Source organism: Podarcis melisellensis, assembly GCF_964234715.1.
Source record: "Podarcis melisellensis genome assembly, chromosome: 3".
In the NCBI taxonomy this organism is placed as follows: domain Eukaryota; kingdom Metazoa; phylum Chordata; class Lepidosauria; order Squamata; family Lacertidae; genus Podarcis; species Podarcis melisellensis.
The window spans coordinates 28,681,347-28,825,525 of NC_138530.1; the positions used below are offsets into that span (position 1 = coordinate 28,681,347).

The 144,179-nt window shown below is 43.8% G+C and overlaps 1 protein-coding gene across 1 annotated transcript; it reads left to right on the plus strand.

Annotated features, from left to right (window-relative positions):
• Nucleotides 1-11,942: 11,942 nt before the first annotated feature.
• Nucleotides 11,943-93,718, plus strand: TGFB2 (transforming growth factor beta 2). The gene is made up of 7 exons (XM_081904240.1): nucleotides 11,943-13,699; nucleotides 70,790-70,953; nucleotides 84,792-84,924; nucleotides 85,040-85,150; nucleotides 87,465-87,639; nucleotides 89,866-90,019; nucleotides 92,019-93,718. The coding sequence occupies exons 1-7, from the start codon at nucleotides 13,354-13,356 to the stop codon at nucleotides 92,175-92,177; spliced, it is 1,242 nt and encodes a 413-aa protein (XP_081760366.1). The 5' UTR covers nucleotides 11,943-13,353; the 3' UTR covers nucleotides 92,178-93,718.
• The last annotated feature ends 50,461 nt before the right edge of the window (nucleotides 93,719-144,179 follow it).

Consider the following 144,179-nt stretch of genomic DNA (forward strand, 5'->3'; position numbering starts at 1 on the left):
AAACCCACTTGCGGATCACAAGATAATGGAATAGATGGATGGGAATGTCTGTTATAATAATAGGCCTTCATGCTTGATGGCTGGGAAATTTGGATGGACAAATTTTCTACAATTTTCCTACTGTAACCTATTTGAAACTAGATTCTGTTTCTAGGTGTGCTTTTTTATATGAGCTTGAAAACAGCCTCCTGCATCTTTAATCATTTAGTGCCAATATGGCGCTACTGATTTAAACCGCAAGAAACTTGCTCTCAATAAACAAGCCTGCTTTTGAATTCAGTAGAAAGGCACCAATTATTCCTAGTGAAATCCTTGTTTGATGTTCCTAATGCATGGAGAGGTGAGGTTAATCTTCCTCTTTAGTAGGGCACCGAAGGAAAATTACATTTGAGCATCTGGATGGGATGGTAAATTGCCAGGTATTGCAGTATACGTCTCCTGTAGCAGCAGATGCAAGCACTCTTTAATTCGTGATATATATTTTTTAACTAAGGGCTTAGGGCAGGTTACAACTGTTCTTACAAGCAAAACGATTAAACGGAAACAGCTGAAATATAAAACATCAGAGTAAAACCCCAGACAATGTCAATACCAGAATTCCAAATACCAGCTTCAGCTTTTGACCAACCCTAGGGCAACCCAGATTCCATTTTGTAGCACTTCTTCAAGGGACGATTTCTGTGTGAATGTTCAAAAGATGGGAGGGGGGGGACACATCAAAAACACCCTTGCTTTGTCGGCTTGATGCATGGATGGTGTGGTCAAAGCAAGGTAGCCCCCTAGCAGTGTGGGGAAAGTAATTACGAGTTTGAGTATAAGCAGTCACTCACATATACATGCAGTGCATTGAAATTATATTTTGTGAAATTTCTAGAATAGAGAGCCACTTTGTGTGGACCTTTCCACCTAAGCCTCCATGATCCATCCAGGATTACCCTACTAATTTTAGTGAACTGTGCTGCTTTTATGGTTTTGCTCTGACCTATAAGTTTGGAGCCTGTTATTACAATTTCCCCCCGATTTTTCAGGGGGTTGGACCAGATGACACTTGGGTGCCTTCCAACTCTTAAGATTCCTTTTTCTTTTTTTGAAATAATTTTTATTGGTCTTACAAAATAAATCACACAATTAACATAATTACATTTTAAAAAATCAAACAAGATTCTTCTGAATCTTAGGCCTCCCCTCCATGGGTCCTTTAAATATCTTAATCAACTGCGTATTATAGTTCACCCGAATTATAGTTCTCCAAAATCCAACTCTTAAGATTCTATGTTGGTATTTTTGCATACTGCTTAAGGATTCTTAAATATTAAGCCACTTAGAAATGCTTTTAAATAAATATACTCGAAGGTGCCATAGGACTCTTTGTTCCTTTACATATTGATCTAAAATAATCAGTTTTTGAAAAGTTGGGCTAGGGCCAAGTTCTTGTAGTATCGAACCAACATTAGCTTAGTTTATGCATTTGTGAGGCATGTATAAAAGGTGCTGGGATTTGAAACCCAGTTTCAAGTTGTGAGTTTCATTTGTTTTCTTTCTTGCTGATAGTACAGTGGCTCTGGAACAGATTGTGAATCAGATCCCTTCACAGATAGGCTGCTCAGCAACAAATAGTACTTTGCTTTGGAGCAATCTTCAAAGCTATAAAATAAAGAGGAATACAATCTTTAAAAAGCAAAGTTAAACATATTTAGAATAAGACATTTCCCCAAAAGGAGTAGTTTTAAGAACTGCATGTCTGCACCTGCACTGTAGAGCATAGATTCTGGAACAGAACTTGAATTTCCTAGGAGATGTTCTTCGTATAATGAAAGGGTAGGTTATCCTCACGGTGGCAGTGATTTGAAACTGGATACCATATTTGTCAAAGGGATGGTTGATTCTTAGGCAGTCTGACTTCTAATACATGGTTATCTAGTTTTACTGAAATGTGTGTAGCTGATACTGCTAATTATTCTTTGGGATGGTTTATGAAGCATTCCTTGCTTTGTTCGGCATGCCCAAATAGTATTTGACCTCTTTGTTGCTCTCCTGTGATTTCCATCCTTGGGTGGGCATGTGCATTGCTCAGGTGCTCAATTTGGGTTCTGTAAATGGAAGCAAGGGGCTTCCATTGAATCAGATCCTTGCACAAGTGGAACGACTTCGCTTTGCTTCCTCCCCCCTTACCCCTGCCTGCATCTTGCGCCACACCCAAATTTGCTCTGGAGACTTGGGGGGCAGGGACCCAAAAAACAAAATTTAAGAAGCATGCAGTGGAAGCGGGAAGTCTGTTGGGCAAGAAAAAGTCATTCTGCTTACGCAATAATTTACACTATGTTGAATACAACCCAAGGTCTGTAGTGAGTAATTTGGCCACCAGTGAACCTTGTAGTAACCTTGTGAAATAGTTTCTCATCTTTAAAATGGGAATAACTTGATGTTGACAAGGTGCTGAAACCACTACAAATAAGGCTACGGCTGACTATGGATTTGAACCAGGGTGGAAAATGAAGATAGAGTGATGTGTGTCTGTGAGCCTCTGGCTCCTGTGTGTCTGGGATGCAGAGAATTGTACAAAGACAGTGGTGGCATCTGCCGTCCTAGCCCATTTTTGCCACTTGATGGCTGCCTATGGCTGACTGCCGCCTCTGGCTGGAAAACGCTCCCCATCCCTGATTTAGACCCAGACATCCCATGTCCGTGTCCAACATCTGGTGGGATGTGGGGGCCATTTCCTTTTTTATCTTGCGTTTGTCTGTTGCCCTGACACATCATGAAATCAGTCCTGGTGTTCCTGTGTACTGAGCCAACTTGAGACTAGTAATCGACTCTTTGCATTGCTTTTTCAGCTCCTAAAGGGCTGTGAATAAATCTTAATTATTTTACTCCTTTCAGCCATTCGTTTTTGGTTTTGTTTATGTTTTTTAAGAATCTTTCAGTCATGATGCAATCATCTGAATTCCAGGCCATTCCTCCTCCTAATTAACCTGCTTTCATCATCCTAATAAAGTTATCCAAATGGCAAAGTGTAATTTAGATTAATTTGCTTCTCCCTGCAAGTCATGTTATTCAAGTAGTTAGATTTTCCAGCCAGATAGCATGCATGGTTGGTGACAGTAAATGTGAACGTTATGTCAACAGCAGGGAGCAGAAGAATTAAAGAAAGCCAAATGAAGACCATTTGGGTCAGGAACTGAGCGCAATGAGCAGATCTGAACATTTTCTTTAGAAGACATGTATAGACCCAATTGGGAATTGTTGGCCATTCCGATTTTGATGAAGCACAGATAAGGATAAACTTTTGGTCTTTTCACTGTTTCCCACATGTAGACCTGTTGATAAAAAACTAAATACTTGTCTGCTTGTGCAAGACTAGGGGTTAATCAGGGAATAATTCATTGGATGTTTGTATAAATGCTGGCTAATTTAAACGAACAATGAAGGATGTTTTGGGGCCAGAGCAGAGAGGCAAAAGCATTTCCATACAATGCAACGTGGTTTGTCATCAGTTTTGCCCAGACTTACAATCGTATTATGTGACCCGGCAATGATGCCTGTGGTCCAGTGTAACTTCCAAGGCATTGAGCCATGGGAGAGGACCTTATTTCACTTTACTAAGCCAAGATAGTAATGATCCTTTTGGCTATGCATGCGGTTTTTGTACCACCAACCAACCAAGTCTCCCATTAACTACAGTTTCCCATTTTGTTAACTATGGTTAACATCACTGGAATATGCCAGGAGGTTAAGCCATGATTTGAAGTTGGCTTAACATCCTGGCTTGTTCCAGAGCTGTTAACCGCGGCTCCCCAGTTTGAGTGAAACGGGAAACTCTAGTTAATGGAAGACAGCCTTGGTTTGTCTGCTCCCGCCATAAAGTGAGGAGTGAAAGGGCTGCAAGGCTGGCCAAAATTGTTCATATCTTGGCTTGTTAAGATGGGAAATGATAATCTGAACTCTCCCAGTATGCGGCCCGGCAATGATGCCTGCAGTCCTAGGAGAGCATTGCAACCACAAGAGTTGCCATCAGGAGGCTGAACTGTGCCTGGATGTGCCAGGCTGCATATTATTTTTGACTGCATCCATGTGGGTGGCAGGGATGCCTCAGGTGGAAGTACATTGTTCGCCCCTGAAAGCAGGTTCGGGGGAAATCTAAAACATCGTTGAGATGTAATAAAGCAATATATTTATGTTGCATTTGGAGTGACTGGTTAAAATAGTTCCTGATACTGAGGTTGCGTTTGTGCAAACCTGGCTCAGCAGTTTCCTCTGCCAAATTATTCTACTTCCTTGATTAATCAAATCATTCTGCCAGTAATGATACCTTCAATCATTTTGTCCTTTCTGCATTTGAAGCTAGGGAAATATGCCAGTTCAACCTATGGTATTTATTTTTAATGTAATTACATCTATAGAGCTGCCTTTCTTCCATGATGGAAGTCAAGGTGGAAGTTACAAGCTTCTTAAACTCTTACCAGTAATGTCTAATGTTTGAAACTAGTAAGCTTGAACGTTGTTGCACCTACACTATAAATGGGGGGGGGGAGTTCAAATCTGCTTTGCATTTCCCCCAATTAAATCTCTGGTTGGTTGGTTGGTTTACTTACTTACTTACTTACTTACTTACTTACTTTATTTTATTTTATTTTATTTTATTTTACCCTAGTCATATTACAGTGACACCACTATTTTATGTTGTGCTCTCCAAAGAATGGACATGATGAAATATTTTTTTAATCATCATAAATTTCAACCACATCTTGACACTTCTAAATAGGGCTGAGGACCACAATACCTTAAGGACTGCCTCTCCCCATATGAACCGCCCAGACCCTGCACTTGTCATCCGAGGCTCTTATCTGTGTGTCCCCAAGCGTTTTGGAGAATGACAACATGAGGACGGGTATTTTCTATGGTGCCTCCTCATTTGTAGAATGCTCTCCCCAGAAATGCTCGTCTGCATTCATCATTACGTGTCTTTAGGTGTCAGGCGAAAACATTCCTCTTTACCCAACAATCTATGGCCTTTAAAAAGGCTGTTACCATTTTTCTGTGATTGTTTTAATTTTGAGTATTATTATGATGCTTTGTAAATTAAATATTTTAAATGTTGTACACTGCCATGAGGTCTTCGGATAAAGGGTGGTATATAAATTAAATAAATAAATATTTTAAAACAGCAAAGTATATGTTGTACTGTAAAAATAAAATCCTGCCTTCCTTACATTGTTCACTATCACCTCCTGAGGAAACTCTCATTAATGGGAGATCTATTTGTGGAAAACTAAATACGTTGCATAATAATATTCTCCCCACCCCCCTATTTTATTGTGCCTGCTGTAACTGTTGAATTGGCATTTAATAGGCCGTGTTCTGTGAGCTGCCCAGAGCACTAAGTGTTCACCACACAAACATTTAGTAAATAAGGATACAGTAATGTTCTCATGTTTTGGACCAGAAAAGGATAGGTCCCTGTTCTGAGAAGCTTACAGTCTAAAATTGAACACAAAGGAAAGGGAGGCAAGAGGCCACTAGGTTAAGGTAGGACATGGGGTAGTTTTTTGAGGATGGGAGATAATAGCATGTGAGAACTACCAACTTCCCTACATTTCCAAATACTTAAAGAGTAGTATCCAATGAAGCAGATTCATTAGAGCAATGATCCCCTCCCTCTCCTTACACCCCTGCCATCAGCTCTCAAGGGTTGGGGGACTCCCAGAATATACATACAGCAGTGTGTGGGAAAGGTAGAGATAGTCCATTGTGCAGCCTGAAGCCCTTTTATGAACTGCTTCATAGGAACCACCCTTCATTTTTCACAGCTGAAGTCTCCCAGGCTGCCATCTAAAAACAAATATTTATTACAACTATTGTTCCTGGGCTTCATTTGGCTCTTCATTGGTCCCAGGTTTCTAAATAATGAAGAGGTTTGGCCCTTCTAGCAGCACCTGAGTTTCTGAGAAATACATGGATCAGGAGCTTGCTTGAGTCTGTTTATAGCTGTTTAGGGGCACTTTCTTCAGGCCCAAGGCAATGCTAGGCCACTGGGTGAAGTGACTTGTAGGTTGTAGATGAAGGTGGTCAGTGGTTTCTAAAGTCGCATCAATATACAGTGGTACCTCAGGTTACATATGCTTCAGGTTACATATGCTTCAGGTTACAAACTCCGCTAACCCAGAAATAGTGTTTCAGGTTAAGAACTTTGCTTCAGGATGAGAACAGAAATCGTGCTCCGGTGGCGCAATGGCAGCGGGATGCGCCATTAGCTAAAGTGGTGCTTCAGGTTAAGAACAGACCTCCGGAACGAATTAAGTACTTAACCCGAGGTACCACTGTATTCTGAAATATTGGCACTAGGGCTATGAAAACCCCAGATTTCAAGCCAGTTTCCACGTTTAGCAAAATCTGGTGACTCTGCACCTGCTTAATGTGCATTTTCTTACTTTCGTTCCTTGGCTCTTGTGCTCCACATGCAAACTGGTTTGCAGGCCGTAAAAGTAGCTCCACCAAAGTCATGGAGCCTGGAGTAAATGTGAGGTTTGAACGAGGGACAGCTGAGAGCCAACTATAAGCTTGGGTGGCCTTTGCAGCTGTTTGCCACTTTATTTTAAAGGTGGATTAATTTGGGAATGCTATAGAACAATCTCTCAGGATTCTAAACCGAATAAGCAGAACAGCTGAATGAAAGTGAAAATACTGATTTATATGACAGGTTTAGTTTTTGGGTTGTTGTTTTTTTTAAAAAAGGATATATGAAAGAGGTCCTTGATATGCCTCTTTTTAGATGAGAGATGTACTGTTGAGAAGGCAAAGCTATTATTGTCATGAGAGAAATGCTGGTTCCATTGCCCACTATGCCAGCTTGCTGTAAGCTGCTGAGGCAGCATATCTGAATCAGCCTGGCCTCTGTCATGTCTCTTCTCTGCTGTCCCCTGAACCACACTGTGCTCTTGAATTGCCTAGAGCGGGCCCTATCATTAGGCAGAGTGAGGCAGCCTCCTCAGGCAGCAGTGTGGAGCAGAGCTTATAGCAGGTGTGGACAATTTTGTTTGTACCAGGTGTGGGAGCTTTGCTTCTCCAGACTACAACTCCCAGAATGGTCAATGGCTGGGAATTATGGGGGTTCTAGTTCAGCAGCATCTGAAGGGCCAAACGTACCCCATGCCTGGCTTATACCACATGGTCTGCCCTGTAGGATCAAGCTAGCCTGGTCCCCTCAGCTATGTTGCCCCATTAGCAGTGTTCAAGTAAGATTTCACTCCCCGTTTTGTCAGTTTCTGTATGCAGGATGAGGAGTCCCAGTTTATGCTTTGCCCCTGGGCAGCAGATTATCTCTCAAAGGCCCTGCCAAGACTATCTTCTGCCTTTTAAGACTGGCAAAGAGAGGATTTCTTCCTTGTGAGGCTTTCCGCTATTCAGTTTCCATACCTGCCTTTCTAAAGCCAGTGTGAAGCTTTTCCTAGACAAACTTCCACCTCCCTCACTTGAAGCTGATGGCAGATGATCCATTGTTTAGAATTAAGCGGTTAGAGTGGTCATGAGGATGACAACACAGCGTCACAGGCAATGATTGGGAAGGCTTCCACATTGCTGCCAAATTTCATCTTATGTCATTACAATGAGGGTTTTGTGTTCTAAAATTGTATTTGTTGGGGAGAGCCAACTGTTCAACTTTTCAACTGTTTACAAGAACCATCTTAGTCCCAGCATACAACTTGGAGAGAGAGTGAGAGAGAAAGAACACAAATTAAAGTTTTTTTGAATAAGACTTCAATCTGCCTTAGGACTGTAACTACCTTGCCACAGAGAAGGGAAATTGTGCAATTCTCTGACGCTTGTTGTCATTGTGCAGCGCATGAAAATTACCTCTTAAATTCCAAAACATATTTTTCCTCCAACAATGGTCTTTAGTGTACGAAACATAGCCAGCCTTCTTATGTAATGACTTGGTCGTCAGCAGATGCAGAAGGAGTCTTACCTTTACATCTTACATAGTGCATTTGTACTTAACAATGTAAAAAGAAACCACAAGATTGTTTTTAAAAATCAAGATCACTTAATTTTTAAGTTAACAGGAAACAGAAGATCCTTATGCTCAATAAAGTAACTTTCCAGGTGTCTCTATTTTTGTCATGAGAGAGCGAGAGAATAATAATAATAATAAAAAGTATGTGGAAAAGGACACCATTGTATTCACATGCCTGTGGTGGAATATGTATGTTAGGAAGTTGACTTTAGAAAAGTACATCTCTTTCCAGAATGCAGAGTTCAGAAATGTATTAAAGTCAAGACCCATACTTCTTTTGGGGCCTGCTTAGGCCTAAATGTAAAACAAACAGGTGAAAGGAAAGTGAAATTAAAGGAAAGCAAATGCTTTGCCGCTAACTGCTTAATTGGGGAACATATTGCAATGCAATGGTGGGCTTAGTTTGAGGATACTTATGCTGTCCTTTGAGGCATTTGCTTTCAGGACATCAAAGCCTGCATTCAGGCATCATCCAAACAGAAAAATGTCATGTCAGCCTTCATGTCAAGAGTTCTTTCCTCTTTTGTCAAACTTATATTAGTTACAGAGAAATGAGATCTTTGCATATAATTTCCTGATAGAAAAGTAGAAGCGAGTGAAACTCATTCTAGCAGTCAACTCCTAAGGAGCCAACCCCTAAGGGCCGAGAGGTTTTTGGGGCCCCCAATAAAATATTTGAGGGGGCTGCCCCCCCAAGTTGATGGGCATTGCCATTCACATGGTGTCCGTGCTCAATGTTATGTGATCGATTATGCAGGGCAGGGCTTACTTGACCCCCCCCAATATTTTATTCAAGTTGGCACCCCAACTGTAAATTTGCTAATCTTGAGATGTACCTCAGGATTCTTTGTTGTTATAGACGTAGTACAGGATTGGGCACATAGGCTTGCCCCCCATCATGTTTGGGATATAATATGTAGAGTATATACCTGTGCGTGTTCATGTATATGCAATTTGTGCTGTCCTCTCTTTCTGAAAGGTCTATATTTTTAGGGTTCACTTAAGTCTACAAGAGCTCACCTATGGCTTGACGTTATCTTACCAAATCAAGCTACTGTGGGATTCTTGTCATGCAAGAAGTATGGCCGTATGACTAAACTTCGGCTGCTATTTCTGAGTGCTGAGATATTTAGGATTCTGCCAAAGATAACAAATAATTGCTCTGGATTCTATGTTTAGGAAGAGGTCAGCAGCCACGCTGATTCACAGGCCTAATTCATGCACAGACCCTCTGAAGTTGTAGCAGGAGTGGGGGATTCATGAATGGTTTACAGCCACAATATGCCAGCCTGCATGGATGATTTGCTTGCTCTTCCTTTTATCCCTCGGTTTGACAGGGGCACTTGAATTCCCTGCTTTGAACCATAAAGTGCAACGAGGTGGTTTAAGCTGGATTGTTTCCATGTGATTCTCTATCCTATCTTGCATTTACATTCTTCCTTGTGTGCCATCAAGTGGTCTGTAAGTGATGATCAGGACATATGTCCGGTAAGGGGAAGCTGTGATCCTTCAGATGTTGTTGGACGATAAATCTATATTTATTCCAGGTAGCAACCATTTGCAGACATTGTTCATGTGAAGAGATCTCCCGTGACATTAGGAAGTTTGTAAGAATTCAATAACTGATGGACCTTCTTGCATTTATACTTGGGGCAAGCTGTAACAACCCTCCCCCCAACCCCCCCCCCACTCTACAAATGAAACCAAACCAATATAAGAACATAAGAATAGCCTGCTTGCTCCGGCCAGTGGTCCATCTAGTCTAGCATCCTGTTCTCACAGTGGCCAACCAGATGCCTATACGATATGATACAATAATCTTTCTTGTCATTGTCCCATACAGAACAACGAAATTGAAAAATCTACATAAGACATTCAAAAACCAACAAGCCTGCTATCCCAGCTATCCCAATCTGGTTAGCCCCCTAAAAACTCTTATACCCCATTTTTAAATACAATATACTCCCATAGAGACTCCTTAGGTAAAGATAAAGGGACCCCTGACCATTAGGTCCAGTCGTGACCGACTCTGGGCTTGCGGTGCTCATCTTGCTTTATTGGCCGAGGGAGCCAGCGTACAGCTTCTGGGTCGTCATGTGGCCAGCATGACTAAGCCACTTCTGGTGAACCAGAGCAGCGCACGGAAACGTCATTTACCTTAGCGCCGGAGCGGTACCTATTTATCTACTTGCACTTTGACGTGCTTTCGAACTGCTAGGTTGGCAGGAGCCGGGACCGAGCAATGGGAGCTCACTCCGTCGTGGGGATTCGAACTGCTGACCTTCCAATCAGCAAGTCCTAGGCTCTGTGGTTTTACCCACAGCACCACCAGCGTCCCTCTACACTACATTTAAAACCCAAATTGCATTTGGATAGAAACTGTTTCTCAGACGGCTAGTCCTAGTTTTTATAACCCTGTACCTTCTTCCAGAAGGCAGAAGCTGAAAGAGATCATTTACGAGGTGTGCACTGTCCTCCACTATGGGAAACCAGCGAGCAGAACATGAGCACAAGAGCCCTTTCCCCTCCTGTGGTTTCCAGGAAATGGTATTTGGAAGCATTGCTGCCTCTAGGTAGGGCGTAGTCATCCTAGCTAGTGGCCACCGATAGCCCTCTCCTCCATGAATTTGTCTAAACCTCTTTTCAACCCATTCAAGTTGGTGGCCATCACTGCCTCCTGGGGGAATGAGTTCCACAATCTTGACTATGAAGAAGTGAAAACAAGGTTTACATGCTCTGCCGGCCTTCCCATACCTGGTGCCCTCCAGATGTTTTGGAACAACCCACCATACCATCCCCAGCCAGAACAGCTGTGCTGGCTAGAGCTAATGGAAGCTGCAGGCAAAAACATCTGGAGGGAAGACCTTTATTGGGATCCTACTGCACAATAGGATGTATGGAAGTGAGAGCTGGACCATAAAGAAGGCTGATCGCCGAAGAATTGATGCTTTTGAATTATGGTGCTGGAGGAGATTCTTGAGAGTCCCACGGACTGCAAGAAGATCAACCTATCCATTCTGAAGGAAATCAGCCCTGAGTGCTCACTGGAAGGACAGATCCTGAAGCTGAGGCTCCAATACTTTGGCCACTTCATGAGAAGACTCCCTGGAAAAGACCCTGATGTTGGGAAAGATGGGGGGCACAAGGAGACTGCACAATAACTAGCCAAACACTGTTTGTATGTGTGTAATTCTGAATAAAGTCCCAAACAGCTCATTGTTCCTTGTTGGCATCCGTCAGCCTGGAGAGGTGAGGTCAGTTTGTTGGAAGGTTGTAGCACCTGTGGTGGCTCTAGAAACGGATGTGGGAGAGACATGTTTCATATATATGGCTCCTTCAGATGGCAAAAAGATGTGGGAACCATATGAGCCAACTCCTAGGGGCCGAGGCCCCTTTAGCCCCCCAATAAAATATTTGCTAGGGCTACCCTTCCTCCATAGTTATGGGCTTTGACATTCAAATAGTATGCATGCACGTGTCCAATTATGCAGGGTGGGGCATAACACCCCCCCCAATACAGTATATTATTCAGGTTGCCACCCTTGGTGGAAACCAACTATTTGCATAGTCTCTCTTATCTTTTCGAAGCTGGCTTTAAAAGTAGGGGCTCCTTAAATCTCACCGGATTCCTTTATTTCAAGACGCGTGAAATTGTGTGCCCTTTCTCTCCATAAAGGAGGAAATCTTGAAGCTGAGAGCTGGCCTGGCCCAAGGAAACTTCTTTTCCCTTGGCCGCGGACGGGGCTCCCCGTCTCCTTCCCTGGCCCCGGGGTCGAGGGGCGCCTCGGCCAGACCAGTGACAGAAAGCGACGGCGGAGGAATCTTCCGCTGCCGCCTCCTCCGGCAACCCCCGCGCGTCACCTCGCCGGGGAGGCCAAGCACACGCGCGCACACGCGGTGCGGGCAGCCCTTATAAATTCTCCCTCTGCCGGCCCAAGCCCGCGATGTTGCTCTCGGCCGGCGAAAGGGTCTCTCTCTCGCTAGGGCAGGAGCGGCGAGAGGGGCGGACCTGGGGCTGCGCTTCAAGCCGGGGAGGAGGAAGAAGCCCTAGGCAGCAGCCAGAAAGCACCTACTCGGGGGAGGAAGGTGCCAAGCAAAAGAGGAGGAGGAGAGAGGCTGCCTGGAAGACTCCAACTCTTGCAGTCCACTCGAAAGAAAAAAAGAAAGAGGTTGGGGAAGGAGCAGCTCAGCTCGCTTGACTGTGTCTTGGCTTTTTCTCCTTCTCTCCTAATTGTGGAAGAGGAGGGAGCTCCTGGAAAAGTCGGGCAGCCAGAAGTAGCCAGAGGAGAAGAGGGAGACTAGCTGGCTGCTTGGGGAGCAGCAGGAGTAGCAGCGAGAGGAGCAGCCCGCGGGCCCGGGGAAAAGGAGGAGCAACTCCACGCGGGTGCAGGAGACGGCGGGGAACCCGGCGCAGCCACCTTAAGGCTCCCGGCCGCGCGCCCCTGGCACGGCTCGGCTGCTCCCCCGGCGTGCGCGCACACGCATCCATACAAACACGCACACACGTGGGCGCTTGCCGCCTCCCAGCGCGCTGGGGCGCCGGCCCCTCGGCCAAAGGGGGAGCTGCGGACTGTCTCCGGCAGGAGGAGGAGGAGGAGGAGGACCGGGGGCGGCATCCCCCCTGGACGGGCTTCCCTCCGACTACCAGCCGGTGCCATCTCACTTGAGGAGCGCGAGAGCTCGTGGGAAGCCGGAGATCCGCGTCTCGGAAGCCCGCAGTTGAATTGGTGGCCAGTTGCCTCTCTCTTTCTCTCCACCCGCCCAAAGCCCTTCAGCTCTCTAAGAAACTATTGACGTGATTATTATTATTATTATTTTTCTTTCTGGTTTTTTTTTTTTAAATCAGTATCGCCCCTCTTCTTATTTTTTCCTTCCTGGCGGAAGCGCAGCTACCATTGCTGATTTGCAATCTGTTTGCTGTGGTGGTAACAACCTGCTTAAAAAGAAAATCTTTGCAACCTGTTGCAGCTATTTTCGAAAAAAGAAAAACCGCTCATCAACCTGTTGCAGTTTTTAATAAGAAGCGACTGCCGGGTTGAACTTGCTGCTTCTGCTGCAACGCCACGGCTGCTCGCAATCTTGCGACCCAAATCCCAGCATTTTGGAGGCCAGAAATCCGGTGCAAGCTACTGTTTGGACTAGCGATCTGTTGCATTCCTCCCCTCTTTCCAAAATCTATAATATATATATATAAATTCTCAGCCTTATTCTCACGCGTCCACATAAGCAAGAAGACCAGAGGGGGGAGGGGGGAAACCGGTCACTTTTTTGGGGGGGTAGGGGAGAAGGTGAAGAGTGAGAAAACGTGCTTTTTGGTGCTTTCTCTCTCAACCTTCCTAAAAATGCACTGCTACCTGTGGAGCGTCTTCCTCACCTTGGATCTGGCCACGGTGGCCTTCGCCCTGTCGACGTGCAGCACCCTCGACATGGATCAGTTTATGCGCAAGAGGATCGAAGCGATCCGGGGGCAGATCCTGAGCAAACTGAAACTCAACAGCCCTCCGGAAGAGTACCCGGAGCCCGAGGAGGTTTCTCCGGAGGTCATCTCGATCTACAACAGCACCAGGGACCTGTTGCAGGAGAAGGCGAACCACAGGGCAGCTACTTGCGAGAAGGAGAGGAGCGACGAGGAGTATTACGCCAAAGAGGTTTACAAAGTAGACATGCAGCCTACGTTCCAGTCCGCAAGTAAGTGCGAATGCGCGCCGCGCGCCTGCGGCTGTTTGGGGGCAGAAAAACGCGCACGCGGTCAGAGCGAGCCTTGCTAAGTGCTGCTGCCGCCGGATCAAAATCTCTAGAAAAGAATATAGGCTGTCCTGCCTGTTTAAACACAGCCCAGGGGTACAGCTACCCAAGAAAGAAATAAAATTTGGGGTTGCCTCTAAGAATACCGAAGCCCCTCCCAATTTTAAATATTTACGCATTTTAAATATTTTCCCAGGTCTGGTTCTGTGATGCTGGGGTGGAGATGAGATACGGAGAGGGCAGGTGAACGAAGCACCTTTGCACCAGAGGGAGGTCTAACGAACTGAAATCTGGGATCCTTGCTGGGGTTTATGTTGAGATCAGGCTCCTCGGTCGTGGGGATCCTCCCCTTGTTTTTCTGTGTGGGACCTCAGTCCTGGCACATGACACATAGTCTCTAGAAGGGCATTCTCCAGAGCATGTGCAGAGTGCTTTTCCTTTCCTCTCTACTGGACAGCAAATCTGAGATCCAGAGTTCAGGGCTTCCTGGGGATACTGTGCGACGCCCACCTAATCTTTGTCTCTGGCACCTCTCATTTTGGAATCTAAGCACCCGGGAATCACCCTTCGAAAAGAAGGGGACATCTGGCAGTTCTCCTGCCTCACTCCCATCATTTTTGGCAGTGCCTGGTGCCTTCCAATGCCAGATACATTAATAAGCCTCCTTATCTGTTCTCATCCTCAAATTCCCTCTGTTTATTTTTCAAAGCCCTCCTCTCCGCCCCCACTTTGGGTGGGAACAGTGGCTTCTCAATCTGTTCTCCCTGGATGCTCTCCATCCAGTCTTTGCCTGCCTCTAGCCAGCCAGCAATCAGTGTATGTTTCCCCTTAGTATTTGGCCAACACCTGGGTCAACAAACTTTCCCCTTAATAGGATTAGTTTACTTTGTTAAAGCCCACCCCCACCCACCCCAAAAGTATTCTCTCAGCTCTTTTCTTATCACCTGCCTAGCCCCCCTTCAGTTCAGTTGGTAGCTTCCAAAGCTGATCACTTCACTTCCCACTGCTGGTTTGTGTCTGATATGGGCAGTGGTCCATTCCAATGTACCTTGGAGAGAGGGGAGCAATCTAGCTCAGTAGTGTATCCACCCCAAAACCAAGTTTCTTTTGAAGCTGGCTGCTGCAATTGGTACAAGCAAAAAAAGGACAGATCCTCCAGGAAGTGCCTCTTTAGATCCTATTTTCAATTTAGTCGTTCCCGTTTGTGATGACCTTATTTCCAGGTACAAAATGATACTCCCTTAATTCTTTTTTTTTTTTAAAAGTCCAGCTTCCTGGACACAGTCTGTGAAAGCTTCAGCTGGAACTGATTATGTGCACTCTTTTCTGAAAAATAAATTAGAGCTTGAAAGAGCTGGCTCTGTGCATTGGGCCAGAGCCACTGTGGTCCAGAGACTTAGTGTTTGGAGGTGGGAGACATGAATTCAAATCCCACCTCCGACTTGGACTTGCTGGTTTGGCTTTGGCCGGCTGACTTGTCTAGCAGCCGTTCTGAGGAATTCTATGCATTTACTCAGAATATTGAACCCAGTGGGTTTTGTACCCAAGTAAGTGTGCATAGGATTCCAGCCTTGCTGTGCAGTAATTTACAAGCTTACTCCGAAGTAAGTCCCACTGCGTTCAACAAGGATAGCAGCCTTAGTCTCTTCAGCTGTAAAATGGACCCATTCACATTCCACTGTAGTCAGTTCACCTTTTTTGCCAGCTGGGGTGGGTGGGTAGGAAGGGAAGAATACATAGGAAATCAAACCCCAATGTCGATCATTGTAGGAAACTTCGCATGAGAAAAAAAATAAGGCAGCTTTACTACATGCCTAGGCTAAGTGTTTCTTTTCCCTGATTTGTTTTCCAGTCTTCCCCCTCCCCTCCCCCCCACCCCTATAACTTTATTTGATACTCATATACTTGGTCTGTCTCTGAAAAGCGCATACCTCTTTCCGAAATGCGTAATGCAGCCACCTTGGCAGCTTTAACCTAGACTTTCTAATTGTAGCCTCTTCTATTTATTTTGAAGGCAACCAAGGTGTAGCTTTTTGAGGCTTGCTGGGGCTTGCTAACGCGAGTCCCAGGATGCCAGCCAGAGAACTCAGAACCCCCTCCCCCATTTTCTCCTTGTGCTGCTGCCTCCCCCTTTTTTATTTGTTAAAAATGACAATCTCTGGAAGAGGACACCGCTGGCAATCAAAGGGCTTTATTATTGCAATTAAGGCACCATCCAGAATGTCTGTGATAAATGTGCTCCACCCTTGTTGCCCCGAGGGAAGGAAGACTTTGTCAAGTGTGCTGGAGCCAAGTGGGTATGCGCAAGCTCTCTAGCGTAATTTGTAGCAATAACATTGAGACACAGAAGAGAACGGCAAGGCTGGTTTCCCCCCCTTCTTAAATAGACGTTTCACCCACCCACACTGATCTTCCGCTGGCTCATTGGAGATCTCTTTGTTTGTTCCACAGGAGTCTGTGCTCTGAGACTGTTTACCAGCCAATCCATAATCCTAGCAGCATCTTGATCTAGGCTTATCACCTTTTAGCTGGAGATTTTTGTTTTGTTTTGTTTCTGACATGTTTCTAACCACACTTCTCCTCCCCGTAAAGAGGCAACGCTAGCCTGGCTAAACATTGCCTTCTGGAGAATGTAAACGATACAAGCTGCGATCCGGGGAATAATTAAAAACCCTGTGAGAATCTCCTCCAAAGCTGGGGCTGTAGGCAAAACAGCTCTTGGAGGACAAGTGCGGATATTGCAGGTACCCGCCAATAGAGAGCATCATGAGTTTAAGAGCTGAGGCCCCTTCTCCAGCTTCAGCCAGCCTTACTGTGGAAATGCTTGGTTGGGAAGATCACAGTAAGTGGGTTAACTGTTTTTCCACTGTCTAGTTATATACGCTGGGCTGGACAAGCCATTCTAAGGAAGAAAAAATATACAGCCAAGAAGAAATATATAATCTGAATGAGTGAATTGAAAATGCAGGTTTGGACTGCTTTGTACACTTTCCTTCAGATGTACGGGGTGGTGGGTCTTTTTTTCGCCTTTTTTTTTTAACTCTCCCATTCCTGCATTAGTTGAGCAGGCAGTGATGCGGGAAGAGAAAGGAGATCTCTGCAAACACACTGAGGTCATAGAGTGAAAGGCATGGGAAAGAGCCATCATTCAGAGTTCTTTTTAAAAACTACCCCCCCTTTTTTACCACAGAGATGTTAGCATTTGGTAACTGACTATGGCCCAAGTATTGCAAATATGCTCTAATTATACTCACAGTCGGCTATATATCACTAAGCAGATCCCTGATAGGTCTTTGTGGGACATTTGTAACATTCAGTCTAAATATTTTTAGCAATGGAGAGATTTAAAAGGAAAACGCAAAGAGATATTGTATATATCCCAGGGCATATTTTGTCTTAAATATTATCCTTGGCCAACTGTACTATATAAATACAGTAAATATGAATAGCCTTGGCATGTTGCCAATCTCCTGGGATGAATTTTAGTCAAGAAGGTATTTATGGGATATAAATAATACTGTGTCAACATTTAAAGAAGGGATCTGATTAGCTCAGAATTTATTCGTATTAATCTTTTCACGTGCTGTTAGTTTAAGGCTCAAAGCGAAGTTGTGTTAAGGTTTTGCCGATAGTTTGCACCAAGGGAATCAAAGGGCACTGGGCTTTTTTTACATGATGGTCTGTGGGAGCACAAAAGGAGACAGTGACTCGGGTCGGGCATGGAAATCAACGTGTATCAGGAATTAACAGGCCTAGATTTCTAAGATACAGGCAAGGAAATGTCCCTGAGTGGCTTGGGGCATCCTTTCATTAGCTGTGCTCTGTGTCTCCCTTACAAGTCTCAAATTTGCTGCAATTGAGGTTACACAAAGTTCACAACTATAATGTACATTGCATGGAGGTCAACGGAAAAAGCTTAATGGACTTCCATGGGTCCTATAGCTGTGGATCAAGGATGGGGAACCTTTGTTCCTCCAGATGTTACTGACCAACTCCCATAATCCCTGGCCAATGGTCAGTGTTTTTTTTTCCCCTGAGGGGACACAGGGGTACATATACCCCTAAACATTTTGTGAATCTAAGTTTGGCCTCAACATGAGTAGGAAAATGAGAGTACCCCTAAACATTTTTAAAGAAAAAAAGCACTGGCCATGTTTGCTAAGGTAGATGGTATTTGTAGTTCAAAAACATCTAGAAGGCCAAAGGTTGCCACACCTGCTCTAGATAAACACCACAAACATAAATAGCAGTTCTCTTTATCTAGGAATCATAGAATTGGAAGTTGGAAGGGACCCCGGGAGACATGATTGAGAACCCTGATCTCCCAGGCTTTCTCAATCCCTCTGGAGCCTCCATAGATACAACAGTTGTGAAGCCTTGGGGGAGGGGCTTAACATGTGTCCCTGCAGTCCCACTGTATCTGTGTTCCTCCTTAGCTCTGAGGGACTCGTTGCTCTTTGGCTGCAAAACCTGTGTTGGTTGTGTGTGGAATTATAATTTTAAGAACATAAGAGGAGACCTGTTGGATCGGGCCAAAGGCCCATTTAGTGCAGCATCCTGTTGCCACAGTGGCTAACCAGATGCTATGGGCATCTGGCAAGCAGAAGATGCCTTCATGGCTGGTGATTTGGTAAGATGTTCAGAGAGCAAGCCGTCCTGTATCGCAAGTATGGGCAACCTGGGGCTCCTCTGCTGTAGCTGCACTTCCAACTCCCGTCAGCCTCAGATAGCAGAGCAAATGGTCGGGGATGATGGAAATTATTATAGCCCACTAACATCTAGAGGTTCCCCGGTTCCCCATTGCTGTCCTGTAGCATGACCCTAAACAGCTTTTAAATGAGTAAGAAATAAATGCACGCCTGATTACTTGTCCCTGAGTGTGCAGATGGAGTCTGTTGAAAGTATTGTGTTTGAAATGATATAAAAGGTAAAGGTAAAGGTACCCCTGCCCGTACGGGCCAGTCTTGACAGACTCTGGGGTTGTGCGCCCATCTCACTTAAGAGGCCAGGGGCCAGCGCTGTCCGGAGACACTTCCAGGTCACGTGGCCAGCGTGACAAAGCTGCATCTGGTGAGCCAGCGCAGCACACGGAAATGCCGTTTACCTTCCCGCCAGTAAGTGGTCCCTATTTATCTACTTGCACCTGGGGGTGCTTTCGAACTGCTAGGTTGGCAGGCGCTGGGACCGAACGACGGGAGCGCATCCCGCCGCGGGGATTCGAACCACCGACCTTTCGATCGGCAAGCCCTAGGCGCTGAGGCTTTAACCCACAGCGCCACCCGCGTCCTTGAAATGATATAAGAGGATATAAAACATGATATTGGAAGGACGAAATGTGGGGTATTGCATCTTTGATGGCTATTGACAGATGCAGGCCATCATTTGAGAGGCAGTCCACAAACATTGATGCATGAATCACAAGCAGAACTGTGTGTGATAGGGCTGGTCTTGGTAGTTTAAGTGCTGATGAAGCAAACTCTGGTGCAGCATTTTGGTTCCAAGCATCAGTCACCCATTTGAAAGCAACAACAAAGCCTCTCTAGCTTTTAATGGATGTGAATTGCATCCTCTCTCTTTTTTGGCATTAGTTATAGTATCAATTCTCCTTCCCCTCTTCCTCTTCTTCTTCCTTTAATAAACTTTATTGAAAAGATAACAGGATTACAGGAGTGGAATATAAAAGCAAATCTCATATCATACACAGGGCATTGAGGATAAGAGTCCATCAGGACAACCAGATTTTCCTCATTTGGGGCAGATTTTGTGTATTGGTTCCAAAAGTGTAAGAAAAAAATTCCCACCGTGTAGCTGCATAAAAACATTCCAGATCTTCTGATCCATTAGAGACCTTTAAATTATGGGACTGCATCTTTTTCATAACTTCTTTTAGCCCTGAGGTTAACCAGGACCACATTCATGGTTTCTGTGTTAGTATCAAACACTGGAAAGCAAATTAGGATGACATGGGAATTTAGTTCCTCCTCCAGAGAATTAGTAATGTACCTTTCCAGAGCCTGAGTTGTACACCTTGTTTCTAATAGCTATAAAAGGACCAATTATGTATTTTCTTTCTCCTTTCGCTGAGGAAAAACTTTGCTTTCTGTAATGAGAGTTTTGCTTGAGTAAGAGCTGGGCTTAAGTTTAGAGAATAACTTACCCCTTTGAAGTTTGGACGTTGGGATATAAATTTACAGAGTCCTGAAAAACTGCAACTGTTTATACTTTTCGTAGCAGTTTCACATGAAAGTTAACTAATTTAATGCAGAACAGTTCACCCCCTGCACAACCGTACTCCTTAAATTGAATCTCTAGTCTACACCTCAATTTTATGAGAGCCACCGGTGTGATTTATCCTTCCATTAGCTCTGTTGCATGAATATTTGCTTCACGTAGTCTCCCCCCCTTCCTTTGCTGAGTATTTTACCTAATGAAAGAAAACATTATAAACCAGCTACATACAATGGCATGTTTCTATTTTATCAACAAGGAATTGATTTACTAGTGTTTATATGTGTGTAGGTTTCTTGTCTTCAGAGGAATTGGGTTACTAGTAGAGTACAGAAGTAGCTGTGGGCTTTTGTTTTCCAGAGGGTTACACAGCCCCACCAGGGTGGAATGGATAATGGGGGAATTAAGATATCAGCCCTAATCACACTTACTGGGAAGTAACTGAATTCTACCAGTAAGGATTTGGGCTGCGGAGAATTTGGGTCATGGGAATGAGAAGTGGCTGAAGGGAATGGGAGATATCACAGCTTCAGAAAGTGTGCTGCTGCTCTGGTGTTTGGAGGAGGGGGACGTATTGGCGTGAAGTGACATTCCTCTTCTTCATGTGGAAGTAAGATTAAGTGCTTCTTGTAACAGGTGCCAGATAGGTGGACAGATGCATAGCAAAGAAGATAAGAGCCTGATGGATCAGGCCAGTGATCCACCTAGCATCCTGTTCTCACAAGGTCCAACCAGCCTGCAAGCAAGGCCCGACAGCGTTCTCCCAAATTGTGATTCAGAAACTTGCCTTGAGGGGCATACTGCCTCTGACAGTGGAGCTAGAACATAGCCATCATGGCTAGTAGTCGTTGACAGGCGTTATCTTCCACAAACCCTTCTGAATTTATTTTAAACGCATCCAAGTTGATGGCCAGCACTACCTCTTGCAGGAGTGAATTCTAGAATTTAACTAAGATGCAGAGGCTAGACTAGTCAGGAATCTGTTGGAATTTGAGGACATAAGTTTTGATCAGCACATTTGAAGGAGATGGATAAGGTGCAATGAGTTCTTAAGTCTTGCCAAAACAGATTTCGAATCATTAATACACGGTAGCCAAAGTGGTGGTGTATGGACAACATTCCCTATCATCCTTGTCCGGTGGCCATGCTGGCTGTAACTGATGGGAGCTGTAGTCCACCAACATCTGAAGATCACCAACTTGGCTACGTTTGTATTAATATGTTGCTTAGGAAAGTTGTGGGATCATCTTCTCTGAAACTCTGAACACTCTGTAAGACAGAGAGGCCACCTTGACAAGTGAGTGAAGCATGGGGGTCCCCACAGTGGTCTGCTGTGTCACCCCATTGCCTCAGATGCTACTCCTCTATACTCCTCCACTTGTTCTGATGTGGTATCACTCAAGAGAGCTAAACTTTGCCCAGAGCCCACAAGTTGTTGAATCATATTTTGAGATAAATAGGGACTAGCTTCATGCATTTGCCGATAAAGCTCATGAGTGAATCCTTTACATATAGTGAAGTAGCTGGCTCTTGGGGCCGCCATACATCCCACTTGTGTTGCAAGATATGGTAAAGGTAAAGGACCCCTGGACGGTTAAGTCCAGTTGAAATTGACTATGAGGTGTGGTGCTCATCTCGGCTTTCAGGCCGAGGGAGCTGGCATTTGTCCACAGACAGCTGTGGCCAGCATGACTAAACTGCTTCTGGTGCAGTTGGACACGTGATGGAAACCAGAGCACATGATAACACCATTTACCTTTCTGCTGCAGCGGTACCTATTTATCTACTTGAGCGGGTATGCTTTCGAACTGCTAGGTTGGCAGAAGCTGTGACAAAACAACAGGAGCTCACTCTGTTGCATGGATTTGAACTGCCGACTTTAAGATTGGCAAGCCCAAGAGGCTCGGTGGTTTAGACCACAGCGTCACCCATGTCCCACAAGATATGACACAGGTGGTGCTGGCTGCATTCAAGATTCCATATAGCAAGGCAAGTCCATCTTGATGCTCCTATGCATAGCACTGCCTTCAGGTCTTTCAGGTCTCTGTATAAGGGGCATCCAGTGTGAGACCCTCCAGAAGTTATCCACCCATCATTCCTGACCATTGCCGATACTGGTTGGGGCTGATGGAACATGGGTCCAATAACATCTGAAGAACTCCATGTTGGTTTCCTGTGCTATGTATTTTATCACTATGCAACATTGTTAGATTTGGTACCTCAACCAGTGGAGGCTGGTCCACTTACTCTAAGTCTCCTTGCCTTCTACCCAAAAGGCACCAGCCACCACTCAAAGCATCTTCATCAGGTGACTATACTTGATTAGTCCTTTTGCAGCATTCTCTGCAGCTGGCAATGCTGCCCATAGGAGATCATCATGCATGGCAGTTTACTATTCATTGTTAGCATTTATATTATACATTTTAAACAAAATATCTAAGGTGGCTTGCAAGCAAGGAAGCTAACCAATGCTGGGACCTGGATTCTGATCCTCCTGAGAAGTTGCCTGGAGTGGAGTTTGTCTCATTTTGGAGTGGAGGCTTAAATACAGATACTTGGAAAATGAAGTGCATCTTCTCCCCATTGTCTGCAGTTGGCACTGCTACGCAAAACATGCATTATGACATTTTCACGGGACACCATCACACGTGCCAATGGTAGAACATGTCTTTAATTCTGAGCCTATTGGGGGAATTGGCTTCAGATGAGCTTCTCTCATTTTGGAACAGAGACTTAAATCCAGACACTTGAAAATGAGTCATATCTGGGAAAGGTTTATAGGCTGTAAGTACAATTTGTACCAAAACCCTCTAGTGTAAAAAGTGAAAACTATAGTCACCAGGGACAGTGATCTGCTGAGAGGGAAAGTGCCTTCACATTAAACTGGCTGAGGCTTTTAGAAGAAGAGGGTCAGGGTTCTTCACTGCTCCTTATTAAATTATGAAAAGAGTAATTGGATCTCCAATAAAGAATGTCTTAATAGAAATGGTAACATCTGGTGGGTCACAGGTTCCCTATTGCGGTTTTCCAAGATCCCAGCCGTCAAATGTATGAGCTGTCTCTGGGTGAAGTAGTCGTCATTTTCACCTGGAGGGCTATTGCCTACATGCCACTGTTGGAAAAGGGATGCCAGACTAAATGGACTTGGGGTCTGCTCTTCTTACTGTTGGGGCTTGATGGACCTTCTCCCTTACCCTGATAACCATAGCTATTCTGCATAGCCTAGGTGTGCTTAAATCAGGCACAGGCAAACTCGGCCCTCCAGATGTTTTGGGACTACAACACCTATGATCCCTAGCTAACAGGACCAGTGGTCAGGGATGATGGGAGTTGTAGTCCCAAAACATCTGGAGGGCCAAGTTTGCCTATGCCTGGCTTAAATATATGTGCTTAAAGCTAGGTGTGCTTCAATATGTGCATAGAATCATAGAATTGTAGAGTTGGAAGGTACCCCAAGGATCATCTAGTCCAACCCTCTGCAATGCAGGAATCTCAGCTAATGCATCCATGACAGATGACATGTCTGTTGAGTCCACTGAGACTTACTCCCAGGTGGATGTGTATGGAATTGGAGCTGTTCATTGAAATCATTAGGATTTAGTCATGATTCGCCAAACTTTTCCCATTGACTTTTATGAGACTTCAGAATGATTTTTTGTTTGTGTGGAGTGGGAGCAAGGAGTGTCGGAATCTGCATGACCTGAAGTAACCTTTGTAGCTCATAAGAACCTGGCATTTCATAAAGAATCACAAGACTCTCTGAGTTTTAACTCATTTCCGAGAAGAATATTGGCAAAATGCCCGTCAATCAAATGTGTGTGTTGTAAAGTTTCTAGTGCTCATGAGGACAGAATAACAGAATAAAAACCTTGCCGTTTCCGCAAAAGGGTTAAGAGTTAGAGAGGGCCATCCGATAGCCTGGGCCACCTCGCAAGAGGGCAGGGGGCAAGTTTTGCAGCAGTTTCCTTTTTATCACAGGAGTGACTGGCAGCCATTCCCTGATATGGGAGAAAGTAGAAGTCTGTGCCTAGAGGGGCTCCATTTGTGGTTGGGGTTACCCTTGTCCCTGGCATATCCATTGGGGGGGGAAGAGAAAATAGGGTTCCCCCACCCATCATTCTTGCTGGGGGTCACCCACTTAAAGCTGTCCCATTCAATTTCACGAAAACCATGAAGACCTGAATTTGCTACCCTGGCACTCAGTTCTCTTTCTTGCCCGCTCTAGCTGATTGGTGGTGAGAATCATGGGGCTTCACAGTGCAGCCAACCCCTGCCCATAGCAGGACTTCTAGCAGGACTTCTTACACAGGAAGCCCCAATGGAATCTGCTGCTCAAAGTGGTAAAAAAATACTTCAGGTCACTTTGTGCCACTGTGATGTCAGGCACGGCTGGATCCTAATTTTCACCTCTGCTCTAGAGTGTAGACAGGAACTTTATATGCACAATGAATCTATTGGAGAACTCCACCTCCCTTCTGAGGAGTGAACAGTTACCGAAATGACTCACACAGCATGGGCTGCTAACCATCAACATCATAGGAAATGAAATACTAGGTCTTCCGTTTTTAGTTTTTCTGCTTTCAGGGACAGTGTGATCTGAGAGCAGACTTGGCCAACCTGGTGCCCTCCAGATGTCTTGGACTACAATGACCGTGCCCTCTGGGGCTGAAGGCTGTTGCCATCTGAAACATCTGAAGGGGGTCAGGTTGGGAAAAGCTAGGGAGCCCCTTCCAGTTGGCCCGCTGCTGCCTTGGCCTGTATAGTGTCTCTCCCCGGAGACTTTCTCTGCTACAGATTCAGTGGAAGTTCCCAGTTCATCTTTGACAAAACAAGTCATTAGTGAGAATACACAAATGTTTCCACTCCTGTTGCAAAACCATATGCTATACTTTGTTCTCTCTCTCTCTCTCTCTCTCTCTCTCTCTCTCTCTCTCTCTCTCTCTCTCTCTCTCTCTCTTTTATACTGCCCTCCCCAAAGGCATTTTGCAGCATGGGAATGATATGTTCCCCAGGTATTACTTTAATTTAATTTAATAAGTGCATCAACAGCATTGTTTAGACTAAACACATTTCTTTGCTCGTTTGTTTAGAGTGTGTTTGCTTCCCGATTGTAACTGTGGGCTGGCTTTTTTTTTAAATTTGCTTCTTTTTGTAAAGATGCTATCCACGAGTCGAGTGCTTAATGGCATGATTTTTATCACTGTGCTTTTCAGCATGGTTCAGTTTCTAATAGTTGTTTCTCTTTGTTGACAAAATCAATTTCCCCACATTATTTTGATTTAATGACTAAGAATGCAACGTCTGCAGTGGACAAAGAGAATATAGGAAGGGTGCCGTTTAGTGAATGTGTATGATAGGAACCTTAGCTCAGTTTGGATGCAAACACTAAACCGTGGTTTAGTGTTACAGGAAGAAGTCCTGGACTTACATGCTTTCTCCATTTCTCATTGCACCCTTGACTCTGTCATGGCAAATCCTAATTACGTCCAGTAATTACAAACTAAAGTACATCTGTAAATCAGAAGTGTGATTTCCAGTACTGGCTTGTACACAAGCAAACCATAGTTTGCTCAGCTTAATGTAATGGCAAACTGTGGTTATAATCTAGTTCATAAATTTATTATTCTAGCCAAAGGCCATGACAAACTCGTAGCAATAGTATTAATAAAATAATACAGACCACCCATGTATAGTTAGCCTGTGGTTACATAGAATAAAAGAATTAGGGCATTGGAAAAGACCTTGGGAGTCAAGCAACCTAACTTCCTGCTCAGTGCAGAATCTACAATGAACATATAAGCCCACAGCATCTCTGTCAGATGTCTTTTTGCAGGACAAGAAGGAAGGGAGTGTGAGAATCCATGATTCATTCACCTAACATGAACTGAGCTGAGCTGGTTTCCTAAACTTTTCATACCAGCAGCGTATTTCTTTTTCCTAGGCTGTAACTGGAATAGCACTTCACTTACTAAATTCAAAAAGATACACCTGCATTTCCTTAATTGGCTCGTAGCAAGTTGATACTGGTTAAAATTGCCTCTTGGTGTTCTGTGTGTCCTTTTGCCTGGTAAGTCAAGGTTCAGGTATACGCTTTGAATACAGTTGTGTTGCTTCTGGGATTCCCTACCAGCTATAAAAAGAACTGTCAGTGAATCCTGCCAGGAGCCTCAGGACAAATGCCACTATCCATATATTGAGAAGTGGCAGAACTCAATGAGCCTAGGGTGATGGATGCTTAACTTTTCAAGCAATGCTTCCATCCCTGTTGTGATTCACTAGAGCTGGGGTAGCTAAAGTGGTGCCCTTCAGATTGGACTACAGCTCCCATCAGCCCAGCCAGCATAGCCAGTCGTCAGGGATGATGGGAGTTGAGAGTCCCAAGAACATCTGAAACCACGTTATCTACCTCTGCACCAGAGTGCCATTTTAAGAACTGCTGGGCTTTTCATGCCAGTGACGAACATTGAATGCACATCTGCAGAGTCATCAATTGCTAAAAGTCAGGAGAGCTCTGATACTTGCAGAAGGTTACTCTGTTGGAAAGGAGCAACGCTTTCAGCGGAGGGAGCTCATTGTTGTGCCTGTGGATAGGATCTCCCTTTTGAAATGGGATAGGACCACCATTTTGAAATGGGAAGCTCTGCGCACACACAAGAACATGTGGAAGGATGGATTGGTGCACCTTGTAAATGCATATATGTATAATTTGCAAGGGCAGAAGCAAAGTCAATGTAATAATAATGTGATAAAACATCAAACATAAAAAATTTCCCTAAGCAAGGCTGCCTTCAGATGTCTTCTAAAAGTCAGATAGTTGTTTATTTCCTTGACATCTGATGGGAGGGTGTTCCACAGGGAGGGTGCCACTGCCGAGAAGGCCCTCTTCCTAGTTCCCTGTAACTTCACTTCTTGCAGTGAGGGAACCACCTCTTGAAGACTTAGAGTTTTGCAAGGCAAGGCAGATGGGTCAGTAGCTAAATCCTTGATGGTGGCCACAGCATCTTTGTATGACGATCTCTGGTGTGCGATGAGTGTTGGTATCTTTTTAAAATACTGTATTCATGTAAACATGGGGTCTGTGCCTAATTCTGTAGCTATTTCCCCAAGAACTGGCCAGTATTCTGTCATTGTTCAAGTAGCTTGGTGTCTTTTAAAAAGAGAAATTGCTGTTTCAGGTAACCTCTCCATAATGGCACTACATTAGAGGATAAAACCTTGGAGTTTTCAGAGGACATTTGTCCTACTTGAAAGGCAATTGGTGGGAAGCGTTCACAGATTTCCCCAGTCTTCTGAATCCTGGGCTCCTGGTTGCAAGAATTGCAAGGTCAACCATTATAATAAGGCAGGGCCATCGTTGCTTTCAGCCCTCTAGCAGCTCAAACAGCAAGGGACATGCATACCCCTACAGGACTTGAACCCTCCCACAACAAGAGCGGGGAACATTCGGCCCTCCAGGCGTTGCTGAACTACAATTCCCAGCAGCCCTTGCAAGCATGACCAGTGACTTGGGATGATAGGGGTTATGGTTCAGCAAAATCTGGAAGGCTAAAGGTTCCTCGCACGTGTGCTATAAGAACCTGAGAGGGAATTGCAGAGCAAATAGTTTGAGGTACTTCAAGCATGGTATACAGCAGACATGGGTAACCTCTGGCTCTCCAGATGTTGTTGGGACTCAACCTCGCATCAGCCTGAACCAGCAGCTGTAGTCTAACCACATCTGGATGTTTCCTGCTGTAGAGGAAAGCACAGGGTTCTGATCATGTGTAGCCAATGTGACTTAAGGGGAAGATTCCAGTACATCATCATTTATGTACAAGGTCAGTCAGGCCTTGAGGAAGTCATTCCAAAGGAAATTTTAGTGTGCTTGACTCTTTTCTACCTTGGCAATTTGTTCCTGTGGTCAACTCCAGAGTAGCAGTCTAGAGCTCTATTTGCATTTTATATTATTTTGCATTAAAGTCAAGTACAGTGGTACCTTGGTTTACAAACTTTATCCCGTTCTGGAAGGCTGTTCTTAAACCAAGGCATGCTTTCCCATAGCAGCAGGGGACTCAATTTACAAATGGAACACACTCAACAGGAAGCGAAACATGTTCTTATTCCAAGGCAAAGTTCACAAACCAAAATACCTGCTTCCGGGTTTGCAGCATTCTTAATCCAAGTTGTTCATAAACTAAGCTGTTCTTAAACCAAGGTACCACTGTACTTCTTTCCCAGGATGTATTTAAGCAAATGCTAGATGGCCATCTGCCAGGAATGTTGCAGATTCCTGCACTGAGCAGGGAGGGTGAGGCTAGATGTCCTTTGAGGTACCTTCCCTCTTTAAATTTCTATAAGCTGTCTGAATGGCGTTTATTGTAAAGTTAAAAGATTGAAAATAAAATCCTATTGTTGATAGTAAAAAAATACTGGCTTGCACATTGAATTTCAGTAACCCCGGTAACATTATTCTAAGTCAAATGCAAGAGGAAAGTGAGGGGAGGAAAAATGCTGTGAATTTGACCTTGGCCACGTTTGTTTGGCTCTTTGCCTCACTGTCAAATTCACACTGTACTGACAAATGCCGCATCTGCCCTGACACATCTGCAGGCGTTCATTCATAACGCCAGGTTCTCATAAGGATCCATTCGTTACTTCCTTTCACAATTTTGGATTGCATCTTTAGGGGCTGGATCCAGATCTTGTGATCTGAATCTCCACTCAATTTTTCATGTCCAATTGATTATTATTTTTTTAAAAGTTGTTGCAAAAAATCCAAGAGGGAAGTCTTGCCTGGGAGAGAGCACTGTATTATATATGTTTTAGATAGTACGTGTATATCTGTTTAACAGCATCAAAACATATGTTGTTGCCAAAGCCCAAATTGGAATGTTCTGGGAAAGATAATTTAATTTTTAGCGGTTGGATCAGTGTCAGCGATGGATGGGAATTTCGACACTTCCTGGGGAGAGTCTGCCGGTGGTGATTATTACACACACAGCAAAATGCAGCAGTAAATCTCTCATTCTTTCAAACTCCCTTTCTCCATCTCATAGAAATCCATGATATTTTCCTTGTTTGGCCAGTGTCAGGGTGTTTACACTGGCATGCTCTCATTCAAAACTCTGCCCTGAATTTTAAAAGGCAGCCCAACTGCTGCTGAAGGCGTTTTGGTTTTTCTGATTCTGTTTTTTGTTTACATTTAGCATTTGCAAGTCAGCAGCTTGGTCGGCTCAGATAGAGTTTTGTGGGTAAAAAACAGAGCATCTGTCACACTGCCTTGCCTGGAAGGTAGGGAATCAAAGCAGTCTACATCTCTTCACAAATATGAGGATAGTATCTGGTCTGTGAGGAATGGAAAACGCTGGTGCCATGTTCTGAAGTGTGACAGGCTTCTGATACTTAACACAGAGGTCCACAGAAATGATTTGCACCCTTATCAATAGAAACACTAGGGATACCAATAGAGGCACTAGGAATGTCAGGCACACACAAGAGCCAAGTGCCAAAGTGGGTTTGAGCAGATCCCCAGGTGACTGGTATCTGGTGTGTCTGTGTGTGTGTTTGTGTGAAGATGCCAGCTACTTCATTTTAAAACAGGAAGCCCAAAAAGAGGAGAAATCGTTGCATGTGCACAGTTGAAAGATTCACAGGACAAACGTTGGCATGTGAGTGGACACACCAGGAAAAGCAACATGGTCTGTGAGGCAAACAGGTCATAGCAAATGGAATGCGATCAAAACTTACATTTCCACTCAGCCTAAAAAACCTTCAGAGGGAAGCAGTAAATATTCCCACCCCAGTACATTATAAAAAGTTTGCAAACTGACTTGAAGCAACTGAGAGAATTGAGATATCTCACTGGCACATTTTAATATGCACAAAAGCAATGGGGGGTGCCAAAGGAAAGAAAAAGAGATACAGTGGCACCTTGATTTTCGAACGTAATCCATTCAGGAAGATCATTCGAGTTTTGAAACGTTCGAAAACTCAAGACGGAAAACTCAGTACAGAAGCCGCATGGCATGTTTTACTTCTGAGGCGTGTTTGAAAACCGAAGCATTTACTTCTGGGTTTTCGGCGTTTGAAAACCGAAATGTTCAAAAATGGAGACATTCAAAAACCGAGGTACCACAGTAACACCTAAGGTGTATCCGTATGCCTTTTAACCATGTAACATTTAACTGTGGTTTAGCAGTGCATGGATGAGCCTGAGTGAGAACAAGGAAAGTGCTGGGTTTTCTACCTGTCACATGGCCAAGAGAAGGGGTTTGGCAGATAAAAATTCACCTTTGAAAGGATCCCAGCTTAGTCTTATGTTCAAACCTAGGGATCCTTGTTTAAAACGAACAATGGTTAGTTTAAAAAGCCAGCATCATAACTCATGGTTTGAAGTCATGTTGTTTAGCAACTAACCATTACTAATGCTCAACCGAGATCCTTAAAAAAGTGAAACTAAATACTTGCTGAATTCCTCCCTGCCACTCTTCACTCAGGCTTGGCTACGTAGCACTGAGCCATGGTTTAGTGTTACACAAGACAGCGGGCAGAGAATAGAACGGGAGAAGCAGATTTATGGTGAAAGGAGAATAGCAGACGGAAAATGTGGGGTCACTGGACTTACATATATCTTGCAAGAAAAGGCCCCAATCCCCCCCTTTTTAAAAATGAAGCACACAAGAACATCCCCACTAGGCCAGAAAGTATTGAGTTGCTATCTTAAAAGTAGATATTCTTCTTACCCATGACCGCTAAGTCTAATTCATGCATTATCAGGGACTGTTATACATTTGGCTTCAATTTATAACCTCTAAACTCAAACAGGTTGAGAATACCTCTTCTAGGGGGTAGAATATTGGCTACAGTAAAAAGCAGGAAGTTCCTCTGTGTCGGTTTTCCATCAATGGATGACCACACAGTATTGTCTGTCTTGCCCTCATTCATTTATGGCAGTGCCCATGCAGAGAAGAGGAGAAAGCAAGGCTCTAGACGTTCAAAGCTATGTCTATCTCTTTTCCTCCTGTTGCTTTCAGATATCAGAGTTGGCCCTTTATTGTCATGCAGAAACAAAATGATGTGTGAGAGAGCTCTAACTGTGGTGCAGTGTGTTCTTGCCCCCATCCCTGTGTGTATTGCCCCAACCCTGTCTTCCCCATGCCTTTTGCTCACTGAAAATGAAGTTCAGCAGGGAGAGACTAAGCACTTTCAAGCTGAACATGGTTAGAGTCTCTCCCACAATTTGGAATCCCAATTGCACAGGGTTCCTGGTCACAGGGAGTGGGTGGCCACTCACACCCCTACACAGTTTGAACCCTCACACAACTCCTTTGAATACTTGTAGCACCATCTGCATCTGCTATTCTCAGAATAGTTCCAAACAGTCATTTGCAATTTGATACCCACATGACGCTTCTGATTGCACAAAGTTCTGGTTGGTTGTAGATCTGATGCCGAGATAAGCGTCGCCATGTCCTCTCCTCCCCCTGGATTTTTGACCATAAGAACATAAGACCGTTCTGCTGGCTCAGGTCAATGTCCCATCTAGTCCAGTGCCCTGTTCTCATAGTGGCCAACCAGATACTTGTAGGATGCCTGCTTGCTGCCCACCTGCAACTCCTTGCAACTGCCATTCAGAGGCACGATGCGTTTGCAGTGGTATGGCCATTTGCCTCCTGGCAGTAGCCCGGTGGAAAAGCTTGTGCTTTGCATGCAGAAGAACCTAGATTCAATCTCTAGCATCTCCATGCAGGTCTGGGAGAGATTCTTTTTTGAAACCCTAGGAAGCTGCCACCAGTTAACGTAGACAGTATAGAGCTCTGTTGCGCTGAGCAATGGTCTGAACTTCTATAAGGTGGCTTCATGTGAGTCCTTCATTGCGTTACTTGAGCTGGGACGGGGAATCTCTTTCAGTCTGGAGGCCACATGACTTTTGGGAGCTGCTAGCCCAGTGGTGGGCGGGGCAATGCATGCGATGTTTACCTTTGTACAACAGGTGACATTCTAGCCAAGCAAAATCCAGAAGTTTCTACCCGCAGTCCTCAAAAAATCTCTGCATCCAGGCAGATGAGAGGCCGTATCACAGTTCAATGATACAATCTGGCCAGGCAAAAGGGAGTAAAATGAGTGCCATCTGGGCTTGGTTGTGCTCCTGTTGAAGAAATGGCACCGTGCATTTGTAGTCACCCTTTCAAGAAAGAGCCCCAGTTGCGAGGTATTTTGGAACACCTTTTTGAAATGTGGTTCTTTGCCTTTGATGAATTACCATCAGAGCTGTAGTTCTACATGAGCTGTTAAAAAAATAAAGGAAAAATAAACAGAGTGGCAGGTTACTGGTAGCAGCATTTGATAGCAGTTGTCATCTGGTAGCAACATATGGCAGCAAGATGGGAATGGCGTGTGGTTTCGGAATTCAGGGAAATAAGCACAAGTTTATGCACTGTACCTTTCTGGTATTCTACACGCACACTCCTTCCCATAATAAATGATAATCTGACCGTGAAGACCTTCCAAATAAACATGTTTTAATGTCTTTCCATCATTCCTTCTCCCAAAGCTGTTACTCATCTAAGAGTCGAAGTGGGCTGTATATCTGAAAGGCTCTCCAGGAACAAATGCAAACTCGCACCTTTTTAACGTGCATAAGCACTAAATCTTCCAAGAGCTACAAATAGGCAACTATGATTAGAAAGAAAAGCAAGGATAACATCCGTCAGCTTCTTTTGACTGAGAGAAATGGAGTCAGCTGGCAACAGAAGTACGAGCCTCGCCAGGCATCTTAGAAGCAATATGATTTCAGAACGAGGCATGTGTGCCAAGGAGAAATGTGTTGTTTGGCTTTATGTGGGATAAACAGATGATAATTGTGATGATAGTTGCATGACGTGGTCTATAATATCAAGGACGTTGCTTGGGAAGTAAACTGATGCAGTGGAAATGGTAGTCCACATTGGGCCATTTGCATAACCTTGCATATTGAATCCCACCAAGGGATCATCCATTCCAGCCAAGTCCATAGTATCAGGTTTGTTACGGGTACAAACAAACCAAACAGCTTGGTTGCCATTGGTACCTTTTATGAATGACCTACCAGAGCTTCCTGGGCTGCCACAAAGCAGGACTTCTGGGCATATTGTGAATCAATCCCAGTGACATACAGGGATTTAACCCTAAAACCTGGGTGCAGTGTCAGGGATCAGTCCTCTAAGGTATATTGTGATAAAGGAACTCTGTGTGAGAGAGTACTTCTCTGTTACCATTGATTTAATGACTTCCAGTGATCGCCAATGAGGGATGGGTGAGGAAGCATTTCTAAGTCAAGAACTGGTCCTTCTTGGTAGGCATTTACCCCAACACAGCTCATTTGGTAGAGCGCGAGACTCTTAATCTCAGGGTTGTGGGTTTGAGCCCCACACTGGGCAAAAGATTCTTGCACTGCAGGGAGTTGGACTAGAAGACTCTGGGGGTCCCTTCCAACTCTGTGATTCCATTGGAATTTCCATCTGAAAAAAGGCATGCTGGTGTATATCATCATCACCAAACCTTTATTGGCATCACATACAAACATTCGGAATAAATAGGCCAGTGTGATCTCATCGCCATTTCAACAGCACAGTGCAGTCATTTGCCAAAGGGAAGAAGAGGCGAGCAATCTATTTCATCTCTGTGGGTCTCCAGCAAGGATCCTGTAGCGTACTTTGGTGACAAAAAATCAAATAGAGGAACTTAGCTACTGTCTTGGTGAGCTCCTGGTCTCTCCCCTGTAATAAGAAGTGTATAGCCTCTGTCTCTGGTTTCCATGTTGGAATACATAGATGATCTAAAAATTGTTGGCTTTCATGGTTAATTTTTTGGCAGAGCGCAGGATTTTAAAAGTCTAAATATGATGTCCCATGTATCTGGATTGATGTGGGTATTGGTATAAATGGGAAAGGCCCCTATAGTTCCCTGTTCTATTGGAAGACTGACTAGCACACTAATCTACTTAATGACTGCAGCCTTTGCTCAAAACACTTTCAAAGCAGCCATTTCTATAGCTGCTAATTAACTGACATCATTCCTGTTTTGGAATGGAAGAAAATATTTTGTGCATGTGCGTACATCAGCCAAGCGTACAACCTGGGAGTCTCCAAAACAGTAACAAATACATTGTAACTCTGAAATGATCTGGGATTCGCATTGATACAAGGCACTGCCTGCCAACCGTGTCATTCTGCCATTTATACACAGGCCAAACAGGTCACTCGTTATACATGGACACAAAACAGTAACATGAAAAACAACGCTGGGGAGCGTTTCGATCTTCCAGGAGATTCTGTAGCTGCTATGCTCCAGCAATAAAAAATAATAAAAAGTTTCAAAGGACATGTTGACCTGAAGCCGCTGAATCGGAATTCATTAGCAATTTTGACACCGTGAAATTGGGTCTCAAATGCTGGAAATGGCTAGCTCCATACAAACTCAATAATAATGCAAAGGCCGGCATTTACACTTAAGTAATTTGACACACTTCATTTGAACGTGCACTGGAACCATGGTTGGCTTTGCGCTAACAGTTTTCCAGGGTGATGCAGTGGGTGGGGTCAGTGGACACCTTGTACCCCCTCTTGTGTGTGAACAGAAGGTTTTATTGATGCACAGTTTGTAAATGGATACAACACTGTATAGCCATGAGTGATATTGTAACTAACCAGTAACTCTGGGTTGTAGCCATTGCTCATCCTACTCAGCGTAGACCCCTTGAAGTTGATGGACTTAAATGAGTCACGGCCATTCATTTCAATGGCTCTACTATTGAGTAGAGGCTAGCATTGGATGGGCTACAACCCTGTTTTGCTGGCAGATCCAAATTGTTATAGACTTGGGGAGGAATTCATTGTCATGCTATTCTGATCTTTCCATCAGTGCAGATGGAATGGTTCCCCCTCTCCCCACTCCTTGTGCTGTTCTTGGGCTTCTCCTGATGGTGGGGGGACATGCAGGGAGCAAGGGGGAAACCCTGTTGAGCAAGCAGAAGTCCTTACAAAGGGCTTCTACTGATGGGACCCATTAGGTGACTCCTGCCCTTGTTTTTACTTGAATTTGCATGGCTTATAAATTTGTTCTCTGTATTGTCACGAAAATGTACTGGTAATGCCTGAAAATTCATTTGGAAAATTCACGGCGAAATTTACAAGCAAGTCCCCCCCCCCCTCTTAAACAGGTAAATCCAATGTCTACTTATAGTGTACATTGGTTTCTTTGGTGACTTTTGGAAAGAAATTAAAAGCACCAGGATTATACTGCTGTTAAAATATTTGCAATTTTGTGTGTGTGTGTCTGACTTGGCTTGGGCTTATTCAGCATTTAGTTAGCCATCACCTACGTTTGTTTCTCAGTTTCATAGAACTTTTCGAATTTGGTTCTTTGGTTGACATACTAAACTTCCCCTAAAGTTTGCTTGGAGTGCGGTCCTACACCTATAGACATCGGTGGCAAACTTCGTGTTGGTTTTAATGGCACAGAATAGTAACTTTGGACAGTCCAACCTGCTTTTCTTGAAAATGACTGACTTTCATTTCCTTCTGTAGCCAGGGAATGGTTTGGAAATTCTGTTCTTTGGAGCCCTTAGAGAACTCTCCCAAGCCAGCACTGCTGCAGCGTGCCAAAGAGAACAGGAGTTCTTTCTGGCAGAGAGAGCGCGGGGAGCGGAGGTTTGATGAACAGAATTTATCTGTGCAACAGAAACCTCTTGCATCATTCTATCTCTTTCTCCAATCAGGATGCTACGCTTTCCCTGACAACTTTAACGTTTTCTGCTCACAAATTACTAGACAATCGAGGTCCCGTTTTGAAAAAGACAAAGGGAAAGCTCCTCGGTTCTCCTTCGCCGCCACCCCCCCTTTATAAATAGTAATTGAGTAAAAATGTTAAGTTAGCCTGTGCCAAAGGGGCAGGCATCCAGCTTAAGAGTGAATTTCTCCATCCTGAGTGTGATTTTGAGGACTCGTTAAGGGAAAATATGCTATGCCAAGTCGCTGTGAAGTACAGTACCATCAGTATCACCTTGCATGAACTGGCTCTTCTCAAACGGCTGTGCTCAAAATGTCTCGCTGATAATAGGGACAGTGGCATAGTTTGCGCATCTCTCTTTTATTGCTTTACATTAACTCTTTAAAATGCCATGCTAATCAAAGTCGCTCAAAATAAACAGCAACCAAGTATAAGTACATTTCAAGGCAGGCAAAAGCCCCTGAATTCAGAATCACTTTTTCCTATCGTGCTGCCAGTTGTCATAACTGCACTGCAAGTAAGTTCAGTTTGCGTTTCATGCTTGTGTTTCAAAGACCCTGGTGCTGAAATGGCTAAAATCGCAGCTTCTTTTTATTATGTGAATAAAAGAACATGGGAGTGATTGCCCCTGAGGGGGGTCTTCTGGGGAAGCCACATTTCAGTGGAGGCAAGAGCAGGAGGGCATGCCCCTGGCTTGCTTTCATGGCCGTAGGGAAAAATTTGAACATGCAAATGTAGCCCCTGGTCTGGATATGAGCAGGCAAGACTATAGCAGTTGCGGGTTTCAGGAAACCACATGGCAGTATTAATTGCTGAGGAGGTTTGGAGTGGGGAAATCTCTCCCAGGATCTTTTGAGGTCTGGCTAAATTTTCTACAGTGCTCTGGAAGATACTGTGTTCAGGGCGTTCTCGAAGAATTAAATGGCAGCTGTGGGACCACCACTGTTTACTGCCAGGTGAGCTTATTGGGGATCATAGTGGGTGGCACCATGATAGCAGGAGAACTAGAGAGCACAGTGCCATACTTAACATAACCCATCAGCCATGGTGGCACACCAGAAGCTTGATAAAGCGCTTGGCTTTGTCGCCTGCAGAAATGGCAAAGGTTTTGCCAAGCGCCTGGCAGGCTACATGGCATGGCTAGTGATTTGCTCTTTGGCTTTGCAAGTCATGCATGCCTCTGGTAGACTAAAGTAGATTTTGCATTTAGCATCTGCTTTCACACAAGTAGCTGCGGCAATGTCCATAATCTCCTCTGCGTGGGTTTTTCCAAACATTGTGAATTAAGAGTGCTTCGTCGGATGCTGGTGAGCTACTGACCCACTCACTGTCGGAGTCCTTGGAGATGTCCTCGTGTGCAAAGATTGCCAAGCTAAATGTGATAACCTAAGCCTGACACACACATGTTATTGCGTGCCCAGCTGCAGAGTCCCCCCTCCCGGCGCACCTAACTGCTAAAGTGGGGAACTGAATGGACACAACAACAGTCTGGGATTTTAAATGGCCGCAACTTTATTGACTTTAGATATAGGAAGCCTTGGCATAGGCACTGGCCGTATATCCCTCTCAGCCCCTCCACACTGGGGTAGTGGGAACCGAGGCATGACAGGGACTATTCAGGAATGGATCCACCGCAAACCCCAGGTTTATGCAGATGGCAACTATAGTGGATGTCAGAGCAAACCTGGGGATTAAGATTCAGCAGCCTAAGTCCTTTCACAGACAGGCACCTGCTGATGGAGGCCAGTGCATTGAGGATTGGGGTGCCAGTGTGTCCTTACCTCACCACAGACCATATTTATTGTTCCCATTTTACAGATGAGGCTGAGGCATGGCAACTTGACCCACTGAGTCCACAGGTGAGCTGGGATTCAGCCAGTACCAAATAGCATACTTTCCAGATGTGGTTTCTAGAATTTTCTCCCTCTGCCTTGCTCTTTCTAGTCCCCAGTCTACTGGGGAGAGGGAGGAAGAGGAGTGAAGCTCATGCTAGCAGCACTTAGGCTGAATTTATTCCATTAGCTGTGATGCAGTGAACAGAATACTAATGCATGGGGCTCACAGCCCTACAAGCACATTGAGCTGTCTGTGTTCTCTTGCACAACGCCATTGCCGTTTGAAGACCTGGAGCTGTTTCCCTGGATTGCGGTGAGGGATGTCACCAGGACTAAGTCAGATTAAATCCAATCACTTTGATTTAATAACTGGGATAGAACCATAGGAACCTGACTTATACCAAGTCAACCATTGGTCCACCTAGCTCAGTATTCTCTACTCTGACAATGCTTTTCCAGCGTTTCGGACATGGGTCTTCCTCAGTTCCCGCTGGAGATCCCAGGGAAAACAAAGCACTGCACCCCACAGTTCAGAGCTGTTGGGGGAGAAGAGGATAGGCTTGCCTTTGCATCCATAGCAGGTGATCTGAACTCAAAACACCCTTTGGACGCAACATCTAATCCTGTACTGCTTTGAGTGTTTTGTCTTGTGACTACTATTCTTTTTTAAAATACCTTTTTCTTCTTTCTGCTTCATTTTTATACAGTGGACCCTCTGTATACGAACTTAATTCGTTCCGGGGGTCCGTTCGCATGCCGAAAATTACGTAAATAGAGGTGCACTTCACACTTCTGCGCATGCGTGTGGTGCAATTGAGCACCTCTACGAAGGCGTGCAGAGCGCTTCTGTGCATGTGCGCACGATGAAACCTGGAAGTATACACTTCCAGGTTTGCTGTGGCCATAACCCGAAGATTCTGTATCGAGAGGGATATGCAAGTAGAGGTACAACTGTACTTGTAAGCTGCCTCAAAGAACTTTGGATGAGGCAAGGTGAATAAATGAATGAAATGTGCAAATGTTGTGCCCCTGCTTAGCATTGTTATTTGTTATGTTGCCCCCTCAGTCTCTGTATTTAGAACTCCTTTCATTTCCCCTCTGGATCTGTTAGCATCCTGTGGATCTACAGTGGTACCTTGGTTTGCAACCATTTTGGATGACAACTGTTTTGGATTACAACCACGTCAAACCCAGAAGTGTGTGTCCCTTTTTTTGGATGACAACCCATTTTTTTTGGAGGCCCCATTAGCAAAATCGCGCCTTGGGTTACAACCTGTTTTGGTTTACAACTGGACCTCCGGAACAAATTATGGTTGTAAACCAAGGTACCACTGTACTCTTATGTAGTGCCCTGCATTGATTAGCTGTTCCTGTGGAGGATATCTAGATCAGTTCAGTTCTCCTCAGAAGAACAGACTCCCAATGGCCTTGCTCTCGGCCACTTGAGCTGCAGCCTGGAAGACCTGGCCTTGCATTTTCTTTTCTCCTCATCCATACTATCTCTTTTGGGTCACCGAGACTCAACCACCCGTTAACGAACCAAGTATTTGATCAGCTACACCTACTAGTTGTTTGTTGCTCGAGTTGTGTTATCAACAAAGTTGAAGATGAATCTGCATGAGAGTCTGAATTGCATGTATGTTAAGCTGACAGGATAAAGTGGTTCACACCCCAACGTGTGTTGATACCAGAACCCTATGTGTGATGGAGAAACTTTAAAAAAATACGTTGTGTTACCCCAGCTGTGGGATGGACCATAGATCTACGTTGAATTAAATCCCTATCACCTTCAGTTAGCCCACAGAACTCTTTTAGCTGGGCTCCAAGACATGTTTAAATTTAGAAACCTTATCAAAATGGAGGTGGTCAGGTTATCTCAGACGAATGTCTCATGACACTATGTACCTGGGAAATAAATTAAAAACAAAATTACTCTTGATTATTAAAGGTTGTTGTATGATGTCTTTGTGTGGGTTCAGGGAGTACCTTTATAAATTTTCTGTGTAAGAGAGTTTTAACTCCACTATCTGTGGGGTGTCCGCTAAGCTGGGGATCACTGTACTGCTGCCAAGTAGAAGAGAAAATTGGTAAAGAGAACATAAGGAAATCTATTTGCAGTTGTTTATCCAACGTTGGGTGTTTTTATTAGCACACTAGATCAGAAGCAGCAGTCAGTTACTTCAGAATGCTTTTAGTCAAACAGTGTGGGAAGAGAAACCCTACCTCTCCATTTCTTATGCGTTTGGCCTGTGATTTATTATTTTTTAAATGGAAATGTTCTGACATTCTGTCCCCATTAAGAACGAAGAAAACCTTTGGCACACCAGAACTTTCTTTAGGATGGAAATTCCATTTTTGAAGCAGATCTCAAGGGTGTGCGGGGCTATCCAAGGGATGAATCTACCCTGATAGAAGCATAAATGGTGCTGTTTTGATAGTTGCATACTGAATGAATTCAGCAGCTGTTTAAGTTTCCAGCTGTTGACCCAGTAGTCTCGCAGAATATCATGCCTGACCTTGAGCTAACCAAGATCCCTGGAGCCTTTGCCTGAAATATTAACTTTTCATCCACTTGAGGGAAAGGGGGGCTGGGCTAGGGGAGGCATTCGCTTTCTGTGAACATATCCCTTCAGCCTTATTTGGGGCCTGCACTACTTTGCCTTCACCCGTTCACTTCAAGGGAAGGTTTTTGTTTTCTTTTTCTGTCTCCACTGCTGTGGTCGCCATCTTTCTTTACAAAGGACACATAGTTCTTCTTGTCAAATCAGCAGTGTTCTGTACGTAATTCTTTTAGCGTCGAGGAACATGCCGAAAGGAGGTATTTGGGTAACTTTGACAAAATGTGCATTGAATTGATCGGTTTGAATGGGCAAAGTGCAACTCAAGGTGGCAATTGAGATTTATAGATAAATAATGAAAAGAGGCCATTTAGGGTTTGTTTTTGGTTGGGGTTTTTTTGTTTTGTTTTTTAGCCAGTGGGCTCCAGTGGTTTTTAGTGGGTAGGCTTGTTCTAATGTGCATATTCAGCAAATTGTCATGGAAGGATAGAATTTCTGTGGAAATATATATACAAGTCAAGTTGCAGAAATAAAAAAGTAAAACTAGTTTATTTAACTCTTTATTCAGTGTTTCCATTTGAACATATTAGTAAACCATAGTTTGGTGTTAGATGCGTGAACCTACTGTCCCACCTCTGGAATGGCCATGAGGAAGAGAAATGAAGCATCTGCTCCTTTCTTCAACTAAATATGGTTTGTCATCATGTCAAAACTTGGAAATGTGGCTGGTTTTAACTATGGCTTATCCTGACAAGCCAGTTTGGAATTGATTTATTACATTAGCTGTAATATAGCATAGTATACAGGCAGCGACCAGTTTAGGCGCATCCAATATGTGACTGACTGCACACATGCGCATCACACCAAATCCGGAAGTGACCAGAAAACGTCACAAAAAGGGGAGGTGCAGGGTGGAATGGGGGTTTGCAGGCGTTTTCAATGGTGTTTCAAATATACATGATTTCATTTAAACATGAGGTGCCTTGGAACGTAACCCCACACAAATTGGGATATGCCTGTAGTATAGTATCAAAATAAATAAAAAAAATCTGGATTTACAACCAGAAACACTACCCATGACTCCAAGAGCATTGGCTATTCTTCTATAGTTCCCCATGACATATTGTTGTGAACAGGGAATTTCAACTCTGACAAATATGAACTATCAGAGAAAAGTGTGGTCCAGAGAATAACGTTTGAGAACCCCTGCCTTAAACTAATGACACACTATGGTAGTTGGAAATGGGATGGCAGCTGGCTCACTGAGGTGGTGGTCTTCTTTTATCTAGTTTTGCGCAACCCTTCCTTGATAGGGCCCAGGATCAATGAGGTTTTCCAAGGCCTCAAAACTCCTCCCTGCAAAGGGTTTCTGAATCACCAGTATAATGGTATTTAATGCCTCCCTATCAGAGAGATGGAGAAACTGCAACCCTCTGCCAAACCACAACTCATATCATCCCTGACCATTGGCCATGCTGGCAGGGACTGATTGCAGTTGGAGTTTGACAACACAGCGGTGTTTCCTTTCCCTACCCTAGCAGTCTGGTTCTTTGCCTAAGACATTTTACAGGTAACTCACCTGCTGCACTCTGGAGTGCTTCCTGAGCTTTCTCCTGCCCAGGTTTCCTTTACCTCTGCATCTGAATAACTTCTCAGCTTTGAAAGAAGACCGTGACTTTGCACTGTTTTTGGGGAGCAGGAGTTTGACTTAATTTCAAGGATTCCCGAATAAAGCCCAGTGTCGACTGCCCTGCGCTCCACAGCCCAAAACGTTAGGAGCTTGCATCTGCATTCAGTTTGCCACCTTATCTTTTGCTTGTTTGCTTTCCTCTTCTGTTTGCTTTAGCCCCCTTGAGTCAAACACTGGGGTCTCCCTTCTCTTCACTTTCCAGCTCAGTGGGAGCTTTGCTACGGACACCCGGTGTGCAAGCCAGGCCTTCCCTCTATATTTCTTCAGGCACACTAGGTTTCTCTGACCCACTGAGTGCCAGTGGTGGAGATTAATTCTCTCCAGATGTAGCTGAATTAGACAGCATTTTTTTCCAGGTCCGGGACATAAAATACACAGGCCTCTATTTGATACCAGAAAAGGGACTTCTGAAACATACGTCGTTGTAAATATTCATGATGCATAAGATGAATTTCATGACAGCATCATGTGAATTTTCAGAGCACTGCAGTCAGGGGCTCCTTGCTCATATGTTGGGAGAGCTCATCAGTTCTCCAACCTCTAGCACAATTCCATGCTTCCCAGCCTAGCTGACTGAAGGATGCCCTTTATATTTCAGTGTATCCCTCCTCACTTCAGACAGTGTAAGCTTTTCTCCAGAGCTGTTTAGTAACCTGAACGGTAGAGGTGGGGTTTTATTTCTCCTGTCAAAGGCTGCACTCCCTTGGGGGACTCTGATTGGGGCTGCTTGCTGGGAGTATACCGTACTGGTTGCATTGCCCTTTCATACACCAGGGCTAGTTTCCGGGCAGCTCACAAAATAAAAACAGTTTAAAGACAACTATAAAAATATGCAGCGCAATAGGCAGATTGCAGCATTAAAACAGCTCCAAGGTAAAATACAGAGCAAGATGAAAGAGCAGGGAATAAAACAGCTAAGAAAAAGTTGCAGCTAGCTTTTGAAAGCTTAAGAAGAGAGGAGTTTCACTTGGTCCTGAAAAGACAATAGCAGTATGATCCTAGACATGTCTACTCAGTTGTGTCACTTAGAATTATTTCCAGGCAAGGAGCCACAAGACTTTGCTGCACTCCTGGGTAGTGGTATAGAATTGCAGTCCAAAGAGGGTACCAGGTGAGCTTTCCTGGGAAGTATATTCCACAACCAGGGTTCCACCACTGGAAAATCCCCTTTAACTTGTAAAAGAGGTACCCAAAGAAGAACTTTGAATATAGATTTCAGGTCCCAGGTAGGTACATGTGGAAAGACGTCTGGTCTTCCATGTCAAGGTTTTTCTTGTTACAGGTAGGTAGCCGTGTTGGTCTGCCATGTTGTTGTTGTTTAGTCATTTAGTCATGTCCAACTCTTCGTGACCCCATGGACCAGAGCACGCCAGGCACTTCTGTCTTCCACTGCCTCCCGCAGTTTCCTCAAACTCATACTGGTAGCTTCCAGAACACTATCCAACCATCTTGTCCTCTGTCGTCCCCTTCTCCTTGTGCCCTCCATCTTTCCCAACATCAGGGTCTTTCCCAGTGAGTCTTCTCTTCTCATGACGTGACCAAAGTACTGGAGCCTCAGCTTCCAGTGAGCACTCTGTTGGTCTGCCGTAGTTGAAACAAAACAAAATAAATAAAATAAAATAAAAAAATTCCTTCCAGTAGCACCTTAGAGACCAACTAAGTTAGTTATTGGTATGAGCTTTTGTGTGCATGCACACTTCTTCTTCCTAAACATGTATTCTTCTAGGCAACAGCAAAAGTAGTTTGTGCACAAACTGGTATTGCTGTGTAAAGTCACTAGGAAGTAACTTTTGCATCGCTGAGCACAGAAGCTGCTTTTATGGCCACAGGTTCAATGTCTTTATCTGAATTCTCTGCAGCCGGTTGAATACAGTCTGGCACCAGGCAACCATGTCTGTGCAGTTAGATGCCAAGAAGAGACTCTGCCTGGATGCTTTAAATTCCAAACCTGTTTTCTTGCAAGTGTAATATTTACCAGGTTTCACTTCAGCTGGGAATGCAGAAAGACCGTTTGGGGGCGGGGAGGGGGAGGAGGAGAGCAGGGAGAGAACAAAAGACTGGCTCTGATATAGATGGAGTTGGTGCTTTTGTCAAATTGGTGCTGTGTTGTTTTCTTGGGTTACAATGTTCACCCCTCATTTACAGCCTCCAATTGCTGATTCCTTTTGTAAAGGAGGAGTGGAAAGGGGAACATTCACTTAGGGACTGTGATCCTACTTCAGCAAGAGAATGTGAGAAACAGTTCTCTCAAAAAGAAGGAAAGATAAGCCGTGGCCTAACTTAAAACAAAAATGTGGTGATTTGGCTTCCTGTGGCAGCACAACCATTTTCCATATTTGGAGAGTGCCATCCATTTCAATCTGTGGCTCCTGTTTTCTGTTGTGTGGGCTGGTAGGGATTCAGGGCCAATCTGCATGCCACAAGCTTAGTATGATCCCATCTGAGTGGATTGGGTTGGGGAGATGTGTATGAATTTACCTTCCATGTTTTCTCACATTTTTTCATGTCTGATGGTGGTTACGTGCCTAGTTTTTGCTTTGTTTTCCTCCTTCCTTTTTTATACATGAAAGGGTGCCTTCACTGTCTCCTATTAGCCCGTCAGGAATCCTGTAGCGAACATAGAAGCACAGAATTGTAGAGTTGGAAGGGACTACAAGGGTGATCTGGTTCAACTCCCTGCAACTTGATGGGGTTACACCTCACGCCCCTTTCATGTATTTGTCACATATTGGACCACCATACATAAAATGGGGAGCAAGGCCACCCCACTGACCCAAAACCCAGCGTTGCAGTGCCTCACCATCAACATCCAGTGGGATGTATATTTAGATCCACACCCACATTCACTTTCTGTCCTTGAGAGGATGAACCAGAGCCATCTCACTAGGCAGTTATGAAAGGGCAAGGAGTTGTTTACTTTTTAACTTAGTATTACATTCGTACCTTGGATCCCGAACGCCTTGGTACTCGGACGATTTGGCTCCTGGTTTGCAAATGTTCTTTGGAACCCAAACATCTGACGGGGCTTCCGCGGTTTCCAATTGGCTGCAGGAGCTTCCTGTAGCCAATCAGAAGCCATGTTTTGGTTTCCGAACGTTTGGGAAGTCGAACAGACTTCCGGAACAGATTCCATTCAACTTCCAAGGTACGACTGTATTGCTTTTTTTACTGCCAGGGATGGGAGAGAAACTTGTGGAATTAACTTGGCTAACTGTAGGTACTGTGTACCTTGATGTGGGAATGCAGAACTTTGCTGGTGCTCCTCAAATAGCAGAACATTGTGGGCCAGACCTTTGGGGAGCATTAGCCTGGCTGCCTTGGTAGAAGAGAGGCAAGGGGATGCGAACTTGTCCCCTTGGTAGCAGTTTTGCATCTTTCACAAAAGGGCTGTTACAAACTGCCCAATAAATTGCATTATTATTATTATTATTATTATTATTATTATTATTATTAAATTTTGTATACCGCCCTATACCCGCAGGTCTCAGGGCAGTTCACAGGATAAAATCAGGATACAAAACCACAAAATACATAATCAAAATGAAAACAAAAACAACCCAATAACATTCCAGCTGCATTGGCAGGGTCAGCACCTAAAGATGCAGTACTATTCTCCAGGTATTCAGAGCAATTGCCAAACTCTATGTGTGTCGTGGATAGCCTTAACTGCTGTCAAACATAAGCAACATTGGATTGGTCCTTGTAACTCGGGTTGCCACCTCTCCTCTGGGAGTGAGGGAAGTGGAGGAAATCTAGATTATATTCATTTATATATCTTCATTTATTGAAAGGTTTTCCTGTTCCAGAGTAAGGAATTTGAAACAGTGCCCTGCTGATGGTGGAATAAATTTATTGGATCAAACAATTAAAATCAAAATCCCTATTATGCTGGTTTGAAACTCTGTAGGAAATAACCTTGTATGCGAAAGCATACATTTGCACATAGCGCATCTAGCCACAATACTTTCCAAGGATGGAAATGGGGAAGGTAGTTCTTTGATCATCACTGGAACATTTGCGTTCAAAAATAGGATCAGCAAATGAATAATGAGCCCAAGTCATTTTCCGTTCATTTGCTTAGTAATTAGAATTACAACAACTGGAAATGGCTGCCATAAGCTGATTTTGTTTGTGACAGTCCGATGTCACGAATCCTGCATTGTGTTTGACCATCTTTGCAGTTCTAAAAGAAGAAATATGGCCATTTCCCAGGCTTTAGAACTGAAAGGAATTGGAGCAAGTTGCCAGTTATCTCCAGACAAGACAAACATATTAGCTTTTTCAAGACTGCAGTCTGTGGAAGGTGCTGCAAAAAAATAAAAAATAAAAAAGTTTTATTGAAAATAACTTGTAAATCAAAGAACAAGGGATGTTTTTATTGTAAGGAATTAATTAAGGAGGGAAGTGACTCAGTGCTCAGAGGGAGGAACATTTAGTTATGTATTTATTTATTTATTTTCCTGCCATTATAGACCATCCTTTTTCCGAAGCTGGCACACATGTGGTTTCCAGGTGGCCGCCCATCCAGACACTGACCAGATCCAGATCTGCTTAGCTTCAACAAGGTGGTGGCCTCATGTGCCTTCAGACCATATCCTGGGAATAAGGCTTTTCCAAGGGAAAATGGGTTCATAACTCAGTCGAACCACTGGTCAAGTGGAATAATTGCCACTGAAATTGACTATACCACTCTAACGACTACCCTACCCCAGAAGTCAAGAACTTCTTAGTTGAAATAGAGCCAGTGCAGGAGAACTTCTCAACAGAGATTCATGCTCCTGCTTTAATAGCAGTGCAGACAACTGTGGAAAGCTGCCATTACACAGTGGCAAACCTGAATCCACGTGTTTCTTTTACCTGCTACGTTTTTAGATTTACACCTGAAAACCTAACCTGTGCCAAAAGTCAGAGTCGAGTTCAAATATCTTTAAGAAGGAACCTTACAAGGGGAGATAGAAGCCCAGTAGGTACTATTGATATTTGCATATTGGTTGGCAACCGCCTGTCTCAGGAGCCAATGAAAGAGCTCACATTTTGGGAATGAAGTTAAACCGTTGGAGAGTTATAGCTCCCGCTGTGGCTGTAGAGATACGGGAGAGACATGTTTTATTGCAGGTGGAGCAGAAGAAGATGTCCAGTTTTGCTGATGCAGGTATACCATGACATTTTAAACCCAGAAACATATGCTGTTTCGGAAAAGGTAGAAAAACAGGTCCAACTCTGCTTCAAAACTAAAAGTGTATTGTTAAGTTCTTTGATTTGCTTTCAAGGATGGAAGTCATCTTTTACATGGACTCAGGCAGCCCAACAAGCAGTGAAGTTAGTCTATATAGTATTGTTGACCAGTAAATATTTTAAATTAATTAATACATTTATATCCTGCCATTCAATGCATGTGTTTCCAGCATGACTAACAAAGTCACATCATCATCATCATTATTTACAAACAAAAAACAATAAAAGCTTTTGGTTAAAAACCAAAACAACTGTCAGGAGCAGGTCAGCAATGACTCACATGGTGCCAGTGAAGTTAACTCTTTATTCAAAGAAGCAAGACAGCTCAGGAGGCCAGGCCCGGTGTTATGTACTGAATTGAATAGGATCCAAACTGCAGCAGTCTGATTGGTCCTAGAACAATAGGATCCAAAAGGCAGCAGTCTGATTGGTCCTAGAACAATAGGATTCAGAATGCAGCAGTCTGATTGGTCCTAGAACAATGCAGCAGTATGATTGGTTGGCAGGAACCACCCAATCATGCTCCAGATAGAAGTGAATCCACAACCTGATTGGCTTACAGTAGAATTCTGGAATTAGCCAATCATGTGCAGCCCATTGTGTAAATAATGTATATAAAGCAGATACTTTGAGGGGACTTTCATTCATTCCTCCTCACCACAATGAGCTGAATAAAGAGCATGAAATCACCTTGCGACTCTGAGTATATTTCACCCAGTGAGCACAGCAACTCATCCTGGTAGATCTTGCCCCAATGTGGGGCTGAAGTTCCTTGCCTCCCCACAATTTCCTAATTCTCCTCCTTCCTCCAGTTACTTCCCAAGCAATCTGATACTTCGCCACCTTGTCTTCAGCAGCCTTCCACAGCTCTGCCTTTTGGAACTCCTCCACTCCAGCCTCCTGAAAATGCAGGCGTCTCCTTGCATTGAACAACCCAGAAGACAGGAACCCAATTTGAGAAGACCCATTCCTAGTCATTGCCAGCCTTACCTCAGACAGTTGGGGAGGGAGATTCAGGAAAGGCTTCTGCAGATGACGTGAAGTGCATCAGCAGGTGGATGTAGACATTTGTTTGTATTACTGATCCCCACCCCATCCCCAAGTCGATTCAAAGGCAGCCCCACATACAACACATTTGCAGTAATGTCACCTGGAGGTTACCTGACCAGGCTATTTTCTGCCTCACATTCCAAACAAAGCAGCACCCAGGCTACAGTTGGAAAGCAAATTCTTTGTCCAGGCTTCCTTTTCCTTTAGTAAATGTATCTAATATATCTAATATACGCCACTACAAAAGAAATGAGAAATGCATATGTTAAAGTTAAAAATCTTGTGTTCATAGGGTTTACAGTTAGACCAAGCTCTGGAGTAAGAATTATTTACAGAAACTACTATGATAGAAGGGTGGTGATGTGGGTTAAACCACAAAGCCTAGGGCTTGCTGATCAGAAGGTCAGCAGTTCAAATCCCCGCAATGGGGTGAGCTCCCGTTGTTCAGTCCCAGCTCCTGTCAACCAAGCACGTCAAAGTGCAAGTAGATAAATAGGTACTGCTCCAGTGGGAAGGTAAAACGGCGTTTCCGTGCACTGCTCTGGTTTGCCAGAAGCGGCTTAGTCATGCTGGCCACATGACCTGGAAGCTGTCTGTGGACAAACACCGGCTCCCTCAGCCTATAGAGCAAGATGAGTGCCACAACTCCAGAGTCGTCCACGACTGGACCTAACGGTCAGGGGTACCTTTACCTTTTTACTATGATAGAGCTAACAGTTTCCATTGTTCTTTGTTTATGCATTCAGGTGGACAGTTAGGTTTGACTGATTTGGTTTGGTCCACTTTCAGCTCTGATGAGGGCCCACAGTATGAAGGGATCCACAGCTCTCCTGCTTATCTGTTTGCTTCAACAGCACATCATTCATTCTATCTCTAGGCCCCTTGTGACTTAGTCTCCCATTTTTCTTTCGGTCCTCCTTTACCATCTTTTGATCTCCCCCTCTCCCATCCCTTCATCTCTCATGTCCCTGCTTCTGTTGCCTTGGGTGTGGGCACTACGAAAATAACAACCATGGTCAAGCCCAATAGTTATGCCTGCTTGATGATGTTGGTAAGGAAGCCCTGAAGGACTGTGTGTGCAGTGCATGCAAATCGCCACAGGTTCACATCTAGGCCTGTGAAATAATCTGAAACCATAGAGAGATCTGTAGCTAGTCGTTGTAAAGACCTAGACGGACCACTGGTCTGAGTCCTTTATTAAGGAAGCTTCCAATGCATGCCCCTTCGTGCCGTTGCTAGAAGGATATGGATACTGAAGGATTTGGATACTGTGACTGGATTATGGGAAAGGGATCAAGAAATAATGACCATGGAAGAAGGATAAGAAACCGTGAATTAGAGTAGACAGGTTAAATGGCATGCTGGCAGAGTGTCGTTCTGTTCTCTGTGGAGTAGTATTGCAGTACACTATTGAAGGATGTTGGCAGGATAGTATTACATACAGTTTTGCATTATGGACAAATAGAGGGATGCAGTCCAGCAGTTGTTGTTTTTTTTAATCACTAAAGCTATATTCTACCCCCACTCCTATCAGGCACGGGCCTTGGTTTTAAAAAGTTATAAAAATAATTTATTCAGTTTAGTTTTCAGGAGAACCCTCAAACTGAAGTTCATTTGGCTATATAGCTAAAGGCTTGAGTTTTCTGTAAATGTAAATTATTACTTTAGTAATAATAATTACTATCACCAGCATGCTGTTCATCATGATTTTATTCATCTCTCCATCCCACACACATTTATTTCCAGTTATCCAGATGTCCCTGGAGGTTAATCAAGAAACAGTTAAAATGTTTCTAGGGTTTTATTGTTTAAAAACATTTTACAAAAGCAAGAACATTGTGAGGGTTGAAAGAAGCAGATTTGGGGTGGACTCCCCTGCACTAAGGTGGAGACACATAAACACAACAGTATAATGAGCCCAGCTGAATTGTGAAATAGCTTGAGAATGTCGTTTTACTGCCATTTCCTTGATTTCAACACTACCAAGTTTGTCATGGATGACGGCTTTGTGGTTCTTGTGACACTGCTGGAGAAAATTGGATTTGGAGAAAGTTTATTTAGCTCTCTAAATAATTCAAAATGTTTTCAATTTGTCTTTCCCCCAGCACAGCATGCTTCAACTGTGCCTTATATTTCATACAATGTAAGAAGAGTAACTATCTGTCCTCTTCTTATTACCTCCGGGTTTGGTTTGGTTTGGTTTCCCAGGAGTGATGTGGGAGAGAGTGGTGTTCAAAGCATTTTCTTGGATGTGGAACCACACTTGTAGCTACAAGTCCTTTGATACAGGCAGCTATAATAATGAAGCTGTGAGTGTTTGTTCAAAGAGGGAGCCCACTGTCCTAGCAATACATAAGAAAAACTCAGCTCTGTGAAGTAAGTCAGGTTGCCTGATCTTGGGTCATGGCCTGGCAGGACCACAGGCAACCAACATTGTTGAGGGCAGGTCAGAGGGCAGGTTTTAGAGTGGACAGACAAGGATCCTAAGGGCTAAAGACAGATGTGGTCTAAAATGAGCTGGTGGTCAAATTCTGGAAGCAACCTTGAAGAAGTATCTATATAGTGATTCCGGCCACTCTTGAATCCCAATGTCACATGGTCTGGCTGGGCTGATGAGTCACTTTTGGGCCATTATATAGGTGACACTGTTCCTCAGCAAAGATTAGCCTACTAACTCCCCAAGCCTCAGTGCTGTCCTGGTGGCATAGTGAGTAAGGTGCCTGGACCCTACTCTCATGCCTTATTTGTAAGACTTGGGTCACATCTACACAATAACTGAAGGAGCGTCTCCACCCCCATCGTTCAGCTCGGACACTGAGATCCAGCGCCGAGGGCCTTCTGGCGGTTCCCTCATTGTGAGAAGTGAGGCTACAGGGAACCAGATACAGGGCCTTCTCGGTAGTGGCGCCTGCCCTGTGGAACGCCTTCCCATCTGATGTCAAGGAGATAAACAATTACCTGACATTCAGAAGACATCTTAAGGCAGCCCTGTTCAGGGAAGTTTTTAATATGGTTTTAACACTTGATTGGGAGTCGCCCAGAGTGGCTGGGGAAACTCAGCCAGATGGGCGGGGTATAAATAAATTATTATTATTATTATTATTATTATTATTATTATAGCTCCAAAGAATCTTGGGAACTGTGGTTTATCCCTCACAGCAATTCCCAGCACCGCTGGCAAATCACATTTATCAGAATTCTGTGGGGGAAGCAGTGTGTTTTAAATGCATGGTGTGCCTGTTACCTAACCTTATAGAACCAGGTTATTCCAGTTTTAGCATCATAGAGTTTTATCTGTGGTGGAATCATGATTCAGTCCAGATAACTTAGTGCTTGCAAGATACCTGTCAGTGTCAGGCAATTAACTGACTGAAAATAAATTTATGCAGGCTGTGACCCTATACCTGGGAGTAAGCCCCATTGAACTTAATGTGACTTACTTCTGGGAGGTGTATTGGAATAAAGAACTCCTGTGAGCCCAGAGTAGCCATCCACAAATACATTTCTCCAGGGTTCACAGCTTTGCACCTGGACTACATAGGAACTTGCACTGTGCCAGGCCAGACTTATTTTTTCCATCTCCCCAATATTTGCCATTTTGACTGGTAGCAACGCTGCAGACTCTGGCAGAGATCTTTTGCATCAGCTGTCAGGGGCCAGAGTCAGGGGCAAGACAGCAATAAAACACCCAGTGTCGGTAAAGTGAATTCTTTATTCAAAGAATCCAAAACAGCTCAGGCCTAGTGATCACAGTAGGTCTTGTCCCAAGAAGGCAGTTGCAAGGACTGAAGGTCCCTGCCTTCCAACCACTCTCTAAGACTCCCCCCTCGGATCCTTCTCTAGCAACCTGAGGCAGCTTCGTCTTGCCTCTCTTTGCTCTTCCCTCTTCATTCCTCTCTGTGTTCTGGGAGACCACAGGTGAGGGAAGCTGGTTTCAGAGAAGGAGGAACCTCCCTGGCTTCTTCAGCAGCCTGCCTCCACTCTGCCTCTTGACCCCCATCTGGTGCTGCCTCTGATTCTGGACTGCTCTCTGCAGCACTCTTCCTGCTCACTAAACCCTGTTACCTCTTCACCTTCCGACACCTCCTTCCAGCCCGCTCCCTCTTCTCTCTCTGACCACTCATCGCCATCCCACCACCAGTCCCCTTCCCTTGGGGGTTCTCCAGCTGGGGCCACCCCACTCCTCTTTGTCCAGCCAGTCCCTGACACCACACAAGCCTGGAGATGCTGCAAATTGGCCCTGGGACCGTCTGCATTGAAAGCATATATTCTACCACTGAGGCATGATTCCTTGATTGGAATGAGGGCAAGCCCAGAGCCCTGCAGGGCCCCGCTTCCTTTGAGAGTACCGTAGGTGGTCTTTTTACTCCTGCGTATTCTAAAAGAAAAATGTCCAGGTGAAAGAATAAAGTGGGCTTCTGGTTTTAATTCATTATTTTCTTTTTTAAAAACCCAAGTTCCTCACTCATCTCCTCCTCTAGCGTTTGAAGTCGGGGCTGAGGCATGTGTTCACTTTTGTAGCCGAGAAGAGTGGTGCAATTTCTGGAGACTTGAGGAAGTTCCCTCCCAACCTGCTGGATGGCCCCCAGAATCCTCAAATATTATGACCTACATACTGAACTGAGAATGTTTGTGTAGATTTCGGCTAGTTCTAAAAGCAAATCCCAATGCTATGTTCCCTTTCTCTGCTCCATGACTCCCTATATCTAGAACATATAAGCAAATGGGCAGGAAGGAGCCCATAAAATGATGATTTTATATAAGCTAGCAAAGAGGTTAGGCACATTACTAGCTCTGTAAGTGGGCTAGTTCACAGGTAATGCTGAACTACGATTTAGTGCTATGTGCACGAGCTGGAAAAGGCCTAAGCCTTCTATCTTTCCACACTGGCCGGAGAAGGGGTTTGTTTGCTGTTATCTTCACTTTCCAAAATCTTGGCTTGTTGAGATGCACAAATTAGAGACGATGGTTTAAAACAAGCAAGCGTACGTCGGCCTACCGTTCAAGAAACTGTCTTGTTAAACTCCCTACAATTTAAGTTGCAATCTTTTGTGCGTACGTAGTGACAAGCCAACATTCATGGAAAGTGACACTAAATGTGAACACAGGCCTTCTCTTGGGCACATGGCAGGAGGAGAGTGAGGGGCACACAAATTTGGGGCTTCGTTGAGACTTAATTCCTGCTTGTTTTACCATCTGAACCGGGGATTATGTTTAATATGCTCCCAACAAACCACAGTCTCTTTCTGATCTAACCGATCGTGGCTTGTTGGAGCAAAAGCAACCACTGTCTTTGGTCTGGGTACAACATTAAGCCAAGAATCGTGGTTTGTTCCATCTATACAAGAGCACGGTGGAGTAAAAAGGACCTGAAAGGTGCAGTTGTGGTGAAGCCCTAAAGTGTGGTTTCTCATAATGTGCAAATGAAGCCAGAATCGTTCAGCATAGATAACACAGGGACAGATGGACAAATTGTAGTCTGACCTGTTATAGGACAGCTTTCTTTGTTTCAGTTTTTCAGCGGAGAAAGAGAACCCTTGAAAATGTCATTTTAGATGCCATGCCATCAAGCCACTAAGAAAAGGCTTTTATTTTAGAACATTTCTCCTACTTGCAAATATGGCAGTGGGTGAATCTAATAATAATAATACTTAACATATGTTTAGCACTTTGGAGTGCATTATGTACGGTAGTTGTAATCCTTAACAACCCTGTCAAGTTTAGGATTACAACTAGCTAATGCACACGAACCACTTTGAACACCCGAAAGCACTGTGTAGATGTCAAATATTATTAGATTTACCCACAGTGTAAAGTAAGCCAGTATTATTATTTCCCCACATTGCAGAGGGGGAGAGTGGAACTGCATTTGGATGGTTATATCTTGGTTTAAAAGCCAAGATATAAAGCATATTGCAGTCCTTTGTGCAAAGAAGCAAACTAGGCGGGGATTCTTCCATTAACTGTAGTTTGCCATTTCATATGAATCAGTAAACCATGGCTAACTGTTTGGAACAAGTCTGAATATTAACTCATGGTTTGAAGTTGGGTAGTAGCCTTCCTGGCTTGTTCTGAAGCTGTAAACCACAGCAGTAGTTCAAACAAACTGGGAAACTTTAGATAATGGAAGAAAAAAATCCTAGTTGGCTGGCTTGAGCAAAGAGTCCAGGTCAGAAGGATCAACCATATCTCAGTTTCTGAACCAATATATGATCATCCATACTCATCCTGATGTTGAGAGAGACAGACAGAGAGAGAGAGAGAGAGAGAGAGAGAGTTGCCAAAGGCCACCTAGTGAGGTCATGGCAGAGTAAAAGTTTGAAATGGGCATTTATGGGTTCATAACTGAGTTTCTCAGCCATTACACTACACTAGCTCAATGGCCAGCTCAACCAACTTTGCACAACCAAGCTTGAAGATCTACCTTTTGCCAGCAAAAGGAGGCTCAGCTTGCATCCGCCTCCTCCTGTTTCCTAGGAGCAGATAGGAGACAGGGTTGTGACTCACACACATTAATCCGAGATGGAAAAGGAGCAGCGCTTCATGGAAGAAGATGAAAGTGTTCTGGATATATATTTTTATTTGATTTAGAGGGGAAAAAAAGATTCCAGCATAAGCAGAATAGCAAAGTGCATACCTGAGAATTTTCCAAACACAACACACATTGACTTGCATATTTGATTTCGGCAGCGATACATGAGAGCCTGGGATATTGCAGGCCAAGGATGCGAGTCTGATGGTGATTTGGAAGGAGCTTTGCCTTTCTCAGATGTTCTGGCAAAACGTGAAGGACTTTTTGTTGCTCGTCTGAAATAGCAGAGGAGAACATGGACAGCCTAGACAGTGCTAGAAATGCCTCTGCCAGCCTCAGTTGCCAAGAACTTGACTTAGGTGCAAGAAAAGCTGCCTTATACTTTGCTTTATACCCTTTGGGTCATCTTGCTTAGTATCTTTCCACACTGACTGGCTGTGGCTCTCCAGATTTTTAGACAAGAGACATTCCCAGCACTACATAAGAGATGACGTCGATTGAACCTTGGACCTACTGCTCCATCACAGAGCTGTAGCCCTTTCCAGAGAGCCTAACTCTCGGGTTAAAGGTAAAGGGACCCCTGACCATTAGGTCCAGTCATGACCGACTCTGGGGTTGTGGCACTCATCTCGCTTTATTGGCCAAGGGAGCCGACGTACAGTTTCCGGGTCATGTGGCCAGCATGACTAAGCCGCTTCTGGCAAACCAGAGCAGTGCATGGAAACGCCGTTTACCTTCCCGCTGGAGCGGTACATATTTATCTACTTGCACTTTGACGTGCTTTCGAACTGCTAGGTTGGCAGGAGCAGGGACTGAGCAACGGGAGCTCACCCTGTTGTGGGAATTTGAACCGCTGACCTTCTGATCAGCAAGTCCTAGGCTCTGTGGTTTAACCCACAGCACCACCTGCGTCCCAAATCTTGGGTTATTAACATCCTAATATCCCTTATTTATCAACTGCTGTTCATTAGGAGAGGTGTAGCGTCAATCATTGTAGAGAGTTTTCCCACTTCGTATGTGATGGACCAGCTTCTACTTGTCACTGCTGATAAGTCCAGTGTGTGTGTGTGCTGTTATTTTATGCCAACCACCACCACGTTAGTTGAATTTCAAAACCTTCTAACTGCTGCTGCCATGTATCTAAACCATGGTGTTTGTCAAAGCCTTAATCTATAACCCAGTAGACGTGGTACAAAATCAGCCCAACTCAAGTTATAAGTAAAAAAAAAAGAAGTTGCTCTTTCATTATTATTAACCATAAAGAGAGGGGGAAATGTAAATACTATACATACCGTATATTGGTTACAGTTTCTTTTAAGACTTGCACTTGTAAGGTTACTGTTATAATTAGCAACAGCTTGCAAATACAAAAGTTTGCATGAGGCTTGCTGTTAAAATCTTAGTTTATTTTCCTATTGAATCCTGTGTGCTAATTACATACCCTCCAAAATTTATCTGATGAAAATAGGGACATCCCATTACATAATGATAATTTTACTATTTGTACCCCACACATCTTACTGGGTTGCCCCAGCCACTCTGGGCAGCTTCCAACATATATAAAAACATAATAAAACATTAAACATTAAAAAAAAAACCTTCCCTAAACAGGATTGCCTTCAGAAGGCTCAGGGGTAGGATAATTCCATACCCTCCAACATTTCTCCAATGAAAACAGGGACATCCTAAGGAAAAGTGGAACATTCCGAGATCAAATCAGAAACCGGGACGGCTTCTCTAAATTTGGGACATTCCTTGGAGGGTATGTAATTACCCGTAGCCCATTTTCTCAGGACAGTCAGTCTTGCCAGGAGTCAGTCTCACAGAGGCCTTTGGCTGGTTTTCTATTAGCCAAGCTTGCAGGCAGTTCTCTCTCTGGTCCTTGCTGAACTTTTCCTTGCTGCTCACAGTCCTTTGATGACCTCTCTGCCAATCTTCAGCTTAAGATAGTGATTCGGCTCTTTTGTGGGGAGGGCAGGCTATTTTACCAGGCTGTTCCTAGCCTCTTCAATAGTTGCTTTCCTATCTTCCACCTGCTTCAACTCCAGCCTTCTCTCCTAGCTGCTTCTTGTGGTCCATTAGTGTCAGATAGTCTCACACTCCCTCTGAACAGAGTAAGAACTATCCAGCCCGCCTACCATTCAACCAATCAGATTTGAGTGGCATAGAATTCTAGGCCACTTTGATCCAGGCAACAGGCCCTCAGGATTCTTATTATTACCAAACTGTTTTGGAGACAGTGTCAGAATATGTGGAACGGGGGTAGTGAATGTGGTGCCCTCTGGATTTCAACTCCCCTCCTCTCCAATCAGCACAGCCGATGATGAGAGTTGTAGTCCAACAACATTTGGAGGACACGCCATGTTGGCAGATGTAAGAAGGAAAAATCCATGTTTGGTTGTCAAGAAATTTACAAGCCTTTACACAGCGGCCACCAATGGACCCTTCTGGTTTTGCAGAGGGGGTGAGAAGGGGCAAGTGTGGGAAAACATAATTATTAAGCCCTCCAATGAATGCTTTCCCTGTCCTGCTCAGCATGGAAAGTGTAATGTAGTAGGGGAGATTCACAACCTGGGAAAGGCTCCACATTCACCACTGGCCACGCCAAGCCAACTCTCCAATCTGTCACTGCGCCACCAGTAGTGATTGCTTAGTCCCAGATGCATTCCCTGTTCACTGGGCAGGGATATAGAACTTCATTAATCATTCTGTAATCCCTAAGATGTAACATTATCCATCACTCACATGGCAAATATAATAGTCTAGCACAGTGGTGAAGAAAGATGAGACTTAGAAGATGGATAACTTGGGGAAAGAAACGTAGTTTTTCTGGAGGAGACTGCAGACAACTTCCCGCTCGCAGTTCAAAAATGAGAAAATCCACAGACCTGGCATTCTAGAAATGTTTGGATACATAATATTGATTAAGAGTTCTGCTCGTAACCATCCAGAACTCAGGGTTTTGCTTTGTTTTTCAATAGCTGTAAATGTTTTGCTTTATAACGAATCTGTCCTCTTAAATGTACGTTTCTGGCCCTAATAGAAATCAACCTTATATTGCTAGAGCAAAGAGTGTTTGTTTAGTTGCTCCCCACCCACCACCAGAAATTGAAATCTTCACTGGAAAATACAGCTCAGACTTATAAAGGGAAGATAAAGCATCTTTTTGCTGTTAGGAAATGACAGACTTCAGACTAATAGACTGTGAATTTTTGAGCTACTATTGCAAAGGTGGCCACCTTGTTTGTTATTGTTTTGTTGTGGTCTGCCAACAGATCACAAATAATATCAGTCAAGGCCAAATCAGCTCTTGCTTTCAAAAAAGCCCCCCCCCCCATGAGTCCGGGGATCTCTATTCAAGGGACAATGCAAAAGGTAATGCGCTGCATCTTCCATCTCCCCAGTAGCAGAAACACATGTCTGCTGCTAAGGCACTCAGGTAATTTTTAAAATAGCACCAGTTGTACCAGTTACTTGTTTATGTTCAATGCCAATTGTCTACTTAATTGTAGCATTACTTGAACGGTAATGGCCTACATTGTGTAACCTGGTTTAACCTCCTTGTTCTACAAAGCCCCAAATGTTGTAACCTTTCCTTCTAGGGGAGTTGCTCCAGCCCCTTGATCATTTTCCTTTTGAATCTTGACAGTATCGTTTCTCAGTTGAGGCAAGCAGAACTATGCACAGTATTCTAAGTGCAGCCACACCATAGCTTTCTGCAATCTCCTCTTCCTCTTTTAGCTCGCCTTTGGCTCCCTTGTTATCCAAAGGTCCAATGGCCTCCTTTGCTGGCCTCCTTTCACACACACACACACACACACACACACACACACACACACATGTATGTATGTTAACAATGTGTTCCTTCCTTCTTCTTTTGCATCCCTTATTGCCTGCTTGCATTTCTTCAGCCAAAGTTTGCATTCCTTTTTGTTTTCCCCATTTGGACAAGACTTGGACATTTTCTGAAGGAAAGCTTCTTGCCTTTAATAGCTTCCTGCAGGTATCTTCTCAGTCCCAGTGGTTCATTTCCTGATCTGCAGTGTACATTGCAGCTGAGCTTCTATTATTGTTGTTTTGAACAACACCCAGGCTTTCTGGAGAGATTTGGCCATCTTCATTTTCCCTTTCACCTTCCTTTTTACTGATCTCATTTTGAGAGAGTTCATTCTTCTGGAGTGACTGTTGGGCTTCCTTGACAATTGCCAAGTTGATTTATTCTCAGTTGAAAATCTAGCTCTGAAATTATCTACTAAATAATAATAATAATAATAATAATAATAATAATAATAATAATAATAAATTGTCCTTCGTCAATATGGCACCTTCAAGATGTTACTGAACTGCAACTCCCATCCTTAACCATTGACCATTTTGGCTGGGGCTGAAGGGAGCTGTAGTTCAAGATGTCTGGAGAGCACCAAATTGGGGAAGACTGTACCAAATGTCCTTCTTGCATTAATCCACCAATGACACAATCTTATACATGTCCACACAGAAGCAAGTCTCACTGGCTTGAACAGGGTTTTGGTCTTAAGTAGCTTAAATAGACACTATGTTTGATAGGGTTTACTGCCCAGTAAATGGATTGCAATCTAAGTTGACTTAGACCAACTTGCCATATATCTCAGGCATATAGCCAATGGGCCAAGACAGATTTCAGCAAACAATAAAAGCTCCAGATTTATCTCACTTCCATTCTACTACTGTGGTTCCCCCCCTCTTACTCGCTTTGAGACCACTGCTGTTACCTTCTGTGGTGGAAATCAAAGAACGCAAAATCACAGCGCTTGTCGGGAATGAGCACACCCACATAAAGCTCAGGAGAACTGCAGGAGAGATGTGAAAACTTGCTGATCAATATATAACTCTGCATGTTGTAGTGTGCTGATGGAGGTCCAAATAGAAGCTTTTGTCAGACCACCCTGAATATCCAGCTACTGGACAGAGAATTGGAAACAGTCTTCAAACACTTCTGCTGTACATTATAATCTAGTGAGGAAAGCCAGCTACAAAAAAAGACAACTGTTGCCAAGTTTAATGTAAAGTGCATGTAATATGATCTGTTGTACCTTTGGAAGATCAAATCATTTGCCTGTTTAACTTTCCAAATGGGAAAATCCTTACTTCCTGTTTTCTTTCCACACTTTCTCATATTTCTCTCTCTCTCTCTCTCTCTCTCTCTCTCTCTCTCTCTCTCTCTCTCTGTGTGTGTGTGTATACAAAAATTAGTCACCTACATTGTGTGAATGCATCAATGGATTATCAGTTCCATCAGTGGATTGCAAATATTTGGCAACCAGTGCTTAGAAGATACACAGGGCTAAAAGAGTCAAGATGTAGGTCTGCCTGCATCTCAGGATCGAGACAGAACCATGGTGGTGTCCCTTTCCTGTAAGCCCTCTCCTCTTAGGGCTGGGTCCACACACCTGCTTTCCCTTACGAAATGATTTCTAGGTCAAGGAAGAGCAAACGTTTCCCCTGTAGGTTCTTGCAAATTTCTTTGTTGTTGCAGTTGGCAGCCCTGAATGACTTGTCAGGTGGCAGCCTGGGGCACATGCTTGTGTGAGGTCCATGGGTGAGACGAGCGCCAGCCTGCAGCTTGATGAGACAGGCAGGGAATCTTCAGTGTAAGATCTCTGAAAGCAATGCCATCATCTCCCCGACCCATCCTGACCAAGCAAACTCCAGTCTTAAGGGGAATAATAGCTTGGGCAGAAGTTGTCGGTGAGCCAATCCGTGTACATTTGGGGGAAGCAAATACAATACAATAATCTGTATTGTCATTGTCCCATACAGAACAACGAAATTGCAAAAATCTACATCAGACATTCAGAAACCCACAAGCCTGCTGTCCCAGCTATCCCAGCCTGGTTAGCCCCTAAAAACTCTGATACCCCATAATTGAATACAATATACTCACATAAAGACTACCTTACACTGCGTTTAAAACCAAAATCGCATTTGGATAGAAACTGTTTCTCAGGAGGCTAGTCCTAGTCTTTATAACCCTGTACCTTCTTCCAGAAGGCAGAAGCTGAAAGAGATAATTTCCGGGGTGCGCAGTATCCTGCGCTATCTCTGCAGCTTTCTTATGGCACCTGGAAGTGTAGATTTGATCCAAGGTGGGAAGAGTGCACCCAATTATTCTTTCCGCAGTCTTTACAACCCTGGACAGCATTGTTTTTCCCCTGACCGTGCAGCTCTACTAATGAGTAAATATTTCCATGTGACTAGGTGCAAAGGCACCTGAGAAGGAGCAGTGTTTAACAGTGCTGTGTTTTGTCTGTGCATGGCCAGATACACTGTGTGAAAATTTATTATCCGCTTAAGAAGTACTTACTGTTCAGTGAGAGAGAGGTGACTTGGAACAGGGATGGGGGACCCTCTTGTTCTTTGGTACTGGCTGAGGCCAAAGAGAACTGGAAAAAAACAACATATGGAGGACCACTTGTCTCCCAGCTGTAATTTAGAACATGGTGGAGACCACATCATCAATTCCTGGGTGTTTGCTAATTCTGAAGACGCCTACTCAAAGCAACCACTGGGATGTACACAGAAGCCTTTAAAAAAATTAAAAAAAGCTCTTTAGCTAAAATAACAGCAGCTTGTGAATATGGTGAATGTGCCGTGTAAAGTAGGGAGCAGCTATTTTTAACTCAAAACAACAGTCCCTGGAAATGTGGTTATTAAATTTGAATGATCTGGTGGGCAGATGCTTTGCTGCCACTGTAAACAGATTAGGGATGCATCTCTTCAGTTGCCAATCACAGATTTCACCAGAGAGAAATAAAAACATCCTGTCCTCTTGGGAATGTGGTCTCTCTCTCTCCCCCCCCCCCCATTGGAAGACAGTTGAAACACATAGGCTGGCACGTGACAATAGGTTTTAAGATACTTGGAGGAGGTTGTCATTGTTTCTCGGTGCTCACACAGTCGATTCTTTTGTCCCACTGTCATTTCTGGCCAAATCGGTTTTGCAGGTTTCGAAAAAAGCCAAATGGAGGATTGGCAAATGAAATCCTTCGCCCTAAATTAGTTGTTTGCCTTCCATCATGTATATGTGTCCATGCCCTGAAACCATTCAGGTAGCTGCATTCTCCCTGGTAGGTGCCTGCAAAGGAAAAAACAACCTGCACCCAGTACCAGTCAGTTTCACAGAACTACCCAACCCAACCCCAGTTTCTCTTTTCTGGGTAGTCACAGCAAGTCTATATACACATCCAAACTAGATGTTACCCTCAGACACATGTATTATTGCATCAGGTATGAGGAACCTGTGACCCTTCAGATTCTGCTGGACTACAAGTCCCATCGTCCCTGATCACTGGCCTTACAGGATGGGACTGATGCAAGTTCGAGTCCAGCAACATATGGAGGGGCACAGGCTGCCCACCCCTGCATTGCACCCTTTTAAAACAGAGAAACCTGCTTTGGTTTCCCCCCACTTCAAAGTAGCCCTCCACTACAAGGATTGCTGATGCAAATTTCCTATTGGAACTCATTTGAAGCGGTGAACCCGCTGTGGGGGGGATTTGAAAATGGCAGGTTGGGGGGAATTTAAAATACTCACCTCCCCGCTGCTTGTCCAATCTCAATCGCCCCTTCAGAAGTGGCCCTTCTTATTCAAAAATGACAACTGGGATGGCATCACAGGCATCTCTGTGTGTGATTTGGTCCTTAAGATATATGTGAAATTCAGAATTTTTGTGGGGGTTGGGGTTTTTGGCCCCTTTGTACTTATTTTCATATATGATGCATGCCCAGGGCGCTCTCCCCCCCAGCCAGAACTCACTGGAACTCAGTTCCAGCACCTTTCTCAGGTGGGCGTCATTGTCACTCTTAAGAGAACGAGGGAGGTGTTCCTGGTGAGTTCTGCCACCCCTTTTCCTAGAAAAATAGCCCTGTGCATGCCCCTCTATTAACATCAGGGTCACAAGGGGTGAACAGTGGTAATTAGCAGTTTTTGAAGTCCAGCTGCGCTACACACACTTCTCATTTCTTGGAGAAGCCTCCTATGAAAGAGGGGAGAAGGTTTGTGACCCTCGCATGCCTCACAGCGAGGAGAGGATCTTGCCGGAAAGACATGTGGTGACGGCCTAATAACCTCTTCCTTTAGATTTGCCTTCTATGCAAGCAGTATCAGTTACCGTTGTTTCATTGTTATGGAAGGAGGAGATGTTTCTGGATGGAATCCCATATGCAGATCAGGGAGCAGGCTTTAAAAACAGAGGGCGGGAAGTAGCTCTTCCACCTTGTACAGAAGTTCTGCTTTGTTTTTGAAACTCGTGTGTGTGTGTGTGTGTGTGTGTGTGTGTGTGTGTGTGTTTTATCGGCTGAAACTTAAACAACTGAAAGAGCCCTACAAGGCAGAGGTCTAGGGAAGCCAGCCAGAGCAAAGAGAGCTTTGCAAACCACTTTTAATCACAATCAAGTGACTCTTATAAATATTTGCATATATGCCGCATCAAAGCCTCGTACGTTCATGTGATTCAGTCATGAAAGAAAAGGGGAAAGCAACAGGACCGCCGTGGCTTGTGGCTGCTTGGATTAAGGATGGGCAGAGCACCAGGAGAGAGCAGACATGCGGAGGAAGAGGGGAGCCCGCCAAAGTTTTAACAAACACGAAAAGAAATAAAAATAAATCTCTGGAACATTTATTGCCCCCTTTCGTTGGAAGGCTCTGGTTGGGGCTCTCAGCTTTCCCTCTCTCTGTGTGTGGATGCGAGATTGCAAAATAGTAAAAAAATCAACCCGGATGGTCTGACCCCCCTCCCCCGCCCAAATAACAAAGAGAAAGTTGTTTATGTCTCCCCAAAACAGGAAACATATTGAATTAGTTCCACTCACTTAGGATAGTCTATCAAAGAGTAGCTGATGTGTCTGCTCTCTAGCAGGGAAAGCTGCACTTGCAGTTGAAATGGACCAGACACACATCAGCAGGGATTCTCATCAAATCTGAAAGATTTCCAAAGGGCATAATAACAATAATAATTTGTTTCGGCATTGTTGTTCACGTGGAACCCTTGTGGACCAGCACTGTGGCACTTGGCTGCAATCCAGTGGGTCTTGTTGTTGTTTAGTTGTTTAGTCGTGTCCGACTCTTCGTGACCCCATGGACCAGAGCACACCAGGCACTCCTGCCTTCCACTACCTCCTACAGTTTGGTCAAACTCATACTGGTAGCTTTGACAACACTGTCCAACCATCTCGCCCTCTGTCGTCCCCTTCTCCTTGTGCCCTCCATCTTTCCCAACATCAGGGTCTTTTCCAGGGAGCCTTCTCTTCTCATGAGGTGGCCAAAGTATTGGAGTCTCAGCTTCAGGATCTGTCCTTCCAGTGAGCACCCAGGGCTGATTTCCTTAAGAATGGAGAGGTTTGATCTTCTTGCAGTCCATGGGACTCTCAAGCATCTCCTCCAGCACCATAATTCAAAAGCATCTATTCTTCGGCGATCAGCCTTCTTTATGGTCCAGCTCTCACTTCCATACATCACTACTGGGAAAACCATAGCTTTTACTATATGGACCTTTGTTGGCAAGGTCTAAGCAGTGGGTCTGAGCAGCTTCAAATTGTCACTAGAGGTGACTGTACCAGGAGACAAATTGAAGTGGTTGCTCCTTATGGGTGCCACCAATGACAAACTAGGAGACAGAGAAAGAACTTGGTGTGCTCTATCAGAAAGTACGAGACAAAGCCCAGTGGAGATAAACAACTGGAAAACCAGCGCAGTGTCGTGCTCCTGCACAGCTCTTGTTCCTTTCACAAGGTTTTTTTTTAACAGGAAAACTTTCTGGCAGATTGTGCCCCTTGCAGATTAGCATGCATTGGAGGGAAAGGGCCCATAGTAGGATATCAGCTGGATTTCTTCTTCAGGAGCGGTGACAGAACAAGTTGCACATGCTTGGGAAATTGCATTGTTGTCCCCTCACAGTTTCAGGCTGTGAATATAAGTAGTGTTAGCACCAGCATCAGTTAGCTGCTTTTAAATAAGTAGCAGTTTGAGCTATTATGTTTTGAGAGGGAAACTGTTAGAATTTAATTCATGTGTGCATGTGGATGGTGCACTCAACATCCCATTAAAACAGTAGTAAAAAAATAAATAAATCTTTTTTCTTGTCTGCCATTGCATCTGTAAGTGTTGTTCTGTGGAGTTTTTCCAAGTTTTGGTGAACTTTGGTTGCGGTGACTTTGCAGACTTCATAACTCCTGTTTAGTGTGGTTTGGGAGCTTCCACTTCAAATACTGAGCCAGAATCATAGTTGTCCAGGGCTTTGACTTCTTACTTGAGGTGTTTTTACCCCAGTCAGTTGAGATGGAACCATGAACATAACTGATACATATTTCCACAACAGATATCCGATTTCTGAGTTTAACTTTTAAATATTGTTTTTATGGTACCATTTTATGTATATTTGTTGTGAACCGCTTTGATGTTTTCTTTATGAATTTGTGTGTGTGTGTGTGTGTGTGTGTGTGTGTTTAGACCACGCGGGTGGTGTTGTGGTCTAAACCACAGAGCCTAGGGCTTGCCAATCAGAAGGTTGACAGTTCGAATCCCCGTGACGGGGTGAGCTCCCTTTGCTCGGTCCCAGCTCCTGCCCACCTAGCAGTTCAAAAGCACGTCAAAGTGCAAGTAGATAAATAGATACCTCTCCGGCGGGAAGGTAAACAGCGTTTCCATGTGCTGCTCTGGTTTGCCAGAAGCAGCTTAGTCATGCTGGCCACATGACCCAGAAGCTGTACGCCAGTAAAGCGAGATGAGCGCCACAACCGCAGAGTCGTCTGCAACTGGAACTAATGGTCAGGGGTCCCTTTACCTTTATATCTATCTATCATCTATCACCTATATCTATCTATCATCAGATGTAGCCATTTCCTTAGTAATCTGCTGTTGACTGTCCCAGGATCTTTAGAAGCTCCCAAGCCAGATGGACAGATGAACAGGTAGATAGTCATTTCCCCCATATATTCGTAGTCCACCTTTCCTGAGATGGAGCCCAAGGTTGGGTACATGTGGTTCCCAAGCTGTCATCCATCCACACACTGATCAAACCCATACCTGCTTAGATTCAGCAAGCTAGCAGCTCCATATGAATTCAAATCATACCCTGGGACAGATGGATGGCTGGTGCAAGAGATACCTGTCCATGAGCCAATCACTGTAAACAGCAGTGTTGAAAAAAGGGGGGGGGGTAAATGGATAAACTGGTAGGTTGGAAGAGAACCCACAGAACATATTTAAGGTGGATCAGAGAGAGGAGAGGAAATTCCGTTGCCCTGTCACTACGCTAGTGGAGCCACTTGACTGGATACTGCCCATGACATAAAGCAGCTGTAAAATCAAGAGTTGACTTTTACGCACTTTTGCACCTGAAGCAAAAAAGAGAGACAAAATTAACATGCAGAGGATGCATTTTGGTATTAGCTTCCTCAGTCAGCACCAAATCACATGTGTTAGTCATGCAACACTAATTCCGTATGAGCTGCACTGCTGCATTTCCAAACCTAAATTAAAGTGGCTGCTTTTAACCTCATAATTCACCAGAGCTGCTAGAACTGATGGGACTCCAATAACATCTGGAAGGCCAAACCTTTGACCTTACCTACTCCTGCTTTATAGCCTTAAATGATTTGGGTGTAAGTTATTTGGTTATGGGCCTTTATTGGTGTAGGTTTAAACAATAAAATTGTATAAAGGCATCCAAATACATTGATAATCCAAACACATACAATATATAAAAGACTAGATATCCACCATTGAATAAATCAGGCAACTTTGGATTTAGATTTAAAGATCTCAGCTAAATACCCTGAAACAATCTTGGTAGTTTGGGGAGTATCATCCCTCAACAAATAATTGGATTACAGACTCTTTGCAAATCAATATTTTAAGCTGTAAGGGAGCCACTAGGAAATCTCTGCGAAGGGTGTTGAGAAGAGGACAATCCAAAATTTTGTGATCCGGTGTTTTCTTACTACAGGAGCAGAATCTGTACTGGAAGGGGATTTTTTGAAAACTTCCAAACAAAACAGATGAGGGGAATGCATTTAGATGAGCTAGCTTAAAAGCTCTGTGATGCAATGGAGTATCTAAATTATAAAGGTAATTAGGCATTGCTCCATGGTGGGGCTGCAATCCTACGTAAGCAGATGAACATACAAAAGGCTGGGAGGGGTAGAGTTTTTGGATTTCATGGTCTAGCAGTCTCTGCTTGATGACAGAGAAGATTTGTGACTCATCCAATAGAAGAAGGGAATCTATTACAATCCTTATTTGCCTGAGTTTGAAGGTAATATCAGAAAAAAATGTAAAATTATGTGTATCTCTCAATAAAGAAGTTAGTAAACTTTCTGGGTCTGTATTAAAGTGATTTTTTTAAGCAGTATTTGAAAGTCATAATCCAGCCCCTAGATTCTAAGAGATGCTGGCATAACTCTGCACAAATAGCAAAACAGGAGATGTATTTTTGAACTCTTAGATTTTTTTTTTTTTGGAAAAAGGAGGCCTGTACACCCTCGACTTTGTTGTTAAAGTCAGTTATCCATAAAGGAGTTGCGAAACAGTTTTTGCACTATAGCCCCTAACCGCTGCAGGCAGACTACCATCAAAAAATAGAATTGTTTAATTCATGCTGCAGTGCATTTAGCTAAGTCGGTTATCCTGTTACGATGGGTCACCCATTTTAGATTGTAATAAAAGGTGATCCATTAGTCTTTAAAGCTTTTAACTTGTTTGATTTCTTGATCACCAATACACCATTCAGATGAATGCCAACTCTTTGAAAATACCAAGATCTTGGATTTTGAGTAATTAATCGCTAGGTGATTTCCTTGGCAGTAATGAAGGAACGCTTTTAGACATCTAAAAGCGCCCAACTCTGGTGCAGGAGAGGAGGACAGTGTCATCAGCATATAAAACTATGGGAACTGCCTTAGGTCCTAATCTAGGAGGGTGGCCATTCACATCAAGTAGATGTTGTTTCATTAAATAGATGTAGAGCAAGAATGCAGCTTTGTTTGACTTCTTTAGTAGTTGTAAAGCTAGGTGATAAGTGACCGTCCAGGGAAATCTTCACCTGACACATAATATTTGTATGCAGTTTTTTTTATCAAGAAAAGTATTCGGGGTTCTAGCCCAATAGCATTCAATTCCTCCCATAACAACCCCCTGGGTATCAAGTCAAAAGCACTTTACAGATCAATAAAAGCTAGATAGAACTTTCCCCTTTTGGATTTCATATACTTATCTGCTAAAAAGGCAAGTGAGAGACAGTGATCAATGGTTGATTTCTGTTTTGTAAATCTGATCTGTTTAGGGCCAATAATTCTGTTCATTTTAATCCAATCCAATAGATAGCGCTCTGTTTAGAGTAGATTATACTTATAGTGGACAGAAGACTAATAGGGCAATAATTACACAGCTGTCCAGGATCGCCTTTTTTCTTAAAATAAATTGGGATTATTACAGAAGTTAACCACGACTTTGTAACATTCTGTCCATGTCCAGGAATTTGGTGATCACCCCTTCGAATTGCGGGGACCATCTAATCCTTTTCAGAATACTATGGGAGGCCTGATCTGAGTTAGCAGGGTTCAAGATCTTATTAACTGGGCCGCATTGTATAGTCAGAAGTAAGGGGGCGTGTTCACTTTCTGTATGGACTCCAGTAGAAAAGAAGTTGACATCAGAATATAGGTTTAGAGCAGGCATGGCCAAACTTTGCCCTCCAGCTGTTTTGGGACTACAATTCCCATCATCCCTGACCACTGGTCCTATTAGCTAGGGATGATGGGAGTTGTAGTCCCAAAACATCTGGAGGACCACGTTTGGCCATTCCTGGCTTAGAGAATAGATAGAATACTCAACTACACTATGACCCCTTGTCGAGATAAAAGTAAACTCATCATCACCAGGTAAGTTATTCGGTCCATTTAAGATAACTGCATTATGGGCAGTACAAAAATCCATAAGTTTTAACTCCGCTCTATTACTTAATCCATCCTTAGAGGAGCAGGAAACAGACAATGGAGTAGGTATTATATCTATTCCTTGAAAGCGCAATTGGCTTGTCCCAATTAGCAGTTAGAATCATCTCATCTCCTGAGGGAGGGAGGTAGAAATTTACCAAAATTACCAGTTGATTATTCATAGTTATTAGGTAAGCTTGGGCTAATGGAGGATAAGTGCCAAAAGGAGTTGCATTGAATGGCAGGCCAGATCTGATTAAGATCAATAAGCCATCTTTGTGGAGACCTTTGGAGAATTGTCTATGAGCGGGTAGATTGTATGAAGAGAACCCAGCAATGTCACTAACCAGGTTTCTTGAAGTAATACTGTATACAATTGAATATACCCATCCCATCCAGCAATGTTCCAGGAGATGAGGTGAAGAATCTCAGTAGGGGCACCTGCTGGATGCCAATCAGGATCTACAGTTTGATCCAGAGGTCTATTCCTGAGGGACATTGTCATTTATTTGAGGGGCACAAGGAAGGGTTGGGTTAAGTTCCATATCCCCTGATATCAGATCTATCAGTGGGCTTTGCATTTTACAGATCAGTTGCGGGGATTCTTGGTTTTCAGGGAATAAAAACTTTGCACCATTGCTCTCTATTTGATGGGCCACTTTCACTTCTGTCAGCCTGCCAGCACTTGAAGATAGCAACAGAGGCCTCAAAGTGTCACCAAGTTTGTGGGTATGAGAGACAAAGAGAAGACCTTTTCTATGGTAGCCCCACATCTCTTGAGTCACGTTACCAACTGCAATTGGACAAGTTTTATTCCTACAACTATTTAGGAGACCCCTACAGAATCAGTTGTTTTTGTAGCCTTTCCCCTAAGTTGCTGTGTTTCCCTAATGCTAGTTTTGGTTATTGATAACTTTTGTCTTTCAGATTTTTAGGGTTGTGTGTTGTTACTGCATTATTGATCATGGCTTTGTTGTTCTAACCGTGTTTTCGTATACTTTTTTTAAAAAAAACTTGAGATAGTTTCCCCTGCTTTAAAGGAGTCTGAGAAACATTTTAAATAAATATAATTAATTCTGAATCCTTGACTGAGGAGCTCATAGTAATCGCTAGGTATTTTTGTTGTCAGTCTCTTTTGATCATGTTGCACGTTCTCCTTTACTAGTACTTAATTCAGAGAGATCCTTCAGAAAGCAGCTTTCCTCCCTATGGAATTCCAGATCTTTTTTTTGGGACATTTGAAACATTCTGGAATGTCAAGGGGTAGGACAGGGCAGTTTGGTGCAGGGAAATTATGTGCAGAGAAAGGCCTAATTCTTCCCTCCCTTGCCACTTCTGCAATCCTAATCACCTCTCCTCAAGGAACACTTCCTGTTTTAGAAATTGCCATGGAGACAATATTGCTCACTACCATCTAATATGACAATGGCTCTTAATCTAAAGTGAGGCTCACTTGAACATTAAAACACTTAACATTTTAAACCAGCAATTAATATTTAAGTATAGCTAGACAAATTGTTAAAAGAAGGAGTCTACATTATTGCTCGGATGCCCATCAGCGTGCAGAAATGATTTTTTCAGTTTCATGATGAAATACAACTGGTTATCCCCCCCTTCTTTAGAGGAGAGGGACTTTATTGCTTTGTGTAAAGTCTTAGATTTGTTATACAATTGTCTGTTTCCTTTCCTCTTCTTTGAGATTCAGTCGAAATATTTAAAAGACAAAACATATTGTCAAGAGTTTAGATATTTTTTTCCTCCAGACTTTTTTTCTTTCTTTCATAAAGCTACCCACAGCAAACTGCTTGTCATTAAATTCTATTTTCTTGGCAGTTGCTATTAAGCGTATGCAAGTCTGGAGTCATTTGTGAAACATCAGCTGTCATGAGTTTGTTCCAATTTATAATCATCCAGGATTTTCCACGTTGCTTTCAAAGAACAGGGTTAAATGCATGCCCCGAAAGAGAGTTGGAAATGGCTTGCTGATCTCTATTAATCTGCTGTTTCTATAATCAAACACATGTGTTTGTTTATCTGGTTAAATTGTTAATGATATCGAAATTGGCTGCTGGAAGCTGAATCATCCAGCAGACATTTCCGTCGCTGTTTCTTGAGTCTGCCTTGTGTTGTGGCCTGTAAAAGAACAATATATTCATAATTTTAAACCATTACACTAACTTCTTGCAGATCTCATCTCAACAAACCACCCCATCCCCTATTTTAGACGAGTGAGATTTGATGTCTCGGCGATGGAAAAAAACGCTTCCAACCTGGTGAAGGCAGAATTTAGAGTCTTTCGATTGCAGAATCCAAAGGCTCGTGTCTCGGAACAACGGATAGAACTGTATCAGGTAAAACTGTGGTGATCATTGCTATCTCATGACTGTTACCTGTGTGACCCTTTCTGCGCAATGTAGAGTTCGGCTGATTTTAATGTACGCTCTCTCTCAACAGGGAACTGTGAGAAATGTAGTTCATGTGAGGCAGGTCTGGGGATCTGCAACAGAATTCTCACTACCTCACCAAACTACAATTCCCAGGATCCTTTGGGAGAAGCCAGACCAATAAAAATAGTATAAAGCAGATCTAAGTTTGTAGTGTATGTATTAACATATTCAAGCAACTCTTGCACGTTTTCTGTCAGATATGAGAGAAATAGGAAGAACAACTTGAAAATGTATCCCAGCCAATTCAGTTTCACACTTACTTTAGAAACCACAGTTTAAGCCTCAGATGTGAAAACAACCATAGTCTGTTGAATTATTTTGATTGGAGCTCATGGTTTCCCTCTCACTGGGCTAGATGGGTCTTTGGTTTGATCCAGAAGGGATTGTCTTAGGTTCTTGGGAGCTGGAAAAGAAGGTTTCTCCTTAAGACGCTTTTACGGTAGAATTATAAAAGTGGTACCTCAGGTTAAGAACTTAATTCATTCTGGAGGTTCGTTCTTAACCTGAAACTGTTCTTAACTGAAGCACCACTTTAGCTAATGGGGCCTCCCACTGCCGCCGCGCGATTTCTGTTCTTATCCTGAAGCAAAGTTCTTAACCTGAGGTACTATTTCTGGGTTAACAGAGTCTGTAACCTGAAGTGACTGTAACCTGAAGCGTCTGTAACCCAAGGTACCACTGTATTAGGTGGACTGAAACTAAGTAGCTGTGTGAGTATTTTGCACTGGGTATTTTATTAAGGAACACTGCACTATATTATTGAAGAGATTCCCTTAACAGGGAAATGGTGGCGTCTTGTCAACCCAATGCATGCAGAAGGCCCCAGGTTCAAACCGCAGCATCCCCAAGTATGGCTGGAAGAGAACCCTTCCTCAAACCCTGGAGAGGTGCTGACACCCAACGTAGACAATGCTGAGCTAGCTATACCAATAATAGTACAGGGCAGCTCCTATATTCCTCTGCTTGAATAATACTTCATTCTTCACTTGTGTCTTTCTCCTGTTGGCATGGTGATAGCCCAGCACCCCTGAACAGTGAGGTTTAGGGTGTGCATGTCATAAGAATTCTGAACTAATATCAAACATAGTATTAATGAGGGCTGCACCCATAATATAAAAAGGTAAAGGGACCCCTGACCATTAGGTCCAGTCGCGGACGACTCTGGGTTTGCGGCGCTCGTCTCGCTTTACTGGCCGAGGGAGCCAGCATACAGCTTCCGGGTCATGTGGCCAGCATGACTAAGCTGCTTCTGGTGAACCAGAGCAGCACACAGAAACGCCGTTTACCTTCCTGCCTATTTATCTACTTGCACGTTGATGTGCTTTTGAACTGTTGGTTGGCAGGAGCAGGGACCGAGCAACGGGAGCTCACCCTGTTGTAGGGATTTGAACCACCGACCTTCTGATTGGCAAGTCCTAGGCCCTGTGGTTTAACCCACAGCGCCACCCGCGTCCCATAAAATACGTTTGCGTACACCAAATGCAATAAAGCACAATAGTCGTGGGGATTTGAGCCACTGACCTTCTGATTGGCAAGCCCTAGGATCTGTGGTTTAGACCACAGCACCACCCACATCCCTAAGTATAATAATATAAATACATATAAATAATGTCATACATTTATATTATACTCAGAACTATGCCCCACTGATTTCTACAGTTAAGCAAGGATGGGATCCCAGCTTTACAGCTGTGTCTTATAAACATTTACTCAGAAGCCAGTCCAGTTCTTATTCCCAAGGACATGTGCTCAGGATTGCAGCCTTAGTTTGTTAAAAATCAGAGCCGAAAGCTGGGTGGAGTCTTTATCTCATCCTCAACCCGTCTGACCCCATTTTGTCGTCTTTGATTATTGATGCTGCTATACATTCCTGGGAGTTTGTTTTATTTTTGTTTCTAACCATTCCGTCACTTAACTGACTTTAAAAAAAGAAGAAGCATTGACTCACTTGTTTGTTTGTTTAACACGTTTATACCCCACCCTTTAGCAAAAATAAAAATAAGAAAGACTCTTAGAGCATCTTACAAAAATCAGTACTAGATTAATCTCTGCCCTCTCAGGCTCACAATCTAAAAAGACATGGCACATAAGGAAAAAGGAGTGGGTGGGAGGAGGAAAAAGCAAGCTCCAGAACAAGTGCTTTCAACACAGTTATATAGTTTTATTCAAGCAGATTTTGGCCGTCTAAAGTAGCAGCTCCTTGCCAGTGTCAGTGGTTGTCTTTCCCATGATAAAGCACAGTCCCTCCCTGACGCACTCTTCCTACGCCCTCTTCAGATCCAGGAGCAGAGTCGGTGACAGTGTCCAGGCCAGGAGGGCAGTTCCTGCCATACATTTCTTGCCTCAGACAGCTATTGTGACGGTATTTAGAGTTCTCCCTCATGGGAGTTTGATGGAGTTACCCTTCCTCTCTTGCCGATGTCTGTGGCACTTCATATATAGTGAACTTGCATCTTCATATGCAATTCAGTTAAATCAGAGTGCTGAGATTTGAGACGGATTAGTGCTGAGATCTGAGACACGGGTGGCACTGTGGTCTAAACCACTGAGCCTCTTGGGCTTGCTGATCAGAAGGTTGGCGGTTCAAATCCCCGCAACCGGGTGAACTCCCGTTGCTCGGTCCCAGCTCCTGCCAACTAGCAATTCAAAAGCACGCCAAAAAGTGCAAGTAGATAAATAGGTACCACTCTGGCGGGAAGTTAAACAGTGTTTCCATGCGCTGCTCTGGTTTCGGTGTTCCATTGCACCAGACGCGGCTTAGTCATTCTGGCCACATGACCCAGAAAAACTGTCTGCAGACAAACGTTGGCTCCCTCAGCCTGTAAAGTGAGATGAGCGCTGCAACCCCAGAGTCGTTTGCGACTGGACTTAACTGTCAGGGGTCCTTTACCTTTTTTTTTAGTCCCCCCGAAACCAGCAACAGGGACACAGCATTTTCAGCTTAACTTCACTGTGATTTTTCATGTGTTTTGTGTTTAGCCATTTCCCTCAAACGACGTCTGTGAAATGATTAATTGAAATTAGGAGCCTGCCTTATGTTCTTACATCTTCAACCAGATAATAATAATAACACCACCACCCCTGAGCTAATTCATATAATTTAAGCCCTTTGTTTCGAAACCTGTTTTCTGCTTGTGTTTTCTGTTTCCTTTACCACATGGCTGCCAGGTTTCAGACTACAGATTGTTGATTATATTCTGTGTTGTTATAATTCACCACCATATGAGATACCATTTCTATTTTTATGTTTCAGACACGAAAACATATTGGGTTATCTTGGCTTCGGGGAGGGGTGAGGACAGGGGGTGACTTTGGTAAGCTCTGGGGGGGGGGTTGGCTTTGGGGAGGTAGGGGATTTGTGTGGATAGGTAGGGTTGGCAGGCAGGAAAGCAGGGGCACAGCCCCTGGTGTGTGTGAAAGAGTCAGCGACTTTTTAGTTGGATATAATAAAACTCGATTTAAAATTTGCATTCCACTTTTCCAACGAAGTGTTGAGTGACTCGCAGTAATGACAAGTGTTAACAATTAGCAAACGTTTCAGTCAATACGATCATAGCCTGAACTGAATATGGAAGTGATCAAGAATGAGACCATCTCATGGTTTATTCATGGACTCTAATACCGGTTTACTGTCTGCAAAAAGCCACTTGCAGTTGCCATCTCGGCCTGTGATAAATGTGCTCAGATGATTTATTTTACCACTTCCACATTTATTTGAGACTGGAGAAGCGGCAATTCCATGGATGGAAAGTAATCCTAGAATGCGGATGTGTGAATGCTAGTCCTTCCAAATAGGGACCGTTTGTGTACAGTCCCATTGAGTACTGTACATACATCATCAGGCTGCAACGAGATGTTATGACAATCACCAAAAACAGTGGCTATGTCTCCTTTTCCCTCCAGTAATGTTTAGTAATTTATATTATTTATTCCTTATCTAGAGTTGTAGACCACCCTTCATCACTTATAATGATCTCAGGGCAGTTTCCAGAATATCATAAAATAAACATCATTTAAACACACACACACATACACCCCAGTTAAAACTATCATTAAAATTGCAGTTAATGCTAAATGCTGCAGCCCAATTGCTGACAGGAATAAGATTCTGTCAGCATATTACACCTTTGTTCAAAGATCTGCTGTTTTGTTACAGGGCCAAGTTGAGTGTTTTACTATTGGTATATAAAGACGTGCCTTCTCAACCAATTTCAGCCTGCAGAACTTGCCCTTTTACAAGTGCCAAATAATGTTCATTCCACATTTTCAAGGAATCAGTCTGTAGACTGTGTCAGCACCTAAAACCATTTTAAAGCCTAACCAGACATATGAATTAGTTACCTGTATTCATTCTCAACATTTTACCAATTTTATTTTTGTTTTAATGTTAATTGTTTTAATGATGATTATTTTATGCATATTTGGTTTTCTAATAGTTTTTGTGGATTTTAGCTGTGTATTATTTGCAATTTTATTATGCACACCCCTTAAATTTTTTTTTTAAAAAAACAACACCCCAGAGCATCCTAAAATTACTGAAAACAGAAAGCAGCTTCGCTGGTTTATGCCTGGTAGAATAGAAATGTTTTCCCTTGATGGTGGAAATCTATCAGGGTCTGTAGTCTGCTCTTTTGGCAGTAGGGTGTTCCACAACAGAGGTAGCTGTTGCACATGTCACAACACAGTGGGACAAGCTTAACAGTGAGACAAGGACCCGGGATGGATGATATAGGAGAATGTGTCTCAAGAAACATGCCTGCCATGACATCATCATGCTATGCCATGACATCATCGCCAATGTGTTTCACAGTCATCAGCCAATGAAGCAGATTTAGCAGGAGACTGTTGTGTTGGCAGCCATATTTCAGTCCCAATATGTCATTCTAGCCTCAGAGCTACATAGCATTGTTGTTAAGGAATCATAGAAGGGACCCAAGGGTCATCTAGTCCAGCCTCCATGATGCAGGAATCAGCTGAAGCATCCAAGACAGAGAGGTGGCCACCCAAGCTCTGCTTAAAACCCTCCACTGAAGGAGAGTCCACAACCAACCGAAGAGATCCATTCCACTGCCGAACAGCTCTTACTGATGGAAAGTTATTATGGATGTTTAGTTCCTTTCTTATAATGTGAAGCCATTGGTTCGGGTCCTACCCTCTGCAGCAGGAGAAAACAAGCTTGCTCCATCCAGGCAGGGTGCACAGAATTCCCCTGTCCCTCATAACAGTAAGCTGTCCAGTGGAAACCGAAATGTATTAAAGAGCCTTCCTGTGTTTGTCTCTTCCCATTAACGGGAGTTTACCGTATAGTTAAAGCTATGGTTTTCGCAGTAGTGATGTATGGAAGTGAGAGCTGGACCACAAAGAAGGCTGATCGCCAAAGAATTGATGCTTTTGAATTATGGTGCTGGAGGAGACTCTTGAGAGTCCCATGGACTGCAAAAAGATCAAATGCATCCATTCTGAAGGAAATCAGCCCTGAGTGCTCACTGGAAGGACAGATTCTGAAGCTGAGGCTCCAATACTTTGGCCACCTCGTGAGAAGAGAAGACTCCCTGGAAAAGACCCTGATGTTGGGAAAGATGGAGGGCACAAGGAGAAGGGGACCACAGAGGACGAGATGGGTGGACAGTGTTCTCGAAGCTACCAGCATGAGTATGACCAAACTGCGGGAGGCAGTGGAAGACAGGAGTGCCTGGCATGCTCTGGTCCATGGGGTCACGAAGAGCCGGACACAACGACTAAACAACAACATAAGAGACTGTACTCAACATAAGTTCTAACAAAAGACCAAGACTTTAGGTAATATAAGATGGATAAAAGTCCTTTAAAAGGGGGAAGGGGGAGGGAAATAAAATGATTAAACAAACAAGCTCAAGCATCCACCAGTGTCTCTTGCTATGTTTTGAAAGATTGATGCCAAATGCGGGATTTATTGGAATTTGATCAGATAAAAATTTGAATGTTGTGGGAATGTCTTTGAACCCGTCGACTTGGCGGCCCCTTTGGTAGCCTTCACTACATCTTTATTTTATTACGGTGCTTCTGTATTTAGAAATAAACCTCTGCTCCCATTTTTCCTTTTTTTCTTTTTATGAAAGGGCATCCTGAAAGGGTACCCCTGGCAGAGTAGGACAAGCTGTGGGGTGGAGGGAGGAAGCAGAGCGGGGCACAAATCCTATCCGTTGTTTGGAGTGGTTGCAGCGAGATTGTTTTTATGGCAGTTTATTAGCTACAGACTATAAAACAATAACGTGTTCAAATGACTTCCTATGGAAACAGTGCCATGTTTTGGTAACACATCATAAAGCATCATGAGGAATGGAGCTGAAATTCTGGGTTTTATTACTACTGTTATCTGAGGCTTTAGCCTGCTTAGGTACCTGATAGGCTGCTGCAAGGGAGGAATGCGATGATACAGGGAAGGAGGAGGAGAGGGGGACGCATTGAGCTGCGCTGGGCTTCCAGCGGCAGCTCGGACCCCAGGGGGGGCATTATATTACAAGGAAGGACTTGAGGCAAAAGGTTTAAGGCATTTTTCTGCTCTCAGTTACACTGGTGTGGGTTTCGGATCACCAGATTCCTTCAGATCCTGCTCAAATAAAGACGGGAAGAGACCGCTCAGGAGGAGCATGATTGTGTGATGGGCTCCACAAAGAGCAGAATAAGGTGGAATAGTTTGGTGAGTGGGTGTTGTAGAATGGACTGTACCACTCTATGCTGGGAGTGGGTGGGGACCATATTTTTTTGAATTCTCCCCTGCACCAGCAAGGAATGGACTGGCTAGATGCAGAGGAGTGGTGAGAGGTAAAGGTAAAAGATCCCTGGACGGTTAAGTCCAGTCAAAGGCGACTATGGGGTTGCGGCACTCATCTCAGCTTTCAGGCTGAGGCAGCTGGCATTTGTCCACAGACAGCTTTCCGGGTCATGTGGCCAGCATGACTAAACCACAGCAGGATGCCAGAAGCGCACAGCAGGAAACCAGAGCACACATAAATGCCATTTACCCTCCTGCCGCAGTGATACCTGTTTATCTACTTGCACTGGTATGCTTTTGAACTGCTAGGTTGGTAGGAGCAATGGGAGCTCACCCCGTGGTGGGGATTCGAACCGCCAACTTTCCGATCAGCAAGCCCAAAAGGCTCAGTGGTTTAGACCACTGCGCCACCCGCTGGTGGGGGGCACCAGCTGGGGAACCCACAAAGAAGACGGCTCAGAGCCAGGGGATCGGTGATGGGTCAACGATGAGTGGTCAGAATCTGAAGAAGTAACAGGGTTTAGTGAGCAGGAAGAGGCTGTGGCAGAGGGCAATCCAGAATCAGAGGCAGAAGTGCGGGCTGGAGCGGAGGGCAGCCAAGAGGCAGAGATGATACAGGCTGCTGAAGAATAAGCCCTCTGGAATAAGTTACCAGCTGAAATTAGACATGCTATACAGGGGCCTTGTTTATTGACATCTGTCTAGAAATCAAGATTGCTGGTTGCACCCATTGATCATCTTAAGTGTTTGCTGCTATTGCTCCTTAAGATATTGGTGTTAATACAGCTGTGAGACTTTGCAACTGTCCACAGGATTCCTCTTGTGTAGCCTCACTTGTTTGTCACCAAAATGCTGATGACTAGGCTCTGTCTCTTGGCTTCATCCTGCAGCAAATGTATGTGACTTAGAGGAAAGCCAAGACAGGATTGTGCAAGAGCCATTCCACACCAGGCTTTATATTGGGCATAAAATCTAGCATCAAATTATTACCCTAGTTTATTTATTAATTCTCATGTTGGGATGCGATGGCGCTGAATGCTGACCTCCAAATATTGGAAGAGGTGTGTCAATCGGCATCCCTGAAAAACAAAACAAAAAAGAGGGCTTGCTCTGGTTTAGTGGCTTTGCCTTCTATGGCTTGATGTTTTAATAAAACCTACCACGCCTCAGGCGAGCTACAGCTAAATGCTCGTGCCTTTTTTTGCCGAGGTTTATTTGTTTTGCTTTGCATGACATCTTCGTTCCTGACAATCTCGACATCTCCCTCAACTTCAGGAAATTGCACCGAGCATTTCGGCATTTTCCTGGGGTGAAGCTTTGTTTGTCTGTTTTTTGCTTGACGGTACTGAGACCGCTTTGTGCTGAACTGTAAAGTGAAGAAGACAGAAACAAGGGCGAGTTGTTGGGAAGCCTTCCCAGCTTTGTAGACATTATTTTGCTCCGCTAGCTAGATCAGAGGTAGCAGCCAACCAATGTGGTGGCCTCCAGATGTTACTGAACTGCATCTCCCATCATCCCTGACCATGGGCCATGCAGGCAAAGGATGATGGGAGTTGGGGTCCAGCAACAACATCTGGAGGGCATAATATTGCCTACTCCAAAGCCAGATGGTTAGTGACTTCTTTGCAATGTATTCCCACAATCGATAACTCATTCCATTACCATGAGATTATCCTGCAACATGATTAAGGAAAATGTTTTGCATGGATCTCCACTTGTTGTTTTGGTACCAGATTATGGAGGTTAGTGAGAAATAATCTAGTCCACACTGATGTCATTTGGTATTTATTTGATTAATTATCAGTTTCAGCAAATTTATACAGTACAGTGGAACTCACATACAGAATCTGTTCTGGAGGTCCGTTCGTGAGTCAATCCGGGCTGCTGGTAGAAGCGCCATTCTGCGTGTGTGCAGACAGTAGCAGCCACTTCTGAGCATGTGCAGATGGCAGAAGCCGCTTCTGCACGTGCGTGAATCGTGGCAAACCCGGTATTTACTTCTGGGTTTGCTGCGGTCACAATTTGAATTGTTCGCGAGTAGGGGCAGTGGTAAGTCGAGGTTCTGCTGTTTTGTACAATGAAGATACAAAGGACAAAATTTGTTAAAATGTATTGTTAAACCAGAAGAGCTTACTTCAAATGCCTGTTGAAATCTTTAAAAGTCTTCATCAGACACCTGGTGTTCAAAAGGAAGGGGACCTGTCCAGAGGCACCAGCTTCTCGGGATTACTGAGGGGGCCCTGATGTCACGCATGGAGGCAGAGGGTGGAACCAAAAGCCCTCTGAACAGTGTGGGGCCCAAAGTGCCTCTGCCCCCAGGAACTAGCACCTACGGTAGAGCTTTTCAAACTGTGTGTTGCGCGACACGTTAGTATGTCATCTGCAGTGTGTAGGTATGTCACACAAATGCTCTCCGCACTCCTCCTGGGGCTAGAAAGGGTTCGTTTCACTTCCGGTTTGCTAGTAAAACTGAATTACTGTGTCATGAAATGATGCAAAACTGAATTACTGTGTCTCAAAATGATGCCTGTCCAGAAAGTGTCACCAACTTGAAAAGTTTGGAAAGCTCTGACCTCTGGACCTGTGTGATCACAGCCGGGAGAGAAATCCAGAGAATTAGGCCCACAAATTTGAATAGGCAGTTTCTGGTGGATTTGTGCTGTGTGTCTGACCCATGAGAGACTACTAACAGAGATTCCCCTGAATATCTCAGTGATCAGGCAGGGATATAAGGCACCAAACAGGCCTTATGATGTCCTGGACCCAAGATTTGACCTTGAACTTGGCCCGGTAACATATGAGCAGCCCGTATGATTGTGTTACTGATGTGCTATGGTTGTTGAAGTACCACTGCCTACATTTTCTGCCACACAGGTAGTTGTCATGTGTAAGGATACAGCCTTGCAGTTGCAACCCCTCCTCATTCTTTATTGCTCTCCACACTTTCCATATACCTGCCCCTTAAACACACTCTTTGGCAATATCGAGAGTTATCATTTCCAAAATAGGCTAAAATTAGACAGTGTAGTGTTGTAGCCGGCAATGAAAATGGGATATTGTTGGCAAATGTGGCTCTTTGATCAGACTGTCCGCTCCAGGAAAAAGACTGACACAGAACAGTTCTGTATATGCAGTGTTACCCTTGCAGATAGCAGGCCCTGAAGTATATTATTCATAACAGCCAGCATTAAGAGCTGGCAGTGAAAAGATGGGGCACCCAAAGAAAGAAATGAGCTGTGGGTGGGGACAGGAAACCCACCAGCCCATTGTAGTTTGTCAACAGATCTCTGCACACATTGAAAACCATTTCTCACAGTCATGAGGGCTAGTAACACTCAATTTTTAAAAACATGTCTGGTTTTTACTATTGTTCAACATGGGTGCAGAGGATGGAAGCAACCCTGTTGTGACTGTGTGAACTAATGTGGCCAAGCCATAATTGGGTTTGGTCTGTGTCTGCAGCATGTACTCTTTATTTGCAAACTTGCATGATGAACGTGCTTGGCAATTTCTCAGGAAGCGGATCACAGAACTATAGGCTTTAAAACATTTGGCAAGTCATATGTACCTTTTGTATTTTGGCAAGAACTCTGCACCTCGTACAATAGTTTATAAGGACCACATTCTGCTCTCAATTATTGCCAGATCCAAACCTTGTTGAAGCCAAGGGAAAGACCCCTGTTGGCTTCCGTGGCTGCAATGCCATTCCCCTTTGCAATCACACACCATTACGCAAGGCTGGCCGACAGAAGAGCAGGACGTGGAGGGTTTGGCAGGTAGGCCTGGTTGCCTAAAAAGGCCGGCTTGAACCCCTGTTGAACGACGTCCATGCAAAATGTGCTGGAGTGGCTTTGCAGTAAGTGATGGACAACCTGAGTCACTTTCCCAGAAGAGAGAAGCAAACGCATAGGATTAGTTGACACCAGAGCTGAAACCTCAAGTTTCTCCCCTCCTTCCATGAAACATAAATGGTTCTCTCCCACCCCCGCTTTATCTTCACAACAGCTGGGATAGTTTGGGTGGTAGAGCATGAGACTCTTGATCTCAGGGTCATGGTTCATGTCCCACGTTGGACAAAGTATTCCTGCATTGCGGGGGGTTGCACTAGATGGTTCCTTCCAACTCCACACTTCCATGATTCTAACCCTCTGAGGCAGGTTAGGCTGAGAGATAGAGACTGGCCCAAGGTTATCCAATGGGCTTCAGGGCTGAGTGGGCAGCTGAACCAGGATCTGCTCCCATCATAGTCCAGTGCTCCAACCACTGCAACCCAGGTGTGGTATGGGCCAGGCTTTAGCAGTTAAGATGGTAGATGAAGGTACTAGCAAGTTAAACTTACCAATTTTGTTTTGAACACGTTTTCCCCACCCCTGTGCGTATAAAATCTGTTTATGTGTTTATGGTGTGACCGATGTAACTTAGAAGTCAACTTGTAGTTGAAAGTTGCATTCATGTCTTTATCGATGACTCTGGGTTCAGAAGAGCATACCTGGGGATTTTTGCTCACCTTAGTGACCTTAAGGAATGTACAGCCGAACTCTGTATTCTCATCATACACTGCTCACAAATAGTCGGTTATATAACCAAGTAAGCATCACCATAGGCTAGTCACACTTCTCTGAAGTCTCTCAGCCTCACTCACCTCACAGAGTGTTTGTTGTGGGGGAGGAAGGGAAAGGAGATTGTTAGCCACTTTGGAGACTCCTTAAGGGGAGTGAAAGGCGGAATATCAAGTCCAAACTCCTCCTCCTCCTCTTCCTCCTTCTCCTTCTCCTCCTCCTCTTCTTCTTCCTTTTCCTCTTCCTCTTCTTCTTCTACAGTATAGGTTTTGGAGGTTTGCATGAGGTCATCATTTTGTACTTTGGGTGTGAGACAGAGGGAGGGGTGGTGGTACCCATAATGGTGGTTGTGGGTAGGGGGATGGGGCACTAAGGTGGAGATACTATGTGGGGAGACTCAGATGCCTACAGGCCATCCCATTAGGCAGGTACCTTGTGGAATGGCTGCTGTGCCTTCTGGCCTGCTAGTATTCTATTGGTTCACAATGAAGTCTTACGCCTCCACCTTTTGATTGTAGATGAAGGAGATGACTTGGCATGTATTACTGAGATCTAGATGGAACTGATCTAACCCAGCTTTGCCCACATAAGTACTTGGTACAGCACCAGTTTGTTGCCCTTCCTTTATTCAGCTTTAAAGTACAGTGGTACCACGGGTTAAGAACTTAATTTGTTCTGGAGGTCCATTCTTAACCTGAAACTGTTATTAACCTGAGGTACCACTTTAGCTAATGGGGCCTCCTGCTGCCGCCACGCCGCTGCTGCATGAATTCTGTTCTCATCCTGAAGCCAAGTTCTTAACCTGAGGCACTATTTCTGGCTTAGCGGCGTCTGTAACCTGAAGTGTCTGTAACCCGAGATACCACAGTATCTTATTTTGGTATTGCATCGTATTGCAGTTGTAGCCACATAAGACGGGAAATTTGCATGCATGGATGTTGCACTTTTCCCTGCAAGTTAAAACGTGTCAATGCGACACTGGCAGCGCAGGTCAGGATTGCCAGTTTTACAAGCAAAAGCACTGGGCAAGTTGGGATGTCACAACAATCCATGGTTTATCTTGACAAGAGCGAGCAGCTGTGGGCCTTGGGTTGGTGTGTTCTGTTCCCCACCTCCTCTTCCAATGCAGTCATGAGGCAGAGGTGGGAAGGTCTTGTTTCCTTTTTAGATTTCATTTTGCCTGAATCCGACAAACTGTGGTTTGAAATTAGCCTGCTTTAACAAACCACGGTTAAAATTAGGGTTTGGACAGCACACAAAAGTATGGTTAATTTTTAAAAAATGGAAGTCAGAGACCCCGACTCACTTTGTCTCTTTCCTATCAGTGTGCTGTAATGGTTAGCTACGGTTTGGGAGACTAGGGTCTAAATCCCCACTTGGTGACCTTGGGCTAGTCACTTCCTCTCAGCCCAGCCTACCTCACAGGGTTGTTGTAGAGATTAAATGAGAAGGTGGGGAACCATGTATGCCTTGAGTTCCTTGGAGAAAAAGATGGGATGTAAATGAATGAACCATGGTTCAAACTGTTAGTACTATTTGCCTCAGCTGATCACTGGACAGGGGAGTATCTAGCCCATGAAAGGCATTTCCCAATCCCTGTGCAATGCAAGCCTGGCACCTTGGCAGTCACCTGGGCACCTGCCACTAAATCTGGCTCTGGGCAATGGAAAATGGTATCTGGGCAGAGATGCTAGTACACTGTTAAAGCTAAGCAGGTCATGTCTTAATGATGGACATTCTGCTAGTAAATAAATCAGTGAAAGCAAGACTAGCGTTTTTATTTTCCAAGATCTTATTGAGTCACATTGTGGAGAATTTTATATGCTTTTTGAAAAACTAACACACTCTGGGTTATATCAGAAATACGTAAAGCAGGTCAACACAAGTAAAAGAGGATGTAGTCTGGGTTTGAAATGTGCTTTTATTTTCCTCCAGTGTCCCGGCAATGATGAAATTCTAACCCACTTTGCTGTGGTTTGTAGTAACTTCTGGCTTTCAAAGCCTGGATGTCAGTTCTGTTACCTCTTTGTAATGCACAGAGAGATAGAGCCAGGAGGGAAACAGTTCTGGGATGAGCAAAGAATCTTGGAGCCATGAGTTAAAGCTACTCTGATCTTTAAAACCCTAACCTTCCTGCCATATTCATTTGCAACACAGGGACATACGCAGCAGCTCAGATGAAAAGCAGGATGCCACCAGGTCTGGTTGCAACATCAAAATTTGCAGGCTCAATGTTGGAATCCAATTTCATTCAATGTATTTATATCTATATCTACTGTATGTGATTGTTGTTACCTGTTGAGTGCTGCAATTATTTTCTGTACCATTGCCAATCTTCTTTTGAACTAGTTTTGAGCTAGTTTTTCTTCTCAGTGAAATCCTGAAAGCCCATAACCAACAGAATGTATGTTGTCTTTTCTCGTTTGCAGGTTCTGAAAACCAAAGATCTAACATCACCTATGCAGCGCTACATTGATAGCAAGGTAGTTAAAACCAGAGCTGAAGGCGAGTGGCTATCTTTCGATGTAACTGATGCAGTACACGAGTGGCTCCACCACCGAGGTGACCATATCCTAAGCCTTTGATCATTTAGAGCCTGCCTATGCTAAATCCAAATGGTTTCAGGTCTGCACTGGATCTAAAGGCAATTTCCCCTTCCTTCCCTTATGTTTTGCAGACAGGAATCTTGGATTTAAGATAAGTTTACACTGTCCATGTTGCACGTTCGTGCCTTCAAATAATTATATCATCCCAAATAAAAGTGAAGAGCTAGAGGCAAGATTTGCAGGTAATGACAAAGCATAAAAATTAAAATTGTTATGTGATAAGTAAGAGGAGTTTTTACAGTACATGGAAAATACAAAAACCCAGTTCATTGAAAAGATTGAGCTCTGTGTGTTTATTGTGTGTGTGTGTGTGTGTGTAGACAGAGAGATCTTGGTCTCCTTCCTGAAAGAAAGGATTTCTCCAGTGCCGCTAAGAGGGAATGCTCATGGTAACACTAAAGTTTATTGAAGCCAAATATTGTTTGGATGATAACTGGGATTCCCCAGAAGCGTGATGCAAATCCCTGACCGGCTCCACACCCAAATCCAAGTGGATTCGTCAACTGAATCAAGTGGGAGCAAGTGGGTCGTGGTTATTGAGTATAGTGGTGCCTCGCAAGACGAAAAGAATCCGTTCCGCGAGTCTCTTCGTCTTGCGGTTTTTTCGTCTTGTGAAGCAAGCCCATTAGCGGCTTAGCGGATTAGCGCTATTAGCGGCTTAGCGGATCAGCTGATAAGCGGCTTAGCGGATCAGCTGATTAGCGGCTTAGCAGATCAGCTGATTAGCAGCTTAGCGGATCAGCTGTTTAGCGGCTTAGCGGATCAGCTGTTAAGCGGCTTAGCGGATCAGCTGTTAAGCGGCTTAGTGGATCAGCTGATAAGCGGCTTAGCGGCTTGGGAAAAAGGGGGGGAGGAAAAAAACCCCGCAGGAACTCGCAAGACATTTTCGTCTTGCGAAGCAAGCCCATAGGAAATTCGTTTTGCGAAGCACCTCCAAACGGAAAACCCTTTCGTCTAGCGGGTTTTCCGTCTTGCGAGGCATTCGTCTTGCGGGGCACCACTGTACTAGCAAATGAGAACAAAGGAAATATTTGTGGATAGGTTTTTTTTTTAAAAAAACCAACTGCAATCCACAAGAGCGTTTCAGGGTGGAATACATTGGAATTAAAAATCCATCTTGCAACAATAAAGGAACCCATAAATCGATTTAACAAAAAATTACAACAAAATTGAGAGGAATGAAACTCAGTGATAATTTAAGTTGCCTGAGAAAGCAAGATGAAGGGTCCCCATTCCGTTGTCCATCTTAAATCAAGCCCTCACCTCTGAGTTTGCTGCTTTTGTTTACAGGATCTCAAATACAGTAATGGGATCTGGAAGGATGAGTGTGTGCTTGTGTACAGAGATTGGTTGTTGTTTTTCCTTTAGTGATGATACCTGAGTGGGTTTCAGTATGCTGTCAAAATTTATTTCCTGTTACCTTCTAGTGCAATCTAACTACAAATCAGTGAGTCAGACTATTGTTTTCAGCCTTAGACTGCAGTCCTAAGCATACATATTAGGATGTAAGTCCTATTGTGCTCAGTGGGACTTGATTCTAAGTAAGCATGCTTAGGATTGGACTGCACAGCATTTTTAGCTTAGATTAGTAGAGTGTATCAGAAGTGTAGAGTTAATATTTGAGTTAAATAAATATCTAAATGCATGTTGTACTGAAATAACTGCGAAAGAAAAAAATATATATTGTATTACAACTGACTAAATGACTAATCATGAATGCAGATGAAGTTTATGATATAGTTCATCTCCTGGCATTGCTATGTGCTGAAATTGCATTTTATTTTATTTTATCTGATCGAGGGCAGAATATGTGTTCAGTTTGGATACTTCTCCAAACCACAACTTGACAGATTAGGAACATGCCATGGATTCACACAGCCTCTATCTTCTGTTGTACACCAGTTCCAACTTCCATTTCTGGGTTGTTCTAACCATAGTTTGCCATGATATCCTATGCCAAACCATGATTAGTGCTAACCTATAAAGCATGGTTTACAAGCACATTTCAAAACATGGTTTGGGGCTCAGCATTAACCATAGTTTCTACAACTCGGACATCATACTATAGTAAAATAAAGAGTGTTGGTGTGTGATGAAGGAAGGCGATGCTATAGAACTCCCCAAACAAAGGTTTGGAAGGTTGTCTCGAAGGAGCCACAGCAATCAACATAATGAGAACTTCTTTTGAAATTTACAACTCGGACATCATACTATAGTAAAATAAAGAGTGTTGGTGTGTGATGAAGGAAGGCGGTGCTATAGAACTCCCCAAACAAAGGTTTGGAAGTTGTCTCGAAGGAGCCACAGCGATCAACATAATGAGAACTTCTTATGAAATTTACATATGCATATCAGCATGCGATAAATGCTCCCACCCAATGCCAGTGCCCTATGATGATTTTTTTCTGTGGTTCGAGTTTCTTGTAAAAAGTTGGTTTATATAATTTGTTCCAGAAGAGCAGCACAATATTTATTACCAAAATGTATTTTTTAAAGGTATTGATGACTACTACACATATCCCAGTGGTGAGAAATCTTTAAAGCCCAGTAGGAAAAAAAACAGTGGGAAGACCCCACATCTTCTGCTAATGTTATTGCCCTCCTACAGAGTTGAGTCGCAACAGTCCAGTCGGCGGAGGAAGCGTGCTCTAGATGCTGCCTATTGTTTTAGGTAATTATGGATTGAGGCGTTGTCTCTGCCTGCATGCGTAGAAATAGGTTAACATTCATAGAATATAAATACAGCCCCATAATTCCATGATTCTATTTTTTAAAAAAATGCCTCTTGCTGGGTATGAACAAAGAGCAGTAGTTGGGTTCTTATAGTCTCGTTACAACTGATTTAATGTAACAAAATTTGAATTTTCTTCCCAGTAAATTCCTTTATCTCTTACTGGCCTTAGTTGTAATGAAAGGACCACATTTACTTCCCACTACCCCACCCCCCGCAGAAACCAAGAAGCCCATGCACAGATGTACAGTGGAACCTCAGTTTTTGAATGTAATCGGTTCTGGAAGATCATTCAACTTCCGAAACCTTCGAAAACCGAGGACGGTCAGTAAAATCCATTGAAAAAATGGGAAAACATGTAGCGGAAGCCGTTCGACTTCCGAAGCACATTCGAAAATGGAAGCAATTACTTCCAGGTTTTCTGCGTTCGGCTTCCAAATTGTTCGGCTTCTGAGATGCTCGAAAACCAAGGTTCCACTGTAGCAGGAAACAGTATTTCCTGGCAATATGGAACAACCTGTGATGAGCTTTCGGCTTGCATATACATTTCTATCTCTCTTCTACTGCTGGTTTGCTCTAATAGCCCAGTTTAAACCTGATGTGTCGTCACTAACCATAAGTTAAATAAACTGTCTTTCCCTGAGTTCTGGTCTCATGGGAAGCAAGCTAAGCTAGCCCACTTCCTATGTGCATCTGCTTAGGAGAAAGTCGCACTGAGTTTGTGAGATTTTCTTTTTTAATACAGTGCACAGGAAGGCGCTGCAGTATGCCAAGAGAGAACCTTCTGGTGTGCCCCTAAAACTTAAGTGAATTAAAAAAAATATGAAAGTCTCCTGTAAGTCCCTCTGCAGTGCAGGCTGCCCACTGTATCTCTGAATTATTTGCTGTTCTAGTCTTGCTTCCCACTGATCAGCCTCCATTGGAGACGAATAATGCTGTCACGTTTCTGCATTGTGTTTGTTTGAATCATCCATTCACTCCTGATGGAAAGAGTAGGGATTTAAGAAGGCATTGATTTCCATTCCAACCCATGTTCATCGCATGCAGCACTGTTTCTGTTCTCCTGCAGTTCAGTTTCTGAAGTAAAGTCATCTCTCTGCCTGCTGTGGTGGGACTTTATGGAATTAATTATGTAAATAATTATTTGCTGGATTGATTACTGGCCCAGACAAATAAGTGAACGTTGGCCATTTCTGCTTCTGTTTCCACTGCCATGAGATTGCTTCAACATCCCTGGCAGTGAGCTAGATTGGAATCAACTGTTGTTGGAGGAGATGTACCCAGAGGAATGACTCAAGCAGAAACACCATTGGGCAAGTTTCAGATGAACTGCCTCGTGTATTAAAAATGGGCATGAAAAGGCCGTGGAGTCACCACAGGCTAGCTGTATTCCCTAGGGGCAGTGATGCTTCCATTTGGCCCATGTGAAAAGGACCCTACTTGCATATTGAAATATGCATATAGAACTCATTCGACCAAGGAGAGGATCCTGGTTGGTCCAGAGTCTTCTCCCAGCCCTCTAGTTTCATGTAGGAGTTCTGCGGGGGCCTTTTCTCACGTTTACTGAACAGGCAGCCAACTGGAAGTTACAGGGATGGCCAACATTCTCCCTTTGCTCATGCTTTTATCTATTTCATTAACAAAATTGATATACCACTTTCCCAACAGAAGACCTGGAAGTGACTTATACTGGACAATATAAAATATTTGTTAACAGATACTAATTAAAGTGTTTAAAATATGCAAGGGGGTTATTACTATTACCGCAGGGATAGCAAACATGGCACCCTCAGATGTTCATCCCTGAACATCTGGACAGGCTTAGTCCAACAAGATCTGGAGAGCGCTACACTCGCTACGCCTGTATGTTTCTTACTATTTCTAAAAATGAAGTCTACCCCTAATTCAGAAAAAAGCATCCGTTTTGAGAATCATAGTATTTTAAAGTTGGAAGAGATCCCAAGGGTCATGTGATCTAACCCCCTGCAATGCAGGAATCTCGACAAAAGCATCCATGGCACATGGCCACCCAAGTTTGATGAAACACTGCATAGGGCTTACAAAGAATCTCTGTTTAGAGTTGCATTGAGCTCAGCTTCTTGCTCCCCATCCCAGTTTTGGTGGCTGTGACTGTAATAATATGCTTGTCTGCAATTGCATTTTCAGGAACGTGCAAGACAACTGCTGCCTGCGCCCATTTTATATTGACTTCAAGAGAGATCTGGGATGGAAATGGATACATGAACCTAAAGGATACCATGCAAATTTCTGTGCAGGAGCTTGTCCTTATTTATGGAGCTCAGATACTCAGCATAGTAGAGTAAGTCTCTTCCTTTGCAGGGGGCGGGGGTGGTTAGATTTGTTTCCTGATAGAATATTAATGCTATATTGGGTAGGGGTGGGTGCAGAAAAGCAGGATGTCTGATAATAAAAATAAGTTTTTCTTTGTCCTCCCCCTGCAAAAACCCCCTGACAGCTAGTGCATTATACTAGTGTATTATTAACACAATACATTTCCAATACAATGAAATTTGGCACTGCCAAAGTCTTTTAAAAATAACTGGTGCAACATGTCTAGTCTGCACACCAACTGAACATATTTCAAACACAGGTCAGCCTTAACACCTTGTATTTTTAAGTCCAGTTGCACAGCACACTCTCTGGCAGAATATCCTCCATCTCCCATCATGTGGCCAGGGATTATGGGAATTAGAGTCTGGCAACATCTGGAGGGCCACCGGTTCCCCATCCATGCTCTAAAACAGTCAGTGCCCAAGCAGGGCCAGGGCGATTTCATTCTGACCTCAGTGCCTTCTCCCTGCTGAAGCAGATGTCTGAGGAGTAGCGGCAACAGTTTCCTGGGCCTATCCTGTTCTAAAATCAGTTTAGGCCCTTCTGTAGGCCAGGTTTTGATCTTCCACACAGCCCTAATGCACTGACTCCACCCATGGAAGTCATTCTAGGGCAGGCCTGCACAACACATGGGACTTCTATGTTGCGCAGGCCTGTTCTAGGGAAAGGAATTCTCCTGGGCAGCTGTGATCAGGATTGGGTGTGTTCCATGTGCTGGCTTGTGAAAACCCAGCACAGAATCTAGGGTCTGGCACACACTTTGGCATCCTGAAAATCCTGGCTTTCGTCACTAACACAAAAGCCAGCTTCTCTTGGTTGCAGAGAGAAAGCTTGAAAGATTTGGGGCAGCGCCTGCTTATTTGAGGAGCTAAGGAAAGGTTGGGAAGGGTGGCTCTCGCTCTGCCCTTTGTAATTCCTCTGCCCCCAATTCTACACCCTATAACCTATAACCCCCTTGCCATTTTTCCTCTGCTCTGTCCCAGTGCCACCTCAACCCTTTCTCTCCGTCCTATTTCAGTGCCATCCTAGTCTCCTTTTTAAATGGAAACAGTATTAATTCACTGTAAGCCCAGGTTTCAAGAGATCAAAATCCTCACAGGACGCTGCCTCATCCAGAGTCAGACCATTGGTCGATCTATCTCAGAGTGGGGAACCTTTTATAGCCAGATCCTTACCTCTGGGTGAGGGAACCTGGCACCTTCTGCAGAGCACATGCTCTGTCCCTGAGCTGCGCCCCTTTCTAAACTGAAAGTGGGTATAAATGATTGTGGAATTCACTGTTAATGGGGGTTAGAACTCTCAGTGGCTACGCGTGACAATGGCTATATGCTGCTTTTAGTATAAAGGTAAAGGGACCCCTGACTACTAGTTTCCAGTCGAGGCCGACTCTGGGGTTGCGGTGCTCATCTCGCTTTATTGGCCGAGGGAGTCGGTGTATAGCTTCCAGGTCATGTGGCCAGCATGACGAACCAGAGCAACGCATGGAAACGCCGTTTACCTTCCCGCCACCTATTTATCTACTTGCACTTTGACGTGCTTTCGAACTGCTAGGTTGGCAGGAGCAGAGACCGAGCAATGGGAGCTCACCCCGTCACGGGGATTCAAACTGCCGACCTTGTGATTGGCAAGTCCTAGGCTCTGTGGTTTAACCCACAGCGCCACCCGCGTCCCTGCTTTTAGTATACTCTTGCATAAAAAGCTGATGGATGGCAGCTATGGGAGAGGGCGGTTGGCCCCGTGTCTTGCCTGTGGTTCTCCCAGAAGCAACTGGTTGTCTACTAGGAATGAATGAATCGATTAATTACGGTCCACTATGAAAACAGGATCCTGGGCTGATAAGCCTTTGGTCTGATCCAGCGTCCCAGTTCTTCACGTTTGTAAAACCAAGCTGAAATCTATGGAACCTATGAAATGTGTTGCTGACCATCTGGAGGAAATGCCTTCATCTCTCTTTCCTCTCTTTCCAGGTTCTCAGCTTGTATAACACTATCAACCCAGAAGCCTCTGCATCTCCATGCTGTGTATCCCAAGATTTGGAGCCCCTCACCATCTTGTATTACATTGGAAAAACGCCCAAAATCGAACAACTTTCTAACATGATCGTAAAGTCTTGCAAATGCAGCTAAGGGATATTCCGAAGCAGCACAGCAAGTGCATTGGAAAAGAAAGGAAGAAAACAAAACATAATAAGAAGAAGAAATGTAAAGAACACATAGGGTCAAGCAGTGATTTAAAAAAAAAAAACAAAGGAGAAAAAAAAGCGGTACTAGTCCAAATCGTTTGAGAGTTTGTTTCATTGTTTTGCGTTTTGTTTTCAAAAGAACCACACACCATCATCTGAAGCAAAAACCATGAAGGCCTTATCCTACATTTCAACTACTTGGTTAGTGAGATAGACAAGAAGGAATTTTCTTTTTTTAAAAAAAAAAAAGCAAAAAAAAAATACTAACAAGAAAGAAAAGAAAATGAAAAAAAAACCTTTTAAAAAAATAAACACTGGAAGAATTTGATAGAGTTCTTATGTGAAAGGAAAAAAACAGGAAAAATATCCCATTCAGTGGAGTTGCTGTATCTGTTCCGTGGCTTACTTGACCTCCGTGTTATGCCATAGATGCTCTACCCATTCCCTGTAGTTCTTAGGAATTAACAGCGCATTATTTATTTTTGTGTTATATGATCAAATGAGGGAGCATGTCATTACCATTGGGGAGGGGTGGGGGGAACGAGGGAGCAAAAAAACAAACAAAAAACGAGCAGACCAAATAAACTGCAAGAAACCTGGTTTCATTCCTTAGAAACCTGAGCTCAAAAAAAGAGATTTTAAAAAAAAAAAAAATCCTGCAAACCATGATTTGTTTAGCTCAGTTAAAACAGTAGTTCGCTATTTTTCAGGAAGTCTGCCTTAAAAAGAAAAAGCCACATACACCGTTGTTTTTCTTGCCGAGAGCCTATGCAAAGCCTCGCACCATTTGTTTTTATACTGAAAACCTTAACAATAAAGGACATTTTTGTTCCAGTCTCAAAGACAAGTCTATTAAGATTCTTTTAAACATGCAAACACACCACCACCAGTGACTGTAAATGAACTAAACTGTCAGTTTAGTAAACCAGTGAAATATTTAACATGTACTGGTCTAATCTTCAGACCCTAATATGTTGCTGTATAGCTATTGCTTTGGGATTGTTTGTCTGTTTTATTTGTGTGTGCGCGGGACTTTTTGTTTTTTTGTTTTGTATATGTAACCGTACCTATAGTATTGCAATAGGTGGGTAGTAAGAAGCCAGCTTAATTGGAAACATATCTGTAGATCTCTATTGTAAACTATTAAAAAATTAAGTACTTTATGTGTAACGTGTAAATTTTCACCATATTTTTGTACTCTGTTAATACTGTCAACTCTGAAGAGTTTTAACTTAGGGGCTCTTGTTGATCACTTGGAATTGTGTGTTTCCCTCTAGCTGGCCAGTATGAGTGAAGCCCCTGTTTTTTTTTGTTTTTTTCCCCCAACTTGCACTACAAATACATGTTTTGTAATATTTGCTATACATGAGCTTTGTATGTTGTTTTTCATCCTGACGATATAAGCTACCTGACTCCAATTTCATTCTGTTTCAGAAGAAGAAAATAAGGTACAGTAAAAACAAAGCAAACAAAAGGCAAGGCAAACTCCCCCCCCCCCTTAGTCATACATTTGAAAATGGGAGGCTTCAAAATGTTGAAGTTTAAAACCTCTCTTTGGGTGCTGGAACAGAAGGCAATTTTCTGTTTTTTCCCCAGATGGCAGGGACAACACAGAAGCAAAGACTTCTGCACTTCTGGACTTAACATTGATCTGCTTGTATAAGCCATTCATTGACCTGATCAAGTTGTAGTCACCCATAGTTTGTCAAAGGGCACATCCAGCCACTTCGGATTAGCGCTGCGGTGGTGCTGGGGGTCTGCATGAGACTGTGTATATGCATCAGCAATATGCAGGGGAAAGGCCACTTACACATGCAGCCTCACTTCTTCCACTTAGGGGGATTGATTAGTTCCTGTTCTGTTTAATTCCATAACGGGGTATCGGAGTCAGTTCAGCCGCAGTCAAAATGAAAAGAGGAAAGTCACACGCTTACACCCCCATTCTGATATAGCAGGCGCAGGGGTTTGGATCTTGGCTCTGCTGTAGCACCTACTGGGTGACATTGCGCTAGTTGCCTTTTCTCACCCTAGCCTACCTCACAGGGTTATAACAGGCATGTGTGTCGCCTTGAGCTCCTGGGAGGAAAAAGCATTCTGTTTTGCAATCCCAGACAGCCCTGTATTTGAAGGGCTGCTGGAATAGGCTTCTATTTGAAGGAGTCCTCTGTTGCTCTTGTCTAGGCCAAGCTTGGCTTCAAGATAAAAACAGGAAGGAAGACTCGGGGCCATAAAGATGCCCAATAACTGTTAGCAGCTGAGTGCAGGGTTCAACACATTGGCAATATGTATTGTATGTCTATTTAAATTAGAAATTATTTCCAAAATTTGCATTGCAACATAAATGAACGCATGCAAAGTCCATGCAAATCTCTTGTCTTTTTTTGTGATGTGTGAGTTAAGCCACAGAGCCTAGGACTTGCTGATCAGAAGGTCGGCGGTTCAAATCACCATGACAGGGTGAGCTCCCGTTGCTCGGTCCCAGCTGCTGCCAACCTAGCAGTTCAAAAGCACACCCAAAAGTGCAAGTAGATAAATAGGAACCGCTCTGGCGGGAAGATAAACGGCGTTTCCATGCGCTGCTCTGGTTCTCCAGAAGCAGCTTAGTCATGCTAGCCACATGCCCTGGAAGCTGTACGCTGGCTCCCTCGGTCAGTAAAGTGAGATGAGCACCGCAACCCCAGAGTCGGTCATGACTGGACCTAATGGTCAGGGGTCCCTTTACCTTTAAGTGGCCAACTTAGCTGCTAGATGGGGAAGGAGAAGCATCTAGCTTGCCTAGGAAGATTTCAGGTTTGTTTTTAAAGAAAAGGTTTGCAGCTGGTTCAAATGGGGGAATGACATTTGTACCGCACAGTTGTGCTCACACTTCCCCACATAGCCCAAACCTGCTTCCCTGCACATACAGCCTCAGCTAGGTTTGCGCATCACATGCCCAAGTCTTTAGTCCTAAATAATCCAGGGTGCATTTTAAAAAATCACAATAGTGCCTTTAAATTGATACAGTCAAGGGTGTGTTCGGTTTCAAGATTGAGATTTGATTCATACTTTCAGGAAGGTTTGAGTTTGAGGGGAACACAAGCTATGCATATGGGGGTTCACAATGAGGTAAATAAATCATTAGTTGTACGGTTGTATGCTATTAAAATAATCCATATTAAAATCACATCATTTTAACTCTGAATTTAAGTAAATAACATTCAGTTTGTTTAAACTGTAACCAGTAGTGCAATCCTACATATGTTTACTTGGGAGTAAATCCCACTGTGTTTGGTTGGGCCTACACAGCCACAGTGGGAACACGGCCTTAATTGTTTTTATCTGACCCAAGTGCCAAACTGCTAAAGTGCTTTTCCCCAAGGCTACACAGATTACATTCTGAGAGCCAACTTGAGGGCTACAAACTCTGTCCCCGCAAAAGGACAAAATATACCTGTAGGACAGTCATTTGAACCCAGGGTTATTATTGTTCAGCTTTGCCTATCTTATCTGGAGATGATGAACATTTGTTTTCAAAGTTGTCCGCAAATGACCAGTTTCTCAAATGATTTATAGGATCAGGCCTTCCATCTGTGCATTTTTATTTTGTCTTACATAATTTATTCATTGCTTCCCCTGATAACGCCTTTCTCTTTTTCTTCATTAAAGTTCAAAAGGAACCACACAAAAGCTCCTTTTTGTTCAAATTATTTTATACTATTTTGAAAGTAGTACATTGGCTTTTATCAAATGCATTCCGTTCCTACTTTTAGGAAGACACGTGAACAAATGTTGGCTTTCATATGTGATTTCTGACCACTCCAAAAGGATTCAGTCAGTGTCCCAAATCTATCTTCACAGTACAATCCTGTGCATGTTTACTCAGAAATAAGTCGCACTGCATTCAGTTAGGCTTGCTCCCAGGTTAGTGTGTCTAGTCCGTACTTACTTGGGAGAAAGCCCAATTGAACAAAATGGAACTTACCTCTTAAAAAGACATAAAACTACATTCCTTTTTAAGGCTTTGTCAACATCAACCAACTTTCAGACATTCACTATTACAGTGGTACCTCTGGTTACGTACTTAATTCGTTCCGGAGGTCCGTTCTTAACCTGAAACTGTTCATACCCTGAAGCACCACTTTAGCTAATGGGGCCTCCCGCTGCTGCTGTGCTGCCAGAGCACAATTTCTGTTCTCATCCTGAAGCAAAGTTCTTAACCCGAGGTACTATTTCTGGGTTAGCGGAGTCTGTAACCTGAAGCGTATGTAACCCGAGGTACCACTGTACATTAATGATTTGAATGGTTCTGCATTAGTGTCTATAGGAATATGATAATGAAATGAAAATGTCATTTCCCTCTAAGAAAACAGTCCCGAAATAGACTTCCAAATATTTTATTTGGAAATGGGGATTTTGTTGGGTTTTACTTGTGTGATATATTAAGCAGGTACATTAGCCATACTCTAACTTTCTCCCAGAAGAGGATTATTTGCACTGGGCCAAATCATTATATATGCTGAATCGGTTCATGAAACACTGAAACAGAGGTACAAATAAGTCCTCTTCCCAAGAACCACTCACACGTTGAAGCCATGTTCGCATGCTGAAGCCACACCAACCAGCCCTGCCCCCAGTATCCTGCATGCTGACTTGACTGCTCTTGGCATCCCTAGCACAGCATGAGCACCAGGAAATCGGGGAGGAGTCGCTTGGCATGACTCCACTCGCACATTGATTCAATGTGTGGGTAGTTCTTGTGAAGAGGGATGTTGTTGCAATAAGAATGACTGGAAACTGAAACAAGTTTTCCAGAATAATGGCCACACTCTCGTTCTCCGGAGGCTCGTAAGCTTTGGATCAAATGTTACAGCTCTTGTGCGGAGACTGCCAAAAAATGGCTCGAGAAACGTTGCACTCCATGCCGGCTGTGATGTTTTGAAAGCTGCTTTCCTCATGGTTCAACCAAATAATGTGTAAATGCTCAGAATCAACACTGCGAGTTGGCAGCCGCAGAGGCTGATGTGGAAGCTCTTCACATTCCTCAGGACAACCTTTTGAAAAGCGGTTTCCAACTGTGATGGCTGCCATGTGGATTCCCACACTCTCCACATGGAGCTGGAGGTCTAAGTACAAAATCCCCAAGAGAAGACCAGATGGACATTTCGATTCCAACTCTAGTCTTGGCAGTAACTCTTACTGAAGTCAGTGCAGGTTACCTGGAATAGGTATCTAATAGCTCAGTTTCATACGAAGCCTGTTTCTAGCAACAGGGTTAAATTCCACAAAAAAACGGTTTATTACTACAGATATTGGATTGTCACATTATATTAGTGGACATAACTTAGATATTTGAGGTAGCTTGGTCGTTCTGTCATGAATGTTCTCCATATAGAAAAGGTCTGTCAGATTCTGTAATGGTTTATTTTCAAGGACTGGCACAGAAGAACAGTGGTACCTCAGTTTTCGAATGTCTCCATTGACGAACGTTTCAGAACTCGAACGCCGTAAACCTGAAAGTAAATGCTTCTGTTTTCGAACGCCGTAAACCTGAAAGTAAATGCTTCTGTTTTCAAACGCGCTTCGGAAGTCAAATGGCTTCCGCTGAGCTATCACTGTATTTTTCTCAATTTTCTCTATTAAATTTGCAGACCGCTCTTTGCACCTCAATTTTCGAATGTTTCAGAACTCGAACGGTCTTCCAGAATGGATTACGTTCGAAAATTGAGGTACCACTGTATGTAATCAAAACCATTTGGATCCTTTTAAATTTGAGAGATTTCTGCCTACAGCTGAGATGGGGTCCCTGAGGCCCTGCAGCCATTTCTGAGGGCTTCAACTCCCATCAGCTCCAGTCAGCACTGCCATTGGGGAAGGGTATTGGGAGTTGTAGTCCAGTACTGTAATATCTGGAGGGTCACAGGAAAGCTCCACCCCCTCCTGCTCTGTTGACATGGAGACAATGGAATCTCGGCTCCTATGCCATTAAAGAAAAGTTTAAACAAGTTGCACTTCAGCCTGTGTATCTCCAATTAACATACGTATGATTCTCAGACTGAAGCAGGACATGAGATTCTGAACTGGGTATGAATTTGCTTTCTCTTGTGAAAATGGATTTATGTGGAAGGCCAGTCTCAATGGGACCAAAATGTGGTCCCACACAAGTCCATAGCCATCCTGACATCTCACTGCTCATGAAGGATATATATGCATTTTTGCCTAAGTGACCCAAACAGCAAAATGTACTACTATAGTCCAGGCTTCCTCAAACCTGGCCCTCCAGATGTTTTTGGCCTACAACCCCCATGATCCCTAGCTAGCAGGACCAGTGGTCAGGGATGATAGGAACTGTAGTCTCAAAACATCTGGAGGGCTGAGTTTGAGGACGCCTGCTATAGTTCATAGTGTACTACCATGAATAGATGAGTTTAGATTGGGGGGGGGGGTTCACAGGTTTACATTATGCCTTGAGCAGAATCCCCTTTATTCCTTGAGCGGAATCCCCTTTATTTAGTTTAAAACCGAAATGAAAACGATTTGCTGAAGTAGAGATAAGGAGAATAAACCTTTCTGAAGCAATCTGTGTATTTTTGCTATTCTTTTCCAATTCGGAAAAGCAAGAAGCTAATTGTGCTTTGCTGGGAATGGATTTCTGGCATAACTTAACAACTGATAAAATAAATCAATCAATGAGTGTCATAATTTAAAATGGAAAATCAAATATCAGAATAATGGCAATGGATGTTTTAGGCAAGAAACAGGACTTGATTTGGGATTCATTGCTAGCACAGCTGCTTTTTAACTGGGAATGCAGAGTGTGCATGGTTACACGTGCCCTGACACTTGGCAATCCCCTCTCCCTGGCACCGTAATGTTGGAAGTGTAGTGTGATTATTGCCCATCGCTTGCGCTTGACCCCAGTGTACAAAGTGCTTCTTAATTACAGGAGACAGTCAGTGTGGAGAGAGCCAGTGTGGTGTAATGGTTAAAGTATTTAACTAGGGCCTAGGAGACCAGGGTTCAAACCCCAACTCAACCATGAAGCTTTCTGCCCTTGGGTCCGCCACAGCCTCTCAGCCTAACCTACCTCACAGGGATGTTGTGAGAATTAAACGAAGGCAGGGAGAACCAGGTATGCCATCTTGAGCTCTCTTGGGAGGAAATGTGGGATGTAAATGCAATAAATAAATAAGGCATGTTTCAGTTACCATACATTATTCCACAACTCTACTTACTGCTGTGGTCAGCTACAGAGCACAATAATAAAAGTATTTTCCACCTTCTCATGAACCACATTATTTTGAGAGAGAGTTCTGCAGTCTGGGCGACAGTGCCAAGAAGGTCTGCTCTCATGTCTCCTAAGGTGGTTGGAAGCAGAGGACAGATATTGAACATAGTGCACAAAGAAGTTAATGCAGGAGACGGTGTTCTAAATGAGCACTTCTTGTATCCTGTCCTTCCTTCAAGAATAGCAGGCAATATACACGGGGGCTTCAATTTGTCTTCCCAAAGGTTAGTCAACTTGAGAGACCACAATTAACTAAGTGAGCTTCGTAATTGTGTTGGGGTCATAGCCAGACATCATAGCCAGACACTGGAGAGACCTGTCAGGAGTAATCATGGAGTGGACCAATGCTACCAAATAGTATGCAAAACAGCCTTATTAGAAAAACTAACTAATAAACGGAAACTGACACGGGGACAAATAGAAGAAGATGGCTCCCCTTTATCACATACACAGCCCAACAAGACAATGACAAGAATCCACCAACAGCATATGAATCAACATGGCTAACCTGATTCAAAAACACCCACCCACCCCCTCACACATGAAAACATGGTTCACCACAGCCAATCACAAACAACCACACCCTAGGCCAACCCCAACCTCTCTCATCACCAAAGGAACACAAGCGAATAGTGAAGAGAACCTGCACAAGCGACACTGACACAAAACCCCACACATACATCAAGAAGAACAGAAACATTGCCACCACCCCACCCCCACTCACCATGCCTCTTCCCCCCTTTTCTTCCTAATGTAACACTAATGTCTCAACAAATGAAACTGATCTGTAGAAAATGTAACTTGAAAAAAGAGACATTGCACATACTTCTGTAAACCAAGAAATCTCTAATCAAAAATATGTATTATAATAATAATAATAATAATAATAATAATAATAATAATAATAATAGTGTTGAGATCAGTGATGTAGTGGTCATTGGTTCTGTGAGGTCACAATTCCTTACTATTTCTGCAGGAGGGACCCCCTCACCAGCATTCTAGAGGCATCCAATCAGCATTTAAAGAGGAGCTTTATACTCAAAAACTTAGCATATAGGAACACCAAAAACACGAGGTGCTTCAGTTTCAAGACAATGACATGCAAGTTCTAATATGTACAACGGAACTACATGGAAAACACAACTTAAGTCACTCTGAAAGAAGATACCGGAGCACTTTAAATCATTTGCTCATGTATGACCACAGAAAATAATAGATCCCACTGAAGCACAGGGAGATCTGCATTGATTTAGCAATGCATTTCCTAATCTTAGAATTTTGTATATAGTATATATAGCAGACCGTTGCCTGCTCCGAGACATCGAAGCAAGGAACGGAAAGATAAGACCTCTGAGAAATCCGATATTCAATTCCGCCCCAAGTCACAATGAGAGAAAACAAAAGCTAGGAAGTGAAAGCGACAACACCATGCATGGACAGAAGGATCTCCGTGGATATAACAGTTTTTACGCGCAGGGCAGAATACAGATAATAGCTTGAGTTCCTCACTTGAAGCTTTATAAATGTATATATTATAGCATCACGAATAGAAATCATTAATTATGTAGCTGTTGGACTAAGGCGTTATTATTATAACTGAAATGTGACTGACATTCATTAAGATTATGGAACGCAGTGATATAAGATCAGAAATACACCCAAACCATCATGCGGGAGCCACTTTAACTAAAATGTATTAACTGGAAGTTGATTGGCACTTTGATAATTGTATAATTTGGGAATTAATTGCTTTTCTTGTAATTTGGCTATTATTGGGGGTATATTAAAGGACCACTGACCATTATGTCCAGTCGTGACTGACTCTGGGGCTGCGGCGCTCCTCTCGCTTTATTGGCCAAGGGAGCTGGCATACAGCTTCCGGGTCATGTGGCCAACATGACTAAGCCACTTCTGGTGAACCAGAGCAGCGCACAGAAATGCCATTTACCTTCCTGCCAGAGCGGTACCTATTTATCTACTTGCACTTTAACATGCTTTCGAACTGCTAGGTTAGCAGGAGCAGGGACCGAGTAACGGGAGCTCACCCCGTCTTGGGGATTCAAACTGCCGACCTTCTAATCGGCAAGTCCTAGGCTCTGTGGTTTAACCCACAGCGCCATCCGCGTCCCTGGGGGTATATTAGAAAACTAATTTTAAACAATTCTTAAAAAATAAGAAGATTGTATATAACCTTAGAAGGGGTGTGGCGGTGACTACCACAAAGGGATCTTCCACTTCTGAATTTGCAATGCTTTTTTTCAGCCAGAACTCACCAGAACTCAGTTTCGGCACTTTTCAGGTGAGGGGCCATTGCTATTATAAGAGAACAAGGGAAACATTCATGGTGAGTTCCGGCACCTCTTTTTCTAGAAAAATAGCACTGTGAATTTGCCACTACAGGTTAAGATTATGTCCAAAACTGTATAAGCTACACAAAACATGAAATACATATAAGTGGGGGAGGGGACTTTCATAAGGGGAACAGAATGTACTCTGAAAAGAGTTTATGATGTAGGATTGGAAATACGAGAACTGTCCCATCACTGTGAACAAGCAGCTATGTGTTATTAAAAGGTGGGTGCATGTGCCAATTTTTCTGCTAGCAGTGCTTGTCTTTTCGCTTTCCCTACACTCCTTCTATATTGGTTGAGTCAATATGTCGTTAATAAAAGTAAAATATTTGATACGGAGGGTGGGCGAGGGGAACCTAATTGTATAAGTGTCTTGAAAACTTTCTTTTTCCATAGAAGAAGAAGTCCAGAATCTGCCTCTTAGATCAGACAGAACAAAGTCTATCAGGAGCCATGAGTTCTGGGAGAAAATAAACTGCAAGGTTATGTAATTATATGTGGTTATAAAGTAGATGTGAAGTCATGTAGTTGGCTTGTCACTGGGTATGGGTGTAACAGTAATTTCTTCATCTGTATATAAAATAAAATAAAACGGAACAGAAAACTATGAGAACTCCCAATCAAATTTGATATGCTAGTTTAATGAAGTAACCTGCTGGAATCCAAGAGTGAGTCTCAGGGGAATAAAAGAAACCACGTCGTGTTGGTCCAACAATCTAATCTTGCCTTTGAATGAACCATTTAATGCCAAACCAAAAAGTTGGCAAGAAAGGTCCTGTGACCACTATTTCCTGGGTTTTTGTTCTGCTTGCACATACTTCAGCAATGCTTACTATTTATAAAGTAGATTCGGAATCCAGAGCCCCCCCTTTTTTTACAGTGTTAAAGTAATTCATCTTTTGTGTCTTAAAGCTGTGAGATTGGTTGCTGTTATTTAAACTAGCCACATGCCAACTAAATAGTAGGGTCTGGAGTGCTTACACAATACAGAATGAGGGGTGGGTAAAATGTATGGGGTGGTCCTTAGTATTCTACACCCTTATTCTTGCCAAATTCAGAACATCATTCTTGCAATGGGGGGGGGGCTAGCAGATGGTGAAAGTGCATGTAAATAGCAATCGGTACTTGGTGATGGTGGACTATTTCACAAACTATATAGAAATAGTATGTCTGAGAATCATGTCAATAATGTAACAGGCAGGCTACAGAGCATATCTGCACACTGTGGACTTTCTGAAAAAGCTTGTAGCAGACAATGCTTCTCAGTTCATATCTTAAAAGAGACTTAAAGTCTTAAAAGCTGGTGACCAAGTTGTTACTAATGATAGTTGGGATTTCAGGACATTGGTTCATTTTGAGGACTATTAATTACTAATTTGACACATTTTGAATTAGTAAAGTAGGACATGATTATATAGCAAGGGTTAAATGTAACTGGAGGAAAGGAGATGTAACGGAGAGCTTAACTGTTATGCTGCTATGCCAACCACAGGTGGTGCTGTATCTGAATTGCAGCTGTTCTAGACTATTTTTTTAGCAATAAAGTTGTTGTTCTATTAGGCATCCATTTTGGCCTGGCGTCTTCTCTGAAAATAACCTGACAATTTTGTAGATGTACCTTCCTTCCAATACACTGATTTGATATATGGTGTTGTACTTTAGGTCCCATGGCACTACTCGGAAGACAGAGAAACCCTATTGCCGAAAATCCCACACTGGTGCAAGTACACATAATTAATTACATGATAACAATTTACTTCTCAGACTTAGAGAAATGTAAACATGGAAACTCTATAGAACTGTTTGATAAACTGACATTCTATACAGATACCTTCTATGCTAGATCAGTTGCCTGGATCAGTCTAGGAAGACTCGGATACAATCATAGAATTGTAGAGTTGGAAGGGACCCCGAGGGTCATCTACTCAATGGCACGCAATGCAGGAATCTCAGTTAAGCATCCATGACAGATGGCCATCCAACCTCTGCTTAAGAACCTCCAGTGAAAGAGAGTCCATGACCGTTCTGAGGGTGTTCGTTCCACTGTCAAACAACTCTTACCATTCTTTCTGATGTTTAGTCAGAAGCTCCTTTCTTGCAACTTGAATCCATTGATTCGGGTCCTAGCCTCTGGAGCAGAAGAAAACAAACTTGCTCCATCTTCAATGTAACAGCCCTTGAGATACGTGAAGATGGCTATCATATCTCCTCTCAATCTCCTTTTTACCAGGCTATACAAACCTAACTCCCTTAACCATTCCTCATAAGACTTGGTTTCCAGACCCTTGATCATCTTGGTTGCCCTCCTGTGCACACGTTCCAGCTTGTCAATAATATTTTTAAATTGTGGAAATAGTACTTCAAGTGTGGCCCAACCAAGGGAGAATAGAGCAGAACTATGACTATGACTTCCCTTGATAGGGGCACTAGACTTCTGTTGATGCAGCCTAGGATATTACAAAACATGTAATTCTGTGAAAAGGAATGAGAGCATTCAGATTATTAATACATTACTATTCAAAGAAGAATTACTCCACTACTTTCTGTATATGGAAGATTAAGCACAACCTGGGAAAAACATCCAGTCGCTGTGTAAAAATCCAGGCCTTCATAAATCAGTAGAAGGTTTTTTTTCAGGGGTAGGTGATGGACATGTAAATGCTGCTACCCAATCCCAGACCATATTATGTTACTATTAATCATTATTTAAAAATCTCTCTCCTGTGCAATATTGATCTCACTTAGAACTGGCTGCTTCAAAGTCCCAGTTGAAGAAGAAAATAGAGGAATATCCCCCCCCCCCAGCCATTAGGATTCTATAATTTATCCATGAACAAACTACATGGCTGTTATGAAACTGCAAATCCAACATGTACAAAGTTGGCACTGTAAGGATGCTACTGAAGAAGACGAATGTGCCAAGGTCTCAGTGTTCCAGTTCTCAAAGGGAGCTCTCTCATTTTGAGGCGTGATTCAGCCAGAATTCAAATAACCAAAGTCATTTTTTTTTTCATGTGCTTAGACCTCCTACTGAAACTAGTGGGCTGTAAAAGTCCATACATGTGACTGGATTCCACTGTAAGTTGAAGGATGTGGTGGCTGAGCTAGACCAACCTCACTGGTCTATGATACCATCAACCAGTCATGCATATTAATCTCTTAGAGCACAATCTATCCCTACTCAGAAGTTTAATAGGATTTATTCCAAGCTAAATGGGTATTCTTGTTGTTGTTTAGTCGTTTAGTCATGTCCGACTCTTCATGACCCCATGGACCAGAGCACGCCAGGCACTCCTGTCTTCCACTGCCTCCCACAGCTTGGTCAAACTCACGTTGGTAGCTTCGAAAACACTATCCAACCGTCTGGTCCGCTGTCGTCCCCTTCTCCTTGTGCCCTCAATCTTTCCCAACATCAGGGTCTTTTCCAGGGAGTCTTCTCTTCTCATGAGGTGGCCAAAGTATTGGAACCTCAGCTTCAGGAACTGTCCTTCCAGTGAGCACTCAGGGCTGAGTTCCTTAAGAATGGATAGGTTTGATCTTCTTGCAATCCATGGGACTCTCCAGAGTCTTCTCCAGCACCATAATTCAAAAGCATCTATTCTTCAGCGATCAGCCTTCTTCATGGTCCAGCACTCACTTCCATACATCACTACTGGGAAAACCATAGCCTTAACTATACGAACCTTTGTTGTCAAGGTGATGTCTCTGCTTTTTAAGATGCTGTCTAGGTTTGTCATTGCTTTTCTCCCAAGAAGCAGGTGTCTTTTAATTTCATGACTGATGCAGTAGAACAGAGACAGTGCTTTATGTGATGAATGCAGGGCAGGCAGAAAACAATGCCTTCTTACATTCTCACACCTGCGTGCTTCAAAGTGGCCTCCATCCTGGGAAAGTAGCATCCACATTATACATTTTATATCTATCTTTAACAGTCATGGTTGTCCCCTCCCCTGACACACAAAGAATCCTGTGATCTGTAGCTTGTTAAGGGTGCTGAGAATTGTCGAGAGACCCTCCTCACAGAACTACAACTCCCAGAGTTCCCTGCGAAGAGGGATTTATTGCTAAACCAGTTTACCTCTGTAGTGTGGACAGGGGCAGCCTGAGGTGTTTTGCCCCACTTCTGCCCCCACAACGGGGGGGGGGGAGGAAACTCCACAAGGGCTTCTCCATGAGGTGGGGGGGGAGATCCTTTCAGGACCCTTCTGCCTGGAGGTGGGGTTTTGCGTTGGCTGTTCCCTTCAGGAGAAGCCAGTTTAAAGCCCTGTCACCCTGCTAGGTGGTGAGTGATCTCCCCCCCCCACCCCACCCAGTGGTACATCTGAGTGGCAGAATGCCTCCCTTTCATTGACTCAGCAGGAGGGTTGAACTTTGTCACCGGTCTTTCTCTGCCCCAGAGACTTGGGAGACCAGCGGCAAAGCGTGATGGCAGAATGGGGGGTGCCGTCCCTTACGGAGTGCCGCCCAAGGCAGCTGCCTCCCCCTGCCTCATGCACGGGCTGCTCTGGGTGTGGATGTGCCCAAAAGACATATCAAAACTTGACCCAGTAGGTAGCCTGACAGAGGCCTTGGAATGAACTCCGTGTAGTCAGTCTCTCAGCTCAAGAAATGTGTTAGCTGGATGGCTCCTCCATAGCAGAAAAGCCGAAGAATGATCTGTATTTGAAGAATTTATGCGTGAAGAATTTCAAAAGCTGAGCTTACCTTATTGTTGAGAGGTGGCTGTGGGTTGTGCGAAGGGATGGATGATGCTGTCAATTGTGGTTTCAGTTTCTCACTCTTCCAATCTTGACTTCAGCTCTTACCATTTCAACATCAGTTTGCTTTTTTTTTTTTAAGGAAAAAAAATCTTCTCAAGAATTTGTCAACAGTTTAGTACACATTTCTCCACTTCTTCTTTTACTTGTATCATATGAAATGATGACATGACAGCCTCCCATCAGGGTGGGAAGTTCACGGAGCAAATGCAGCCTGGCTTGGAGTTCCTCTCACCTCTTTTATAATCCAGTCCTGTCCCTTCAGCTTGATGGACTCCTTTGAAAGACTGCCAGTTGGCAATGATAACTCCTCATGGTACCGGCTTGTAGACTGAGCTGAAAAAACAACGACAGTGTATATATCTCAAGGAAAAGTGGGAGGTCAGCCAGATTGTTTCAGGACCTTTTTATAAGAATCAGCTCCTGGTATCCTAGGGCAGCTGCCAGGACCCCTGTTGAGCCCACCAGACACCTAGTGCTGTGCCGAAACCTGTTCTCCAATTTCTCAAAAGTTTTCTTGGCCTGTAAAAGAGGCTGCAATTCTTATGCCTCAAAAAGACGTCCATGCAACATTTATGACTAGTGGTAGTGGCTGGCAGAGCAGAGAGGGGTGAGACTGTGTTTCCTACCTGGCTTCCGAATGTGGAGGTTGTTGCCAGTTTTTGAGAGGGAGAAGGGCAAGGCGCTATGGAGCTCAGTGTGGTGAGGGGACAGCTCTTCAGTCCACCTCACCTCTCCCACTTTGCCTCTTGGTTACTGGCCACGTCCTCCATGTTGGGAAGCCCTGTTGGTCACGCTGCCCTGTTGGCCATTACTGATGATCAGCTAGCTCAGTGTTTCCCAAATTTGGGTCTCCAGCTGTTGTTGGACCACAACTCCCATTATCCCTGAACACTGGTCCTGCTAGCTAAAGATAATGGGAGTTGTAGTTCAAAAAACAGCTGGGGAACACTGAGCAAGACTGAATGCAGCTCACCAGGTAGAGAGACTGACCTGTTTTTGCTCTCTGCACAGCACTTAGCAGGTGGTGATTGGTGTAAGTGAGTTCTGCTGGATTGAAAGCGAAGGTTGTTATCAGTGATGGATCCAACTTTGGTGAAGGCTTGGGCAAAAGGATCTCAGTAGGCCCTGCAGCTCTCAGTCGGGCCTGCTCCTCATCTTCACACAGTCACTGCTGCCCATCAGCTTGGTTTCACCCACACAGCTGCCCAAAGCTGCCATACGTCTGGGAATCACGTCCTGGCGGATTTTTTCTCAGCCCTATGGCAAGCAGGGTAACTTTGATAAAATATCTACTACTTTTTGTATTTTTACTGTTGCTACAATAACTACTTTTGTTTCTGATGTTTCTGATCTGTTTTATATTTGTTTTATGGTTCTCTTTTGTAGGCTATCTTGGAAAATCTAGATTAATAAAATTATGGGGATTTTTTTTTTAAAAAAAGAAATTCCTACACCACATGAGTGTAAAAAAAAGAAGACCTCAAAGTGGTTTACAAAAAGAATAAAATTATCCATAAACACAGTTAAGAACAACCATTTTAAACCTAAAAAATTAAAATTTCATCAAAAACAGATTAAAACATGCATCAACCTTCTAGAAATGTGGGTAGGCTTGTCTAAACAAAAATGTTTTTAGCAGGCAGGGAAAGGAGTACAGGGAAGGCGCTTGCCTGATATCAATAGGCAGACAGTTTCAAAGTATAAGTGCTGCCAAACTAAAAGATCTATAGAGATGCATGTACTGTCCAGAAGTGCAGCTCCACATTGAACAACATTGAATGTCAGCGACTTCTAGATCGTGCCAACATTTCCCAAAGGACTCACTTGCCTTAGCTTTGCCAGTTCAGTACTGCAAATGAACCGAGATGAAAGCATCTTCAGAACCCCATCTAATTACAAGCGCAGCCACAAACGTTAAGAGTGAAATGGGACTTGTTCCTGAAAGAAAGCGCAGTGGAACAATATTATGCAGTGTACAAATTCCATCAAACCACTGTACAAATAAACAATGCTACTGAATCACACAACAAATCATCGTACAATTAGGCCACACAAGACCATCTGGTTTACAAAGCAGCCTCTGAGCCAGAGGAGAAAACTTTGAAGATAAATATTCCCATATGCGAAAGGCAAATAAAACAAAATTACTACTCGCATGGAGCATCATTCTGTAATGTAATTCTCCGTGGGAATAGAGGGTTTCATACAGGGACTGCTCCGTTCTGAACGAAATTTGACAGATGCAGTGGGGATGGAGTTACAAATTGGTTTGGGCGCCGTAGGAGCTTGACTAACTGGCAGTGCTGCTGGCTCTCTGGCTGTTTGTTTTCTGCTTGAGCGTATCATTGTGGATAATGCTTCAGAAGGCAACTCAAAAGTGCACAATATATTTTAGTTTCTCTCCCCCCCCCCCACCTCCCAGTCTAGGGGTGGATAGGTGCATACATCAAGTTCCTCTCTGCTTTTCTAATAAAACAGGCTTTATGCCATTTCAGACAACTGTGAGGTAAAAGTGCCACAACACTGAAGGCCCAATACCTATATTGTGTGGAAGGGGCTTCCCGAAAAGATGGCCTCTACAAGTAGCCCTCATAGGAGTACAGGAAGTTGCCTTATACCAAATCAGATCATTGGGTCATATAGTTCAGTCTTTCTACATAGACTGGCAGTGTCTCTCTGGCGCTGTCAGGAAGGAATGCTCTCCCAGCCCTACTGAGAGATGCCAGGGAACTTGGGAACTTCTGACTGCAAGGCAGAGTCTCTGCCACTGCCTCCCTCACCTGCACAGTGTAGGTTAAATCAACACTAATTATGTTAAATAAACACCCACCAACTCTAATTTTATAAAGTTAAATTGTTTTCTTGGATCACATGCAACACTTCCCAAGTGGATGCGGCAGCCTTTCCTTAAGCCAGCCTTAAAAGGGTCATTTTTCCTCAGTCAGAGCCTGATTGAAATGTTCATGAAAGATGAAATCTCTGAAATCTCAGTGAGGCCTTTTCCCTGGGTCGACGTGCTCTGACAGCTGTTCCCTGAAAGACGCCATTGACCTCTTGAGCTTAGGGCTGTCCTTTGCCAGGAACCTACAAGGTTTCCAGAATCTTCATTTGTTTGCATAATGCCTGACATTTAGTAGCTTGTTTTCTATTTACTTCATTCCGTATCTAACTTTATTTTATTTTTGACAGAGGAGGAATTTCTTGTCTTTTGGCGTCATGAGCCCATGGAGGGAAATTTGGTAGTGTAAAAGAAATTCTCTGTACTTGTATTTCTTTCTTTCATTTATATCCCACCTTTTTCTCCAAGAAGCTCAAGGTGGCATACATGGTTCCCCTGTCCTCATTTAATCCTCACAACAACCCTGTGGAGTAGGTTAGTCAGAAAGGCAGGGACTGGCCCAAGTGAGCTTCCTGGCCGAGTGGGGATCTGAACCCTGATCTCCCAAGTCTTTGTCCAACAGTCTATACCACACTGGCTTTAAATGACATGGTTCTGTCATGTCTTCAGTAGAGCCTGGAACTATGTGATGTTCTCCTTGTTTAGAATCTAATATGAACAGAGGTTATGCCCTAAAGCAGGGAATGGGGAAACTATGGCCCTCCAGATGCAGTTGAACTACAATTCCCATCATCCTTCACTTTGGCCATGCTGGCTGGGGCTGATGGGAGCTGTATATAATCCAACCTTCTTGCAGGGGGCTGTGGTGGACCACTTAATAAACTTTTTTTGGGGGGGGTGTCTACAATTCAACCTATATCCATAACTCATATTTTGATAACCATAGTTCTGCCTTTTAGCCGATAATTTTCAGTGGAGGAAATTAGTAGACTGCCCCAGTTACACTGTGAAAGTATCACAGGTCCCCATTTCTGGGTGTTGTTATGCTGCATGCTAAATCTGGCCCTGGACAGAACAGCCTCAATCTCTGTCATCAAAATAAATAAATTAAGTGTGTTGTCAAATATATAAATATTCAACTTTTCTGCATTTCCCCCTGCATGGATAGACCACGGTCTGAGAACCTCTCCAATACAACACTGTAATTTATCCTTCTTGGCAAAGCACATTCTCCTTATTTTGAAACATATAGTGAGTCAGAGCATTGGTCCTCCTAGTTCAGTATTACCTACACTGACTGGCAGCAGGCCTTCAGGGTTTAAGGAAGGAGTCACTCTGCACCACTCTAGAGTTTCTTTGTTCAGGTAGGATGTTGATTACATAGATTTCATTTCTCTGAAATGGCAAGCATCATGAGGAGGGACAAAGGAAAGGGGAGTTACCTCATAATTTCCCCCCTTTTCTCTTCCCATCACGCTTCCTCCAACACCATGTAAGCAACATTATTCACTCTGTAAAGATACTTGGGAAACTTGCTAAGTTTTTCCCTCAGGCCTGCAGTGGATGTACGCTGGGGAACAGGAAATGTGGAGTCTTGTGATGCAGATTGTTATACCAGATGACAATCATAGCACATGCTATTTGTGTAGATCAGTGGTGTAAGTGAGTCATCATGCGGAGCTGACCTTAGCTGCTGTGAAAATGGGCCTTTCAGTCATCATCGCCATAAAAATTCCAGAATCTTTGAAGCCAATGCTATGCTAGAATTTCAAGTTCTTCTCCAATAAGCAATGGTAATTCGTTCGGAAATAGTCGCAACACCCCTGAAATCAATGGCAATCTTTTCAGGAAGGGTGGGCTAAGACTAGCTACTGAATTTGGCCTCTGGTAACAGCCCTGGCTAGATTTTAAGTCAAAATCTTCCTTCTCACTCAATATTTCTTAGCTTGCCCTTATGAAAGAAGATTGAAATCAAGTATCTCAGAGAAAGCAAGTCATTCTTCTTTGAGATCACCTATGCTATGGTGTGGCTCTCCAGATAAGTGTCCCTATGTTTCAGGGATGTCCCTGATTTAGAATGTCCCACTTTCCCCTATTTTCATTGGAGAAATGTTGGGGGGTTTGCAGGTGTTGATGGTCTACAACCTCCATCATCTCTGAATATTGGCTCAGCTGGCTGTGGCTGATGGGAGTTGGACAACAACAACTGAGGGCCCACAGCTTCCCCACTCCTGACCTTATAGAGTTGTACTTATTCCTAAAAGGTGAGAGCCTGGCTAGGCAAAAGGTCCTGGAGGGCCACAATGTGGAAGAAGACCAGAAAAGCTACACTGGCTGGGCAAAATAGGAGCCTTGGACACACGTGAGCATACTTATGACTTGGAACTCCTTCTGGGCTTCCACAGAGGCATGTGATTGGCTACTGTGGGAAACAGGATAGTGGACTAGATAGGCCATTGTTCTGATTCAGTAAGGATCTTTCTTATGTTCTTGTAGACGAAGAATAAGAGTTTGGATTTGATATCCTGCTTTATCACTACCCTAAGGAGTCTCAAAGTGGCTAACAACCTCCTTTCCCTTCCTCCCCCACAACAAACACTCTGTGAGGCTGAGATACTTCAGAGAAGTGTGACTAGCCCAAGGTCATCCAGCAGCTGCATGTGGAGAAGCGGAGATGTGAACCCGGTTCACCAGATTATGAATCCACTTCTCTTAACCACTACATCACACTGGAAGGACCAGAGGGATGCAATTGACTTCTGTGATTCTTAAATTTATAAGATCTTTATTGGCCATTTTTATCTTGCCTTCCCCCTGCAAAAAAACAGCCCAAGATGGTGTACATGGTTCTTTCTGCAACTGAAAATGGTTGGAATGGTGGTATGGTTCAGCCTTTGAATTGGGGACTGTTGCCAAATGATCAGCCAACCTCTGCCATTGTGACTTTAACAGCAGCCTCTTGCACAGGAATGAGCAGGCAATTTGAGGACCAGCACAGCTTCACTATAGCCGCAGGTTCCCCATCCCTGGCTCAAACCATTACTAAGCATTCACATATCCATAAGAAATCTGCACAACTTGGCCTGCCATTAGTACCCCCCCCCCCCCAGTGATGGCATGTTTTGAAAGTATGATGTTCTTACAACTTATTTACTTGGTTCAGTGCACAGGCAACATCTGGTTTCCAGTTGAATCCGGGGCTAACTGAGGCTCAGTGAGAATCAGATGTCCTGCCTGAGGTTGCACACTGATTGGTGCCTCAGTCCCCCATTTGAACTCAGCAACTTCTTAGTTCCCAAGCTCAGATCTGAAGGAATGACTGGACTGCGTGGGCCTTTCTAGTCCACATTCAACATTATGAGGCCATTTCCTATGGCTCTGCCTTTGATGTTGTTGTTATTTTGGTGTGCTTTTTAAAATTCTCTTTCCCTTGCATCGGTTATGCCAGGCCATATTATGGAGCTCACCATTTGACACTTGGGGCCAGCGGCTCTGATTTTGCTTCTTAATTGTATGTTGCTGCAAAATGTCAAGCCACTTGTCCAAGATAAGGGAGATAAATTGTGCAGGAATCAGACGATGTTTTGCTGTGCTCCACTCTCCTGGAGCCTAACTGGAGTTAGGACTACACAGGCCTTAGCTAGAGAACCTTGTGGAGTATTCGGAATGAAGTTTCCTAATGGACATATGCAGAGTGTCTTTCCATAACCATGATTACCACTTAAACACATGCTGTGGGGAAAATGAATTCAAAGCCAAGGCAGTTATGGCTCCCCCCAAAGGATCCTGGGAACTGTAGTTTGTTAAGGGTGCTGAGAGTTGTTAGGTGATTCATTTCCCCTCAGAAAGTTATGGTTCTCAGGGTGGTTTAACAGTCCATCCCTCTTTCCAGTGAACTCCTGGAATTGTAGCTCCGTGATAGAAATGGGGGGCATCTGTGACATAAGAGGTGGGAAAGAGCCACATGAGAATGAAGTGAAAACCCTGTGGGATCCTCCCCCATTCTGCTTTGCACCTCTGACACCAGAGATGCAAGGAAGAAGCCCTTTGCAAATGTGCTCTTTGAAGCAGCCACCTCCTCCTTTAAACATTAGGGTAAGCAGGTGGGTGGTGGTGTTTAAAGGAAAAGGGGCAGCTGCTTCAAAGAACGTTTTTGCTCAGACAGGAGTGCAGGAGATTTGCAATGCAGTGTAAGCAATTTTGACAGGTGGGCGGCAAGACAGGTCAATGCAGAAAGATCTATTTCATAGTGAAACGTTTGCAAACCACTACAATGGAGCTGCTCTAAGCATGCAGTCCTTTTATTTGTATAGACAAAAGCCTCCTCCTTCTACAGAGCCGAAAGGGGGAAATGGTTTCTCCTGAGCCACTGATAATTTAGAATCTGACACATCAGCTGGCTTCAGAGCCATGAAAACGCTCTGATAATGGGTTTTGTTGGGGGGGTGTTGGTAGGAAAAAGAAATATTCCAAGCTGTAATGATTAATGAGCAGACATAAAGAGGGAACACAAACTTATGGGAAACCATTTCAAACGGTGATGTCAGCAAGGAACAATTCGCAGACATAATTGCTAAAAAATTATCAGAGACTTCCTTGTCAAGTATTTTGTATGTTTATAAAGCTGTTGGTGACTCATTGAAAGCAGTCTGGGAGACTTATTTGATTTGGAATCAGGGTTTTATTATAGCTTAGCTGTTATGTAATAGTTTATTCAGACTAACGGTCAGCTATTCTTTCATGTCAACAGAGCCCGTGTGTGTGTGGCAAGAGGCTCCTTGTAATTCTTTCAGCAAAATGATATCTAAATGCTTTTCCATACTTTTGCATTTCGGATGCTGCCTCCATTGAGAATGCACTGGGGGGAACAGCTCTTGGCTTCAATAGCATCTAGCTTCACTGAGATGCCCAGGCCAATGCTGAAGTCCACAAGGATTAACTTTATATTGGGTGTGTAAATAGGTCTTCACATAGTCACCAGTGGTGAGTACAAATCCTCCCCAAGTGAGCAGCAAGGAATCTTCTGTAAATTGGAAAAAGAACTGGTTTCTTTATATTTCCACTTAGACTGTCAGTATGCCACATATAAATAGTACAGGTATATGGGGACAGGTGGAGAGGTAAACTTGCAGACTAGAAACTTTTTTGAACTTATATGCAAGGCAACAGAAATCCTCAAGCTACTTGTAGCTGTGAGAGTGCATATAGTGGGTACCATCAATGCAGCTGTGATGACATCCTCTGCATGAGTACACCCTGCTCTGGTACAAGGAAACACTTTCTCCTCCTCTCCTTCCTCCTTATCTGTTTTCCAGATATGCTATTTCATCATCATTTCTCTCTTGCTAGGACTCACTCTATGTTCTTGTAATTTGTCATTTCTGTAATTTGTTTTACAGGATTTTAAAACTGTATATATATATTTTTGTAACCTGCCCTTATGAGGGTGGATGGGTAAGAAAGATAATCAATATTGCTACACACCACCCTAATCTCCCAGCAGTGTGAGCTTCCAGGCATGTTTACCCAGGGTTTGTGTTTCCTTTCAGGAATGAGGCACAGAGGAGACTGTGGTGTCTTTATGATATAAGGTTTATTTATACATATATACAACCTGAGCCCATGATGGAGGGATTCACAGCATTAAGAGGGTCTTGTTTCTCCTATAGCTGCAGCTTTGGATTCAATCGACCATTGTTTTCTGATCCTCTCTCCAGCCTTTCCCAGCCTTCAACTTTTTCCTCCTCTAGGTTACATCACAGTCACCTCTCATCTCTACTTCAGACTCTGGCTTTGTCTTCTAACTGACTCTGAGATGGGCCTACCCACTGATCATCTGGGCCACAGCCTTTGCTTTCTTAATGGCCCATTACCTTTCCTTTGTTTTCTTAATGACCCAGGCAATCTCCTGAACATGGGAAGCTGGGTCCAGGGATTAGGAGTTTTGAATCCAGTTTAACACACACAAACCTTGATTAAAATCTAACACTTACTGCCTCTTCCTCCTCCCAACCCGGCCATTCCTGCCATTAACTCTAAATCACCTCTTTCTCACCTGGACTATGAGTATGGTTTGGTAAAACTGATTTTGACTCTGTTTGATGCCTTGGATCCAGATCACTCAAACAATTTCCTGATTGCCTACAATCTGCTTTACATACTGACCTCTGCCCCTTGGCTATGCTGACATTGCTAGTTTTGAACTGCCTGTGCATACATGAACAATCCATTATACGGTCACTAAGCCGAAAGCCGGCCTAGTGACCTACAATGCCATTGGTTGATATATGGTGCTAATGCTTAAAAAATGGCATCAGGAAAGTAATAGACTTGGAGGAAAACTCCAATGAATAACAGTAAAGAGAACATGAAGTTTCCCCTATCAGAATCTGCACACTTGAAGTTTAAAGACCTAACACAAATATGAATTCTACCTTCTAAAACTGCTATTTTTTTACTGTGCAATTTTGAAAATTGTGGTTGCCAGAATGGTAGCATTGACCCAAATGGTGGAACACATAACATAGTCTACAGTGCTAGTGCAACAGCCACAGTTTGTGACATTGCTTTGGCACTTTAGTCATTGTGCTTTATCTAACCTGCTGTTTTCCCCGGGAGCAGCTTGTAGGGCTGGAAAATAATGGAAGTAAATTTGATTTAAGTTGTGTGAGCAAGCATATTGAACAGGCTAGTAGTTTTGTGTGCTTTTGACTAGGTTTATTTTAGTGGTGTTTTCAGTGCATACTTAACACTGTCATTTAAGCAGGGCAAGTGCATTTGCTGATCCTCCTGAGCCATGGTAGGTTTTGCAATTAGGATCACTAACGCTTTCCAGCGCCACTAATGTTCAAAGAAAATTGCAAATAATCTGGATGCAATTATTGGGTTGGCACAGGAACTATGATAGGGGGATTACACACTGCTTTTTCTTAAACACTTTAGCACAATAAGATCTTCAGTTATGTTACCACTTTATTCATTGGGGGTTTTTTATATTAAAAAACTAAAAAGACCCACCAAGGAAGATGTCACCAGACAATTCTCACCATTGACTCAGAAGGCTCCTTAGTTCTTTGTATCAGAGTTTAAGCCAGAGAACTACAACACGGTTAAGCCAGGGTAATTAGTGTTAAGATGACGAGCATCAGGCCAATTCATAACTTTTTAAAGTTTATAGGAAGTCGAATCTAGAGATCACTTCCAGACTTCAGAGAAACTGGTCTATCTGAATTTTCAAAGAAAAGATAAGTACAGTGGTACTTCTGGTTCCAAATTTAATTTGTTCCAGAGGTCTGTTCTTAAGCTGAAACCGTTCTTATCCTGAGGCGCACTTTCACTAATGGGGCCTGCCTCTGGCACGCGATTTCCATTTGCATCTTGGGGCAAAGTTCACAACCAGGAGCAGTTACTTCTGGGTTAGCGGAGCTCGTAACCTGAAGCGTTCGTAACCAGAAGCGTTCGTAACCAGAGGTACCACTGTAACAAGATTCCAGTTTAAGAAGGGACACTCTAGTACAGTGTTGGGGGATCTATGGCTTACTAAATGTGGTTGGTTCCCATAATCTCTGACCATTGACCATACTGGCTGGGGTTGATGGGATCTGAAGTCCAACAACATTCTCCTACCCTGCTAGAGAGGCCACTGAAGCTCCCTCCAACTGGTGATGGCGAGAGGTGTAGCCCAAGTCTATGCATCTTCTACATGAGTAAATTCCATGGTGTGTCATGGGACTTACTTTCAGGAAAGAGAACATCAGGGCTCCTGCCACGTGTGCCAGCACATAACACACCCAGAGCTCCCACATGAAGGCCAGAACTCAGGTACATCTGATGTAGCTGCTGTGTTCGTGGTGGGAGGAATTAAACATTTGATGCTGTTGCTAGAAAATAGTTACTATGTTGACACGTCCTCTTAACCAAAAGATGATGTATAAGAGCAACCAGCTTTACGAGAATTGTCCGTGCTTTTGTTCCACACATTTTTGAGAAAGATGAAGATGAACTGGAAAGAATTCCGAGGACAACATGGATGATAAAAGATTCAGAATGCCAGACCTCTGAGGAAAGGTTGGAAGAAATGGGAATGTTTAGTCTCAAGAGCAGAGAGCTGAAAGAGAACATGGCCACAGTCTTTAGTTATGTAAAAATCTGGAATGAAATGATGCAAAAATACAATTGTTCTGCTTGGCCTCTTAGGAGAGGGCAAGCTGGATTTATGGTATAGGAAGAACAACTTGGGCAGCAGCTTAGGAACTGTAACAGTCTTACCAGGAACAGATAGGCAACAAAATAAATTGCCCGTGGGAGCCTGGGGAATCTCCCTTACTGGGCTCTTTAAAAAAACCAGGTTAAATAAGCACATGGCAAGACTTTTCCCAGAACAATTAATCTTGCCATAGCATAAATCATAGGCACGTATAATGGCATATAATGTTCTCTCTCATATGCACACTTAACCTGGGGGTATATCCCATTGAAATGAGCAGACTGACTTCTGAGTGGATGTATAGGATTGTGTTCTAAGGTTATTCACTGGAACCTCCTTCTGGGCAGATATGTATAGGACTGCATAGTAAATTAAACCCCTTTCAGCCATCAAATGAATGAGTGAGGACTCCAGTTGAATAGGGGCATGGAGCAGGTGGGGGAACACACCTGTGCCCCAATGTTCCTGTGTTCACCTCCCCATCCCCTTCTCTTTTCTGTGTGAGCATGAAAATCTGCAGAAAATCCTAAGGAACCTAACCACATTCAGCTTAACAGGTTCCTGGCTGCAGGAAAGATTCTAACCGTGGTTCAATGGAACACAGTTCCAATCTCCCTACAGACTTCCACACCGAATGCACAAAGCTTGAGAGAGGGAAGCCAGTGAGATTTGGGGGGCAAGAGGGCAGGCGAACGACACCTTACTGAGTTTCCTGAGCAAAACATTAGACCTGTCAAAAATAGTCACAAGCACAAGGAAACAGAGGGTGTGATCTAAGCAGAAAATGACCGTAGTCTAGATGAGCTTGTAATGTTCCTGCAAGTCAAAATGACCATATACAAATTTTATTTTTGAGCATGTTCATAGCTAAGCTGCCACCAGTGATCTGCTTTTATTGATAAATATTTTCCAGGTGATATATTTCACAAAGTCCACAGGAAGTTAAATCGGGACGAATTAATAATTTATCGAGCCAAGTATACTGTCTCTGAGGGCCAAAGTACAGTACAAGCTGTTCTTAATGTGTAAAGTGCCTCTTGCCTTTTTCTTTTACTTAACTGCAAGCAATTGCACCAATAAATGGGAGGGAGCAATTGCTCTTAGGCTTAACTTCACAGGCCCCGCCAGAGATGGCTCCAAGATTTGAAAGGCCCACCCTCAGTGTATCGACTTCTTCATCACCATCCTCACAGCAGGCGGCTGCTCTTCCTCATCCTTGCCACCACCTGTTTGCTTGCCAGGCGGAGGGCCAATGAGGAAGTCAGAAAGGCCACCTGCCACTCCTCCTTCTCACCACTGCTGGGCCAGAGGGAGACATAAGTGAACAAGCAGGTTGCAACAGAGAAGAGAGAAGAAGCAAGTCCTGGGGGCTCTTGCCCCTGCCCACCTCCCTTCTTTACCTTGAAACTGGAGAGCTTGTAAAATAGAGGACACCTAAACAGGAATTTCCTCTACAAAGTAGTCATGGCCTTCCTAGATGATGAAGATAATTTATTACCCTTCCTTCACCCCAGGGCCTGCTGGCTTAGTCCTGGGACAGTGGGTCTCCAGGGCCGTGTACACACGTGTGTCTGATGCCAGTACGCCTACTGAGGCCAGGTGCATTTTTGAGAGGGGGTGTGACTAGGTGCCCCCTCCTGCTCCCTCATTGGAGCCTGGCTCTGGCAGGTGGAGCTCCGCTCAAGGGTCAAATCTGACCCAAAGGTGGATTGGAGGAGAGGCGGCGGCAGCAGCAGTGGTGTAAGAAGGGGGCCGGTGGGGGCGGTCCACACCGGGTGTCATCTCTGAGGGGTGTGTGTGACAAAATCCCTCATGGGTGGATTGCCGCCCCGCTCCCTGGGCGCCAATCGCCACATTGAGCGCCCCCAATGGGTGACAATTGCCTCCAATGGGTGCCAGCCATAGGCTGCCCTGCCCCTATGGATGCCGCATGCCCTGCCCCTATGGGTGGTTCTCCCTGCCCCTGGGCACGCTGCCCCAGGGGCCCAAGGGGCTTCCTCCGCTGCTGAGCATTACTGCCCCTCTCCTGCTCTGGGGTGCCCACGCGAGGGAGCAGCCAGCTCCTTCACACCCAGTCTCAGCACTGCTCCTGGGTCAGGTTTGACTTGAGAGGCAGAGAGAGGAAGGAAAGTCATGGCAGCATTGCCGCTCTTCTCCTCAGCTGGACCCGCGTAGAATTTTTTGGGTGCCCTGCCCCTTCATGGGGAATGTTGTGGGGGCTGGAGCACCCACAGCCCCTCAGACTCGGCGCCTATGCTTCACCCTAAGGTCCTAGGCTAGGGTATAAGAATGGTTTAAAGCAAATGACACTCCCAGAAATGAGGTGAGCCTTGAAAATATATATACAGTGGTACCTTGGGTTAAGTACTTAATTCATTCCGGAGGTCTGTACTGCACATACTGGAAGCTGTATAATGAAGGTTCCAGACACACCCCTGTGGGAATTCCACAACTTTGGGGGCTGCCACAGAGAATGCCCACTTCCAGGCTGCAATCTACCAAACTTTTGAGGGTGATAAAACAGCAAAGAGAGCTCCCCTCTGCCAATCTTAGCACCAGCGAGGGTCTGTTGGGATGGAGTTGGTCTTACAGGTACGAGGGGTAGCTCCAACTGGTGGTGGTGAGTCCTTGTGGTGGAACAAGCCTGCTGCCCAGACATTTGATAAGGAATGGAATCATAGAGTTCACTCTTCCAAACCTTACCTGCTCTACTTTATGAACCTACCTATGATATTTGGAAATACCTTTTAAAATAAGGGGATTCTGCTTCCTGGTGTAACTTTTTAAGACCCCAGAGCCAGGAACGGAGACCTGCACATCTCTTACTTGCACAGTTTGCATGAGTACTGTTCAACATCTATAGGTCTGTGGGGTGAAGGAGGTGGGGTTTGGGAAGCAGAGGGCAACTGAGCAATGGAGGCCTGGAAAAAGAGTGTGAGCAGAATGCCAAAAAGCATTGTTGAGCAGAATCCATTCCATTCCATTAGCCAAAGAAGCTGAAAGTCCCCTTCCCCCAGCCCTCCACCAAATACACTTTTTAAAATTACATTTTGAGTAGTTTCCCAAAACTCTTAACACAAGAGAGTGGCGGGTGGGTGAAACAGAGCCTTGAGAAATCACACTTTTCTTTTAGCTTGACAAATCCCAGAACCTTTTGCATTTTTAAACCTTTTAAAATTTCTTTTTGGCTCCTTTTTAAAATAAAAAAATAATGATGATATAACCAGACTGCCTAAAAATAAGCAGTAGCGTTTTTTCCCCTTACAGATGGGAGAAACCTGCCAAAAAAGAAGTGTGGGGTTTTGATTTCTGCAGCGTGTTTCTAATACTTCCAACACTGAACCCAGAACTTATTCATTTCCTGCTTCCTCCAAGAAATTATCTCAGTGAAGGGACAGTGGGAATGGGTGGTTTTGTGTCGGTAACAACAACAACAACAACAACAACAACAACAACAACAAAAAAGACATCTCTCTCTCTGCTCTCTGTACTTTAATCTCGTTGCACTCAGAAATTGCACTCAGAAATTCCCAACACCATTTACTAAAAAATAGAAAGTCATGTCCAAAGTATCTCTCTCAGACAGCGGATGTTCCTGATAAGAAACTCTGGGAAGGCAGTGACTTCATTCAGGCTGGCAAATGTGGATGATCAAATTCACCTCTCTGTATGGTGCTGGAGGAGACTCTTGAGAGTCCCATGGACTGCAAGAAGATCAAACCTATCCATTCTGAAGGAAATCAGCCCTGAGTACTCACTGGAAGGACAGATCATGAAGCTGAGACTCCAATACTTTGGCCACCTCATGCGAAGAGAAGACTCCCTGGAAAAGACCCTGATGTTGGGAAAGATGGAGGGCACAAGGAGAAAGGGGTGACAGAGGACGAGATGGTTGGACAGTGTTCTTGAAGCTACCAGCATGAGTTTGAGGAAACTGTGGGAGGCAGTGGAAGACAGGAGTGTCTGGTGTGCTCTGGTGCATGGGGTCACGAAGAGTCAGACACGACTAAACAACAACAACATGTGAAGAATCCCAGGGATGTGTCACCAAGGAGAGTTGGCTTTCCATGATCTGTAAATCCTTTGCCCGCCTAGAACCAGCCCTCTCAAATCTCCAGAAATAAAAGGTTCCCAGTCTCCTTGGTCTCCCCATTGAATGCCTTCAGTGAACTACCCAGGACAGGATAATAACCAATGCTGTCTTGCATGTCAGCTGAAGATATTGTGCGTGAATTGCTGCCTTAGGAACAGAGGCTGCTTCCTTACACCAAGTCAGACCAAGTCAGTATTGTCTAGACTGACAATGGCCTCCTAAGATTCCTAGGAGATGACAGGGATTGAACCTGGGACTTTTGGCATTCAGAGCAGATGCTGTACCATTGAGCTGTGACCCTTTCCTAATCTGAAGGGCCACCTGCCCCCATATGTTCCAGTTTGTCCACTGAAAACCTTTTGATAGGGATCTGATTCATTGTCTTGAGGTTAGATGAGTGGTTACATGGGGGGCAACTCTCTTTTCCCCCTGCTTTTCCCTTTCCTTTTGCCTTGCAGGTTCAACCATCGTTGAATCTGTTGTGGATTTGTTTAATTTTGGTTACATGTTTGTTACTTATAAAATAATTAACAATAATAAAATTGAATAAATTAATTTATTACATTTGATTACTGGTGCAACCTATCCAGATGGGTGGGATAGAAATAATAATAATAATAATAATAATAATAATAATAATAATAATAATAATAATAATAATAATATTGAAACTTTTGCATGTTCCATTGAGGGCTGTTGGACAAAAAAAGGTGCATAGAGAGGAAAAAATACTAATACAGTGGTACTTTGGTTCTTAAACTTAATCTGTTCCGGAGGTCCATTCCAAAACCAGAGCGTTCCAAAACCAAGGTGCACTTTCCCATAGAAAGTAAAGCAAAATGGATTAATCCGTTCCAGACTTCTAAAAACAACCCATAAAACAGCAATTCAACATGAATTTTACTATCTAACAAGACCATTGATCCATAAAATGAAAGCAATAAACAATGTACTGCAGTCACACAATCAATCAATCAGTAGCTGAACTGGGTTCCACAAAGTAACAAAACAAAAAAGCCACAAAAACAAAAACGCAAAATAAATACAAAAAACAGACAGACCTCAGCAGAACACTCAAAACGGAAGTGTGGCACTCAAAATGGAAGCATAACACTCAAAACGGAGCACATTCTGCTTCTGAAAAAAATTTGCAAACCGGAACACTTACTTCCGGGTTTGCAGTGTTTGGGTTCCAAGTTGTTTGAGTACCAAGGCATTTGAGATCCAAGGTACCACTGCATTTATTAACAGAGACAGATGGGATCATGGGACACCTGGATGCTACTCTCGTCTGATCTCTCCTTGGAGGCGTGTCTGTCTCCCACAATACCGGGTTTCAGAAACCAATTGATAATATTTTTATTTGCTCACAGGTGTCCTCCTCACCAGTAGTGTATGCATTTCTATTTTAATTGATCTGTTAAAGAAATCTGGGGCTGCTCAGAGCCCGAATGGAAGACAGGATGGAACTCTTTACATGTCCTCCTCAAATCCTTTGGAAGAAAAGAAGAATATAAATAATAAAATGGCAGCTGAGGTTGGGAGAGGTAACAGGACAAGTGACCTTTAAAAAATTCATACATTCCCGTTGCGAGATCACAGTAGCCTGCATTATACATCACACTTAGCATTTCTGCTGCTACCGTCTACTCTGCCCTCACTGCATTTCCAGCACTGGATTTTCAATCTTTGTTCACAAGACGTTAACCAAAATGCATACGTATCCCGTACTTTTGTTATAAAATCCTAATGTTTGATGCTGTTTTCCTCCAACTAGTTTCATATAAATTGGTGTCCTTCAGCTGTTCTTAATTCACCTCTAGCCAATGAGTAGACACTTTGGTATAGGGTAAAGGCATTCATGTTCCCCACATCAACCACCCCTGTTGTGCACACAGACAGGAACAAATTGAAGCTGTGCTGATGTGAAGAGCTGGGGGGAGGGAGGAGCTGGGAAATGTACAAGGAGGGGACAACTTCATTAAGGGGTAAGGCGGGAATGTGATCAGACCCTACCTGCCTGCAGACTGTCTCGCCAGAGTGGTCTAGTTATCTCCCACTTGGACTACTGCAATGCGCTCTATGTGGGGATACCTTTGAAGGTGACCCGGAAACTGCAACTAATTCAGAATGTGGCAGCTAGACTGGTGACTGGGAGCGGCCACTGCGATCACATAACACTGGTCTTGAAAGACCTACATTGGCTCCCAGTACATTTCCGAGCACAATTCAAAGTGTTGGTGTTGACCTTTAAAGCCCTAAATGGCCTCGGCCCAGTATAGCTGAAGGAGCGTCTCCACCCCCATCTTTCTGCTCAGACACTGAGGTCCAGCTCTGAGGGCCTTCTGCTGGTTTCCTCACTGCGAGAACTGAAGGTACAGGGAACCAGGCAGAGGGCCTTCTCGGTAGTGGTGCCCGCCCTGTGGAACGCCCTCCCATCAGATGTCAAAGAAATAAACAACCATATGACATTTAGAAGACATCTGAAGGCAGCCCTGTTTAGGGAAGTTTTTAATGACTGGTGTTTTAATGTATTTTTAATCTTTTGTTGGAAGCCGCCCAGAGTGGCTGAGGAAACTCAGCCAGATGAGCGGGGTAGAAATAACAACAACAACAACAACAACAACAACAACAACAACAACCTAACTTAAAACAAAAAAAAAATCCTTCCAGTAGCACCTTAAAGACCAACTAAGTTAGTTCTTGGTATGAGCTTTCGTGTGCATGCACACTTCTTCAGATACCTCTTCAGATACTTCTTCAGATAATCAGGTATCTGAAGAAGTGTGCATGCACACGAAAGCTCGTACCAAGAACTAACTTAGTTGGTCTTTAAGGTGCTACTGGAAGGAATTTTTTTTGTTTTGACTATGCCAGACCAACACGGCTACCTATCTGTAACAACAACCTAACTTGTTGTTGTTGTTGTTTTGATATTTCCTCAGGAAGTGGCTTACACCAGATCAGTATTGTCTATTCTGGCAGGGGGCATGTCCAGGGTCTTATGCACAGGTCTTTCTCACCTCCAGAGAACCTTTTTAAAAATGGAAAGCAAGGGATCAAACCAGAGACATTCTGCATGCCAAGCATGCATCATCGCATTATGCTATGCTCTCTCTGCTTGGCTTGTGTCCAAAACAACAGGATGGGGGCATTCGAAGTAGTTTTCCAGTCTCATCTATACAAAGTGCATTCTGAATGTGGGACTGTGATTGCCTCTTTATTTTATGACAGGGACTCAATCGCAGACCGGAGATTTAGGTTAGCACAATGGAAGCAGATTAAAATGCTCCAGTTCAACAAATCCACTTTAAAAACAACCACCAATATCCTTTTTTTGTGGTTAGGAAAGCAAAAGGGAGATGCACAAAAAGGTGTGAGGATAAGGGGATGATTGGCAAGAAGATGCGTAACCTCTGCACAAGGAAATCAGGATGGATGCTCACTGCGGTATAACCTCACTGCCAACCAAGCAGAATGAATGCTCAGTAAAAGGCAGGCATGGTATAACCTCCATATAAGTGTTCTGTAAGCAAATCAGGACAAATGCTCAATAGATAAGTCCTCTCTGGGAGATCTTGGTGGCAGCCTTTGTACATTTTGTCTATAGTGAAGAAGAGACGAAGGTGGTGCTTGGCTTGTAACAGGAATTGAGACAAAAATTTGCCCCAAGGCAAACAGCTGGCATGATTAAGACCCACCAGCTTCCCGATTTCAGCACAGCTAGACGGATTAAAAGAGAGACATCCGGTGTCAAAGTCAAACCCACAGACTTCCAGGATGCAACAGGATGCCTTTAGGGGGACTGAGGGAAGGCTTTTAACCTGCTTTCTCAGGAGCAGCATATTGGAGACAGCCAGAACAGTTTATCTTTCGTAGGCAGAGTGGTTCTCCTTACTTTCTTCTGATGCGGCTCGATCTGCCCTGGTGTTCCAGGGGACTCCAAAATGCTGAGACCTGCAAGTCATAGCAACACAGGGAAGCCACTTTATTCTGACTCAGACCATTGATCCATTTGCTCAGCATTGCCTACCCTGTGACTGGCGGTGGCTGCCCAGAACTTTAGAGGGGACTCTTCTATCCTTACCCACCAAACCTCTCCCACCAGCACACCTAGACTCCTTATACCTGAAGCTCTTCTATCTGGCTTCACCCCAGCTTAACCTAGTTAAGTTTGATTGCTTAGATTTTGTTCAAATGGAACCTTCCTGTTCAGAAGCAGTTTATCACTGACATACCAGATGGCCAGTGGCGTAGCGTGGGGGGTGCAGGGGGGGCCAGCCGCACTGGGCGCAACATCTGGGGGGGGCGCGCTCGCACCTCTCTGCCCCTACCTGTCTCACTCACTCTCTCTCACTGCAGTGCTGGCTGTGCGAATCCGAGCCGCCGGGTCGCTGCCCACTGTGGAGGGGGTGGGTGCCAGGCGTGTGGTATGGAGACAGAGCGAGGGACTATCTGGGGGAGGGACAGTGGAGCGGCCGCCCAGCGCAGCGCTGAGCGCAGGAGAGAACCACACCAGACCAGACCAGGCAGCAGCAAGAAGAAGCTGGCAGTGGCGGCAGGTTAGGGGTTAGGGGGCACAAATTACTTGCCTTGCCCCGGGTGCTGACAACCCACGCTACGCCACTGCAGATGGCACCAGCCTTCCAGTTAGGCAGATGCTGTCGGACAGCAGTGGATGACTGCTGGCCAGTCCTGTCCTGGATAGACAGAGCTGTGGATGCTGTAGGGCATGTCCTATGCTCCATGAACTAGCCTGCTGCCCTTAAGCAAGGAGGAAGCTGTGACTCCACCGCCTGTCAGTTTCACGTTTGTACACAGACTGGGGGTGGCAGACATGGGGTGGGGGAACCCTGCCTTTACATGGCCTGATAGTGTTTCCTGAAGGGCTGTGCTGGGACTCTGGAATCTGATCTGAATTGAGGCAAGGGGCCTGCTCAAGCCAGGCCCTACACGCCTTGGATTTTGATTGTAGTTATTCAAGCAGCAATGCTCACATTGACAAGCGTCCCTGCAGGGAAAATTCACCTCTTTTCTACCGGTACCAAGGTCCAGAGCTCCCTTCTCTGTCTCTTTATGAGCAGAGGCAGATTTAGGTGCCTGCAATAGCCACCCAGCTGAGAGGGAACTGCAGAGGACACCACAACAACGACAAGCAATGGAAAGCAAGAAGTGGAGGTGTTACCTGAATTTTGGTGTTACACAGAGTGCTGCTGAAATTTTTAATGCCCATAGTCTGCCACTCTTATGAGAAGAGTGTCAGGACACTTGAGATGTCAGGACTCATCCTGTTCATGTGATTGCGTCCCCCGCCCCCGTAAGATTTTTTAAAGTGTTTTTAATGTTGTATTTTAAACTGTTGTAGCCCAGCATTGGACCTTTGCTGTGAAGTGTGGGTAATAATAATAATAATAATAATAATAATAATAATAATAATAAAAAAAAATTATTTGTGGGGAAACAGAAAACTGGAAGGATATTAAGGAGCTGGATTTCCAAAACAGAAAATTCCTTCCTGCCTCTTCACTGCTGCTCTGTTCCATTCACCCTCCAGCTAATTAGCATGCAACTTTCCACTGCTATAGATCCACAAAGGAGAACTCTATGAGTTTGGTAGGAAGTGAGAAAAAAATGTCATTTATTGGCCATTGCCTATACTTTTCAAGCAACTGCCTTCCACCCCCAACCATATAGTGCCGCTGGATCCAGCCAAGGGCCCATCTAGCACGGCATCCTGTCCTCACATTGGTGAATCAGATCCCATGGGAAGCATCAAAGTTCACCTGTGATTCCCAGCATACTGCCTCTGACAGTGGAGTACGGCACAGCCATTGTGCCAACACAACGTCCACAAAGCCAACAAAATGCTTCTCAAAATCTGGACACTTAGGAAGCACAGGCAGGTTGAGCCCAGTGAGGAGGCCCAAGGGATGTTCTAAATGCCAGACAGAAGCTTCTGGAAAGTCCCGTACGGCAGCCTCCCCTGCTTTGGTGATAGAGAGGCTGCCTTGCAGTGCCCGAGTGCTTGAAGGAACCGTATTACAAGATTTCATGGTATGGTGCTGCTGCCATTCCATAAACAGGCAGATATAAGCTTCCAGTAATAAATAGTGACAGTACTATAAATACTTCTGGGTGTGCTTTCCATTTCTTTCCTTATAGGAAAGGAGTTTAGCTTTGAAAATATTTTCGTAATGTGATCAGTGGACAGTAGTGGGAAAGAATTTCTTTCTAACTTGACTTGCAATCAAAATAAGGAAGGGAGATCTGAGGGGACAGAGAATATTTTTGTTAACTAAGATGTGGCAGTTTCCAACATCTGGATGTCAACACTAGGTTTTGGGAGTTTTTAAATTGAACACTTTGAATATCTGTCACTGCAGTTAATCCCCTCCTCCTGAACAGATTGTGTGGCTGCACTTTTTTTTGGCAACAGTTTTCTATCCTCTTGCTTTATTACATTACCTGACCCATGGACTCTTTCTCTCTTTCTCTCATACAATAACTGTGGGGAAAAAGCCCCTCCTGGAAAGAATTTTTCTGACTCTCATCGTCAGCGTGGATCATCTTGAATAGAGGCAAGCCTTGTGGGAGATGCTTTGTTTTTGTATGTGAATAAGAATCCAGTTTTCTGTACACAGAAAAGATGCATGATTAAAGAAAATCTACCGGGTGGAATGTCTGGGATATATATATATATATCACATAGAAAATTAAAAGGTCAACAAAAGGCAAGCATCGACACATCCCTCTTCAAAACTAACAAGGATGAATCACTTTCCTCAGATCAAAAGCTGCTTTCTCTTGAGAGCAAATAATGATACATTCTGTATATAAAAGCCCGGACTGAAAGCTCACTCCACAAGGGGAGCGGGTAGGGATGAATGGAAGGCAAATAGCTCAGACCCAGCTACAGCTTTCTCTCTTGCTTTGGCTTCACCGCTGATGCCCCTCTCTTCTTCATTCCCATATTTAGTCCATTGTGACCCTTATCAACCTTGCAGCATTTCCCCCCTGCTCCATTGGTAATAACTCTGGTCCATGCCCCTGGTTATGTTTCATCTAGACTACTGCAGTAGTCTCTGGTCCATCTGTCGCTTAGTCCATCCCCATCTCTCCAGCAATCTACAGCTCAAACTTCTCACTTCTCTTAGGGCTTTGAGCACATGATACTCCTCCCTAACTTTCTACAAAAACTCCTTGTGTTTACCCTCAAAGCCCTTTCTGGCCTCTGCCGCGCATTTACATCCCAATGCAGTGCCGGATTTACGTATAAGCTAAACATGCTATAGCGTAGGGGCCCACTCTCTTGGGGGCCCCAAAAAAATTTAAAGAAAAAAAAAACCCTGGATGTACATTTCCAAAATATAAGATTAAAAACTAATAAAATAAAACCTACATACAGTTAGAGCTTAATAATTATTTCACTATTAATATACTTCTTCTTAATTGTATTTCACTATTAATATACTTCTTCTTAATTGTATTTCACTATTAATATACTTCTTCTTAATTGTATTTCACTATTAATATACTTCTTCTTAATTGTATTTCACTATTAATATACTTCTTCTTAATTGTATTTCAGTTCAACAATTATTTTGATAAAATACATATTTTGTTATGTGCAAATGGCTTTAGATACCTATTAGGTCCATAAATTACCGTATAGCAAATATTCAACACCAAAAACAGCGACAATTTGTTGTTGGCAAAGGACAGCTGGACATATAAAGGGCCCCATTACCTTCAGTAGCTTAGGGCCTCATCAAACCTAAATCCTGCTCTGTCCTAATGCATATAGGCCTTGGTAGTTTTCTCTTCCAGCTCCACCACCCTCTCCCATCCAAAGATCTACTCCCTCAAAATATATAATCCTTTCTCCTTTGCTGTCTCATATGCTGGGAACTGCAAGGTGCCATCTCTCTTATTTCCTTCACATCCTACTCAAATGTTCATGTTTACTCATTGACATCACTCCTAGATCCCATGCCCAAGTTTCCATACCCCAGCCCCAGGCCTAATCCTCTAGATGTCTTGGAGAACAATTCCTATTAGCCTCAAATAGCATGGCCAGTGGTCAGGGATGATTATGGGAGGTCAACACATAAAACAATCTTTCCCAGTAAAGCCATCTCGACAACCCATAAAGAAACCCAGCAAAAACAACAACAGCCAGAACCTCAGCAGCAAGAACATTTCATCCAATAGGCCATCAACTGGGTTGCTATCATCCTTCAGTTGCCACGAAGATGATATAATTTTTAACACGTGCCCAAAATATGTTAGTGGTGGTACCAGGCAGACTTCACTGGGGAGAGCATTTCATAGATTGGGAGCCATAACCAAAAAGTCCTTCTCCCTTGTTGCTACTGTCCAAAATGTCCTTAAAGGGTCATCCAAAGAAGAGTCTCAGTTAAAGACTGTAAGGGCAGGTAGGTTCATACAGAAAGAGGCACTCCAAAAGATATGTCAATCGTGGAATTGCTTTGTTTGCCATGAGATCACTTTGTGATGAAGGCTGGGTTAGAAATGCTCTTAATAAAATAGAATAAAATATTGTGGGAGAAGGGGAAGGCAAAAGAAAGAAAGGCAAATACTACAGCCCTAGACTAATAGAATTCATTGGTCTTTATCCAGCAGTAGTTCTGTGCAACTCATCACACATCACAGCCGGTGGCCATAAATGGAGAAGCACATTCCTGAATATGCACATTGGAAGACACGCCCAGGCACATTCAATAGGGGACTATTCTGCCATGGGTGAGGTATTACTCAGAGGCACCTGTGCTTCCTCATCACTGGTACATGCCAAAGATTGCCTCTCTGTGTGGCAGTCCTTGCTGGGTTAGAGCCATTTTCTATTATCCTGTTCCTGTCAGATTCCTATACCCCCAAATAAGTGTGCTCCTCAAACACTTTTCCTTCCTCGCTGCGCCCCTCACTTCCATCAACTTTGGCACACATCATATTTACATCATTTTTATGCCATTCAGCACTTTGGCAGCTCTGGGGGGGGGATTTTTGGGTTTTTTCTTCTTCATTAGAATCTCCCCAAGTGGAAAAGAAATGGCCACGCATCATGAAAGACCTAGCAGAAAGTGTGCAAACTCAAAGATGGCAAGATTCAAAATTAAAACAAAACAAAACACATTGACTGCTATTTGTTTTGGGCTTCGAACAGAAAATAAGCCAGATTCCACAGCTCTTACGCACCATGCATACAGTCTTGGCGGCCGGTGCATACAGTGTACTTTGGACCAGGTTAAGAAAACTATTCTTGTGTGCAAGGGCTGTTCGGCAGAAATAGCGCTTGCAAGGGATGGAGGGTTGGGACAACTGCTGCGTGTTACTCTGAAGATTATTCTGTTGCCCATCCCATTCTCTTTCTTCTCTCCACCCAACTCCTAGAATAATAGAAATCCACATCAAGGTTTCCATAGAGATCAAGAGGTTGCTACCAAAAAATTCACATGGAAGGAAATTTGTGCTACCAAGAGGAAGATGTATGAAAGCTGTGAATGCAGAGAGTGTGGGATGTAAACCACTAGAGCAGTCAAGTACAACATTAACTATTTTGCTAGAGTGGTCATGCAGGGGATGTTGGTCCAACCAGTCGAACTTCCTGTTACACCTGGCTGGAGCATCCTTCCTTGCATGTGACTAGTAGGTGGGCGTGACCTTTCCAGACCTGGTAAAAGGCCAAGTCACGCAACCACCTCCCTCTCTTCAATCTTCTTTTTTGACCTGCAAACTTCCTGATTCACCTGGATTGTACTAGGTATCTCCCATATGGGGTAAACCTGTTCGTACGTGTTTGTAACTTTAAGCCTAAAGCCTTCCTTCAGGGAACATACTGTGCTCTGCCTGATAGTGAGTAAAACTACTTTTTGTTACTTATGAATAAGACTGTTGCATCTTTATTCTTTTAGGAGGGATCAAAGGGGTTTTACCAGGAATAATAGAACATATCTCAATCTGGACAAGCTAGATTGCATTGTTTATTGTCTTAAGAGGCTCACACGAGTCTGCAACCAGTTTTCTGCTGCGTAAAGGGGAAATGCACTCTGCTAAGTGAAGAAACTTGCTAGTACAAGTTAGGAAGGATATTAATAATCAGTATAGCCTCTCCTGCCACCCTCAACATTCGCACAGAGAGAAAAGCCAATATTTAGCAAAATAAATTGCAGCCGTTGAACAAAACACTCATTAAGGCTGCAGTCCTAAACTCTCTTACCTGGAAGAAGGTATGGGTGGAGCTGGCCATTTCTCTCTCTCAGTTTCTCATTCTTCCCCCGTTCTTAAATTCAGTTCATCCTGTTTGCACTTTCATTTGTGCTTTCTAAAAAGTCATCACAAAAACTAGCCTGCATTCTTGTGTGCATTTCTCCTGATATACCGGTATGTATTTTGTCTCCAAATCCACCCTTTTTGCAAGCAACCTTCCCTAGTGTGGTGCATTTTTGTATGTTATGTTCACCAACATAGACAGTTTCATGCACTGTTTCCCCTCAACATATAAATTTATGGATGCGTTTTTTGGTGGACTGCTCTGCAAAACTGGGAGAAGACTCAGTTTTTGAAGACACACTCTGTTTTCGTCCCTGTATTGGCTTAGGAAGTGTAGATTAGGTAGGTAGGTTTGTAATACAATGTGAACTGAATTCAGTGAACAGATTTCTGCCCCAGTCCTACCTGGGGGTAAGCCCACTGACCTTTGTGGGACTTACCTCTGAGTAGGCATGTATAGGATGGTGCTGTAAAATGACATTTCCTTTCTGCATTATTATTATTATTATTATTATTATTATTATTATTATTATTATTTATTTCTTAAAGCCCAGCCACTCTGGGCAGCTTCTAACAGAATTACAGAGGGAAAGGTTGGGGTGGGGATGGGAAGAGAGAGAAACAATCAAGCATTAAAAGCTTCCCAAAGCAGGGTTGCCTTCAGAGGTCTACGAAAAGTTAATAATAATTTGTTATACATCAGACCTTCCAAGTATCCCTATTTTCCAGGGATGTCCCTGATTTAGAGAAGCCATCGCGGTTTCTGGTTTGATCTCAGAATGTCCCGCTTTTCCTTAGGATGTCCCTATTTTCATTGGAGAAATCTTGGAGGGTATGGAGTTATGTGACCCCCAAACTGTCTGAAGGCAATCCTGTATAGGGAAGTTTTTTTTAAAAAAAAATCTTTAATGTTTTATTATGTTTTTATATGTGTTTTAAGCTGCCCAGAGTGGATGGGGCAACCCAATAAGATGTGTGGGGTATAAATATGGAATTCATTATGGAATGGGATGTCCCTATTTTCACCAGAGAAATGTTGGAAGGTAGGTATCCATTGTACTTGATAGTGTAACAGAGCCTTCATCTGTGCTGAAGAATACTGCTGTTGATAGGTAGTTCAGTGCAGCAGAAACTCCACCTCTGGCCAAGCAGATAAGAAGCCACCATCAATGGTCCTTTCACCACCAGCAGCTAACAGAGTACAGATACAGGTGGGTGTTGTTTTTTGTACTTATTGGTTAAGGATTCTTTCCCCCACCCCTTTCTTTTACAAGCGCTCATAAAGCGAGAGGACTAGGTGCTCAAATATCTGTTGAGAGACTGAACTTCTCTGTGTTCCTGTGGAAAAAGTACTGGATTTGGGTCTGGCAACAGACAGTCACATTTCTAATTCATCACGGACTCCTTTGGTAGAGGATTTCTATAAAATTCATGCTTATTCCAGAAAAGGGGGATATTAATGTCATCCGAGTTTCTTGTGAGGTTGGAAGCAATAGGTTTCTATGGTTGCCCTGGAAAGCAAAGATCACTGTTTGCCTCATGTCAACAGAGAGCATCTTTCTGGCTGGGCCACCTTGAAGGCAGGCCCTTTCTCGTTGGCTGTATTTACTTGGGCTATGGGAAGACACCTCATTAATAAAGCTTATTGTATAAATAATTTGTGGCCTGCTTTGCTAGAGATACAGAACAGTAAACTTGTCAAGTTGCCGTTTGAGCATGCAGGCAATACTTGCAAAAGCACACAGTCATCTTTAATTTCTTAGAAGGAATAAGGGTCCAATTTTCAGACACTGCAGAACTTCAGAATTGCTTGTGTGATCCAGGAGTACTATTTACTTAATTACTTGGCATTGATGCTAGAGAACTATCTTTCTCTCCTTGCTCAATTCCATGATTCTTCTAATTTAAAAAAATGATCACAGAAAATTGCCTTTTATTTTTTTTAAAAAAAATTACTTGTCCAGTTTTTAAGGGTGCAATCCCATACCCAGTTTCCTGGGTGTAAGACCAAACTCATAAAAGCTAAAGGAATGAAGGTTGAATGAGCTACTCAAATCACATTTAAATAATAGTAATAATAGTAATAGTGATAATTTCATTTATGAATCGCTTCAGGGCATCCTGAAATGTTTTCAAAATAAAAGCATGTATAGTTACATGACTAGTGCCTTTTACATTTTACAATAATAAAATGTACAAAATTTGAGTTTATAAATCAGAAATAAATCTGTTGCATGTATAAAACCAATTAAAAACAATTCCATATTTTAAAAATGAAAACAATGACACAACAATTAATACATAAAATTTTAATAACAATCCATAAAATCACATACACTTGCACTGAGAAGTGCAAGTCAGTGTTCACGGTTCTTCTTTCCTCCGCCCCCATTTTATCCTCTCAACAACCATGCAAGGTAGGCTAGGCTGAGAGATAGTGCCTGGCCTGCAGTTACCTAGTGAACTTCATGACAAAGGAGATTTGAAACTGGCTCATCCTGGTTCTAGTCCAACACTGTTAACGCTATGGCAGGGTTCTTGCTGATGGTAGGATCTTTCTTTCTTTTTTTAATGAAGAGGTTTCTTTGAGTAGATTTTTTTTAGTTAATGGAATGTATTTGCTGATTGTGCCACTATTTATTATGTTGCAAAACCAAAAATAAGTTCAGATGATGAATACCGAGGAAATGATGCAAGGTGGATCCTGGGAAAATACACAATTCTAACGTGGCATCCTGCATCCACACAGAAAGTGAAATCCTTACTAACCAAGACTCACAGGCAGGGCCAGCCAGCTCATGAGAAGGACTGAGCCAGTTGCCCATACCCTCCAACATTTCTCCAATGAAAATAGGGAGATCTTATTCAGCAGCGGCAACAACAATTTTATTATTTATACACCACCCATTAAAGAGTAAAAAAACTTCCCTTATACAGGGCTTCCTTCAAATGTCTTCTAAAGGTTGTCTAGTTACTTATCTCCTTGGCTCAGGGGTTGTGTAATTCCACACCCTCCAGCATTTCTCTGATGAAAATAGGGACGTCCTAAGGAAAAGTGGGACATTCCAGGATCAAATCAGAAACCAGGACAGCTCCTGTCATTCTGGGACTGTCCCTGGAAAATAGGGACATTTGGAGGGTCTGGTTGCCTTGCGCAGTGGAATCCCATGGGGCGATGTCCTGCCCGCCCCTGCTATTTCCAGAGCAAGGAGAAAGACTGCAGCTGGCATTTGGCGAGATCTCACAAGAATTCCATGAAATCTCAGGAGATCTCACCAGAAACCACAGTGTGACCCCAGTAAGCGAGGATTTGGTGGAGGGCTGTGACAGCGGGGGGCTGTGGGGGAGCTGCATCTTCCCTTTTTGCCTCAGGTGGCAAAATGGGAAAGGTCACTTCTTTCTTTTAAAAAAAATTTTAATTAACAAATTCAGCATAACAAATAATCTTTTTCTCCATTCCCCCCACCTCCCCAACAAACCCTCCCCCCCAAGACTTCACTCAGCTCCTCTCTCTGATTTCTCATCTCATATTGTTCTCTGCATATTATAAAATTGTATACATCCTTATATTATCTATCCAACATATTAACCCAATAAATTTGTGTATGTTTATTCAAAACCTGCCCAGGAGTTCCTTTTCATTTTGTTGTCTTTTTAAAATAGACTGTAAAAGCTTCCCATTCTTCTTTAAAGTCACAGTTGTCTTTGTCCCACAATTTACACCAGTTTCGCCAGTTCTGCATAGTTAGGACAAGTCACTTCTGCAGGACACTGAACCCCTGCCTGAAACTGGGAGTATAAATATCTGCCCAGCTCCTCACAAGGTGTAGATAGCAGAAGCTCTTTGGAGATGGCCCTGGTTGCATTTCTTCCTAAAAGCCCAATGAACTGCACTGCTTCTGCTTTGGTTCATATGCCCATGTGGAACTTAGAACACTTTAAGTCTCCCACTTGCTGCAGGAACTGAGCTCCAGCACTCTCTGAATAACCCGTCTCAGCTGTGCTCTGAGCTGAAGGGAATCAACTGTAAACCAGTTTCCTTGCCAGCTGGCTTCATCAGAACTAGGTGAACTGTGGCTACAGTCTGGGCTTGGCACCACAGGAAGTGCCATGAAGAGTGTCCAGTTCAACCACCTGTGGCCATAACAGATCTTTTCAGAGTCAAAAATGTTACTTGCCCAGAGACTGATTACTTGGCTAACATTTCCCCACTTTGGTTAAAGAGCCCCAGAAAGACACCTAAGAATGCTTTTCTTTCACTGTTCTTTGTGTAAAGGTGTTGGTTGTTAAACCACACTGTGCAGTGTAGCTCTGGGAGGGGAATAAGGGTGTCCTAACTAACCTCAAGGGACGCGGGTGGCGCTGTGGGTAAAACCTCAGCGCCTAGGACTTGCCGATTGCATGGTCGGCGGTTCGAATCCCCGCGGTGGGGTGCGCTCCCGTCGTTCGGTCCCAGCGCCTGCCAACCTAGCAGTTCGAAAGCACCCCCGGGTGCAAGTAGATAAATAGGGACCGCTTACCAGCGGGAAGGTAAACGGCGTTCCGTGTGCTGCGCTGGCTCGCCAGATGCAGCTTGTCACGCTGGCCACATGACCCGGAAGTGTCTGCAGACAGCGTTGGCTCCCGGCCTCTAGAGTGAGATGAGCGCACAACCCTAGAGTCTGGCAAGACTGGCCTGTACAGGCAGGGGTATCTTTACCTTTACCTTTAACTAACCTCAACAAACTACAGCTCCCATAATTATCTAGGGGAAGCCATGACTGTATAAAGTGGTATCCTAGTGCTTTATAAGTATGCCGTGAATGTGGCCTAGAGTAGGGGTGGAGAACTTGTGGCTCTCCACATGTTGTTGGACATCAATTCCCATCACCCCAGCCAGACTAACCAATGATCAAGGATGATGGGAATTTTAGTTTTGCAACACCTGGAGGGCTACGGGTTCTCCATCCCTGATAAAGATAGCAATAGCCAAAGTTAGCCAGATTTAAAGATTTGCAAGATATTGTACGTGCAATGTTTTCAATAATATAGATATTACAGTGGTACCTCAGGTTAAGTACTTAATTCGTTCCGGAGGTCTGTACTTAACCTGAAACTGTTCTTAACCTGAAGCACCACTTTAGCTAATGGGGCCTTCTTCTGCTGCAGCGCCGCCGGAGCACGATTTCTGTTCTCATCCTGAAGCAAAGTTCTTAACCTGAAGCACTATTTCTGGGTTAGCGGAGTCTGTAATCTGAAGCGTATGTAACCTGAAGCGTATGTAACCTGAGGTACCACTATGTTGTAAAGGACCCCTGACCATTAGGTCCAGTCGTGGCCGACTCTGGGGTTGCGGCACTCATCTTGCTTTATTGGCCAAGGGAGCCCGCGTACAGCTTCAGGGTCATGTGGCCAGCATGACTAAGCCGCTTCTGGCGAACCAGAGCAGCACACGGAAATGCTGTTTACCTTCCCGCCGGAGCGGTACCGATTTATCTACTTGCACTTTGACATGCTTTTGAACTGCTAGGTTGGCAGGAGCAGGGACCAAGAAACGGGAGATTGCCCCGTCGCGGGGATTCAAACCACCGACCTTCTGATTGGCAAGTCCTAGGCTCTGTGGTTTAACCCACAGTGCCACCCGCATCCCACCACTGTATTGACTTTCCCCTTTAACCAAAGGCACCTGGCGAACCTATCTATAAACTATTGTTCACCACAGTAGCTGAATGGAACCAGCTTACTGAGAGACATTGGCTGTTTCGGTCTCTAGCTGTAGATGCTGTTGAGCATCTCATCATCCTGACCATTGGCCATGCTGGTTGGGGCTGATGGGAATATGTGTCCAACAGCAAACCCAAGGTTGGGGTAGGCTTGCTTGGACTACAATTCCCATCCGCTCCAGCTAGCATTCTAATGGTCAAGGGTGAAAGGAGTTGTACATCTAGGAGACATCTGGCTATGGAAAGCTGGTCTCGACTCATTTCAATCTGGCCTAGTGGCTAAACTATGCATCTTGAAGTCTCTGCTTTGAGTCTTATTTCTGCCATGAACTCATGCCTATCATTCTATCTTAGTCCGCCTCCGCCCCCCACTAATATGTACTTTATAGGGTTGTTGTAAGGAGGACAACTATATAATGCATGTGAAGCACTTTGAATTCTTGAAAGCACTATACAACAGTTTATGATGTGGGTGAGAGGCAGGGCTTGAGGGGAAACCCGATAGATTCTCTTTAGCTTCCAAAGGATTTACTTCCAAACTTAAACGGAGCATTCAATTAATAGTTAATTTCCCTCCCGTAATTTCAAATTGTTCCAGGCTCAAGTTTTCTAATAGCATTGAAACATATTTCAATTCCCTGGAATTTCTTCAAAAAACACCCCAAAACTGTTTTGTTTGGAGGCTTAGAATTAAAAGTTCCTTCCTCGAAAACTGGGCTCCAAAACAGTTTATAAATCGCTAGGAGAGTATCTCTCTTTGTATCTGGCTAGGAAGCAATTAAATATTATTCTTTTATCTTTCCGGATGAGGCATCACTGAAGCTTCCCTCCTCTCTTCTAACCTGATATCCTTTGGATAATAAAGCAAAAGGGCTGAGGGGTGGGGGAGATTTTAAATGTTCAGTTCCAAGGAAGCTCTCCAAAGATAGGTTTCCTCATATAAGAATGTGGTACAAATGTGCTCCTTGCCTCATCACCCTGCTAGCTCTTGCTTCTTTTGGGGGGTATTTGGCATGCAATGAAATGAAAGACGCATCATGATGGTTCTTGAGCACCAGGACTTGAGCAAAACCAGACGGCCGTGTGGTGAGTGCTTCAAGGAGTTCTCCTGTAAGTGCGATGACCTCATTGGCTTATAAATAAATAAATAATCGTCGCCATTCATGGATCGAATTTGTAGCCATCTTGAAAAACAAAGACAAAATCCCTCGGATACTTATAAAGTTATGAGAGAAGGCAAAGGCTTCCTACAAGTCATTTGCCGGATGCTTCCTTGCTTTGGCAACCTCCTCCATGACACAGTTCACTAAGAAATAATATTCTTATAGTTCTGCCATAAAATAAAATAAAAGATTTCCTGATAAAACTTCTCTCTGTTGCTAGTCCAGAAGAAGAAGATGAAATCCTGAGGGGCATTCGTTCTGTCATGAGTCCCACGAAAAGACATCATGAAGGGCCTGGTTGGATGGGTTGGGTTGGAAGAGTTGGATGAGTTGAGGAACATGTGGAAGGACAGCCTGTGTCAGAGCCTCAAGAGAGAGAGAGGGGAGTCACTTCAGGAGGGAGCTATGGACATAGACTCATATCACAGTGAAGTAGCCACCCAGCAACTCTGCTTTATGTCTGTATATGTCGCCCAGGCGTGCTGCACCCACTTCACCCCCAACTCCCATGCCTGTGCCACACCCTCCAGTGCCTCCAGTACCAACCCTTACCCTATCCTCTCAGAAAAAGTTGGGCGCTCAGCTTAATTTTAGCCAATCCAATTAAAGTCTTGAAGAACTCAGATATCCTAGCAAGACGATGCGGCAAATGCTATCCCAAACAAAGTAGGATTGCTGGGACTTTTTCTTTTGCTGATCGTCTTTTGTGGTCATCAGGAATATAAAGATTTAATCAAATGCATTTGATGGCATGTGTTGCTGGGGCAGGGGGGATCCATTCATCATGCTACTGAGATTACTTGATGAATTCTCAGTTGGCATGAAAAAATGGATTCTGCTGTCTGCAATGAAGTCTTGGTTTTGATGGCCCTAATGCAGCAAACTGAAGCCCATTTGTTTTTGGAAGTGATTCTGATTAAAAATCAATAGGGCTTATTTTCAGGTCACAATGTTTTGGACTGCGATATATGAGGCAATTCATTATAACTGGAAAATATAATTGTTTCAGAGCAAAGTTAATCTTTTTGAAAAGCCTTGGCTTGAAGTCTAAGCCCTTTTCAAAATGTGTTGATAAAACTACCACCATTGAGATACTTCTCCCCCCCCCCCACATAAAAACTATCCCAGAATCCAATTAAAAAATCTGCTAATAGGAAAAGGACTGGAAAATCATCATCTGTCAGAGATACAATTACTAAAGTTTCTTTTGCACAAGAAGTGAGGCAATGAAAACAGAATCGTTAGTTTTAAAAAATTCAGTACTGCAGATTTGCAGGAAATAGTTAACACACACATATGTATAAAGGTGTGCATAAATCATCACCATCATTTTATTATTTATATGTCACCCATCTGATTGGGCTGCCCCAGCCACTCTGGGTGGCTTCCAGCAAATTAAAACATCAAACACAGTAAAACATCAAACGCTAAAAACTTCCTTATATATGTTTCTTGTTTTATTCCTTCTGTAATAAGGCAGCAGCATCCTGTGAATGATAATGAGCTTATGACTTTCTCCCCATGATTGATCCACACCTGCACTTCTTGAATGGACATGAATTTGCCTTATACTTCATAAGACCATTGGTCCATCTATCTCAGTATTGTCTACACCATGGGTAGTCAACCTTTTTATACCTACAGCCCACTAATGCATCTTTCTTGATGGTAAAATTTCCTTACCACCCACCATTGCTTGATGGAAGAAGGATTCAGCTTGTGCTGTAGAACCCCCTACTGCCCACCTAGAATCCTGAAACGCCCACTAGTGGGCAGTGGGGACCAGGTTGACAACCCCTTGTCTATACTAACTGGCAGCAGATCTCCAGGTTTTCAGGCAGGGGACATTCATAGCCCTACCTGGAGATGTTGGGGATTGGTCCTGCGACCTTCTGCATGCAAGGCAGATACTACCCCTGAGCAATGGCCCTTCCCTTATGCACCTCACAACATACAGCCTTTGCATGTTCCAGGATATTTATGACTGCTCTGCCACAGCAAATGGTTGCTTGAAACCAACTGCCTTGAATCAATCATGATCCAGCTTGGTATTGTTTACACTGACTACCACCACCAGCTTTTTCTCTAGTAAAGGGCCTATTGCAGCCTTAGCTGCTGGTGCTGCGGTTTGAACCAGCGGCCTCCTGTGCACAATCAGTGTTGTCTGTTGCTGAGCCATGGCCCCTCTGGGCGTCCATAGCCTTGTTTACACAAAATTTTTACACAGAACAAAATGCACGGAGATGGGAATAGCAACACACTCACTGGTTCCTCAGTGTGGAGGTGGGAGTGGAGCTTACTCACAGATGTATGGAACGGAAAACCTTACTTCCCTGGAGGAGAATCTGTCAGTGGTGGAATCTGGCACTGGGTGGAGTTGGAATTCCGTTGGGTGGAGCCCATAGCCTATAGCCTCTTCTCTCTTTCTGCCCCCACTTTCCTTTGCTTTTCCCACCTTGCCACCTGCATGAAACGAGGCCGTGGGCTACAGGTTGTCCACTCCACAGGATGGATGTAGTGAACAGGATTGGTCATTTCATCCCATCTGGCAGATAGGTTTCAGGTTGCAACCCAGAGATCCTGGCTGCTTCTTAAGCAGCTCTGCACCATGGGAAAGGATCCAGTGCTGATTTCTCCCATCCTACTCCTCACTGGGTCTCTTCACATCCTCCCCATGAACCCCTGCTGTCGGATGCAGTGTAGCAGTTGCAGAGAATCACAAGCAGAGAGAACATTGTTGCTTGTGGGCTTCTGGTTGTCTACTATGAGAGCAGAAGGTCAGATTTAACTAATGGGTCCCTCTAGCACAGTGGTTCTCAACCTTGGGTCCCCAGATGTTTTTGGCCTCCAACTCCCATGATGCCTAGCTCACAGGACCAGTGGTCAGGGATGATGGGAGTTGTAGGCCAAAAACAGCTGGGGACCCAAGGTTGAAAAAGGCTGCTAGCAGAAGGTCTGTTTGAACTATGAGCAGCCTGTTTCCTCCCTGCTAGTTATTATAAGAACGTCATAACTAGCATTAGGAATCTGATACCTGAGTCTTCTCTCCCCATCCCCATTTCTTTTCATGCCAGAAAGTCCGAGGTTGTGTTACCTTTATTAAGATGCAAGCAACACTGGGAGCCTTTCTGGCTAAAGAGCAGGACAGAAACGCTTTGAAATGACTAAGACGTGCATATCTGAAATGAGAGGTGGGTGCTGGGGATCACCTGGGCTCTATTTATTTATTTATTAGACACACTCAGGTAATTCCCAGCAAAATCCCTTTTGTGCTGGGGCAGTGAACGCAGCTCAGATACAGTTTCATACAGAGAAATCAGACAATATAACCTATTCTCCAAATCGATGCATTTCCAGACAGTGATTCATCAGCAGCTGTAACAAAGCCAAATAGGTGAGAAAACCCTTTTCAGCCCCCGCCTGTTTACTTTCAGGCCTTCGAACTTAATTGCTGGAGAACTGTTGCTACCTGTTGATTCATCCGGATCAGGATTTTTGTCTCCCCCGCCTCTCATTTGTGAGACTAGGACAAAAAGATAAACCAAGTCAGGTGTCAGGAACGGAAATGGCAGCATCCCTGAGGGCTGCTGATCCCAGACTCTGAGAGTTTTCTACACCTTTGAGACTGAACTAGAGAGAACAGGATCTTGTTTTTTTAAAAAAACACACACACATTATAAGCACCTGCAAGGGGTCCCAATAAAATTCAGGGCCAGGACACTGAGGACAACTGGGAGTTTAACCTCTTTCTCCCACAACACTTCTAGATCAAAGCTTCACAGAGTCTATGTTCACATCATAAAGCACATTTAACATCACCGCCCCGCAAGAATCCAGGAAACTGTAGCTTACACCAACGCCCTTAACAAACTACAGTTCCCAGGATTCTGGCTGTGTATGTGTGCTTTACATGCATGGAGTGTACACAGCCAGAATCTCCCGGATCTGGTGGCACAGAATGGTGGATCCACCCAACACGGTGGCTTACTTTTTCAAGACGCACCTCAGTCCTCCTTGGGGAACCTCAGTGTAACTTATAAAGTCATGCATCTTGCATGTGCCCGCTGATCATTATTTCTCTCCCCCCATATGGCTGGAAATGGGTAACCTCAGCAGGTCTGGAGGCAATAGAAATCAGAAAACCAAGACCCTTTGGAAATGTAGAAGTGCTGGGGTGGGCTACTTGAAATCAGTTCTCTTCTTTCTGTCTTTTGCTTCACTTAAAAGTTAGAGGTCAAACAGTTAAATTCCCTGATAAATGTCCCCAAATCGCAAACCCACAGGATAATAAGTCCTCCCCACCACATGCTGAGAATGTGGTTGGGGAGATAAGCCATGATGTCCTACTCTAGTTATCTCGTTCCAGTTACAGGAACTAAATGGGAGTGAGTAATGGAAGTGGCTTAAATACCAAAGCAAGGCATCTTTTACAGCTTTCCGATAGCATTATTGCTGAGTTGCTTGGACAGGATAATATCAGACAATTACCAAGGAATGAAAAATAGCTGGTAGGGAATAGCAAATAGCTTTTTAAAGAATAATAACAATAATAAAAAAGAAGCCCCCACCAAATGCAAGATGATTGGTGCACTGACCTTTCTTTGTATTGTAATGTGGTCTGCAAAGTTTTACAGACCTGATGGCACCAGCTCAACCTAAAAAAAAAAGAGTTTTTTTTTTAAAAAGACCACAATGCAAGATAATTTGAAGAATAATGAGGTTACAGCAACTGGGAAGACACAAAGAAAACTAATGTCGGTTATCTCTTCGCTCAGTTCAGTCAGAAAGAATCAAGTGTTTCAGCTTTCACATTAATAGGTGGCAGATGGATGGTTCCCAGTTGGGCTTATCAAGATTTGCTTGCTTTTTGGATTAGTGAGGGGATTTGGAGGAATAGGATGTCTCTTTGTACAAAGTCTCAGAGCATTTTCTGGGCTTATATTGTCTCCGAAATTATATTTTCTTATTTGTGCACCAGCGAGGTGGGAAATTCAGGGGAGGCAAGAAATCACCTGTTACCACCCCTTTTAGAACTTGCCATCACATGTTGCAGAGATGTGTGAAAGCACTCTAGGAAATGTCACTCATCTTACCCTCATCTTTTATTTTTTATTTTTTGGGGGGGGAGCAAATCCAGCAGATGCTCTACCTTTGGAGGAATCTTCCATTTTGTCTTGGGGTTTCTCTTAAATCGAGGGGCAGGCAGACATCTGCCACTCCCAGATGTTCTTGGACTACATATCCCATCATTCTGAGCACTGGCCATGCTGGGGCTGGT

Bases quoted from the DNA above. Each gene is read 5' to 3' on its own strand.
- TGFB2 (XM_081904240.1), top strand. From the start codon at position 13,354: ATGCACTGCTACCTGTGGAGCGTCTTCCTCACCTTGGATCTGGCCACG. The intron at 13,700-70,789 runs GTAAGTGCGAAT...AACTTCTTGCAG, and splicing joins GCCTACGTTCCAGTCCGCAA to ATCTCATCTCAACAAACCAC. The intron at 84,925-85,039 runs GTGACCATATCC...TATGTTTTGCAG, and splicing joins CGAGTGGCTCCACCACCGAG to ACAGGAATCTTGGATTTAAG.